Source organism: Geotrypetes seraphini, chromosome 1, assembly GCF_902459505.1.
Source record: "Geotrypetes seraphini chromosome 1, aGeoSer1.1, whole genome shotgun sequence".
NCBI lineage: Eukaryota > Metazoa > Chordata > Amphibia > Gymnophiona > Dermophiidae > Geotrypetes > Geotrypetes seraphini.
The window spans coordinates 50186964-50331142 of NC_047084.1; the positions used below are offsets into that span (position 1 = coordinate 50186964).

Below are 144179 nucleotides of genomic sequence, written 5' to 3' on the forward strand. Positions count from 1 at the left end.
ACACCAGGGCTGTTAACATAGACCTGGGGAGGGCCAACTGAGGCTCTGGGGGTGAGTAGGGCAGCTAGCCTGTTTTCCCCATTAACGCAGGATTACAGTCCCGTTCCCAGAGCACTGAAACAGAATGGAAGTTAAGAGGTGATAGTCTTCCGGGAGACTGTTCCATGCATCTACCACCCTTTCACAAAAAAGTATTTCCTTAGATTACTCCTTAGCCTATGTCTGAATTCAAGAGAACCTGGGAAAGGAAGAGATAATGGTTACTGCAAATGGATAGACTGAATGGGGCCATTTGGCCTTTATCTGCCATCATGTTTCTATGTTTCACATTATTTCCAGGTAATTTATTATCCCCCTCCTCCCCCCCCCCATTCCGTGGTGTTATTGCCATCTCTCTCTACAGGGCTATCTCTAGAGCAGAGATTCTCAACTCATTCTGCGGGACACACCCAGCCAGTCATGTTTTCAGAATATCCATAATGAATATGCATGAAAGAGATTTGCATACAGTAGCAGTGCTTGCAAATCTCTCTTACACGTATTCCCAATGGGTATGTCCTGAGGACTGTGTTGAAAACCACTGCTCCAGAGTACTGGGACAGACAGATTCATACTGGTAGAATCGGTTAGTGAACTATAGGAAGCCCCACCATGTGCACAGTAACATATGACTGTCCCGCAGCATTTCGATGGCAAGGTGTTATGATTACTGATGTCTGTTGAGCGTCTTCCCTAATATGGGCTGAACAATGATCAGGGACTAGAAATTCTCTGGTCTGGTTAGAATTTTTCAGATATGGATTGTCTGCAACTTCTTGTTCAAATCCTTCATCTTCCAAAACGTCCCTGCTCCCATCTCCTTTGCAACATGCATCTTGGAGCAAAGATGAGCAGAACTCATGGCCAACTTCCTTTGATGGGAGCAAACACTTATGTTCAAATGAAAGAGCCTCATTGGAAGTAAATGCTGAACCTACATGACTTTTGTAGTCTTGTTTTGCAGCTACTACGTGTGGTAGAGCAGGAGGTGGAAGAGTTTGTGCAAACTCTTGCTCTTTGCAGTACAAAAAATTCTGAGGACTTGGTGAAGTTGGTTCTTGGTCTTTGTTGGTATTCTCCACATGGATTTCCTCACTTACTCCCAGGAGATGAATATGATCTTCACAAGAAGAAAATGAGGGCAAAACATTCATGTCAGCGGTAAACAGACCATCTGACTGGGTTCCAATCAGCAGGGAATTAAGCTGCCCATAAAAGAAAAGTTACAAAGTATCACATTACTAAGAATCACATACTGTATTTAGGTTCAAACAATTTTTATTGACGCAAACAACAAGGACACAGTAGCAAGGCACCCCGTAGGTGCACAATATGAAACAAATATGCATCATATAATTAGGATAATATACAAGGACAAAACAAGAGGAATATCAACCAAATCTCCCCCCCCCCCTGCGCTCACCACTAAGAGCGTGCAGGGGAAGGAAAGCGGAAAGGCACTCCGAGGCCCTGGACTCTGATGAGCCCCGAAGATGCCACACCTCTCCCCCACACACACACTGAATCCCCTATACCCTTCCTTAGCAAAAGCCCAGAACCTACCCTGACCCCTCAAACCCACCCCAAACCTTCCACCCTCCCAAAGGTACTCCCCATCAAAAACTCACCAGTACCTCCCAGCCCATCTATCAGGGCACCCACATTAGGACACCCATCTCAATACCGCACTACGGCCCTTTGGATGCAAATCTTGCAAATAGGGTTCCCAAATATTCAGGAACAACAACTTACGCTTCCTGGCCCCTCCTGCATTTCGCGCCTCCCAGATGGCCAACTGATGCAACTGGTTCCGCCAATGCCAAAACGCCGAAGGGTCAGGGACCGTCCAGCATTGAAGAATACATTTCCTGGCCAGTCACATACTGTATTTAATACCATAAACAAAGGGCTCCTTTTACAAAGGTGTGCTAGCAGTTTTAGCGTGCGCAAAAATTTCTCCACACTTGCCACTACCACTTCCTTTTAAGCAAGCGGCAATTTTTCAGCTAGCGCGCGCTATAGTAGGTGCTAATCCGGTGCATGCGCTAAAAACGCTTGCACACCTTTGTAAAACGCAAACTTAAATGCTATTTCACACCAATAGAAGTTTTAGAGTTTCCTATTCTCAATCTCTTCCAAAACTCCTTCCTTTAAGGGTCCCTTAAGATTTAGTCCCTGCATTGGTACTTTGTTATTGAATGGGTTTTGAGTAGTTATTTTGATTTTTTGCTTTCAACTTATATGGATAATACTAGTCTTATAGCCCGTTACATTAACGGGTGCTAGAATATATGTGTGTGTTGTCTTTATTTCTTTCTCTCTCTCTCCTTAGCCGTTTTCTGTATTTCTGTCTTTCTTTCTGTCTTTCTTTTTCCTTGGCTGTCCACTACCATCCCGCACCCCTCCTGACGCGACTCCCGCTGTCTTTCTTTCTGTCTGTCTCTGTCCCTGGCCCCCTTTGTCTGTTTGTCTTTCTGTATATCTCCCTGCCCCTGTGTCTTTCTTCTTTTCTTTCTGTCTCCCTTCCTCCCTCTGTCTGTGTGTCCAAAGCAGCATTCCCTCCCCCCACACCAGTTCCCTGTGCACCTGCCCCTGGGTCTTTCTTCTTCTCTTTCTATCTCCCTTCCTCCCTCTGTCTGTCTGTCCAAAGCAGCATTCCCTCTCCCTCCATTTCCCTCCCCCCACACCAGTTCCCTGTGCACCTGCCCCTGTGTCTTTCTGTCTCCCTTCCTCCTCTGTCTGTCTGTCCAAAGCAGCATTCCCTCCCCATTCCATTTCCCTCCCCCACACCAGTTCCCTGTGCAGCAGCATTAGCGTGTCCTCTACCCCCTTTCCCTTCCCACAGTGGTGACTACAAACGCGGGTCCGAGTACTTTGCCGCCCCCCCTTCCCTTCCCTTCCCTTGGGCCCGACTACACATGGCGATTCAAGCAGCGTGTGCCGCAGTCTTCACACGCTGCTTCGGGTCCTTCTACTGCCGGGCCCGCGGGAAGGGAAGGGGGAGGCGGCAAATGACTCGGGTCCCGGACAGCGGATAGTTGCTGGGCTCCGCAGGCCTCCCCACCCCACCATCCTAACGTCAAACTGATACCTGAGGCTGCCCATCACCACCACCACTTCTGCAGCTTGCTCGCGCTTCAGCCGGTAGGGCCGTATTGTGAGGTGGAGAGCAGGGAAGCTTTTGTGATGCGCGAACACGCGGCGCAAGTGCGCATGTCTTTCAACAGGGAGCAGGACAGATCGTAAGCCGCGCATACGCACTTCCTATATGTCGCTACAGCTCACGGAAAACCGGGGCACACATAGGAAGTGCGCATGCGCAGCCTAGCGTTTTATTATATTAGATAAGTTGAAAGCAAAAAATCAAAATAACTACTCAAAACCCATTCAATAACAAAGTACCAATATATATATATATATATATATATATATATATATATATATATACACACACACACCATATACATGGCTGTTAAAACTTTTCTTTAAACACACGCAAAAAGAATGTATAGGTCTTAAAGTACAAATGTTTCCTGATTTGACACGAGAGACGCATAAGTGTCACCATTAATTTTTGTTGATGAAACCTGGGATTACATCTTTGGGTGCCACTTTTTATTTACGGCACCCTTGTAAATGTACTGGCTTATATCGAGCTGTTAAATATGTCTTTTTTGAGCCATGTCACTTCACAACCTTTTTGCTGTTGTCACGTTTGGAAAAAGAAAAAACTTGAGCCCTGTTTAGATGAAACATACACCTTCACTCAACGCTTTAACTAGCCTTAATATTTATTGAATTTCTTTTTGCTCTCGCTTGACTATAACATTTTGGATCCTATTTGAGGACGTGAGCATAATTAGCCAAATTTATTTTTATTCTTATTGTTAATATTGCTTACTATGATAGAATATGTATATGTCTAATATTTTCTCTCTCTACAAGTTATGCTTGGGTAATTAAGTTTGAAAAAACTAATAAATATATATCATAAGTTAAATGCAAAATATATCATAAGTTAAATGCAAGTTAACAAGTTAAATGCAAAAAATCAAAATAACTACTCAAAACCCATTCAATAACAAAGTACCAATGCAGGGACTAAATTCTATAATAAATGTTCATGCTGATATGATGGAGACAAGATCTCAGTGTCACCAGAATATGTTAATATCCCCCAAAAAAATTGAAGCAGAAAAACTCCATTCATAGTTTCATAATTCAAACATGCAAAATATCATGCAAACATTGTCCACATATTAAAGTGGAAGATGCTGCTAATGCCGTTAAATATTTCAAGAGGTATGTGGGGAGTGGAGGAGAGACACTGGCCCCCATGAAGATGACGGACCACAGTCCGCCACCCCACCCCCCCTTACTATACCTTTGGACATAGCTATACAAAAAAAACTCCCAAAAGAATGCAAAGACATATTGAAATGTGTATTAAACTTACTGTGTTAATATTGCAGTCTCATGAGACCTCTACCAATGGTCTTCTGATACAGACAAAACTTGTTCTCCTAAAAAGAAACAGTCTTACCTTAAGTTTCTCTTTAGACCACTCTGCCATACTGCTTTCTGAAGGACTGGGAACATCAGGCCAACAGAATTGTTTAAATCTGCAAAGAAGCACAAGTGCTTACAAGTACTGTATATCATTAGGTAGACAGAGTAAGGAAGTCCTACAGTTGATTAAAAAAACCTTCTAGAAATGCACAATTTGGATCATTGTTATATCTAACGGCCTCTTTTACAAAGCCACACAACAACAGCCCCGACGCCCTTTAAATCTCTATGGGCTTCAGGGCCATTACTGCGGCTTTGTAAAAGAGGCCATAAGTGTCAATAACAGCCCAAGCCTTCAAAAGAATTCCAGGGCTGTCTTTCAAGGGGAGAAAGGAACCTGGTCTAATTTCCAGAAATAAATGATTTTTTCAGGTGCGATGAGAAATGTCTCAGGTTCCCATTAACAAGAACCACAGGAAATCATATAGAAGGGTTAGACACCATTTACACATGAGCATACACATATACAGTAGGTATCAGTTTTAGAAAAGAAGTTACATAGATCTGAAGGGAGTGTGTTTTAAGCAGATGATGAATTCTATGTGTCCTATTTTTGTTATGTAAGCTTCATGTATCCTTCTACTATTGCACTATACAACTCCATTTTAATAATAACTTTGCTCGCGGCCCTGCTAACAAGCATTTAAATTTTTGTTAACAGTGCCGCAAGCAAAGTTATTGTGGGGATTCCCTTCTTTAAAAGTGGTAAGCACCAGACGTCATGACATGTTTTCAATTGTGGCCCCCCAAACTTGGAACTCTCTACCACAATATATAAGAGATGAAAAGGAACTCAGTCTCTTTAAAAATAAATTAAAAACTTTCCTTTTTATAGATGCTTTTAGTCTCTAAAACAAATACTTTTCAAATAGTGTAGCTAAGTCATCCCTCCTTATGTTTTTTCCTTGAATGTTCCCTTTTCTTCTTTTCAAAACAATTACTATGTAACTTTTCCCCTTTTATCATTTTGTGTTCTTGTTTCGTCTGTTTATGAGTCTGTTTTTTACCTTTTATATTATATTATTTGTATGTTTCAATATGTTTATATATCTTATTGTAAATCGCTTAGTAAATTATGGATAGGCGATTCATCAAATTAATAAAATTTAAAAAAAAAATGTAGTGGTTAGAACTACAGCTTTAGCACCCTGAAGTTGTAGGTTCAAATCCCACACTGCTCCTTATGACACTTATGATTTTAAAGTGTTTGAGGCTTGTGTCCCCGTGTCATTCTCTTCCAACCAAATCTCTCAAGTGGTCTCTTCTTTGTTCTACTATCTCCGACAACTCCTGAAAATAAGAAACTACTGTACTTCTCTCTATGCCTTCATCCTCTCCCACATGGACTACTGCAATGCATTATTCAATGGACTGACAGCAAAAAATCTTCAGCATCTCCAAGGTGTGTAAAATGCAGCAATTAAACTTCTAAAAATACTTTCACACCCACGATCCATTATCTCAAGTACTAGCGCCAGCCCACTGGCTACCCAGAGCCAAAGACTGCATCTTCAAAGGCTTAGTACTTGCATTCAAGTCCTAACACAACATGATACCCTACTATATTTCAGCCAAACTCCCACGTTATGTCACGAACAGACCCCTCTGCTCCCAGGAGGAAACAATTCTACAATTACCCCCTGGTCGGAGCCTCCAACTAGATAATGCCTGACAAAGGTCCTATTCTCATTTCTTACCAAAGTACTGGAATCAACTGCCTCCACACATCAAATCCCTTGAAGGGCTTTTGAGTTTTAGGAAAGCAATAAACACCTACCTCCTCACCTAATTCTTCAGCCTAAGCAACCACACAGTCTAACTCCCAAAACAAATGTATTCCTCATATATGTTGAACTAGACTCTCTCTCTCTGCATGTTCCAAGACGATCTAACTATATGTGAAACTAACATATCTCTTGAACAGCTAAAGTAAGATTATCCGTATGTTATAAATCCTTGTTCTGTGTCTGCTAATTTAGGATAAAAAATTGTATTAGACAAATGTCACTGCAGCCTGTATTGCTTTCGTTTTTTGTGTCTTGTTTGTTTAACTATTATGTATGATACCTTGTAACCCGTTCTGAGCTCTCTGGGGAGGACGGGATGTAAATTGAATTAAATAAATAAATAATGACTCTGGGGGGATGAAGTATTAGGAGAACATTGTTCTGAAAATGGCAGTCCACAAGGTTGTGGTGGATAAATAAAGTAAAAGAAAGTAGCAGGGGTGTGCCATAGTTAATTCACTGGGAAGTAACAAACGGCAACAAGTACAAGATTGCTGGTTTCCTCAGTTCTACAGCACAGGAAATGTCAAGTTCTGCAAAAGCAGTCAGATTCTATTGCATTGGGCTGGTGTTACAGGAAACTAGAGACCTTAAGGATACCACAGACACCAACCTAATGCTATTACAGTACACATAGAGAGAACAGTTTTAACTGTTAACCATAACTTTGCAATAAATGTGAAACACACATCCTTCCTTTCACAGACCCTGCATAATTTCTAGTACAAGTGAGATACTTTTTTATTGGCGTTATTGTTGGGGGGAGGAAATAGCCAAGTGTCAGCATGTCACAAATCTAATTTATAACATATGTAGTTTTGTCTTGAAATAGTGATGACCAAGGCACCCGTTTAGAGAGCTAGGCATTCAAGGAATTGTTTTGGGCCAAAACATACATGGTTCATAACACAGAGCAAGACAAGTTTACTGTCAAGTAGAGGGGCCATGATTTTTCTAACCCTAAACCAGTGGCTTGCAGTTACGGCCTTCCAGGGATTCGTCCCACCCCCTAAAGGCCCTGAGGGCACTGCTCTGAATTTTATTGGTTAAGCAGGCAATAGGCAGATGCTGCTCATCCAATCAAATTCAGATCAGTACTATCAGGGCTTTCAGGGGGGTTCATAGAATCCTCAGCCCAAGGGTCCTGCTTTTTTGCTGTTGTTTTGGTTTACTGGTTTACTTTTTGTTTGATGCAGTTTGACTGGTTACACAGGCTGCCTTCTCAACAAATCAATCTGAATCAAGCTAAAAGTAAACAAAAAATTAAAAAGCAGGGCTGTAGAGCTGGGGAGTCAGTGAATCCCCTGATAGCCCTCACCACACGCCACTGCACTAAACCTGCCATTCTTCAGAAAAATAGTACATCTTTTACAATGCGGTGCTGTTGCCAAAATGTGTTAAGTGCAAACCAGCCAATATTCAAAGCAAATTAACCAGTGGAGTATGACTGCTAATAGGTTAACTTGCTTGTTCACAGCTATCCCTTAATTTTCAGCAGCACATAACTGGTTAGCACCACTGTAAATGGCCAGTTAGCACCGAACTTCAATCTGGCTATGTCAGGGGTTATTCCAGGGGCAGAGACCGGTTACATCACACAATATTCAGATATAACCAGCCAGAGTTAGCTGATAAATAAGACCACATAAATAGCTGTCCTAGCTTATCCGCTAACCCAAGAACTTAACTGGTCAAGCGCTAGCTGGTTTTAAGAAAACCAGGTTTTACATGCCAAAGCCTGGACAGGGCCCAGCACTCAATTTCCAATTTTAGCACTTGCAGTGGACATTAAAAAAAACTGTCCGCTGCCAGCTGAATATCAAGGTGAAAGTTAATTTTTTTAAAAAGTACTACACAATCATGTAGAATGTACGTATTATCAAATGTTAAACTATAAGGTTTATCTCTTCAGAATAAGATCAGTGATAAACATAAATCCCAGTCTAAATCAGCGCATTGGTTGATAAAATGTCCAATGTTTATACAATCCCTCCATCCCCTTCCTTTTTCCACCAAAAAAAAGAGTATATTTACTTACTTGCGCCCCTTAAGAATACAGAATATCCCGAGTAGAATCACAAAGACCATACACAGTACGATGGGCAGAATTAGGGATGTGATGTAATCACTATCTGTTAAAAAAAAAAAAGAAATACAAATTTCTTAATTTATATACTTTACGTGTATGTGAGAGTGGTTTGAAAAGTTTGGTATAAAAAAAGCACGTTAAACAACGTAATTTCCATCGAGGGCTATACACGGAGTCCTGTAAGTTTCCAATTTTTTTGTATCGTAGAAAAAGTAGCTTATAAAAAAACTGGAAACTCACTGGACTAATTGTATAGCCCTTGTGTTTTTTTCAGAAGACTTTTCAAACCACCCTTGTATTAACACATAAAAAGATGTGCAATTTGAGTATCATAGAAAAAAATGTATTTTTCAGTTTTTGTTTTTTTTAAACAGGATTCAGAGGACTGGAGAAGAACGGATGTGGTCCCTCTCCACAGTAGTATAAGTAAGGAAAAAGTAAGGAACCAAAAGCCACTAAGTATGACTTCTGTGGTAAGTAAATTAATGGAAACACTTTTAAAACAGAGAATAGTGACATTTCTGGAATCCTGTGGATTGAAGGACCCAAGGCAACATGGATTCACTAGAGGCAGATCTCGTCAGACAAATCTGATTAATTTCTTTCACTGAATGACTAGAGAATTGGATAGAGGGCGAGCGCTAGATGTGGTATACTGTATTTCATTTTTAGCAAAGCTTTTGACAGTTTTCCACACAGGCGTCTAATAAATAAACTGAGTGCCCTCAGGATGGGCCCCAAAGTGATGGACCATACATTTTTCTTCAATACCACAAATTTCAGCTAGGATTCAATGCAATTTACAACAAGATTAAGAACAAGACATGAACTTTGAATGAAGGATAGGAGGTAGGCTCCTGAGATTTCATTATAGGTCCAAGGAGAAAAGGTGGGTCTTAAGGTGGGTCAGGAATGGTTGAGTGGAAGGCAACAGAGGGTAGTTGTCAATGGAGATCTCTCTGAGAAAAGGGATGTTACCAGAGGCATACCTCAAGGTTCGGTTCTTGGACCTGTTCTTTCTAACATCTAAATAAGTGATATTGCTGAAGGGCTGTCAAGTATGATGTGCCTCTTTGTGGATGATACCAAAATCTGCAATAGAGTAGACACTCCTGATGGTGTGAATAACACGAGGAAGGACCTAGTGAAGCTTGGTCAGAAATTTGGCAGCTATGATATAATGCTAAGAAATGCAAGGTCATGCATTTGGGCTGCAAAAAACCGAGGGAACAGTACAGTTCAGGGGATGAAGAACTTTTGTGCAAGAAAGAGGAGCAGAACTTGGGTGTGATAGTATATGATGATGTAAAGGTGGCCAAACAGGTTGAAAAGGTGACAGTGAAAGCTAGAAGGATGTTAGAGTGCATAGGAAGAAGTATGGCCAGTAGGAAAAAGGAGGTATTGATGCCCCTGTATAAGACTCTGGTGAGACCTCATTTAGAATATTGTGTACAATTCTGGAGACCACATTTCAAAAAGGATGGAGTCAGTCTAGAGCAGGGGTCTGCAACCTTTAAGACATAAAGAGCCACTTGGACCCGTTTTCGAAAAGAAAAAAAAACTTGGAGCCGCAAAACCATTATAAAACAAATCTAACACTGCATATATTGTTTCTTATCTTAATGCTATATACAGGATCACTAAATTGAAAATAAAATCATTTTTCCTACCTTTGCTATTTGGTGATTTCATGAGTCTCTGGTTGCACTTTCTTCTTCTGACTGTGCATCCAATCTTTCTTCCTTTCTTTCAGCCTCCTGTATGTTTCCTCTCCTCCAGACCCCATTCTCTCCCCCAACTTTTTCTTTCTGTCTCCCTGTTCCCCCTTCTTTCTGTCTCCGTGCCCTCCCCCAAGCCACTCGGTTTGCTGCCACCGCAATCGGGGAACAGCCCCCAAGCCACCACCGTCCCAAGCTTTCCCTGCAGAAGTGTTGCGCTGACCAGCATTCCGCTCCCTGACGTCAATTCTGACGTAGGAGAGGAAGTTCCGGGCCAACAAGGCATTTCTCCTCATTCCATCCAGCCTGAGCCCCATCTCTCCTTGATCCAGCATTTCCCTTCTGTGTCTGTCAGAATTACCATTCCACCTATTTTCCAGCATCACCCTTCTTTGTGTCCATCTCACCTATATCCCTATCTCACCACTTTTTCAGAATCTTCATTTGTCTCTATCCTTGTCTTTACCCCATGTTCACCATTTGCCCTTTCAATGTCTTTATCTCCCCCCCCCCACACACACTTTTTCAGCATTACTTCTATGTCTCTATTTCATCTCCTCTTCATGTCCCCTCTGTATCTCTATCCTTATTCAGTAGGTCCTGCTTACTCTTTCTCTTCTTTGTGTCACTATCTCCATTTTCAGCTTTCCCCCCTTTTCCTTTGTTAATGCACCCTGTAGCCAGAATCTTTCCACCCTCCCTCCACTCCGGCCCAGCCCAGTATGAAATATTTCCTTTTGTTTCCCTCCCCTCTCTCTTTCTCTCTCTCTTCTCCTCCCTCACCCACGAGTCCTGCATCTGGCCCTCTCCCTTCTACCTGCACCTGGCAACACCCCCCTGCTCCGCAGCTCTCTTCAGCAACTCGTCAGCAGCAGTGATCAAGACAAGCTGCCGACATCAAGGCCTTCCCTCTACGAGTCCCGCCTTTGTGGAAAAAGGAAGTTGAAACAAGCGGGACTCGCAAAGGGTAGGCCCCGACGTCAGAAGCTGCTGCTGAGTTGCCGAAGAGAGCCGCGGAGCAGGGGATGTGGCCGGAAGCAGGTAGAAGGGAGAGGGAGATAGGAAGGCTGTAGATCTCCGGAGCATGACACCGACCCCGGCCAGGATGATTTCTTTTTCAGGCACCTTACAAGTCCAGCGTCGCGGCGGGAAATAGCCATGCTGAGCAGTGAGCTCAGCACTACACAGATGAAAGCCTTGCTTGCTGATTGGTCCGGCGGCACGGCGCCGCCGGACCAATCAGCAAGCAAGGCTTTCATCTGTGTATGTGCTGAGCTCACTGCTCAGCATGGCTATTTCCCGCCGCGACGCTGGACTTGTAAGGTGCATGCCTGCGTGACACACTACCGGAGCCGCAGCAAAGGTGGAAAAGAGCCGCATGCGGCTCTGGAGCCGCAGGTTGCCGACCCCCGGTCTAAAGGAAGGCTACTAAAATGGTATGTGATCTTTTTCATAAGGCTTAAGGGCACAGACTTAAAGATCTCAATATGTATATTTGGGGGGAGAGGGAAGATATGATAAAGATGGTTAAATACCTACTTGCATAAGTGTGCATGAGGCAAATCGCTTTCATTTGAATTGAAGCTCTGGAATGAGTAGGCATAGGATGAAGTTAAGAGGTGATAGGCTTAGGAGTAATCTAAGGAAATATTTTTTTTACAGAAAGGGTGGTAGTTGTGTAGAATAGTTTCCTGGTAGAAGTGGTAGAGACAGACTGTGTCTGAATTCAAGAAAGCGTGAGTCAGGCATGTAGGATCTCATAGGGAGAGGAGGAGATAGTGGATGCTGTGGATGGGTCATTTGTCCTTTTTCTGCCATCATGTTTCTATGTGTTTATGTTTAATTTTGTTCCCATTCTGCACCAGGTCCTGCACCAGAAAGCCTTGTCTTATTATTCCTGACCTCCAAGCCGTGTCCATGGTCCTTCGAGCATGCGCGGACACGTGTTATGTCATTCGCACATGCTCAGAGGCCTTCCACACACAGAAAAGAGTTTCCCAAAACCTGGACATTTTTGGTTTTGGAAAGTCCATCCGGGCACTTGGACAGTCCTCTAAAAAGAGGACATGTCCGGGTTTTACCAGATGTCTGGTAACCCCAGCTAAGGTGCCTGAATTTCCTGGGACAGTGCTAGGGAAAAAATTGAGAATGGTACAGAATACGACTGTTCGAATGATATTTGAATTGAAGAAACATGACCATATCAGTCCTTACTATCGCTTGCTGCATTGACTGCCGGTGGAGGCGCGAGTACTATTCAAATTTTCTTGTATCTGTTTTAAGTTGATTTGGGGATTGGCCCCAACATATCTTTTATCTCATTTCGTGTTGTATAGCCCAACAAGGAAAACTAGGAATTCATATTTATTTGCTTATCCAAAAATTACTGGTTGCAGATACAAGACTTTTTTGGATAAGACTCTCACATTTCAAGCAGGTAAACAGCAGTTTTGGCTGGGTAAATACATTGGTGAAGTTATGTTGTCATATGGTGCATTTTGTAAAGAAATTAAGTCAGCGCTGTGTGACAAATTTATTTCTTAAATGTGGGTACTATTGTTAGCAAAACTCTATCTTGAATATATCCAAGAAACTGTTGTACTTTTAACTATTTGTATTTCACTGATTGTCCAGCCTTCTTCTGTGTAAATCGCCTAGAAATTGTTTGGTTATGGCAGTATAGAAGAATAAAGTTATGTTATGTTATGCCTTGTAAACTTCTAAAAGCTAAGTTACTAAGAATTTAAGTTACTAAGAATTTAATATTTTTGCTCTTAACACAGATTATAGCATTATACCTGCCTAAATTCTCGTCTCCTCCCTAACTGCTTCTTGCTATAACAAAAAAAATCTGTCCTCTGCTAAGTTTTATTTCCTCTTCCTTCTCATAGGACTTATAGTCCCACCCACCCCAGGGATCACTGCTCATATATAGAGAACCAAATAATCAAGACTACTCAATCAATTCATTTTCCAACCAATCAAGATGACTTTTATTCAGTGCAATCAATGTGGCACTTTAATTCCAAGACACATCATTTGCAGGCTTAAGGCTTGCCCCATCTGTTTTCATCTTGCTAGTATTAAAGAGAAGCTCTGCAAAATTACACAGGAATTGAATATAATTAAAGCAGATTCCATTGCTCCACAAAATCATACAAACTTACCACCTCTGCCTCAAAGAATAAATCAACCCAAGAATAAATGGGTCACTATAGGCTTAGATAGATTGTGAGCCCACCGGGACAGATAGGGAAAATGCTTGAGTACCTGATTGTAAAAACCGCTTAGATAACCTTGATAAGCGGTATATTAAATCCTAATAAACTTGAAACTTGAAATGCAACGCAGCAACATCCACCTTCATAAGTACCATATTTTTTGCTCTATAAGACACACCGGACCTATGGGAGAGGTTGTGCCTGTGCTGCCTAGGGAGGGGGGTGCCTGTGCCCACCTGTAGAGGAGGAAAACCCAGGAAAAAAATTCTCACCACCTGCTCTGTACACCCTCTGGTGGTAGGCCGGGACAGGGTCATAGGTAGCATAGGCACAACACCCCACCCCACCCCACCCCCCACCCCCGTATGCAGCACAGGCACTCCCCTGTAGGCAGCAGAGGCACCCCCCCATAGGCAGCAGAGGTACACACACCCCATAAGCAGCAGAGGTACAATCACACCCCCCATAGGCAGCACAGGCACAACCACACCCCCCATAGGCAGCACAGGCACAACCACACCCCCCATAGGCAACACAGGCACAACCACACCCCCATAATCAGCACAGGCACACACACCCCTATAGGCAGCACAAGCAACTCCCCCCCTTCCTCGATACCTTTTTTTAAAGTCCCCTTTCCACTCTCCTCCCTGTCTCCCTCCCTTCGGTTCAGGCAGAGTAGCACAGAAGGTAGGCGTGTGCTGTTTGCAGCCAATCAGGGAGCGGCACCGAACCAGGCAGGAAAGCAAACAGCACATGCCTGCCTTCTGTGCCGCTGTGCCTGAACCGAAGAGCCATCTGGCGAGGGAGACAGGCAGGAGCGCGGAAAGGGGACTTTTTAAAAAGGTACCGGGGGCCTGCCTACAGGGGGGTATTCACTCCATAAGACACACCCTTATTTCCACCCCCTTGTTGGGGGTGAAAAAAGTGCGTCTTATGGAGCAAAAAATACAGTATTACCTCTACAGAATTTCTTTGCTCTACTAGTGCATTGCGATACTCAAGAAAATAGAATTCAGGTGGTACTGGAACCAGTGAAGGTAACTTGAGGGAGAAAGCATACCCTAAGCACAAATAAAGAAAGCCCAAAACAAAAAACTATGGATGCTGGGGGATTCCATCATCAGAGACATTAACCTTGGAACTCAGGGCAAGGACACCAAAATAGTGAAGTGGCTTTCAGGAGTATCAGGCAAATAATAACCTTAATTAAGGAAGAAACTAAGTAAGGATTCTAACACTGATGATGTTATCCATCTGGGAACAAATAATCTGGCCAACAACTCTACACTTGCAATGCAGAAAGCTTTTCAGGAATTTGATGAGGGCTTAAAACCTTTTGTAAAGACTGTAGCTTTTTCAGAAGTATGGAAAGGAAGAGGAAAGAATTAAACACACAGAGGACTTCAATAGGTCGCTCAAAGCTTGATGTCATCAAGAAGGCTTTAGGTAAATAGGAGGATGGGGAAATACATGGAAAGACAAGAGACTATATTATAATGATGAGATACATTTACCTTTGCAGGAAAAAGAATCCTTGCTGAGAAACATAGACAATATGGGGCTCATAGTCGAAAGAGAAATATATCTAAAGACCTGCCCAAATCAAAACAGGTTTTTAGATATATCCAGAGACTTTTTAGGCCTCTGAATCCCGCTGTGCGCCCAGACCTGAAAGGGGCATTTTTGAAGGAGTGGTTAGGGCAGGCCGGGACAGGGTCATAGACTACATAGGCACAACACAACACCCCACCCCACCCCCACCCCCGTATGCAGCACAGGCACTCCCCTGTAGGCAGCAGAGGCACCCCCCCCCCCCATAGGCAGCACAGGCACATACACCCCCATAGGCAGCACAGGCACACACACCCCATAAGCAGCATAGGCACATCACACCCCCCATAGGCAGCCCAGGCACAACCACACCCCCCATAGGCAGCACAGGCACAACCACACCCCCCATAGGCAACACAGGCACACCCCCCCCCCCCAATAAGTCATACTGCAGGGATAATCGAAAGTTTGACAAGACTGCCTAGACGGAACTTATATGTTGTGACTTAGGCGATCTAAAAACAGGTCTAAGTGTCCAGAAGTTATCCAAAGTGACCAGATAACCACTGCAGACACAAAGTACATACCCCCACATATTTCCCCAGTGATCACCGACCCCCTCCCACACACACACACAACCATAAAAATCGGAATGAAAACGTGCATACCTGCCTCCAGAACATCAGGACCTGGAATAGGAAAACCTAGCAGAGCTGCACAGAGGTGGTTTAAGTAGTCTAGGGGGTGGGCTAGTGAACCATAGAGAGGAGGACCCAGGCCCATAAGCCACTCTGACCACTGCACTCATGGTTCAGAAAGAAAGAGGAGGTGATGCTGTTGGATGATTTCAATCTGCCAGATGCAAACTGGAAAGTTCCATCTGTAGAATCAGAAAGAAGTAGAGAGATTGTGGATGCCTTTCAAATGGTGACAGAACCTCTCATGGGGAAAAAGCAATACTGGATCTAATCCTCACAAATAGGGAGAGTCTCTCCAATGTTCCCACCTGGGAAATAGCGATCATCAAAAGGTTTGGTTTGATATAACAATTAAAGTGGAGGGTGGCCACACAAAACTCAAAGTCCTAGATTTCAAGTGTACGGACTTTAGTAAAATGGGAAAGTACCAGAAGAAAGAGCTGTTAGGATGGCAGGACATTAGAGAAGTGCACCACAGCACAAGCTACTAGGCACCTTAAAACTCTGCTTTTAACTTATGTTTTATGTTTAAATCTTAAGGTTTTCATTGTTTTAATTGTTTTAGTTACTGTTTCATTTTTTTTATCTAGCTTTACTGCTTCTTCTGCCGCCGCATAGCGGCGGCGAGCCGGACACCTCCCCCTCTCAGGTCAGCTGATGACATATATATTCGGTCCTTCTGCGGCGCGCGCCTCTGGCGCGCGCCGAAGGAGCACACAAAAGGAGCAGATCCTGCTCCTTAGTGCGCTCCTTCGTGCGCAACCAGAGGGCGCCATAAATTTTACACTACCTGGCACCACTAAAAAAACTACAATACTATACATGCTCTGTATATTAACTTTCGTATTAATAGGCGGTTATTTTAAAGTCAATCAACATTCTGATCTAATTCAATACACTCATTCCATCATGCTAACAGAAACAACAGATAACAATATTCCTTCCTTTTGGGGACATCGCCCTAAAACACACAAAACAACTGTCCCTCTATATTCTTCTCTTTTAAATATTCCCATTACTTCAATTACTTGCAATAATACAGAAATACCTTATACAAACAATATGAGAATTGGCCTTATTAATGTAAGAGCAATTAAAAATAAATATCATTTAATAAAAGATGACATTGTTAAAAATAAATTACAAATACTATTTATCACAGAAACTTGGCTTTCAGAAGGCGAGGAAGCTTATCTTTCCTATTGTTGTCCCCCTAACTACAACTATATATCTAACCATCGTCATTACCGAAAAGGAGGAGGCATTGCTGTCATTTATAAATACAATACTCTAAAATTATGTGATCAATCCCCAAAAGCCGCTTCAATTGAATTCCTTCACCTAAAATATACCATTAACAACCAATTCGATTTTCTATTGCTTTATGTTCCTCCTCCTATAAGTTCAAATAAACTTTCACTCCTTCAAGATCTTTTATTTGATTTTTCCTCATCAACAACCAACCCAATTATCCTAGGTGATTTCAATATACATTTTGATGACCCTTACAATTCCAATACTAGGGATCTCCTAAACATTCTCACACCTCTCAATATAAAACCACAAATAAATTTCCCTACACACAAAGCTAATCATACACTCGATAATATTCTTGTCACGTTTTTCCAGCAACCGAACATTTCAAATCTTTCAGCTTTGCCAATCCCTTGGTCTGATCATTACTTCATAACCTTTTCTTATTTCTTACCTAGTCCTAGTCCTACACAACTCTTACCAAAAAACAAGGTTATTACAGTCAGAGATTTTAACAAGCTTGACAATACAAACTTATCTTTATTTTTGGACTTAAACATCATAACTTCTTTTCCAGATTCCATAGAAGATCAATTAATGGCCTGGAACTCATCATTGACGTCTCTTCTTGATATAGTATCTCCATTAATATCAAAAACCATTTCACTTCGTAAAATCATCAACCCTTGGTTTACAGCAGATCTAAATATGGTTAAACAACAAGTACGTTCGCTAGAAAGGAAATGGCGACAAAATAAAACATCAGATAACCTACAAGCATATAGGGAAAAAGTTTCACTTTATAAGACAAAAATAAACCAGGCAAAAAAATCATATTACTCCAAAAAAATTGAAAAGGCAAAGAATTCTTCCATTCTTTATAATATTCTAAAATCAATTGATCCAAAAAATAAAATAAATAGTTCCACTCAAAGATCAACATTAAAAGCTCAAGAACTATCTAATGCATTCATACAAAAAATAAATAATATTCGCAACTCCTTTTCCCAAAACACATTAAATAATCGCACTACTACTGACCAAACAGAATTCATACCTATAGCTAAATGTTCAAACTTTAAAATCCCATCCCTACAAGATATCAATTCACTATTACAACAAGTAAACTTAAAAAATTCCCAATCTGAAATCATTCCACCTTTCTATTTGAAAAAACACTTCCTTCATTTTGGTCCTTTCATACTGTCACTCATTCAAAAGAGCCTTCTTACTTCTACAGTTCCACTTCAATGGAAGACTGCATATATCACCCCCATTCTTAAAAACTACAAAATTGGTATTGATGATTTATCCAACTATCGTCCGATAGCTAATATACCATTTATAGCTAAATTAACAGAAAAATGGATCTTCAATCAACTCTCTGACTTCATTGAGAACACAAACGCTTTACACCCAAATCAGACTGGTTTCAGAAAATTCCATAACACTGAATATTCGTTACTTGGCTTAACATCTAATATACAATATTTCCTGGATCATCATAAATCTGTAATACTATTTTCTTTAGACATTTCAGCAGCATTCGATACCATAGATCACGAACTGCTCATCAATAGGCTTGCGGAAAAAGGAATCACCGAGAATGTTTTAGCATGGTTCAAATCGTATCTTTCAAACCGTTCCTCCTCTGTTAGATTTAATAATGAAGTTTCCGCCCCCCAAACTTCCACATTTGGTATACCCCAAGGATCAATTTTGTCCCCTTTACTCTTTAATATTTTTCTTTCACCGCTATTAGAAATTTGCCAATCCATAGGCTTTATCCCATTTTCGTATGCTGACGACATACAATTAATTCATCCTCTTGATCCAAATAATACCACTGAAGTTTCTTCTATCAATTACAAACTTGAACAAATACAAGAATGGCTTACCGCAAATAAATTATCATTAAATATTAACAAGACCAAAACTATGTTATTTAATTGGAAAAAAGACATTCTATTATCAAAACCGTTTGTACTTAACAATATTACTCTTAACTTAGTATCCACTGTGAAAATACTTGGAGTTTTTTTAGATGATAATCTGACTTATCATGAACACATCTCCCACATAGTCAAAAATTGTTTCTTTAAACTACGGCAGATCAGATCAATTTCCAAATTTCTAAATTTACCATCTTTAAAGATTCTAATACATTCTTTTGTTATATCGAAAATTGATTATTGTAATGCCTTATTTATTAATATTACACAAAAAGAAAAAAGGAGATTACAGACCATCCAAAATACTGCTATAAAAATAATATATAATGCAAAAAAATACGATCATGTCTCCCCACTACTTAAAGACGCTCACTGGTTACCTATAAGTCACAGAACTCTGTTCAAAACAATGCTTCTCATCTTTAAGACTTTATTATACAATGAACCACAATTTATTTCAAAATCATTAATCCCTTACACAACCCAACGCCCATTACGATCATCGGAACAAAACCTGTTAACAGTACCGTCACTGAAAATCATAGGTACACGAAGAGCCGACATGTTCACAGTAATGGGGCCACAATGGTGGAATGCAATTCCCCAGTATATCAGAATGGAACAGGACATTACAACTTTTAAAAAATTGCTAAAAACTTATTTATTTAAAGACGCTTTTACTTCTGACTGACCTAAAAACGCTTTTTAATATTGGCTTGAAACTTATTGTTTTATCTTTTTTAAATTACTTACTTAAAGAGTCTTTTGAATTTCAAAGCGTTCACTTCCTTTAAAGACAGCTTAGCTTGTGTTCTGATAAAGTTAAACCTATCCTCTTGTTTTTTCCCTTTTTTTTCCGAACCCACAGTGTAACTTTATGCTATTCCTTACCCCTCATGTAGGTTTTATATAAAGTGTAATGTGTAATTTGTCAATATTTGTTATATTTTAGCCTCTTGAATACTTTTATTTTGTTAATGTACATCGCCTAGAAATTTTGTAATAGGCGATTCATCAAATATTCAATAAAACTTGAAAAAAACTTGAAAAACAGTACAAAAATAGACAAATATACTCCCTCCCCTTTTACTAAACCGCGATAGCGTTTTTTAGTACAGGGAGCTGTGCTGAATGCCCCTCGCAGCTCCTGCGCTCATAGGCTCCCTGCGCTAAAAACCACTATCGCGGTTTAGTAAAAGGGGTCCAAAGTGCAAAATATAAACAGCAGATATCAATTCTCAAAATGGACACATTTTGATCACTAAATCACTAAATTGAAAATAAAATCATTTTTCCTACCTTTTTGTCTGCTGATTTCATGAGTCTCAGGTTGCACTTCCTTCTTCTGTAAATCCAATATTTCTTTCTTTTTTTTCTTTCCCCTCCCCTTTTCTTTCTGTCTCTCTCCCCCTGCCCCCCTCTTAATTTCTGTCTTTCTTTCTCTTTTCTCCTGCCTGCCTGTCTTGCTTTCTCTCTCCCCCTGCCCCCCCCAAGCCATCGTACTGATTTCTCCACTTATGCAGTTGGCTGGCCCAGAACTTCCTCTCGATGTCAGAATTGACGTCGGAGGTGAAGGCTTGTGGGTCCGGTGCTTGTACGTGCCTGGCCTGGCTCATGGAAGCAGGAAGAACAAGATTGCAAAGGCAATGCGATCGACTCGCATTGCCTTTGCGATCTACTGGTTGATCATGATTGACCATTTGGGCACCCCTGCTCTAGGGTATACATATTCAGGGATTCCAGTCTTTCCTCATATGTCTTTTAGTGCAAACCTCCTACCATTTTCATCATCTTTCTCTGGACCACTTCAAGTCTTCTTATGTCTTTTGCCAGACATGGTCTCCAAAATTGAACACAATACTCCAAGTTGGGCCTCACCAACAACCTGGGCATCAACACCTTCTTTTTCTACTAGTTATGCCTCTCTCTATACAACCTAGCATCCTTCTGGCAAAAGCCACCACCTTGTCACACTGTTTCTTTGCCTTTAGATTTTGGACACTGTCATCCTAAGATCCCTCTCCCCATCAGTGCATATCAGCCTTTCACCTTCCAGAATGTACAGCTCCTGATTTCTAATCCCCAAATGCATTACTCTGCACTTCTTTGCATTGAATTTTAGTTTCCAGATATTAGACAATTCCTCTAACTTTTATAGATCCTTTTTCATGTTTTCTACTCCCTCCTTGTTGTCTACTCTGTTACAAATCTTGGTAATATCTGCAAAAAGGCAAACCTTTCTTTCTAACCCTTCGGCAATGTCGCTCATAAACATATTGAACAGGATTGGCCCCAGCACCGATCCTTGAGGGACTCTACTATGCACCTTTCCTTCCTCCAAGTGAATTTCATTAACCACCAGTTTTTAATCCATTTTACCACTTTGGGTCCTAACTTCAGCCCACAAAGTTTGTTCAAGAGCCTCCTATGAGGAACTGTGTCAAAGGCTTTGCTGAAATCTAAGTAAATTACATCTAGCATATGCCCTTGATTCAATTCTCTGGTCACCCAATCAAAAAAATCAATCAGATTCATTTGGCACGATTTACCTTTAGTAAAATCATGTTGCTTCGTATCCTGTAACCCATTAGATTTTAGGAATTTAGGAATATCCTTTCTTTCAGCAACATTTCCATTATTTTCCCAATAACCGAAGTGAAGCCTACCAACCTGTAGTTTCCTGCTAGGATAGGAACCACATCTGTGAATAGGAATCACATCTGCTCTTCTACAATTCCTAGGAACCACTCCCGTCTCCAAAGTTTTGTTGAACAAATCTTTAATAGGAACTGCCGGAACCTATCTAAGCTCCCTCAATATCCTGGGATGGATCCTGTCCAGTCCCATTGCTTTGTGCACCTTCAGTTTTTCAAGTTGTTTATAAACACTTTCTTCTGTGAACGGCACAGTATCTACTCCCTTTTTGTGTGCAACTTTGTCAGACAATCTTGGTCCTCCAGGATTTTCTTCCATGAACACTGAACCAGAAGTATTTGTTTAGCATGTTTGTTTTTTCCTCATCACTCTCCACATATTGGTACATATCATCTTTTAGTCTCGCAATTCTATTTTTCATCTTCCTCCTTTCACTAATATACAGTATTTGAAAAACATTTTTGTCTCCCTTTTTTACATTTCTAGCCATTTGCGCTTTCGCCAGACATATCTCTTTCTTGACTTCTTTCAGTTTCACCTGGTAGTCCTTTCTGTACTCCTCCTCTTGAGGTTTTTTAAACATTTCATGAATGCCAACTCTTTTGCCTTTATTTTCTCTAGCACTAGTTTGGAGAATGATATTGGTTTAATTTTTCGCTTTTTCAAGTTTTTTTCAAGTTTTATTGAATATTTGATGAATCCCATCCCATCATCTCTTTCTTCAGCTATTCCCTCACTTTGCTAAAGTCAGCATGTTTGAAATCCAGGACCAGTGGCGTAACAAGGGAGATTGGATCCTGGCATCGCCTTGCATGCACACACATGGCCTAGCACTGAATATCTGGGAATAACAATGACAACTGAAAAAACACTTATCACCACCATCAGCTGAATATCTACCTCATAATATACATTTCTAGCAGTGGTCTGCATCTAACAAAACTGATATTAGTGTCCAATGACAACTACTTACTGAATTTGAGTGTGCTGAATGAGATGCTGGTTCCGTTGGTCGCCCCAGCCTTAGTGCTTGCCATGACATGAGCTGTGTACAGAGTACCTGGCTGCAGAGATTTCAGATGATACTGAAACATGTTGGAGTGCACAGTCTCAGCTGAGGGATAAAGCCAACAAAATTAAAAGCAAAGCATTGTCAAGCCATAGCAAATCAGAGGCATATCCTGACATCCAATTGTTGGCAGGCACAGCTACCCCACCCCAGGCAATCGAGGTAGGTCATAACTCCCCTCTCTTGACTTCCTCTCCTCCAACACAGAATCCTTAAAACCTTTAGACCTTCACCAGCAGCAACAAGTAACTCATTTCCCCATGCTCACGCTGGCTCTGAGCCTTCCCTCTGATGCAACTTCCTCTTGATACACTTCCTACACAATTATGTGATCGTCACGAAGTCTAGTTCTCACACACAACTCCCTTTTTCTATTTATATTTCATAAATATTATAAAAACACTGATTTGATATAGAATTTGATTGACCGATTGTTCTTCGTGAGACCTTTTTCTTCCAGTTCTAGTGCACAAATTTAAAAAGGTGGCATGGTCAGGAGAGGGGTATGGGCAGATTGTGGCGCATTATTATAGAATTTACCCGATATGTGCAAAACGTAGGTGCAGGCATTTAGTCCTGGTATCAACTGGATTAAAGGGGTGCAACTAAAATTATGTGATGCACTGGTGCTTAGCACGATTCTATAAAAGGTATGTGCGCCTTGTAGAATCATGCTAAGCACCATTCTAGTCAGTGCCAAATTTTGGGGTGCTATATATAGAATCAGGACCTTAGTGTATAACTTAAAATATTTTAAGTTTAGCACGTTAAGTGTGGGAGCCATCCATGCCCTGTCCATGAATATTTGCATTTACACACTACAGGTGCATGCTATAAAGTGGGGTGTGTAAGTTCTAATGTGTGAATCTGAAAAGGGGATATAGCCAAGGGAGGAGCATGGGGAGGTACATTTTCTAAAAAAAATGCTCCCCAGACAGGCCGCCTATATTGAAGGCACCTCCGGGAGCATATGGAAGCCCACAAGCCCACCTAAGCTCACCTAAGGCTAGGTGGTAGCCTTAGGCAAACCTAGGTAGCCCTACGTGTCTCCCTAGTAGAGCGGGAGATGCTTACAATGTAGGCCAGCAAAATGCTGGCCTACATGGTAAGTAGATGCGGCTGCTATACTTAATCATGGCAAGAGATCACCCTGCTGCGTTTAGTATAGTGGCCGCGGCTACAGCCGCCAGTCTCCCCTTTCTCCCCCCCCACCCCCCCCGACGATCATGGCAGGAGGGTGCTCAACCCCTCCTGCCCACAGAGCCCCCATGATCGCTGGCAGGAAGGTGCTCAAACCTTCCTGCCAATAGAACCCTCCCCCCCGAAGATCGCTGACAGGAGGGTACCCAACACCTCCTGCCAGAACCCCCCCAATGACCACCCCATCAAAACACCCCAACCCCCAACTAAACCCCCCCATCCTGGAATCCCCCCTCGGTCTTACCCACAAGTTGGCCAGACGAGTCTTCGCACCATCCGACCAGTAAGCCCACCTCCGTCCAAATGAGGTGAGCCTGCCCCTCCCCTGCCCAACCCACAAGATCCTAGGGCCTGATTGGCCATAGGAGGGGCCTTAGGTGCCTGGGCTGGAGTGCACAAAAGGGGACTAGATTCAGTAAATGGTGCCCACATTTGGGTGCCAAAAAAAAAAAAAAATCTGAGTTGAGCACGTTACTATAACTAGCGCTCAAAGTGGCGTGCCGATTATAGAATAGTGCTTAGAGCCAATTTCCATGCCTAACTGAAATCTGGTGTAAATCCTGGCGTGTAAGTTAGACACAGATCCCCGGTATTCACTCCTACTGCACGCATCTGTAGGGAATGCCCATGACCTGTCCATACTTCTCCCATGGCCATGTCCCCTTTTGAGTTGTACACTAAAAGATTTGTATGTGGATCTTTATAGAATAGCACTGTGCAAGATGTGTGCGCAAATCCAAACTGTTGCCTATTAACGTCAATAATTGATGGTTAGCACCCAATTATTGGTGCTAATTGATTCATTCGCCAATTTAGTTGCACACGCATTTCATCATATAAATTTGCACACATGTATAGAATTTGGGGGTTGGTGCTTTTACTCGTATTTAGGCGCTACGATCGTAGAATTAAGGGGTGTATGTTTGGTCTTGCTTATAAGTGTGTTCCTGGACTGCTTCTTCTTTATTAAAGAAACCTACCTAGAGGCAGCATAGATCACAAGGTTCTACGAGTGGCGACTCAATGACCAAAATAACTGTGAACACACGCTAAAGAATGTGAATGATATAAAATTTAATATAATTTAATTTAAGTGGAGTACCCTCAGTGTGATAGGGCAGCGAAGGGAGATTCTTTATTAAGGCACTTGATATGGTCAAAACATTAATTTATACTACACTATAAACTAATTTAAGTTAGAATTAACTTTACCTGCTCAATGGGAGAAAATATTTGCATAATATTACCATTTAAATAAATATAATTTCTTTTAGTATAATTAAGTAAAAAGTCACTATGGGGGAAATTATAAAATCGATGCCTAAGTTAATTGAAGAATGCCATTGGAAATGGTAAAAAAAATGGTGAGCTTGAAGTGCCTACCAGCACCTAAATAAAAGGCACTGGAGTCGCACCTACGTAAGTGCTTTAGGCTACTGAACACCAAAGTAGGCATGGCCAATGCCATAAATATAGGTGCCTGAAAATCTTGACCTACATTTCTGCCATTTATCTTTCTCGTAGGCACGATTCTGAAACTAGCACCGATGAATGATTGACATGCGACTGGTGGCCACTTTTAAGGCAGCCAATGATATCAGCACTGGTTACAGAATCTGGTCCAATGCTAACAATACTTCAGAGCTGGTTTTAATAATTACACATTTACCTAGTTCTTTTCCATTATTTGCTTTGTAAAATATTGTATAGTTAGTAATGAACCCATTCCTTTCATCCTTTGAAATCTCTTCCCATTTTATTGTAACTTCGTTTTTTCCCAAATTTTCCGTTTTTGCTGGCGGACCATACGATGGACCTAAACAGTGATGAACATACAGAGATAAAAGGGTTGATTAACCCCCTAAAAAAAAAACTGCAGCTTGAATATTTTGTTTGAAAAATATAATACCATGCTAGAAATACCAAGATAGTCTCTGTTTCAATTCAGTGGTTCTGCAGTGAATATGTTAATGAATAATAGGTATCTCTTACAGCTTTCAAACATTGCAGCCAATGTAATATCATTATAAGAAACATTGGACTGTTCTGAACATTCATGATATGTTTGCTGATAGACCTAGGATTTCCTAAAAGCATAGACAAAATTTAGGAAATTAAATTCTACACTGTAGGTTTTGTGAGTTTTGCCATTGCTTAACAGTGAAGAACTCACAAAAACCCATATTCACATTTTTGTGTTATCTCAACCACACCTTAAATTTTCTCCACATCTAAAGTAATATTAAATCCTGGAAACAACATTTTTGACATATTTCTAGCATATTGCCCTTCTAAATCCAGCACCAACATCCAGAACCTAAATAGCAACTGTCAGCATTGATATTGTGCTGTTCCAGGTCTAACCTGAAAGTTAGCCTAATTAAGGCTTCAGGCCTACCATAGTGTTAGCTAAAGGCTTCTTCTGGAAGATATTAAAAATATATTAAAAGTCTGCTCCTTGATGATCCCTGGTGCAGGTAGACTGCCTTTTGAGGCATAGTTTATATATCTCTTAGGACCAGTGCTCAAGCAACATAAAAGGACCTAAGCAGCTTGGCTCTGAAGGCCAGACCTTCAAAAGAATTACCACTTCCTTGGTAATTAGAAAGACCAGATTAAACAAATCAAAATAATATCATGCATGCACATTAGTCTCTTAAAGTGATGCATGTGGGAAAGAAGAACCAAAACTATAGCTATGTGATGCAAGATTTCACATTAGGAGTCACCATCCAGAATAAGGATCTAGGTGTCATTGTTGAAACTCTCTGCTCAATGTGCAATGGCAGTTAACGCAAATAGAATGTTAGGAATTACCAGGAAAGGAATGGAAAACAAAATTGAGAATGTTATTATGCCCTTGTATCACAACATGGTGTACCTCGAATACTATGTGCAATTCTGGTTACCACATCTCAAAAAAGAGACAATATAGTAACATAGTAAATGACGGCAGATAAAGACCTGAACGGTCCATCCAGTCTGCCCATTAGTTATACCTATTACTAATACATGATTAAATTAACTTGTCTCTTCTTTGATATTTCAGGGTCATAGACTGTAAAATCCACCTGGTTTTATGTTTATCCCATGCTTTTTTTAATTGCATCACCATTTTCCTCTCCAACACTTCCATCGGGAGAGCATTCCAGGCAACTACCACCCTCTCCATGAAAAAGAATTTCCTAGCATTGCTCCATAGTCTTCCTCCCTGCAACCAGGGCCGGATTAATGGGTAGGCCCGGTAGGCACGTGCCCAGGGCCCGAAGTTGTCAGGGGGAGTCCACTGAAGAAACAAAGAGGACTCAGGTTTGTTTTTCTTTCGGCAATGCGGGCGGGCGGGCAGGTCCCCTCCCCACCCCCCGGGAAAGATCGGCAGCACTGGCACCCCCACCCGGGAAAGATCGGCAGCAGTGGGAGATAGAGAACTCCGGGCCCCCCACATCGATGACAACATGTCCAGAATGTGACATCAGAGGGGGTGAACCGGTAGACCTGGGGAGTTGCTGTAAGGTCCCGCGATGACTGCATCTGATGGTTCTGATCAGGGAAGAAGTAAGTAACGTCAGAGAGGGATGGACTGGCAAACACAGTCATCTCGGGACCATGCAGCAACTCTGTGTCTGCTAGTCCACCCCCTCCGACGTCACTTACTTCCTGAGCAGAGCTGGCAGCTGAAGTCGTCGCAGGACCTTGCTTCATGGAATTGGTTAGTTTGGAGGGAGAGAGAAAGAAGCATAGAAGGGTGGTGGAGGGAGAGAAAGGGACACGATACTGATGCAATTGGTGTGCAGGGAAAGGAGAGAGAGATATAAGGGGAAAGGATACTGGATAGAATGGGGTTGGAGGGAAAGAAAGGGGGCAGATGCTGATGGAAGTGGGAGGAAGGGAAAGGGGAGAGAGAGACATAAGGGGGAAGTTAATGGAATTGGGTTGGAGGGAAAAGGGGCAGATGCTGATGGAAGTGGGGGGAAGAGAGAGGAGAGAGTGAAATGCCTGACTAGGGGGTATGGGAGAGGGAAGGAGAGGCAAGAGATGCCACACCATGGGGGGAGCAGGGAGAAGTAGATGGATGCCATACCAATGGGTAAGGGGGAGAGATGGAAGGGAGAGGCAGACATTTTCTGGAAAAGGTATAGAAGGAGAGCAGATGCCATATGGAAGGGGCAGAGAAAGGGCAGACAGTGGATGGAAGGAAGAGATTGATGAGAAGATGAGGAAAGCAGAAACCAGACAACAAAGGTAGAAAAAAAATTCTATTTGTTTTATTTATTTCTTTTTGCATAAAGTGTTATTGTAGCTGTGTTGATAATCGTTTATTAATAGAAAATGGAAACAAGGTGAACCCGTTTATTGGACTAATTTTAATACATTTTTTTTTACTAATTCAGAGACCATAACGCCTTTCCTCAGGTCAGGACAGGGATACTGTAACAGCAGTATAGTTTACTGACCTGAAGAAAAAGGTTTTAACCTCTGAAAGCTAATTGAGAAATGTATTAGTACAATAAAATGATGGGGACTATATTTTCTTCCCGCCATGCTCCTTGCCTCTTACCCATATGCAAAATATAAATTGGTGGGCTTCCCAAAGCCCTGCCAGCTGAAGATCTCTTCCTCTAGGAAGGAAAGGGAGATTTGTTCAGAGATGTTTGGAGCTTGCATAAAAGAAAAACTGTACTCTGGCACTAGTATGGTAATCTTTGTTGTTTGTTTTGAATTTTAAAATAAAAGAAATAAAGTGTAAATAAGAAAATTGGGGCAGGGCATGGTGGGGTGGGGTGGGGCAGGGGGGCCCAGTGTACTTGACGAATTAATCCTGCCCTGCCTGCAACCTCAAATTATGCCCTCTAGTTTTACCATTTTATCTTCTCTGGAAAAGATTTAGTTCTATATTAATACCTTTCAGGAATTTAAACGTTTGTATCATATCTCCCCTGTCTCTCCTCTCCTCCAAATTATACATATTTACCGGTAGGTCTTCTCATACTTCTTTTGGTTCAAACCCCTTACCATTTTCATCGCATTCCTCCAGATCACGTCAAGTCTTTTTATATCCTTCACCAGATATGTCCTCCAAAATTTGAAAGAGGATATCTGTAGTGAGGGGATGGGACAACTTTTCTGAGGAAAGGCTAAAGAAGCTAGGGCTCTTCAGCCTGGAGAAGAGATGGCTGAAGGGAGATAGATATCTATAAAAAATTGAGTGGCGTGGAACGTGAATTGCTTGTTTATTCATTCCAAAAATACAAAGATTAGGGGGCATGCAATGAGAAACATTAGAACAAACCAGATGAAATATTTTTTCCACTCAACGTATGATTAAATTGTTTATTGCTTATTGAAAGCTTCTACTCTGATATGAATGACTGGGAATTCACGGCCAGAAAATGTGTTGAAGGCAGTTAGGTTAGCAGAGCTTAAAAAGGTTTGGATAATTTCCTAAAAGAAAAGTCCATAAGCCATTATTAAGATGACTTGGGAATACTCACTACTTATTTCTAGGATAAGCAGCATAACATCTGTTTTACTCTTTTGGAATCTTGCCAGGTATTTGTGACCTGGATTGGCTACTGTTGGAAACAGGATACTGGGCTTGATGAACCTTTGGTCTGTCCCAGTAGGGCAACTCTTATGTTGTTCATTTTTCTACATGGACCTCCTTTCAATTTCTGTGCATCATTTTGTACTTATTGGCCATAAAGTTTAATTGGCAAGCATTTGACTATTTTCTCTTAGGCTTCTGCCTCTGGTGTTATGATTGTTGCAGCTGTCCAGGTCTTCCAAATTGAATTACCAAATGAGAAATCCATGTTTCAGCCATCATGCATTCTATCACCTTTAAACTAATTCCAGCCTAGTGGTTGGATACAGAAAGACCTGGACAGCAAAAACAAGCATTTGATTAGTCTTCCAGATTTTATAAAAATCTTATCACTTCTCATGTCTATTCCCTCCAGCATGTGTTTACTTTGTTACAAATTTCTGTGCCATCAGCAAATTTTTCTTTCTAACACTTTAGCAATATTGCTTACAAGAGTTTGAAAGGAATCCATTGGATTCCCGATGTACTCCTTTACCCACCTTTCCTACTTTTGAATAAATTTATTTATTTATTCAGTTTTCTATATCGTTCTCCCAGGGGAGCTCAGAATGGTTTACATGAATTTCTTCAGGTACTCAAGTATTTTCCCTGTCTGTCCAGTGGGCTCACAATCTATCTAATGTACCTGGGGCCATCATCTGTTGTATGACACTCACCCAATTTTTAATCCAGTTCATTATCTTGGGACCCAACTCCTAGGCAGCTCAGTTTACTCATAAACCTCCCTTGAAGAAAAATAACAAAGGTCCTCTCTTCTTACAGCGAGAGAATAGGACCCATCTGTGTGTTTATTCCTGTTCACAGCATTCTCAGGATGTATATAGGAACATCCTATAATGCATATGGACAGACAGACAAATCGTGCAAAATAGGCATTCTTGCTTACTATGAAACACACTTGTACATTTTTTCTGTGTTATGTACTTACGTCCTTCTTTGAAGTAAGCTGGTATAGAATATGGCTCTCCCACTTCAGCCTCAAAGAGAGGGTACACTGATATAGTATAATATTTGAAGGGTTCAAAGGCCCCTGTAGACAAATAGAAAGATTTGTTTTATGAATTATCATATAGTACAAACCTGTGTAGAATTTCATTTTATTAAAGAGTCATGGATTTGATATACTGTCTTTCTGTGGATACAACCATAGCAGTTATATATACTATAAGCAGATACTTTCTCTGTCCCTAGAGGGCTCATCATCTACATTTTCTACTTGAGGCAATGGAGGATTAAGTAATTTGCCCAGGGTCACAAGGAGCAACAGGGGTCGGGAGGAAGGAGAAGGGAGTTCAAAGAGAGTAGAGATGCTGGCTGCAAAGCTTTAATTGGGAACAATTTGGATTTGCATGCACATCTTGCTAAGCACATAGAAACATGATGGCAGATAAAGGCCAAATGGCCCATCCACAGCATTCATTATCTCCTCCTCTTTTTAAGAGATCCCATGTGCCTGTCCCACACCTTCTTGAATTCAGACAGAATCTTTGTCTCCATCACCTCCACAGGGAGACTATTCCAAGCATCTACCTCCATTCAAATACTTCAACGGTATTAACATAGAACAAAATCTATTCCAGAGAAAGGAGAATGGTAAAACTAGAGGGCATAATTTGAGGTGCTAGATTCAAGAATAATGTTAGGAAATTCTTCTATACGGAGAGGGTGGTTGATACATGGAATGCGCTCCCAAGGGAGGTGGTGGAGAAGAAAACGATGACAGAGTTCAATCAAGCGTGGGTTGAACACAGAGGATCTCTAATCAGAAAATAATAGGTATATTTGAAGGAACTAAGACCACTATGGGGCAGGCTTGCATGGCCTGTGTCCCATATACGGACATTCAGTTGAGGATGGGCTGTGGAGGGTTTCAATGACTGATATGGTTAAGATGGGCTGGCATGAGCTTTGATGGAGACTCCAGTAGATGAAACCTAAGCACACTACTGGGCAGAGTTCTGGGTTTCTGGCCCAGAAATATCTAAGAAAAAGGACCATTTAAACTAAATTAATTTATGGAGCATATATGGTTAAGCAGACTGGATGGACCACTCGGGTCTTTATCTGCCTTCATTTACTATGTTACTTTTCTGTAAAAAAAAGTATTTCCTTAGATTACGTCTGAACCTATCACCTCTTAACTTCATCCTATATCCTCTCAATCCAAAGCTTCTTTTCAAACAAAAGATTTGCCTCATCCGCATTTATGCCACATAGGAATTTAAATGTCCCAATCATGTCTCCCATTTCCTGCCTTTCCTCCAAAGTATACAGATTGAGATCTTTAAGTCTGTCCCCATACACCTTATGATGAAAACCACCAACCCTTTTTCGTAGCCTTTCTCTGGACTGACTCCATCTTGTTTTTATCTTTTTGATATACAGGCTCCAGAACAGTACACAATATTCTAAATGAGGTCTCACCAGAGTCTTATACAGGGACATCAATACCTCCTTTTTCCTACTAACCATACCTCTCCCTATGCATCCTAATATCCTTCTAGCTTTTGCTGTCACCTTTTCAACCTGTTGGATCATCACATACTATCACACCCAAGTTCCGTACTTCTTTAGTGCACAAACATCCTTCACCCCTAAACTGTACTGTTCCCCTCAAGTTATTGCAGCCCAAATGCATAACCTTACATTTCTTAGCATTAAATCTTAGCTGCCAAATTTCAGACCATTCATCAACCTTTGCTAGGTTCTTCCTCATGTTATTCACACCATCAGGAGTGTCTACTCTATTGCAGATTTTGGCATCATGTGCAAAGAGGCAAATCTTACCTGACAGCCCTTCAGCAATATCACTTACATAGATGTTGAAAAGAACAGGTCCAAGACCCGAACCTTGAGGTACGCCTCTGGTAACATCCCTTTTCTTAGAGAGATCTCCATTGACCACTACCCTCTGTCGCCTTCCACCCAACCAGTTCCTGACCTAGCCCGTCACTTTGGTACTCATCCCAAGGGCACTCAGTTTATTTATTAGATACCTGTATGGAACACTATCAAAGGCTTTGCTAAAATCTAAATACACTATGTCTAGTGCACTCCCTCTATCCAATTCTCTGGTTAACCAGTCAAATAAATTGATCAGATTTGTCTGACAAGACCTGCCTTAGGTTCTGTAATCCACTGGATTCCAGAAATTTCACTATTCTCTGTTTTAAAAATATTTCCATGAATTTTCTTACCACAGAATTATATAACAGGAACTATGAGCTATGCTTCTAGAGTGTTCTCAGTCTCGTTCAGCCCAGCAGAGAGTATGAGTGGTCTAAGGTTGCATCCTGACCAGATTTTCAGTGTTAAGAAAATAAGAAGGCTACTCTTACCTTCTGGAGAAGTCCAGTTTGTGGAATATGATACATGCTGCCATGAAACATTAGCATCTGAGTCTACGCACCACTCAACTACATATCTGAAGACTCTGGGGTCTAAAGACATCCATGTCACAACCATCTGTTCCTTTACATTAACAGCCTGAACTCCATAAACAAACTGCTGTGCTGTAAAAAAAGATAAACACACATAATTAGAAATTGTATGCATATGTCCGCCAAGCCCCTTCCCTTCTCTTGTGTAAAAGCAGACTGAAAACCCACATTTTTGATATAGCCTTCAATGCATAACCCTACTCCCCACTGCCCACCAACCCAGACAGCAGTGTAACTGTTCCCCTGGTCCCCTGTCTGTCTCCCTGGCCACTGCCTGCCTGTACTTCTCTGTTGCGCCATGCGCCATGCCTACCTATCTCTACGTGGCCTCCTTCTGTTCCCCCCCTCCCAGAGTAAAGCATGATTGCTGTCTGCCCCCAGCACACATCTCCCCCCAATGCAACCCCCTTTCCCTCTCCCCTTCTACTTCTTACCAGCATGGGATACATGATTGCTGTCTGCCCCCCTGCACACCCCTCACCCCAAAGCAGCCCCCTTTCCCTCTCCCCTTCCACTTCTTACCAGCATGGGATACATGATTGCTGTCTGCCCCCCAGCACACCCCTCCCCCCAAAGCAGCCCCCTTTCCCTTTCCCCCTGCCCCCTGTTGTGCCATGCCTGCCTGCTCTGTGGCCCCCTTCCCAGAGCAAAGCATGATTGCTGCCTGCCCCAGCACACCCCTCCCCCCTGTCCCCTGTTGTGCCATGCCTGTCCCTACCCTCCCTCTATCCCAGCTTCCTGGTGTCTTCTGGCCCACCGGCACAAACCGCTACCGCTCCTCTTCAAAGCAGCCTGCTGAGGTTCACAGGCCGGCTGTAGCGAACCTCGCAGGCCGCTCTCCACCTCGGTAGCACGTTCCCTCTGATGCGTAGGTGTAGAGATGATTTATTATTTTCATGAGAAACTTAAAGGAGATACTATAATATGATATACAATAAAGGAGGTGGGTTTTTTGCCAATGACTTTAATGGGAAATATAAAAAAGAAGGGCAAGTTACAACCAATGTAACAAGAGTGATAAAGTGCATGTGTTGAAATGAAAAAAATCACTCTGTAGACCTATTCAAAGAGTTATATGGATGATATAACACAGTTCACAACAACTTGCTCAGAATCAAGGAGGGGAAAACTGGGGCAAGCACCAGAAAAAACCACCTCACAGCCCAATCATCGCATGGAAAGTAAACAGAACGTTATATCTTTTCATATATGCTTTTTGTATTATGGAAAAACCACTGACGTTCAGCACACTGTTTACTAAACTTTTAGTCAAAGAACTGAGCAAACTTAACTTGCAGCTTGCGGGTTCCGACGTGCACGTTTCGATCCTGCCTCAGGGAACACACAGGAATAGTTGGAAAAAACTCATGCGATGGGTACAAAGATTCAAAACGGACTGCTGTCTCACATAGCGAAGCGCGTATAGCGCGGCTTGACTGCTTTGAGAGGCAATGACTTTAATGGGAGCATTGTGATTTATCACACTTGACACCTGATTGGGTGCTAAGCTCCGTATGTGAAGCTTTTTCTACCCCAAAGGAGTATATTAAAATAGTAAAGTATCATGGATCATTTATACATGGGTTTAGACATAAGTATTGTACTATATATCCAGAAAAAATAAGACAGATTGAGATATCCAAGTTTTATTTACATTAAAAGCAATGGAAGTAAAACTCGGATGTCTCAATCTGTTTTCCCTTTTTCTGGAGCTATATGGTAATTGTACAAAGTGGTCCAGTACGATTTAAGCCCACACCAATAAAGAAATCATCTGCTGCATTTTGTAATGACTTGCAAGTGTTGAATTTTTGGGGTCTGATAACCACCATACAAAGCACTGCAGTAATATAAACAGGATGTAATGGCTGTGTGAATTAAGGCCACCTAGTGCTGAATATCAAAATGTCAAAATTGCTACGAACATCATCTTATCTTAACATGATTTTCGGTGAGCACTACTATTTTTGTCAGCTGATGAAGGGGACAGTTTCTCCGAAACCGAGCTCAGTAGAACCTAAGATTCAGTAAAGTTTGTGGTGTCAAAAAGTTAAAAGTATTATTGGATGCCTTACTGTACAGCAATCAAGCTTGCTAACGTTTAGAGCAGGGGTGCCCAAAACGTCGGTCGCGATCTACTGGTCGATCACAAAGGCAATGCCAGTAGATTGCAGAGCTAGTGTTCTCCCTAGCATTCTCCCAGTCACTTTCTCACCTTTAAAGTACTGTAATTACGGCAGCCTGCAAAGTGAACGTAACAGGCTGCTGTTAGCATCTGTAGCATGTTCCCTCTGCCGCGGCCCCGCCCCCGACGTCAGAGGAGGTGCGGGACTGCGGCAGAGGGAATGTGCTACAGAAGCTGACGGTAACCTGCTACGTTTGCTCTGCAGGCTGCTGTAGTTAACTTTCAACTGTGGTAGGCCCAGAGGGAAGAATGGAGGTGAGAACTGACCTGACAGTCACTGTGTGCAGGGAAGCAGCGGAGGTAAGGCCCCGCAAGTCGGGATAAAATTGTGCCCGTCGTGAGGACCCCGACAGGAGGGAGATTGCCTTAGAGATGCTAGATTGGAGAGAAGAGACAAAAGGACCTTGAGGAGGGGTGGGAAAGCAGCCTTGAACCAAAAGGGAGGGGGAAGACAAGGCAAATAAGGCAGATCTTGGACTACTAGAGGGGTTAGAGAGGGGAAACACTCTGAACCAAAGAGAGAAAGATGCCAGGCCCTGGGGAGGGGGAAGACAGAGAGAGTGAGAGAAACAAAGACCTGGATCGAAGGTGGGAGGACTCAAAATGTTAGCAGAAGGAAGAGAGAGAGAGAGAGAAACCTGAAACAAAGGGGTGGCAGCAGAGAAGGTGGCAGATGTTGGACGATGGGAGATGCAGACAGAAGAGACAGAGAGCGGGAGACCCTGAGGAAGAACAGAGATGCAAGATCAGAACAGAAGAGGGAGACATGTTGCCAATAGGGGTGGAGGAGAGGAAGAAAAGCTGGACTCCTGGAAGGACAGAGAGAGATGTTGGTTGGGGAATGGAACGAGGTCTGGAGGACAGAAGAAGTGTACTTGGTATATATAAAAATAAATATGGGGGTATTTTACTAAGGCGCACTAGCTGATTTAGCGCGCATATGTCCATAAAATATAATGGATGCATTAGCACTTAGCGCACATCGGCTAGCGCACCGTAGTAAAAAAGGGGGTATATGTTTAGTATTTTTATTGTTAGTAGATCATTTTGACTTGGCTCGCAAGCCAAAAAAGTGTAGGCACCCCTGGTTTAGAGTAATGAGCAGTTGATGAAATCCTGCAAAATAAGTGATTACTTTGACTGTTTCCCATTTTTTTCAGCTCAGTGCCATTTCACAGGACTTAGTTAGAGGATCTAGAATCAGAAAATAATATTAAATATTGAACTAAGGCCAGTACTGGGCAGACTTGCACGGTCTGTGTCTGTGTATGGCCGTATGGTGGGGGATGGGCTGGGGATGGCTTCAGTGGCTGGGAGGGTATAGATGGGCTGGAGTAGGTTTTAACGGAGATTTCGGCAGTGGGAACCCAAGCACAGTACCGGGTAGAGCTTTGGATTCTTGCCCAGAAATAGCTAAGGAAAACATTTAAAAATTTAAATTGAATCAGGTTGGGCAGACTGGATGGACCATTCGGGTCTTTATTTGCTGTCATCTACTATGTTACTATGGTGATTTGATAAGTTTGATTTGAGTTGATTTCACTTTATATTGTTTCATGCACTTGTGTATGCCTATGATTGTGCGTGTCATAGGGCTAAAATAAGCCATTTGGGTAGTCAAAACTATTACAAAGCAATTGAGCTGCAGCCTTCTTGGTTGATTTGCCCTCGTAGCTTATGACCTCACACTGAGGATGCGCAATAAAATTAAATTTATTGGCACTACTTGCTTATTTTCTGTAGTGTTCCTGTGGAACAGTTGCCATTGAAGACTGACATTTGGAGGAACTTTAGCATAAGTTTATAGCTTTGTGTTCCTTTTGTTGGGTTTATGTAAACTGAATACCAAAAGGAGGCAGATTGTCCAAAACTGGTATATCAATGTGTGATGGCTCATATTGATTATTCTTAATAGTTTACATAGTGGTCTCCCAGGGAAAACCTCAAGGTTATTGTAAGTGATACGATAATGAAGCCAAAATAGTGTCTGGAGCTGGATGTAGGAACACGTTACTCCCGGTTAAAAATCCCTACATTGGCAGCTTGTTGTTTAAAGAGTGTATTTTAGGATACTGGTTTTAGTTTTTAAGGCTTTAAGAGGAAAAGGAGCCTAGTTCTCTACAGGAATGTTTAAAGGGTCTAATACTATTGTTTATCACCTGTATAGCACTGAAAGGCATACATAGCGCTGTACATTTTGACATTTAATTGACAGTCCATGCTCAGAAGAGCTTACAATTTAACTTGGTCAGACACACATGACATATAGGGTTAAGGATGCAGAGCCCAAGGTGAGGAGTTAGGAGTTGAAAGTAGTCTCGAAGAGGTGAGTTTTTAACCGCGCCTTGAACGTTGCCAGAGACGGAGCCCACTGTAGGGATTTGGGCTGCTTGTTCCAACCATATGGCACAGCAAGATAGAAGGGTTGGCAAAGGAAGATAAGAGACTTACCAGCTGAACAGAGCTCGCAGAGTGGGGGGGACTTAGGGGGTGGTCAATATTCAGCCTGCAGTGGCAAGAGGTTTTAAAGCACTAACTGCCATAGGATGAATTAGACTTGGACAGTCAGCGCCAAGCCTAATCCGACTACCCACACTGAATGTCTGGGATTTTGTGCGTCTCCTAAAGTTATCTAAATCCAGCCAACATTGAGTGCTGGTACATGGATAACGAGCCAAACTTAATTAGGACTGCAAAGAGTCCTCATCTGGAGAAAACCAGGAGAAAGAAGCAAACAGACAGCATAGTATGGCAGAAATGCATAGCCACATTTTGACATGCTCTTGCATCAGGGGTATGACAAATACATTAAAAATACCATATTTATGCCTTTCAACCCACTATACTGTTTTCTCTCATTCGTCCACAGTGACCTACTCCAAAAGAATTTCAAGGTTTTTGGGAGCGTGCAGTTCTCATGGGGGAAAAAAGTGTCTTGCACTGTTGGATTAAGGCTGACCCTCATACATTGGCATACATTGATGATTCAACTGGCATCTATGGAGTGTTTATCCTGCAGAAATTTGGATACCAGAGGAAAACATTTTGCCTGATTTGGGAGCCCTTATGGCTAACTCTGATTCCCTCAGCCAGAAGTCGCTTGCTAAACACAAACTATTATTATAACTCGCTCGAGTAAATGTATAGTTTGTTGGTAACGTTTTTCAGGGAGGGAGGATGGTGGGAGGTGAGGTTATGTTTTCCTATGTAATAATTTCAATAAAAATATTTAAACATAAATCAGTTCGATAAAGGATAACAATTACAAAACTGAAAAAAATTACCATAATTTTAAAAAAATGCTGCTAATGCTTTAACAGCAATCCAAAGAATGGAAGCAATATGTACAACAAAAAAATACGGCTGTATTCTCCTTTTTATTTATTGGTTTTTTGTTAGCAATATGTACAAACCATTTTGTGCTGTCAGCAATTTCAAGCTCCATAAAGGAATAACACAATTTATGATGAACCTTAAAGCTGCATTATTCTGCTTCTTGGGAGCTTTTAAAAGGAGCTGATACTGTCAAACTCTTCCCCTTCCGTTTTTCCTCCAGCAAAAACTCTTTCCAAAGGACAACCTCAACCACTGTTCCCTCTGAACAGAGTGGGAACTGAGTGGGGGGGGGGGGGGAGTCAATATTGTGTTTTCAATTGCTAAGGATAGGCAGGTTCCTTGGAGTCCTGCAGAACTTGCCTGTCTCTATTGAAAATGAGATAGAAAATATCCCCCAGACTGTAGGTAGAAGACTCCTGCTCAACTTAGAGGGAGCAGTGCCCCAACCCCCTCCCCCAAAAGCACATAAGTACCACGTGATTAAGCCTCACTTCTACACTCTTGTCCCCCAAACCTTCCAAGACCTCCCTCTCCAAACCCAGCTTACCTTTTTCAAACACTGATGGTCTAGAGCAGTGGTTCCCAACCCTGTCCTGGAGGACCCCCAGGCCAGTCGGGTTTTCAGACTAGCCCTAATGAATATGTATGAGAGAGATCTGCATATAATGCAGGTGCCAGGCATGCAAATCCGCACAGGACAATTGCGCTTCGACAAATGCGGGCTGACAATTGCATGCATAGACAAGTGTGCACAGGCAGCCCCATGCCTGAATGTGTCATATTTGGCTATGTGGGAGGCCCTGATTTGGTCAGAGTTCTCAGGCCCCGTCCCTTGGGAGGGGTTTGAGGTGCCTCAGGCACCCAAGGGACGGGGCCTGAGGGGTCTCAGCAAATCAGGGCCTTCATGTTAGGTTAAGGTTTATATCATGATTATGGTACCTTACCCTAACACTAGATAGCAAGTGAATCTTTAAAGTGTGGTGGTGGGGGGGGGTTATCCCCCTCAAAAAAGAGGGTTACTTTGTAATCCTCAAAAAGACAAAATAGTATCCATTGCTGCATTTGTCCATGTGCACACTTGTCTGTGCATACAATTGTCAGGGCGCAATTGTCCTGCGCTCATTTGTCGGGTCAGCTCAAAACAGCGCCCGGGGCGGTCCGCACCCCTCACACATAAAAGTTTGGCAATTCATGTAACCTGTTTTTAACTGTAAACACTTACATTTTTCATTTACTGCTGGAATCCTCAACGTAGCTTCAGGAGAATGGCCAACAGAGTTATAAGCAACGACTGATAAGACATATGCTTCCCCAGTGAGGTTCAACTCAACCTCCCTGTTAGTAGTGTTATATGTCCTTGTCAGGGAAGCATTAACCTCCAGAAAATATCGAATTCTGTAGCCCAGGATTATCCCAGAAGGCGGAAATTCAACTAATTCCTGTTTATAAACACAACGCACGAAAAGTGAGTTATGAAGAAAAAAATATTGGCTGCACACTATCCTTAAAAAAATTAAAAAATTCTAAAATTCTAAAATTGTTACTAAAATTCAAGGCAGTACAGTGCTCCTGAATTGTTCCCTCAGATTTACTCATTTGAAATACTTTAAAAATATATATATTTCAAGCTTCAAGGATGTAAAAGTACTGGATGGTTGTACTATTATGCTAGCCTACATGCTGTGTAGAGAATGACACGGGGACAAATTTGTTCCCGTCCCTGCCCCATGAGTTTTGTCACTGTCCCATTCCTGTAAGCTCTGTCTTAACCGCACAAGCCTTGAACACTTATGATATTCAAGTGTTTGAGGCTTGTGCAGATGAGGACGGAGCTTGCAGGAATGGGGCAAGAAAAGGAACATGACAATGGGAGCCAAAGCTACAGTGGAAAACCTAAGAGATTTTTTTAAACCCTGCAATTTCCTAGAGTGGTCCGTTCAAGTTCAATTTATTTAATATACTGCAAATATAAAACCAGGGTTCAAATCTAAGCGGTTTACAAACTCATATAAAAGGAGGGTTAAGAAACAAACTAATACCAATACGAGGACAAAAACAACCAACATCAAATAAGAACATGAGGAAAGAACGAGAGGTTAATTAATCAGAGCTCCCGCCTCAATCCAATAGAAAATCTGTGGCTTGAGTTGAAAATTGATGTCCATTAGAAATCCTCAATGAACATGTCAGAGCTCGAAAAGTTTTTAAAGGTCTAATATTGATAAATTTAGCTAGTGTAGCTTTGTCCCAACCGGCCAAAGTACTTCCCCCAGGTATTGACTCAGGAATGGTGGACACTTTCATTTGTTGCATTTCAGTTTTGTTTTGGGGTACATGATTTGTGCCCCATTAAAACATTTATCCCTAAAAAGGTATGAATTATAATTTATTGACAAATGGAAAACAATTCATTTAGATGCATGCCAGTCTGAGGCATTGACACAACAAAATATGAAAAATGTTCAAGGGGGTGTAGACATTTGAAAGCCATTGTATCCTGTCAGATGATTTATGCCCATATTTTCAGTTTACAGGAAGTAAAATTTATTCTTCATTGAGCTCATAAAACTTTTGCTGGAAATAAGAGCCCTTTCACTATACCACATTTTGAATGTGAAATTTCTAGTTTAGTCAAATCATGTTTTCATACATTGAGAAAACTACGGGCAAATAGAGTATTATTTCAGGAGCATAATTTGCATACTCTTATTCATGCACTCTTAGGGCTCCTTTTACGAAGCCGCATTAGCAGTTTAATGCACGCTAAACTGCCATACGTGCTAGCCGCTACTGCCTCCTCTTGAGCAGGCGATAGTTTTTCGGCTAGTGCAGAGGTTAGCGTGTGATTAAAAGTCGCTAATGTGCTTCATAAAAGGAGCCCTTAATCTCTAAATTGGATTATTGTAACATCGTTTATATGGGTATTACAAAATGTAATCTGAGGAGATTACAAGCAATCCAAAATACCGCGATCAAATTATTGGGTTTTAAAAAGAAATTTGACAGGGTTACCCCTTTGTATTTGAAATATCATTGGTTACCTGTTTGTTATAGGATACAATTTAAAACTTTGACTTTGGTTCATCAGGCTTTTTACCATAATCAATCTGAATATTTCCATTCTTTAATAATCCCTTATACTCCAATGAGAACATTGAGATCAATGCAGGACAATAGAAGGGTTGAAAACGGTGCTGTTTGATTATGTGCTGTTTGTTGGTGCAAGTTCAGTGAAAACTTGAGGGGAAAATCCGATATTGTACAGAGAAATGGGAAAATTGGGAAATAATTTGTTTTCTTTTTTGTTGTTGTTGTTTTGGGGGGTTGGTTAGCGCTGTGGGTTTGTAATATGTTTTAATTATATTTTTTAGATTTATCGTATGTTTTCTGTATGTATTATCTGTTGATATCATGTACAGTGGTGCCTCGCACAGCGAACGCCTCGCACAGCGAACGCTGCGCACAACGAACTTTATGTCGTGATCCGTATAACGTACTTCGTTTCACACAACGAAGTCGCCCGAGCTGCATACTTCCGGGGTTCCTGCGGGGTTGGATCGCAGCGGGGTTGGTCGAGCCGCGAGGGTAGTCTCCTTCTCCTTACCTGCCCTGTCGCAGCCGCACACAGCCGAACGGAAATCTTCCCGATGTCAGCGCTGACGTCGGAGGGAGGGCTTAAGCAAAGCCCTCCCTTCCTCCGACGTCAGCGCTGACATCAGGAAGACTTCCGGTCGGCTGTGTGCGGCTGCGGCAGGGCAGGTAGGAAGAAGGCAATGGCGAACGAAAGAGGGGGGAGGGGGCGGTCCGCCCCGAAGAATGTGCACAGATGGTCAGGTCCCCCGATCGACCGACAACAGGCCCGGCCGACAAACCTCCCTGCCCTGTAGCCGCGAATCTAAATTACCTCTTACAGCAGCTTCAATAATCCAGCTGCTGTAAGAAGGTAATTTAGATTCGCGGCTACAGGACAGGGAGATTTGTCCGACCGGGCCTGTTCTGTTGTCGGTCGGGTGCAAAAGCGCCACAAAGGTGGAGGCAGGGAGGGAGGAAAGGTGGAGTGGAGAAAGCACATGTTGGAGCAGGGGATGAGAGGGAGGGAGAGAAGGGGAAATATTGGACAAGGGCAGAAGGGATGCTAAATCATAGGGTGACAGGCAGAGAGAACAACAGGAAAAAGAGTGGAAGCAATCTTGAACCCTGAGGGTGAGGGCAGAGAGAGGTGGTGAGATGATTGATCATGGGGAGAGGGACAAAAGGGAATAGAGATGGGATAGGAAGATAGTGGAAGTAAAAGGACAGGGAGATGTATGTTTTTAGATGTATCTAAATAAAAATAATAACAAAAAATTTATCTTTTTTATGTCATCTTAGCATATTTTATGCTGCAGAACGAATTATTTTTTTTTACATGTATTCCTATGGGAAAACGCGTTTCACATAACGAACGTTTCACATAACAAACTTGCTCCTGGAACCAATTAAGTTCGTTGTGTGAGGCACCACTGTATGTTGCTTCTGTACCTCACCCAGATATGTGGAAGGGCGGGTTTTAAATATTTTAAAATAAATAAATTGGTCCTTCCCTCAGCCAGTAGGGCAAAGTGGGAATCAACAAGAAATAAAGCTTTTTATTTTATTGGTCCCCAATTGTGGAATCATTTACCACAGGGTATTAGATTGGAGGTAACCATGAAGGAATTTAAGACAAGACTGAAAATTGTATATTTCTGTGAAGCATTTGATAATGACTTAGCCATATCAGTGGTTACTCATATTTATTGAGGGGAATCGATCTGGCAATGTGACTCCTGAGATTGTAGTGGTTAGAGGACATTCAGATTTAATTTAGAATATGGTGTGCTTTTTAAGATGAATGAGAGAGAATTCTTTTTTGTATACTGCAGGTCTTTCCTATTATCATTGGAGTTCTTTTTATATTGAATTTTTACTGTAAACCACTTGGATCTGTTGTATGATCAAGCAGTATAACTAATTTTCATAAAACATAAGAACATAAGAGTTGCCTCCGCCGAGGCAAACCAGAGGTCCATCACGCCCAGCGGTCCGCTCCCGCGGCGGCCCATCAGGCCTATTGCCTGAGCAGTGGTCCCTGACTATCCCTATGACTCTTATCTGTACCCCTCAATCCCTTTATCCTCTAGGAACCTATCCAATCCTTGTTTGAAGCCCTGTAACGTGCTCTGGCCTATCACAGCCTCAGGAAGCGCGATCCATGTATCCACCACCCTTTGGGTGAAAAAGAACTTTCTAGCGTTTGTTCTAAACCTGTCCCCTTTCAATTTCTCAGAGTGCCCCCTTGTACTTGTGGTTCCCCATAATCTGAAAAATCTGTCCCTGTCTACCTTTTCTATGCCCTTCAGGATCTTGAAGGTCTCTATCATGTCCCCTCTAAGTCTCCGCTTTTTCAGGGAGAACAGCCCAAGCTGTTTTAGTCTGTCAGTATATGAGAGGTTTTCCATACCCTTTATCAGTTTAGTTGCTCTTCTCTGGACTCCCTCAAGTACTGCCATGTCCTTCTTGAGATACGGCGACCAGTACTGGACACAGTACTCCAGATGTGGGCGCACCATTGCACGATACATAAACATAAAACACATTGAGCACTATCATCCACGTAATCTGGGGAAGAAGGACTTACCCTGAAACATGTCACAGCATTTTGTTGTAATTTGCCAGTCAGCATGTGTTAATCATGTGCTTTTTTTTCTTTTTTGGGGAGGGGGCACGTTTTGGGCAGGGAATAGGCATGAAAGTGTTATGCTAGTGTGTTTGCATTAATGTATGCTAACTAAATAATGCAGAGTTGACATGGTTGAACTCTTCACCTCCTATATAGGAGGCAGAAAGGACTCCCATAGTAACATAGCAAATGACGGCAGATAAAGACCTGAATGGCCCATTCTGTTTGCCCAAGCATACACTCTCTATAATTTAATGATTTAATTTAAATTGTCCTTTTTCTTAGATATTTCATGTTAAACTTTTTTTGCCAGTACCGTCTGCAAATGCAAACATTAGGTCGCAACTGGAAAAAAGAATTTTTTTAAAGCCTGAAATTATGCTGCATTGAATTTAGCCTTAGCATGTAGAAAAGTCCAGTTTTAAAATGCACTAATGTTGAATTCTAGTGCAATTTAATAAGACGGCTTCTACATATGATAATCATTAACCACTGTAAACAACTTTGGACCCTAAAAGCATTAACACATTTCTGGAAATTTTTGTACATATTTGATGCCCAAGTATGGTTGATTTGCAATTTTAATTATCCTGAAAGCCAGAACCAGTTCTACCTTTCATACACTGTCAATAGCCACTTAAAAGTAGTAACCAGTTCTGAGGATGAAAATAAAAGTTTTGCATTCTTCCACTCTTCCTTCCATACATCAGCTACTGCATCTCTCTACTCAATGCCCTGTTCGCTTTTCAGAGAGGGGAGACATCTACCATACCCTACACCCTATATGCATCAGGTTCAGCAGCTTTCACCATTCATGCCAAATGCAATGGTAAATTAGAAGCAAGTTCAGAAAGACTCCAGGTCAATGACAGAGTTCAAAATTGATGACCTGACAGAAAATCACCACTGTCCCCAGCAGAAATAAGAACATAAGAACATAAGAAATGCCTGCACCAGATCAGACCTGGGGTCCATCCAGTCCATCCACGCACGCGGAGGCTCAGCCAGGCTTACCTGGGCGAATACCTTAATCATTTGTATCCCTCAATGTGTCCCGCAAGAAGATGTGCATCCAATTTTACCTTAAATCCTAAAATGGTGGTTTCCTCCACCACATCCTCTGGGAAAGAGTTCCAGGCGTTCACCACCCACTGTGTGAAGCAGAACTTTCTGATATTTGTCATGGCCTTGACCCCTCTTAGCTTCAGTCCATGACCTCTTGTCCGAGTCACATTTGACAAAGTGAATCGGACAAGAAATGGTTGAAGGAGGATGTCCTACTTCCAGCTCAGCAAGCTGCATCCTACATCCTCTGGTTTTCTGATCAATCTCATGTGAATCTTCTACAGGAAAGCCTTATTGAATATTGTTCTGTTCTCCTTAATAGACTTTGGATAGCATACAACCTCACCTCCAGTGAATAGTGAACAAATACTCTACTATATTATAGGAAGCATTCCTTTATGAAGCAGCTTGAAGAGTGAGTACCTTCCAAATAAGACGCACAAATCTCTGTCCACTAGGCTGATAACCAATCACTCTCCACAGGTCCACTTTTCTTGAAGGTGCTGTTAAATAAAAATATATATAATAGTGAAGGATAAAGAACATGAAGCATGACATGCTGGCTCTGATTTTCAGTGTGTCCAGACAACTAACACTTTCCAGTCAATATTCAAAGCGATTTAAGTGTGTAGGAAAGGCTCCTGCCCACTTATAGCCCCCTGTCTTTTCCTCCACAACCCCCCCCCCCCACACACACACACACAATATTCCCGGCCAGCTGAATATCGGGGCCCACTGTACACAACTTTTTGGCACACTCATGATCTGTCAATTACTTCTATTAAAGCTTCTAAATATATTTTGCCTTTACTTTTTGATTTACCCTCGTAGAACAGCGCTTAGAAAGGATTCCCACACCCAACTTTAGGCACGAAGACTTATGCCAACTGAAACCTGGTGTAAATCCAGAGGTGCAAGCTGGGCACATAACTCTGGTGTTCTATAACACTGTGCCTAAACATTTGGTATGCCCCTGGTCCACCCATTCCCCTTTTGGGTTGTGCATGAAGCATTATGAAGCAGTCAGACTCAACGCACCTATGCCACCTAATCTCACCAGATGCTACTTACTGTAGATGTTTTATTGTCATGTCTATATTGTAAATTATGTCATCTCTGTCTTGTCTCGATTATATTGTGGATGTACTTTGTAACCTGTTCTGGGCTCTTTTGTGAGGACAGGCTAAATAATTGAATAAATAAATAAATTATAGAACTGCACATACTCTTTATACTGTACCCCCCCCAAAAAACACACCAAAAAACAACCTGCTGCCCTAGGTGACTGCCTAGTCTGCCTAGTGGTTGGGCTGGCTCTATATCATAATAGATATTTAAGATGTGTTTTTATTAGGCTATGTATTTTAATAGCACCTTTTAACTACCGTATTTTCACGCAAATAACGCGCACCCGTATAAAACGCGCACACGGGTATAGCGCGCAGAAATCACGATGATATGCACAAAAACTTTGGTATACCGCGCTCACGGGTATACCGCGCATGCTGCCCGACGCTCCTTTCGCCCGCCCTGACTTTCCGTGCGCTGTCCCGACTCTCCGTTCACCCCCCCTGACTTCCGTGCACTGTCCCCCCTTGAAGGTCTGTCCCCATCCTGAAAGCCTGATGCCCCCCCCCCGACGTCCGATACATCCCTCCCCCCGAAGGACCGCCGACTCCCCAACAATATCGGGCCAGGAGGGAGCCCAAATCCTCCTGGCCACGGCGACCTCCTAACCCCACCCCGCACTACATTACGGGCAGGAGGGATCCCAGGCCCTCCTGCCCTCGAAGCAAACCCCCCTCCCCCCAACGACCGCCCCCCCCAAGAACCTCCGACCGCCCCACCAGCCGACCCGCGACCCCCCTGGCGACCCCCACGACCCCCCCACCCCCCTTCCCCGTACCTTTGGTAGTTGGGCCAGAAGGGAGCCCAAACCCTCCTGGCCACGGCGACCCCCTAACCCCACCCCGCACTACATTACGGGCAGGAGGGATCCCAGGCCCTCCTGCCCTCGACGCAAACCCCCCTCCCCCCCAACGACCGCCCCCCCCAAGAACCTCCGACCGCCCCCCCAGCCGACCCGCGACCCCCCTGGCGACCCCCACGACCCCCCCACCCCCCTTCCCCGTACCTTTGGTAGTTGGCCGGACAGACGGGAGCCAAACCCGCCTGTCCGGCAGGCAGCCAACGAAGGAATGAGGCCGGATTGGCCCATCCATCCTAAAGCTCCGCCTACTGGTGGGGCCTAAGGCGCGTGGGCCAATCAGAATAGGCCCTGGAGCCTTAGGTCCCACCTGGGGGCGCGGCCTGAGGCACATGGTCGGGTTGGGCCCATGTGCCTCAGGCCGCGCCCCCAGAAGGGCCTAAGGCTCCAGGGCCTATTCTGATTGGCCCACGCGCCTTAGGCCCCACCAGTAGGCGGAGCTTTAGGATGGATGGGCCAATCCGGCCTCATTCCTTCGTTGGCTGCCTGCCGGACAGGCGGGTTTGGCTCCCGTCTGTCTGGCCAACTACCAAAGGTACGGGGAAGGGGGGTGGGAGGGTCGAGGGGGTCGCCAGGGGGATCGCGGGTAGGCTGGATGGCGGTCGGAGGTTCTTGGGGGGGGGCGGTCGTTGGGGGGGAGGGGGGTTTGCGTCGAGGGCAGGAGGGCCTGGGATCCCTCCTGCCCGTAATGTAGTGCGGGGTGGGGTTAGGGGGTCGCCGTGGCCAGGAGGGTTTGGGCTCCCTTCTGGCCCAACTACCAAAGGTACGGGGAAGGGGGTGGGGGGGTCGTGGGGGTCGCCAGGGGGGTCGCGGGTCGGCTGGGGGGGCGGTCGGAGGTTCTTGGGGGGGGGCGGTCGTTGGAGGGAGGGGGGTTTGCGTCGAGGGCAGGAGGGCCTGGGATCCCTCCTGCCCGTAATGTAGTGCGGGGTGGGGTTAGGGGGTCGCCGTGGCCAGGAGGGTTTGGGCTCCCTTCTGGCCCGATATTGTCGGGAAGTCGGCGGTCCTTCGGGGTGGGGGTGCGAGTGGTCCTGCCGGGGGGGGGGATGTATCGGACGTCGGGGAGTCGGCCGGGCAAGAGGGCTTGGGCTCCCTCTTGCTCCGATCGTGGATGCGGGTGCGGGTGGGAGCGCGTGCGAGCCGTCGTTCGGGGTGGGGGTGCGAGCGGTCCTGCTGGGGGGATGAATCGGGCATCGGGCGGGGTGGGAACTATGTTTTAAAACTTTTGTATACCGCGCTCACGCATATAACGCGCGAGGGGTATGCGCGGTAGGTAAAAACGCGTATAACGCGCGCGTTATATGCGTGAAAATACGGTAATACTGTATTTAGTTGATGTTGTATTCATAGTAGCAGTGTGTTTTTTTAAAATTGTATTTTTTAACTGAAATGTCTCAGTTCCTCTGTTGTGAACCACCTAGAACTGTTGGTGGGGCGGTATACAAGAAAATAAATTATCATTATTATTGAGAACTCCAATGTAGCTGACCTCTTCTCCTTCCTTACCTCACTAGGTTTCTCCAAGCCTCCCCCGACTTCCACCCATAGGAAAGGGCACCACCTCGACCTGATCACCTTTCTCTCCAATGTCCCTACCACCCCCAGCTTATGCCTCATAGGAGAAACATGGGCTAATACGCCTTGGTCAGACCACCTCCTTTGTAACTTCAAATTAACTTGGATCAAAAAACTACCTGAAATGAAAACTAGGACCAACCCTAAAAAGATGTTCTGTTCAAGAGGCCAATTAAACCCAACAGACTTCTGGTCTCACTATAGCCCACCTTCCAGCCCCAACCCAGAACCTAATTTCATACGTGATTGGAATAATTTGGCATAATCTGTCTCGGTTTTGCGCCATGTTCTTTCTAATTTACGTACTTCTCGTTTTAAAGTTATAAGGTTAGCATCGAACCAGCTGTCTGAGGGACGGAGAGTTTTTTTGCGAAGTTTCAGTGGCGCGATTTCGTTTAGAGTAGAATCATCAAAGAAAAGTGCTCTAAACACTACTCCCAAATAATCAATACTCCCTCACTGATCAGCAAAGAACTTTTCAAAATAGTCAACTCACTATTCGATATTGACCAATTCAAACGCTCCAACTCAGACTTCCCACCCTCCGCCACTACCCTAGCCGACTATTTTACCAATAAAATTCACACTCTGAAATCGTCCCTCATAATCCCCAGCACAGACCTTACAATCAATCAACCGACCCTAGGACCTGATAGTTCAATAGCAGACATGACCTGGAACCACTTCGAAAGCCCAGACTGGAACCTATTCCTCAAGCTCTACTCCAAATATGCAAATTCAAACTGCCTACTAGATAGCTGTCCCCCCTCCATTATGAAATCTGCCCCTCCTTCATTCAAAATTGAACTCCTCAACTGGATATCCTTTTGCTTGTTCACCGGCCATTTCCCAAAAGAACTCGGTCACATCCTTGTATCCCCGATTATAAAAAACCCCAAGGATTCTACCTCCTTGGCTTCCAATTACAGACCCATTGCCAACATACTGCTACTCCAAAAAATTACGGAAGGCCTAGTCAACCACGAACTCATGAACCACCTTGAGAAGTTCAACATTCTCCATGATTCCCAGTCTGGCTTCCGCCCAAATCATAGCACAGAAACTGTCTTAGCCTCTCTGACTAATTACTTCCTCCACTTATTCTCTCTGGGAAAAAGTGCCTTGATACTCCAGTTCGACCTGAGCAGTGCCTTTGATCTGGCTGACCATGACATTCTACTCAGATGCCTTGACTCCATCGGCATCTCCGGTCAGGTCCTAAACTGGTTCACAGGATTTCTAAAAAACCGCTCTTACCAAGTACACTTCAATGGGACCCTCTCCCAACCCTGGCACAATCCCTGCGGAGTTCCTCAGGGCTCCCCTCTTTCACCCTCTCTATTCAATGTCTACATGGCTTCACTAGGTCATATGCTATCCAACCTAAAACTAAAATCATATATCTACGCAGACGATATCACTATTATCATTCCCATTACCTCGCTTTCACAAGTGATTGAACAATTCACCTCATCCATCCTCACCAAGATAGAACAATGGGCCACTCAATTCAAATTAAAGCTGAACCCAGAAAAAACCAAAATTTTCCTGGCCAGTCCCAACAACAAGCTTACAAACACCTCCCTGAAACTTAATGGGTTAGACTTCCCAATTAACCCCACAATCAAAATCCTTGGAGTCATCCTGGACCGCTGCCTTACTTTCGAAGCCCACACCAATGCTCAGATTAAAAAATGTTTTGGTACCCTCTGGAAACTCCGCACCATCAAACACTACTTTGACTTCTTCTCCTTCCGATTACTGGTCCAATCACTAATCCTGAGCATCCTAGACTACTGTAATATCATCTACCTAGGTTCGTTTAAAAAAAACATCAAACGCTTAAGACTCGTTCAGAATACAGCCGTTCGACTCATCTATAATCTCAAAAAATCTGACCATATAAGTCCCTTCTACAAAAAACTGCATTGGCTGCCTATGGAGGCGAGGATTATCTTCAAATTTGCTTGCTTCTGCTTCAAAACCCTAACAGGCTCGTCCCCAATCTACCTATCAGATCACTTTGTCCGTCCGGGCCCCACTCGCACACGTAACGCCCACTTGTTTGCCTTCCCGTTCCTAAAGTACTGCATCTACAAGAGATTCCTAGACAGATCCCTGGCGTTCCAGGCATGCAAATGGAACAAATGTCTATCCACTCTCATCTCTAATTCTCCCTCCTACCAAACTTTCAGGAAGTCAATCAAAACTTATCTCTTTGACAAATATCTCTGACTCCCGCCCTCCTTGTAACTCTACTTTTAACTATGCCTTGTACCTCCCACCTTCCTGCACCTCCCAACTACCTGCCTTCTCCCTACCTGCACCTCCCACCTACCTGCACCCGACTTCCTAAGCCACACCGATTGACTTGTTTATAACTTCTCTATCTCCTTCTTGCCTGCTCCCGACTCGCTAAGTTATATTGATTGATTGACTTATTTGTAAATTTCACTGTAGATGTACAGTCTCTTGTCATGTAAACCGCTCTGAACTATTCTGGTATTGCGGTATACAAAAATAAAGTTATTATTATTATTATTATTAGTCCTGGTTTTTCAGTTTCCCTGCTTTCAGCATGTTGTGCGTTTCCTTTCCTGCACTTTTTTTGTGCTCTCCTACTATGGTGCTAGATGAAACAAATACATATCATAAAATACTGGCATGCCTTGCTCTTCTGTTCTTCCTGTTTTCTCTGCACTCCACTCACTCCACAGGGTTGGACCATCCGTGCAAATGCACCGCATGGCTACAGCATACTCGGTGAAATTCAGCAGCCCCGTGAGATTATGTGCCATTTGTTTTTCTTTTCCCATATGGATGTTGTTACGTAAAACCTAAAAGCCCAAAAGTTAAAGCAGGAAATTATTTATGTTAAAAGAAAGACAACCTCTCTGCGTTAAGTATATTTGACAACTCAAAGGACCTCACACAAAAGGCAGTTTCATAGTGGTTGGAAATATGGCCGTGGAAATCTATTGTAGAACAATGTTTGTGCATCTAGGCCAGCTAAGTGGAATAATGTATAGATTTTTGTTTCAGTAATTACTGATATTTATCATACGGTGAAGCTCATTTTCAAAAAAGACAGACGTCCAAACGACAGCACTTGGACGTCATACTAGTTAAAATGTCCATGTGGGCATTCTCAAAACAGACTTTCTAGACGTCTTTCTGGTTGTTTTGTCTCCAGTGCATCCAAATCTTAAGGGGGCATATTAGAGGTGTGTTTTGGGCAGGCTTAGGCCATGCTTAGGACTTGGACACTCATCAGGTATAATTAAACCTTTAAGAAAAGGTCCTAAATACTAAAAAGGAGCCCAAACTGACCGGTTGACAACTGGAGGGATTACAGTATGACTCTCTTACTCCCCTAGTGGTTATGCTGGAACATACATACATCCGATTTTATATAGAGAGAGAGATTTATAAGTATTTCAAGCATGCATAATAAAGAAATGACATTCGGTAATCACTGAATAAGAATCAAATATTTCAAATATTTAAGCAAAATTAACGAAACATGATGGCAGATAAAGACCAAATGGCTCATCCAGTCTGCCCATCCGCAGAAAATTATAAACTATCAGCCCCCCATATGGAGGGTGGATCCGTAAATAACCTGGAAACGGGAATATGTCAAAATAAAGTAAAAATGGAAAACAAGCTAGAAAAAGAGGCATAATCTTGATAGACTAACCTTCATAAACTTAGGTCCTATAACCCTAAGAATACCACTTACATCTCCAGGCTCTTAATATTCTTAATATCAAGTTACAGCTAATATAGATAGGTAATGATTCTGTATAGAATGCCAGTCTCGGTGACCGCCTAAGAAGCGGCTGAAAATTGCATCTGTCTTTAAAAAACAGACGCCTTACCCCCGATTCTCTAACCTGCGCCCAAATTGCCAGCACCGGTTACAGAATCACGCCTGCCTGATCGCAAAGATGGGAGGCTTAGCTGCTTATCTTTGTGGAGGGATCCCTTGCCATCAGCTGATTGCCGCAAGGGAATCCCCGATCAGCTGAGCTGGCAGGACTTCCCGAAACCGTGGCTTTGGAGAGTCCTGCCAGCTCAGCTGATCAGGGGGGAAATACCCCTACCGTGATCAGCTAAGATAACTGCGGCAGGGGACACCCACCCCTGAAATTGGCAGGAGGGATTCCCATTCCCTCCTGTCTGCAATCCCCCAAAAACTCCCCAAACCACCATCGGCAAGAGGGATGCCCAATCCCTCCTGCCACCAGCCCCACTGACGCACCATCAGTAGGAGGCATACCCACTCTCTCCTGCTGCTGGCCCGCCCCTCTGAACCACAGACACCCATCAACTGCCTACACCCCTCCCAATGGCTACACCCCAAAAACTCCAAACACCCACCCCAACATCTACCCCCCATACCTTTTAAGTAAAGATGGTCGGAGGGGTGCCTACTCCTCTAGCAGGCAGGCCCGCCTCCTCCAAAATAGCAGGCCTTTTCCTTCCTGATGCATCCTGGGATACAGCAGGAGGGGCTGTGACAGGGTGGGTGTTTGGGTTTTGTGGGGTGTCAATGGTTGGAGGGGTATCTGTAGTTCATGGGGGGGGCAGTATCAGGAGAAAGTGGGCATCCCTCCTGCTGGCCTACATTTCAGGCGTCTGTTGCGGGTCTAGGGAGACGCATACGGATGCTTAAACTCATCAAAGGCCACTTCTGGGCAAAACCATGCCCTTACCCAGCCTACGGTGAGTGTAGGTGTCCCTACGCATTTCCCAGACCCGTAACAAACAACTACAAATGCGACAAATGCCTCGGGGAGATTTTTTTCAAAAATCATGTGTCCCAATTGGCTGCCAGATGGCAGTAGGATGCCTACCACAGCCTACAAGCGGGATGCCCATTTATAGAATCAGCCCCATAATGCCTAATGTTTGGTAATGCAACATAAAATTAAATAAAATGAAGCTTGATAGCCATTTAGCAACCTACCTAAAACATTGCTGTTAAATTATTTATGATTGCCAGTAAACTCAGAATTTCTGTTACCGTGCTGCTGAACATAAGAATTGTCATACTGGGACAGACTAAAGGTCCATCAAGCCTCATTATCCTGTTTTCAACAGTGGCCAATCCAGGTCACAAGTACCTGGCAAGATCCCAAAGAGTAAAACAGGTTTTATGCTACTTATCCTATGAATAAACAGTGGATTCCCCCAAGCCATATTGACTTCTCTTTCAGGAAATTATCCAAACATTTTTTAAACCCTGCTAAGCTAACTGATCACCACATTCTCAGGCAACAAATTCCAGAGTTTAATTATATGTAACTTTATTGCAAGCCCCCTAATCCTAGTATTTTTGGGAAGAGTAAACAAATGAGTCACATCTAACCTTTCTATCCCACTTTGTATTTTATAGACCTTTATCATATCTGCCCTGAACCGTGTCTTTTCCAAGCTGAAGAGCCCTAGCTGCTTTAGCCTTTCCTCATAGGGAAGTTTTCCCATCCTTTTTATCATTTTTGGCACCTTTCTCTGTACCTTTTCTAATTCCGCTATATCTTTTTTTGAGATACAGTGATCACAATTGCACACAGTATTCAAGGTGCAGCCATATCATAGAGCAATACAAAGATAATATTTTCATCTTTGTTTTCCATTCCTTTCCTGATAATTTCTAACATTCTATTTGCTTTTTTAGCTGTTGCCTGATACTGAGCTGAGGGTTTCAACATATCCTTAACAATAATACCTAGATCCTTTTCCTGGGAAGTGACTCCTAATATGGAACCCTGTATCACGTAGCTATAATTCGAGTTCCTCTTTCCCACATGCATCACTGTGCACTTGGCTCACATTAAACGTCATCTGACCATTTTGATGCCCAGTCTCCTGGTCTCAAAAGGTCCTCTTGCAATTTTTCACAATCCTCTTGCTGGACTGGGGAGCTAGGACTGACTAAGAGACAAATAATAAAGTACTGTATCTGAATACATTTCCAGAATACTATAAATACTATTCTTCTTGATATGTTGTATCATTTTGCCATGCATTATTTTGATTTCTGGGGGGTACGTATGTGAGGGGGGATTCCTCTGTTAACTGAATCTTTCATAGGTTTCAATGTTTCAAACAGGAAGCTGCTATTTCCTCTGATGTCATGCCAACGGGGAGGCTGTCATGCAACCTGTGTGAATTCTTCCCAGTGCCAAAAGCAGAGAGCTACTATGGGCTCTTTTGAAAGATTCAGAGGATTCTTTTTTAGCCTGAGAACAGTATAGTGAGAGACTGAACTGCAGTTGGAGTGAGAAGGGGAAGAAGCAGTTTGGAGTAGGGAGAAGCAGCTTGTCTCTCTCTCTGGTTAATAGTTTTTGTGGGAGCTGGCAGAGAATTTCTCTAAGCAGCTGGCTACCTCTATCCATATAGTTCTCGGAATACACGTTGGAACAGGGGGAGGGCCATGGCCTCCACAAAACTTGGCAATTGAAAGAATGGCTCTCCTGACTTCCCCATCTACCATCTCCCCACCATTGTATTTTAAAATCTTTGGACAGCCAGTGGCGCAATGAAGCATGCCTCCCACCATCAGCTTGCCCTGGAAGTGTTCTTTCTGCAGTGTCCTGCCTACACTGGTAGAGGAAGTGCAGCAGAAAGAACACTTCCGGAGCAAGCCAACAGCGGGAGGCTTACCGCCGGCTGCCTGAAGATTTTAAATTATAGCAATGGGGAGGTGGTAGATGAGGGGGTCGGGAATGAGGGAGAGGTCATATCACAGGATCCAACTGAGAGGGAGGGGGTTGGGAATGAGGGAAAGACAGATGCTGCACAGGCTGCGGGGGAGGGTGGTTGAGAAAGCAAGGACAGATATTACATGGACTGGGAGGGGTTTGGGAAGGTAGGGAAGGAGAGATGCTGTACGGGCTGGGGATTGGGAAAGCAGGGAAGGACAGATGTTGCATGGACTGGGGTTAGGAAGGGAGGAAAAGAGATGCATGGATGATATGGGGGGAAGAGGGAAAGAGATGCTGCCAGTGGGTAAGGGAAGAGAAAAAGAGAAGCATTGGACATAGTGGGTGGAGTGGGAGAGAAAGAGAGATGGTATACAGGGGGAAAGGAAGAAAGAGATAGAATTGTTGGAGAGGAGGGAGGGAGAAATGTTACACTGGGAGGGAGTAGAGATGACTCAAAGAAGTGTGAGATATAAGATTTTGGAGAAGGATGATGGAAGGACAGAAGAGAGAGATGCCACACCACAGAATGGAAGGAAAGGAGGGGAGAGAGAGATGCCAGACTGCAGGAAAGAGAGTAGAGATATGCCAGACTGCAAGAAAGAGAGGAGAGATATGCCAGACTGCAGGAAAGAGAGGAGATACATGCCAGACTGCAGGAAAGAGAGGAGAGATATGCCAGACTACAGAAAGGAGAGGAGAGAGATGCCAGACTACAGAAAGGAGAGGAGAGAAGGAGAGCTATTTTAATACCACAGGAAGAAGGAGGAAAGGAGAGAGAGATGCCAGGCCATGGGAGAGGAGAGAGATTCCAGGCTATGGGAAGGAGAGGAGAAAGATGCCAGACCACAGGAGGGCGGAAGGAGGAAGACAGAGATGTCTGACCACGGGAGAGGGAGAGAGGGATGAGATGGTGCATATAGATAGAGGGGAAGGGAAGACAGAGGGAGGAGATGGTGCATAGCAATGGGTGTGGAATGGAAGAGATAAGAAGAAACGCTTCTAATGGATAGATGGGAATAGGGGGGGAGAAGAAGAGTTCAAGTTCAAGTTTATTTGTTCTTAATGAATCGCCTATTTAAATTGCTAGGCGATGTACAACATAATAAAATATACAAATAAAATATAGGTGTTAACAAAAATAACTTTTGTTATGGGTTAAAACTCACAAGAATTGTGTGGGTAAGTGGGGAAAAAGTTACAATGTTTGGATAGGAGAGAAGAAAAAACATAAAAGGAAAGAACAAAAAAGGGGGGTAATTTAGACTGCTTAAGTAAAAATCAATAATTGATATGCTAGGAATCATAAGCATCTTTAAATAGAAATGTTTTTAGAGTTTTTTTAAATAGAGTTAAATCTTTTAATTCTCTAATATATTGGGGTAAAAGATTCCACGATTGGGGGGCCATAACTGAAAACATATCGTGCCGTCTAATTCCTATAACTTTCATAGAGGGAATAGAGAGAAGATTATGAGAAGTCGAGCGGAGAGACCGTGTCGTGCTGTAAGGGATTAACCACCTGTTAATAAATTGTGGTTCATTAAAAATCAAGGCTTTGAAAACTAAAAGTAGTAATTTAAAAGTAATACGATGGCTTACCGGAAGCCAATGGGATTTAATCAACAGAGGGGTAACATGGTCGTATTTTTTTGCGTTGTAGATCAGTTTCACGGCAGTATTTTGTATTACCTGCAGTCTTCTTTTTTCTTTTTGAGTAGTGTTAAGAAGGAGAGAGTTGCAATAGTCTATTCTGGATATTATTAAGGAATGAATTAGTATATTAATAGATTTAGGCTGTAGGAATTTGGCGAGTGAGCAAATTAAACGTAATTTATAAAAGCATATTTTGACAGTATTGCTAATATGGTCATGATAAGTAAGTTTATCCTCGATCAAGACACCTAAAATTTTTATAGTAGTAACCAGTTCTAACTCAGTGTTATTTGTGTTAAGCCAGTTTTGTATTATTACAAGTTTATTGTTAATAGTTGCAATGTCTTCTTTATTTTCAGGATTTTTTTTTTTTTAAATTGAATTTTTATCAATTGTTACAACATATAACAATGTAGGTAAATTAAACAATATAAAGAAATCTCTTCACAAATAAAACAATAGTAATCATCCAGTCCACATTACAGGGGGCTGGCTATTTCTGCTGGAACTTACTGAAGCAATAATAAGCATCAACATCTTTAACTTTAAAACATTCTAGAGTCAAGCAGGATGACAATCATCATTTTCATCATTCCATCACAACCTCTGCACTAATAACAGGCAAAATATCTAACTTAGGTTTATCTATAAGAAAATTCTCTAAATGAGTTGGATCCAAAAAAATATATTTGGTATCTTGAAATACCACCAAACATTTGCAGGGAAACTTAAAGAAAAATGAAGCACCTACACTTAAGGTTTTATCCTTAAGTTGTAGGAATTGCTTCCTCCTGTGTTGTGTTTGCTTAGAGACATCTGGAAAAACATTAATCTGTTGTCCACAGAACACAGCACTTTTATTCAGGAAATACAATCTTAGAATGTCTTGTTTTTCCATCTCAGTCCTAAATGTGACTAATAATGTTGCTCTTTTGGCTATATAATCCTTAGATGACTCAAGAAATTGGGAAATATTCAAGCTGTCAGGAGACACTAATTGATCTTTCCCCCCTTCTTCTGAAATCTTTGTAATACTACTAGGCAAATAGTAAAGATTATCTGGGGAAAAATTTTCTAAGCCATTATAAGATAATACATCTTTTAAATACATTTTGAGTAATTCTAAAGGTGAAAGAAAATGAGATAAAGGAAAATTCAGAAATCTGAGGTTCCTAGATCTTAAAGCATTCTCCATTTTCTCCATCTGTAAGTGTAATAAAGTATTATCTTTGACTTGAGATACAACACATGACTGAATTACAGAAACAGATGTTTCTAATTTATCTAATTTCTTTCCCATATCTACCAGTTGAGTATCATGCTCAGCCACTTTATTTGTTATTTCTGAAGAAAATTGACACAATTTCACTACTGTGCCCTGCAATGAACTTTCAATTCTATTCACTACAGTCCAGACATCTTGCAATGTAATTGACTTATTTCCCTCCTCAGGCCTAAAATTAGAGCCTGTAGGCATAGAAACAGGAGACACCATAAAAGATCGTTCCCCCTTTAAAGTATTTTTGGAATCCAACTCTAAAAGTAATGGGGAGGCTAAGTCCGATCCCGATTGGGAAATGGAGTCAGCCTTCTCTGGTAAAGGAGTTAGAGGTTGAGGTGGAGGCGTGGGTTCACCGGATGATAGAGAGGCGGATTGGGATCGAAAATCAGTCCTACCTTCAGATGTCGCTGTTAACACTGAAAGATGACGATCCATTGGTCCAAGTACATTAGATGGTAATGAGGAAATAATTTTAGCTTTGCGCTTCCCCATTATTCTTCCCAAATACTCCTCACTCCTCCTGGCTCCGAAGGGGCTCCAAAGGGGCGTGTCCTGCCCCTTTGGCAATGCCCCTTCGGTCACATGGCCTTAGGCACGCGTCCGCGGGCCACGTTCCGCGGCACACTCAGGATTTTATAGGGTTAGAGGACCTCTTTCCAAGTCGGCAAATGCCGGGTGGTGGCTGCAGGGGTGCCTGACTGAGAGAATCGCCAGCAAGCTCAGTCAGCCCTCTTTCTCCGCGGCACACTCAGGATTTTATAGGGTTAGAGGACCTCTTTCCAAGTCGGCAAATGCCGGGTGGTGGCTGCAGGGGTGCCTGACTGAGAGAATCGCCAGCAAGCTCAGTCAGCCCTCTATTTTCAGGATCTAATGGATGTAATGGATGTACGAGTTGAATGTCGTCAGCGTACGCGAATGTTGTAAATCCTAGAGATTGTGTTATATTTAAAAGTGGAGAGAGGAGTATATTGAAAAGAAGGGGGAACAATATTGAACCTTGCGGGATACCATATTTTGAGGAGTAAATTTTGGATATACTATCATTGAAGCTGACGATAGATGAACGATTCGACAAAAATGAAATAAACCATGTTAGAACTTGGTCTTTAATTCCAATTGAATCTAAACGATCGATTAGTAGGTCAATTCTGAGGAAGGGAAGCCGTAAGAAGACTGTTTTGTACTAAAGAGAGAATGAAGGGGCCCAAAGAGGAGAAAAATTTTTTAAGGTAGAATGGCGGTATTACTTCCTCGCGAGAGCCTTTTAGATTGATTCTACGCAAACTAAGTTCTATATCATTTATTGTTGGAATTTTAAATTTAGAGCATTTGGACGTCGGAATGGATAAAGGATTATTGTTATCTGTAGGTTGAATAGAAGAGCCTAGTTGAAATGTATTTCGAACAGTATTTAGTTTGGTTGAAAAATAATCTGCAATTTCTTGAGCTGTAAGAATGCATTTTTGATTAGTATCCTTTTTTAATATAGGAGAGACTGACTTCAATAATGAGTATAAAGCTGTTGGATTTTTTGCTTCTATGATTTTTTGTTATAATAATTATATTTAGCTTGATTGATTTTTTGTTTGTAAAATGATGCATGTTCTTTATATTGTTGTAAATTTCTGAGCGATTTATCATTTCTCCATTTTCTTTCTAGTGATCTCTGCTGTTTTTTCAAAAGTGAAAGTTCTTCTGTATACCATGGATTTAGTGATTTGCGGTATGAAATTGTTTTAGATACTGAAGGAGCCTTAGTATCTACAAGAGCCCTTAGTGTGGTTTCCTAAATTAGTAGTGATCCACATCAACACGGATTCACCAGGGGAAGGTCCTGCCAATCTAATCTGATTGACTTCTTTGATTGGGTGACCAGTCATCTGGATGCCGGTGAGTCCCTTGACGTGATATACTTGGACTTCAGCAAAGCTTTTGATAGCGTTCCACACCGCAGGCTGTTGAACAAACTAAAATCGATGGGATTAGGGGATACATTCACAACATGGGTAAGGGATTGGCTAGATGGTAGGCTTCAAAGGGTGATGGTAAACGGTACCCCCTCCAAAACGTCAGCAGTGATGAGTGGAGTACCTCAGGGCTCCGTCTTAGGGCCGATTCTATTCAATTTATTCATAGGAGATTTGACCCAAGGACTTAGAGGAAAAGTATCACTGTTTGCCGACGATGCCAAACTATGCAACATAGTTGGCAAAAGCAGCGTGCCTGACTTTATGACGCAGGACCTAAGACAGCTTGAACAGTGGTCATCAACTTGGCAGCTGGGCTTCAATGCTAAAAAATGTAAAGTAATGCACCTAGGCAAAAAAAATCCACACAGAACTTACACACTAAATGGTGAAACCTTGTCCAGGACCACGGTGGAACGTGATTTAGGAGTGATCATTAGCGACGATATGAAGGCTGCCAATCAAGTAGAGAAGGCATCGTCCAAGGCAAGACAAATGATGGGCTGTATCCGTAGGGGTTTTGTCAGCAGAAAACCTGAAGTCATAATGCCGCTGTACAGATCCATGGTGAGACCTCATCTCGAGTATTGTGTTCAATACTGGAGACCACACTACCGAAAAGATGTGTTGAGAATTGAGTCGGTTCAGCGAATGGCTACCAGGATGGTTTTGGGGCTCAGGGAACTCACGTATGAAGAAAGGTTAAAAAAACTGAGGATGTACTCACTGGAGGAGCGAAGAGAGAGAGGGGACATGATTGAGACCTTTAAGTATATTACTGGGCGTATAGAGGTGAAAGATGATATCTTCAGTCTTACAGGGCCCTCAGTAACCAGAGGACACTTGCTGAAAATCAGGGGAGGGAAATTTCAGGGTGATGCGAGGAAGTACTTCTTCACTGAAAGGGTGGTAGATCATTGGAACGAGCTGCCTCAGAGGGTAATTGAGGCCAGCAGCGTGTTAGATTTCAAGAGAAAATGGGATATTCATGTGGGATCTCTAGGAGAGTAAGAATCAGGGAGTGGGTCATTGGTATGGGCAGACTCGATGGGCTATAGCCCTTTTCTGCCGTCAATTTCTATGTTTCTATGTTTCATCGAAAGAAGAGGAATTAAAGGTTGTACTGATGAAATTTAAAATAGTTATTACATCAGTTAATTCAATTTTTGAGAAATCTTTATATGAAATTGTTTTATGATTAGCTGATAATAGGTTTGGTATGAACTGTTGAAATATAAAATTACAGGATATAAGATAGTGGTCCGACCAAGGTACTGGTTGAACTGAAGGTTCTGAATATTTGAAAGAGGGGGATTTAGGTATAAGCATCATGTCAAGAGTATGTTTGGCTACATGAGTTGGTTGGTGAATGATTGTAGATAAGTTTAAAGTATTTATAAAAGTTAGCATGTCCTTTGTGACTGAGATTGATTGATCTTCAAAGTATATGTTAAAGTCACCCATGATCAGGGGGTGTGGAGAAGCTGTGCAGTGATCAAATATTAAATTTTGTATTGTTGTTATGCTATTTTGTCCAATGGGAGGAGGGGCATAAAGTAGTAAGAGGTCAATGATAGGATAAGATTTTATTTTAACGTGTAAGTATTCGATAGGAACGATACCTAATGATTGGTCGCAAAAATCGATCAAAGCGTTTTGAAAAATGATGGCTAAACCACCGCCCTTACGATTTTGGCGGTGATTCCAGAGATAATCGTAGTTTGGGGGGCAGCAATAAGATAAATAAGCTTCCTCTCCTTCAGAGAGCCAAGTTTCTATGATACAGAGAATATGAAATCCATGGGCTAGGATTGTATCTTTTAGGAGATGATGTTTATTTTTGATTGATCTGGAGTTAATTAAGCCTATTTTTAAATTTGTATTGTATTGTAAGAGGGAGGAGAGGGTACACATGGATAAATAGGAAGGGAAGACATGGAAAAGAAGATAGATTTTGAGAAGAAAGCAGGAAAAATGGAAGAAAGTTGAATGTTAAGAGTTAATGCTAAAGATGGTTGTAGGGCAGAATGTGAAGAAGGAGAGAAAAACAGCAAATGGATTAGAAGGACCTGGATACACAGTTAAGAGCACAGACAGAAGGAAGTGCAACCAGAGTATGGGAAAAAATGGTTAGAAAAATAAAATACAATATATAATTGGCTAACACGCTTAATCCCTCGGGGAGGATGTCTGAACCAGAAAAAATAATAGAAATAATTGTTTAAATAAAGGACATCAGTATGAGCCCATAGTGTACAAACAGGAGATTATGCTCGGGCTGTATCTCATAGGTGACCAGCAACAGACCAAAGTCTAAATGAGACTAGACTTTTTCAAAATTGTCAAACCGGTGAGAATCTTCACACTCCCAATTTTAAATCCTGGTCAGACATACACATCGGGGGAGAAAGGGTGGAAAATGCACAATAAATAAGTTAATTCCCAAGAAACCATCACCCTAGCTAAATGAAAATAAAATGCAAAGTGCAAAGTGCTCACAAACAATTAATGCTAAAATTCTCACACTTCTTTACATAATGTACTTAACAATTGCAAGATTCAATAAAGTTTTTTGTATGTAATTAGCTTAATAAAAACACCACTAAATGACGCTATTGTTATAAGATCGAAAGTCAAGAGATAATCAACAAAAGTTAATAAACAGGAAGATGCTAAAAACCCTTAAGATAAATAAAGTACCTACAAAATTCATAAGAAGAGAATAAATAAGTGAATAAGCACAACCACAATTCATAAAGGAGACTAAAGAAAATATATATTGTGTATGGGAACTATACTTTCTCAAAATAGTTAAAGGAACAGGATGGCTCATAATATGGCCCACCAACATGTCTTTTCTCAACTTCAATGGTGTATTTTGGAACAGATTCCTACAAGTTTCAGTAGGGACAGACACACTTACCTCCTCAAGCAGGAAAACTTTTAGATTTTCTATTTAAAATCATACGCCCCTATTGGACTCAATGAAAATGTGGACAGATGTTTCACCAGTTAGTTTTGTTCTGCTTGTCATTTTTATCTGCTGCCAAACCTCCCCAACCCCAAGAAAACCAACTGACAAGGGGGAGAGACAAGAAGAAACCTCAATCTAAATTAATCAGCAAATTGCACATAGTGTGAAACAGGAGAACCCTCAGTAACACAGCCACCCACTAAGGGAAAGGCTGTCACCGGCTGACACTCAGAAAGAGTGTAAACTGTGAAACATCCCCGGGTTCTTCCTGTGAGTGAGAATAAATCAAGTGCACCCCCAAAAAGTGCTACGTGTGAAAAAAGATTCTAGAAATCAAAAAAACACACTATGAGGTTAAGAAATTCTTGTCTCTACTCCTTGCCAGGGGGGCCAAACAAGGAAGGAAAGTGTCCAAATCTGTCCAAATCAGAACCAAGCCAGTCAATAAATGGAAGTACTTAGCTTCTTTAGACTGTAGAACAGCCAGCCGATGTGTAACATCATCCGTCCAACGGGACTCCGTTTCGGGGGTGCACACCCCCTTCCTCAGGAACAACTGGACTGTAATAAGACTGGTGATTCCTCCGGCGTGGCTTGGAAAGTAAGGCAGAAAATGGCACCTAACAGAGGGAAACGCCTCCAGATTTAAACTGCAGCCACTAGTATTATTGGATGAAAAAGTCAGATGACCAATTTCTTGAGGGAAGAGGTGGAAATTCCCTGAATACCAAAAAAGAGTAAAAAATGACAGCGTATCAACTGAAGTAAGTCCCACAAAAAATACAAATGGGATTATACTGTGTGTACGAAAAAAAGGAAATTAGGCAAAAGTCAGTTCGCAAAAAAGGCTAGTATGTAAGTTGCCATTCTATATACTCATTATGTCCGTTAGGAATAAGGGTCTGTAATTCAAATATCCAGTATTGTTCTCTTCTCTGTAACCACTTGATTTTATTACCCAGATAGTCAGCAAACAGATGTTCAATAATGAACCAGCGTAAGTCTCGGAAAGTATGGCCATATTGGATACAATGGGGGACCATAGGAGAATTCAATGATTGAGTGTTGATCCGTGACCGATGTTCTATCAATCGGGTTCTGACAGTTCTCTGTGTGCGACCCACATAGATCATAGTGCAGGGGCAGATGATAACATAAATAGCCCACATGGATTTACAAGTGGTGTCTGACTTTAAAGTGTATGATCTGCCAGTATTAGGATGTTGCCACTGATTGCCCTGAGTGGTAGTATGACAAATGTCACAAGTGTCACTGCATCTGGAATGACGGCCTTCCCGCATAGTAAAGCCCCTGTTCTTGCTATACCTAGAATGAACCAGGTAGTCTCCTAAGTTCTTTGCCCGGGAATACGCTATGCGGGGAAAATCCTGGAAGACCGGGTGAAGCTGAAGAATAGACCAATGTTTCCGGATGCTCTGGGCAACACGGGCAGCATGATTAGAAAAAGTCAATATGCATGTGGTGCCCTCCGCTTCTTGAGTAGAAGTCGTTGAAAGGAGGAGTTCCCTATTAGCGAAAAGGGCCCTAGTGTAAGCGTTCTGTAGAACGTTATGAGGGTACCCTCTCTCCTTGAATCTGGCGTAAAGTTTCCTCGCTTGAAAGCGGAACTCTTTGGTGTCAGAACAAATCCTACGGACACGGAGGAACTGGCTGACCGGTAAGGACTGTTTTAGTTTTGTAGGATGACAACTGGTGTAACTGAGATAGTTATTAACTTCAACCGATTTTCTGTACACTGTAGTAGTTAGAATGTGTTCTGACTTAGTGACCCATACATCCAAAAAAGATATATGGGATAAATTGGACTCCATGGTGAATCTCAGATTAGAGTCCAATGAGTTTAACCAATCAACGAAATGAGGTAATAGTTCTATGGGTCCCGTCCAGATGCAAAAAACATCATCTATGAACCTGTACCATACTTTGATGTATGTATACCAGGCTGAGGAATATAAATAACGTTCCTCAAACCGTGCAACATATAGATTGGCAATACTGGGGGCAGCGGCTGTACCCATTGCAACCCCGTGTGTCTGGAGGAAAAATTGCTGGTCAAACTGGAAATAATTGTGGTTTAATACTAATTGTGTTAACTGAATAAGAAAATCTGCCCTAATCCTATCATGATGAACATCCTGCATAAACATTTATCAAACACCCGATTTTATTCCATACTTTCAGGTGATCCCACAGATTCCCTCATTTCCACTATCGCGCAGATAGTGGATAAAGCATACGATGAGGGTCAACTTACCAAGGCGGAGACTAAATTTCTTAAACTAACATCTCCCCGCCGCCCCACTTTTTACATTGTCCCCAAGGTCCACAAGAAGGTTTGTCCTCCTCCAGGTAGACCTATTGTGTCCCTCCGGGGCACGGTTCTGGAGCCCTTATCCAAATTTATAGATTGGTTTCTCAAACCGTTAGTAACCCGTGCACCTTCTTATCTTAAAGATACTACTCATTTTCTTACATGCATCTCTCAGTTGACAGACATTCAAGATTCGCACATACTTGTTACCATGGACCTTGAGTCCCTTTACTCTAACATACCCCAGTCAGCTGCTCTTGAACTTATTTCTAGAACATTCATGCAGGATGTTCATCATGATAGGATTAGGGCAGATTTTCTTATTCAGTTAACACAATTAGTATTAAACCACAATTATTTCCAGTTTGACCAGCAATTTTTCCTCCAGACACACGGGGTTGCAATGGATACAGCCACTGCCCCCAGTATTGCCAATCTATATGTTGCACGGTTTGAGGAACGTTATTTATATTCCTCAGCCTGGTATACATACATCAAAGTATGGTACAGGTTCATAGATGATGTTTTTTGCATCTGGACGGGACCCATAGAACTATTACCTCATTTCGTTGATTGGTTAAACTCATTGGACTCTAATCTGAGATTCACCATGGAGTCCAATTTATCCCATATATCTTTTTTGGATGTATGGGTCACTAAGTCAGAACACATTCTAACTACTACAGTGTACAGAAAATCAGTTGAAGTTAATAACTATCTCAGTTACACCAGTTGTCATCCTACAAAACTAAAACAGTCCTTACCAGTCAGCCAGTTCCTCCGTGTCCGTAGGATTTGTTCTGACACCAAAGAGTTCCGCTTTCAAGCGAGGAAACTTTACGCCAGATTCAAGGAGAGAGGGTACCCTCATAACGTTCTACAGAACGCTTACACTAGGGCCCTTTTCGCTAATAGGGAACTCCTCCTTTCAACGACTTCTACTCAAGAAGCGGAGGGCACCACATGCATATTGACTTTTTCTAATCATGCTGCCCGTGTTGCCCAGAGCATCCGGAAACATTGGTCTATTCTTCAGCTTCACCCGGTCTTCCAGGATTTTCCCCGCATAGCGTATTCCCGGGCAAAGAACTTAGGAGACTACCTGGTTCATTCTAGGTATAGCAAGAACAGGGGCTTTACTATGCGGGAAGGCCGTCATTCCAGATGCAGTGACACTTGTGACATTTGTCATACTACCACTCAGGGCAATCAGTGGCAACATCCTAATACTGGCAGATCATACACTTTAAAGTCAGACACCACTTGTAAATCCATGTGGGCTATTTATGTTATCATCTGCCCCTGCACTATGATCTATGTGGGTCGCACACAGAGAACTGTCAGAACCCGATTGATAGAACATCGGTCACGGATCAACACTCAATCATTGAATTCTCCTATGGTCCCCCATTGTATCCAATATGGCCATACTTTCCGAGACTTACGCTGGTTCATTATTGAACATCTGTTTGCTGACTATCTGGGTAATAAAATCAAGTGGTTACAGAGAAGAGAACAATACTGGATATTTGAATTACAGACCCTTATTCCTAACGGACATAATGAGTATATAGAATGGCAACTTACATACTAGCCTTTTTTGCGAACTGACTTTTGCCTAATTTCCTTTTTTTCTTACACACAGTATAATCCCATTTGTATTTTTTGTGGGACTTACTTCAGTTGATACGCTGTCATTTTTTACTCTTTTTTGGTATTCAGGGAATTTCCACCTCTTCCCTCAAGAAATTGGTCATCTGACTTTTTCATCCAATAATACTAGTGGCTGCAGTTTAAATCTGGAGGCGTTTCCCTCTGTTAGGTGCCATTTTCTGCCTTACTTTCCAAGCCACGCCGGAGGAATCACCAGTCTTATTACAGTCCAGTTGTTCCTGAGGAAGGGGGTGTGCACCCCCGAAACGGAGTCCCGTTGGACGGATGATGTTACACATCGGCTGGCTGTTCTACAGTCTAAAGAAGCTAAGTACTTCCATTTATTGACTGGCTTGGTTCTGATTTGGACAGATTTGGACACTTTCCTTCCTTGTTTGGCCCCCCTGGCAAGGAGTAGAGACAAGAATTTCTTAACCTCATAGTGTGTTTTTTTGATTTCTAGAATCTTTTTTCACACGTAGCACTTTTTGGGGGTGCACTTGATTTATTCTCACTCACAGGAAGAACCCGGGGATGTTTCACAGTTTACACTCTTTCTGAGTGTCAGCCGGTGACAGCCTTTCCCTTAGTGGGTGGCTGTGTTACTGAGGGTTCTCCTGTTTCACACTATGTGCAATTTGCTGATTAATTTAGATTGAGGTTTCTTCTTGTCTCTCCCCCTTGTCAGTTGGTTTTCTTGGGGTTGGGGAGGTTTGGCAGCAGTTATATATTTTTCCTCCCTATACATTTTTGGGTTCTATTTTGTGTCATTTTTATCTGACATGTATGGTACATGTTTCATTTTTTCTCTGGGGGGGGGTTCTCTGATTTTTATTATTTCGTTCAAGATTTTTCTTTAATATCTACAGCACTTTCAGTGCTTTTCATTCATTTTATTAACTTCATTCACAAATTTTCTTAGCTTTTACGTTTTTTACGTGATGGCATTATTTTTTACATCACCACGTTTAACACGGTGCATTGTTCCTGTGGGTTCTCCAAGGCATTCTTAAATTCTGAAGACGCCATTACCTCTTTTCCAGCGTTTTGATTGTTATATGCTTGGGAAGTTTGTACTTAATAGTGTATATCGGCTTCTTACATTATTGTTGGCAATCTCCGCTCCTGACGAAGGTGGCGAAATGGAGTTCTGTCGAGTGGCAATATTTATTCTTTGTGTGATCTTTTGCATTTGAGCTAAGTATTCTTTTTATGAATTGTGGCTACGAAGGAACTTTTTTATAAAGTAAGCAGTGCTACACACTAAGGGGTACCATTTATTAAACGGCGCCTTGGACATAAATCATATGGTGCTATGGATATGAATTTTTTTCTATTTTTTCTATTGGATTTATGAATTTATGAATTATTGTGTTCATGCTTTCATGAACTTTTGATGAACTTGGACAACTGAAGGGTTCCACTTTGATTTATTTCACACTTTTTTTTGGTTTTATGGTGTTAGAAAGCATGAACTTTATATAGAATTTTTTAAGTGTTCCTTTAACTATTTTGAGAAAGTATAGTTCCCATACACAATATATATTTTCTTTAGTCTGCTTTATGAATTGTGGTTGTGCTTATTCACTTATTTATTCTCTTCTTATGAATTTTGTAGGTACTTTATTTATTTATCTTAAGGGTTTTTAGCATCTTCCTGTTTTAGCAACTTTTGTTGATTATCTCTTGACTTTCGATCTTATAACAATAGCGTCATTTAGTGGTGTTTTTATTAAGCTAATTACATACAAAAAACTTTATTGAATCTTGCAATTGTTAAGTACATTATGTAAAGAAGTGTGAGAATTTTAGCATTAATTGTTTGTGAGCACTTTGCACTTTGCATTCTATTTTCATTTAGCTAGGGTGATGGTTTCTTGGGAATTAATTTATTTATTGTGCATTTTCCACCCTTTCTCCCCCGATGTGTATGTCTGACCAGGATTTAAAATTGGGAGTGTGAGGATTCTCACCGGTTTAACAATTTTGAAAAGGACTATTCTCATTTAGACTTTGGTCTGTTGCTGGTCACCTATGAGATACAGCCCATGCCATAATCTCCCATTTGTATACTAAGGGCTCATACTGATGTCCTTTATTTAAACAATTATTTGTATTATTTTTCCTGGTTCAGACATCCTCCCCGAGGGATTAAGCGTGTTAGCCAATTATATATTGTACTTTATCGGCTATATTATTGTCCTTAGAGTTATATTTTTGTGCTAGAAAAATTAAAATCATTAGACATCAAAGGAAGGGGATATTATTTTATTTTCGATTTAGTGATTGAATGTGTCAGTTTTGAGAATTTACATCTGCAGCCAGTCTATATTTTGCATTGTTGAGGAAGAAATGCATTTGTTTCTATTTCTCTGGGGTTGTACTGCATGCAGAGTCTTGCACCTTAGGATTTCGTTTGTATATTCTAGTACTTTTCGTCTGTAGTCCTGTATTTCCATAGGGGCTGTGTTCTGCATGTGTGACCAAGACCAGGTGTTGTGGTAGGAATGAATGTTGAGAAGCATACAGTGTGCTTTGTGTAGTTTAATTTTGTGGTTAACCATTATGTGTTGTTAATAAGATTATATTGTATGTGTATATATGAAAAATGAATGGAAAAAAATGGTATTACAATTAGTACAGTTATGGGGTGGGATCTGGGGCGGAGCTTAGGCAGGCTCTGGGGTGAAGCTTGGGTGTGGTTTGGGGTGGAACATTTTGGACCCCCCCCCCCAAACAAAAAAGCTTTCTGCTGCCTATGGCTCTCATGATCAATGTCCCAGAACCCAGAATGTACTGGTAAAAGGAGAATTTCTATTTGCCCTATTTACCTGAAAGTGTTCTTCTGGCCTTCTTCCTGTGCACATAACCAGCCATAAGGTACCATAAGAGGCAGATTACATATAATTCTCTGAAGTGCGTACAGTGTGTATAGTACTGGGGAAGGCAGCTTTAGGCCGCCTAACGCCTCGTCCAGAGTTAGCCACGCCCACAGTGGTATTAGGTGGTTTAAAGCACATATGGAGGTGCAATTCCTGCGCCAATTTTTTTAGGCAATGGTAGACACCTTGAAACTCAGTCAAAAATGTTGCTTCAACTGTGGTTCTTTTACCGAGTCTGGGCCTAAGTGTAAAATAGTCTAAACTTGCTTACCCATGTACTGTTTGCTGCTTTGTACCGAAGACTGCAATTCACCGAAAGTGAATTAGGTGCCAGCAGAGGTCTCTCCCAGATTACTGTAAGCATTTGCTTCTTGCCTTCAATGCGTTCTACTGCAATCAGTTCAGGAGGTGCTGTTTTCACTGGAATTAACCAAAACAGCTACAGAAAAATTGTAGAACACTACATTGAAGATTTCACACATAAGAAACATACACATTTGGAGAAACAGATTATAGAGGTCGATGTTCAAAACAGTTTAACCAGGCAGGTTAAATCATGTTGACCATCCCAACTACTAATATTCAGCAGCAAATAAGCAGGTAATGCCACTGAATACTAGCACGACTGCGGCACTATCCGTTAGAGTCAGAGCAGTTCAGAAGTTATCCAAGCCCCATAGACAATGTGACAAGGCAATGGCCTAAGCCAGAAGGATGCTAGGCTCCACAGAAAGGGGCATAACCAGCAGAAAGGAGGTGATTATTCCCTTGTTCATGTCATCGGTGAAGCTTCTCTTAGAGTACTGTGCTCAGTTCTAGAGGCCAGGGCAGGATTAATTTGTCGAGGGCCCCTAAGCACACAAGTACACTAGGCCCCCCTGCCCCACCCCGCCCCACTATGGGCCCAGGCGGAAACATGAAGCTGCATCAGAGGGAAGCTTTGGGCAAGCAGCACCGCTTGCACAATTACAGTTCCCATTGCCTTTCTTACCCATGTTGCTTACTTGTCTTACTTTCTGTCGATGGGGGGGCCCCTCGTTGCTGATCGGGGTGGGGCCCGCTTTGCTGATTGGGGGGGGGCCCGCGTTGCCGATCGATGCTGGAGAGGTCCATCGCCGTTTGAAAAAAAACAATGTTGATGCCCTCCTTCATCGGGTCCCCCTGACCATTTCGGGCCCTAGGCACATGCCTACTTGGCCTATTGGTTAATCCTGCCCTGCTAGAGGCTGTATCTCACTAAGATATAAAAGAGCTTCAAGCCATTCAAGAAGAAAATGACAAAAATGGTATAGGGTAGAGTTACTATATTTGGAGCCTCACAAACCCAGATGCACGGTCTCGCCCCATTCTGCCCCATCCCAGCCTTGTTCTGCCTTTAGCCCTGCCCAGTTCTGCCCCCCAGCCCCGCCCCCTCAAAGCCTCATTTTCTTCCCCGATGAGCTCCAGCCGCGTCTGGATGGCCTCAAGCACGCGCGGGTGTGTGTGACATAATCCTTATATGCTCAGAGGCCCTCCAGATGCGGCTGGAGCTCGTCGGGACTTTCCAAAACCTGGACAAACTGCCAGGTTTTGGAAAGTCCGTCCAGGAATAGCGAGGACATGTCTGGGTTTTTTCAGATGTCTGGTAACCCTAGTATAAGATGGAACTCCTCTCGTAAGAGGAAAAACTAAAAAGGTTAGGGCTCGTCAGCTTGGAAAAGAGATGGCTGAGGGGAGATATGATTGAAGTCTATAAAATCCCGAGTGGAGTAGAACAGGTACTCCGTCAAAAATTACAGAGACTAGGGGGATACTGGATGAAGTTACAGGGAAATACTTTTAAAACCAATAGGAGGAAATATTTTTTCACTCAGAGAATAGTTAAGCTCTGGAACGCATTGCCAGAGGTTGTGGTAAGAGTGGATAGTGTAGCTGGTTGTAAGAAAGGTTTGGACAATTTTCTGGAGAAAGACATAGAGGAAGCCATTGCTTGCCCTGTATCAGTAGCATGGAATATTGCTACTCCTTGTGTTTTGGCCAGGTACTAGGGACCTGGATTGGTCACTGTGAGAACGGGCTACTGGGCTTGATGGACCATTGGGCTGACCCAGTAAGGCTATTCTTATGTTCTTAGTATAGGATCCCTGACCATTTTAAGCCCCCTTTTACAAAGCTGACTACTGTGGCAGCCCATGGTAATCACACTGAAGTCTCCTTAATGGGAATTAATGGGCTTCAATGTCATTGCCGCATAGTGTGGCTTTTTAAAAGGGGGGTTTAGTTAGTTAGTTTTACTCCCAATTTGATTATCCACCATTAACTAACAAAGCCAGGGAACATCCCCTGCAAAGAGGATTGACCTTTTTTGGAGCGTGGAAGATGGGAATAGGTTGGTTTTACTGTACACTGCTTGGATAGTTGTAATTAGCTCCTCAGTGGTATGGTTCAAGAATAATAATCATAATGAATATAATATACATACAGGTAATAAAAACACTAAAGCTGAATAAAATCTTAATTAGAAACAGACAGCACATTACCTAATTCCAGTGTATGCACCTTAACCAAATCAGATCGAACTTCTCCCACAGCATTTTTAGCAATCACGTCAATCTCATATCCTGAATTAAAAGTGATATTTGGATAACAGAAAAAACAGGAGCTGCTGCTTGAATGGCAGATTATTTCATCAGATGATCTGCAGACACAGAAAGAAACTGAAAAGAATGAGTGCAGAGCAGGTGTCTACACTGTGAGTGTGAATTATATACAAACAGAAAAAATGACAGCAGGTAAAGATTCTATAGCATATCTAATCTACCCAACTACTAAAGTCTACAGACATTAGTGTGTGCTAAGGGCCATATGGCCCATAGGGAAAAAAACAGGACACGTGGAGGGCCATTTTTGATAGGATATCTAAGAGATCCTTTTATTAAACGATTTAGTGTGCGTTAAATGCTAAAGCGCTCATATAATATAATGGATAACTTAGCATTTAGCGCACACTAAATTGGTTAGCACACTTTAATAAAAGGACCCCTAAGTCTGACTTTGGACATTTCCTGCAAGACTTCCAAATATTACGTAGAAGAAATGGCCAAACTAACCTGCAAGATGTCTAACTTTTTTTTTTTTTTTTTTAAACAGCCCAGCTAGACATTTTGGCCCAGATTCTATAAATGACGTCCCGATTGTAGGCAGTGGTAGGCGTCTTACCGCTGTCTAACCAGCCAATCGGGATGCATGTTTTTTTAATAAAAAAGCTTCCGAGGCAGGCCGCCTACATCGGTGGCACCTCCAAGAGCCTAAGGAGGCCCGCATGCCCGCCTAAGCTCGCCTATGGCTAGGTATGGGTGTGTTTGCCCTGGAAGTAGCCTTAGGCTAACTTAGACGAGCGGGAGACACGTGCAACGTAGGCCAGCAAAATGCTAGCTTACATTGTAAGTAGACATGATCGCTAAGATTATCACGGCAAGGGATCTCCCTGGGAAGGGCCTTAGGTACCTGGGCCAATCAGGCCTTAGGCCCCTCCCAGGTACATTCCACAATACACCAGGAAGGGGCAGGCCCGCCTCAGTCCAACAGAGGCGGGCCTGCCAGACAGACAGTGGGAAGAAATTCTACTCAGATAAAATATTTAAAGCTAAAAACTCTTCTGCACTTTATTCAATATTAAATACAATAACAACTTCAAATTACACACAACAGTCCATAATGAATGGTTCTTCTCCTTCCGCTCAGGAACTTGCCGATTACTTCATGGATAAAATTAAGAACATTAGAAAAACTTTTTTAGCAAACCATTATGTTACAAATGATGATCAACAATCCAATACCGAATCATTAATCTCAAAATGTTCTAAATTCAAGCTACCTAGTTTACAAGAAATTGAGTGCATTTTAAAATCTATCAATTTGAAGGGTTCCACTGCTGATTTAATTCCGCCATTCATCTTAAAGTGTTATTTTCATATCTTTGGACCTTTTATCCATACTTTAATTACTGAGAGCTTGAATCAAAATACGGTACCAGCAACGTGGAAAAAATCAATTATTCGACCTATCATCAAAGATAAGAATGTCAGTAATGAAGACCTATCTAATTTCAGACCTATAGCTATTCTACCATTTTTGGCAAAAATGACAGAGAAGGTAGTCTTCAATCAAATCTCAGATTTTGTAGAAAAAAACCAATGCTCTGCATCCTAACCAAACTGGCTTTAGACATCATCACAGTACTGAACTCTCATTAATTGGTATGACCACCTCTATTCAATATTTCTTAGATCACCACCAATCAACACTACGTACTAATCTCTATTGAGCTTTCCGCCGCCTTTGATACAATTGACCATCAACTCCTTCTTGACAGACTCCAATCTATTGGTATCTCAGACCAAGTTCTTTCTTGGTTTGTATCCTATTTAACTGATCGCACTTCTTCCGTTTTCTTTAAAGACTCACTATCAAAATCTTCATCAACTACTTATGGGGTTCCCCAAGAGTCTATTCTTTCTCCATTACTGTTTAATATCTTTCTTGCCCCTCTAGTCACCTTATGTCAATCCGTGGGTTTTCAAGTTTTTGCATATGCAGATGATATCCATCTCCTGCATCCTATAGATACTAATAAAATATCGGATATTCAAGAGATTGATGAAAAGTTAGATTTAGTACATCATTGGCTGAAAACAAATAAACTTGCACTTAACTTCAATAAAACTAATGTAATGTTTTTCCCTTGGAAAGAAAATCTTGAACTCGTTGCTCCTATTACTTTAAAAAATGTCCCCCTTCAAATAGTTAAAAATACAAAAATTTTAGGAGTTACTTTCGATAACAAACTAAATTTTCACGATCACATCAGTAATATTGTTAAATCTACTTTTTATAGATTACGCAGAATTCGATCTATTTCTAAATTCTTATGCTCAAAATCACTAAATATTCTTTTTTTTTATTATTATTATTTCTTTATTAATTTTCAATTTAAATCAAGCTAAACACTTGTACAGAAAGCAATAGTCATAATATCAAAATAATCATAAAGAAATTAAACATCTAATAAGAAAAACATGTATTATTTAACTATTTAAGCTCAAGTCCTCCTAAAGGAACCAAGATTTTAAATTAGCGAAGCATTAAAATTATAGAAATTATTTTTGCAAGATATTCAAAGCAGAAGCACTGAGAAATAAAGTTTCTTAATTATATTAGGGTTTAGATGATTCTCCATCCAAACGAGACATAGCTACAAAAGTTGTCAATTGAGATGGTTCAAAGAATACATATTTAACAGAACGGTAACACACTATACATTTACATGGATGTCTCAAATAAAAGGTTGCCCCCAAAGAAGTAACCCCAGGTTTCAAAAGAAGAAATTCACGGCGACGTTTCTGTGTCTCCCTTGTAAGATCAGGAAACATCTGTACTTTACAACCAAGAAAAATTTTTTGTCTATTTTTAAAGTAAAGTCTTAATAACCATGTTTTATCTAACGGAAGCGCCACAGTTAGAATCAAAGTTGCTGGTGATGCCAAGTCTTTATCAGATGTCTCCAATAATTCTGAAACATTTAAAGTTTGTTGGGCCAATTCTTTTTGTTGATTTACAGAAACTTTCATTGGCAAATAATAGACACGTGAGAATGGTGGTAACATTTCTTCTGATACTTCTAAAATTTCCATCAAGTATCTCTTAAGCATTTCTCTTGGATTTACCATTTCTAATTTAGGAAAGTTAATTAACCTTAAATTATTACTACGAGAATTATTCTCAAGCATTTCAACTTTCCTTCTCAAGTTAGTATTGTCTTTAATCAAAGTCTCTTGAAGCTGTTTTGATGTAATTATTTCTTTTTCAATTTTCTGAATGGTTTTATTTGAGTCAGATAGTTCTTTTCTTAGATCTTTAAATTCTTTTGTATGTTCTGTAATTTTCCCTTCCAAGTATTGAAATTTAGGCTTAGTAAACTTAACAAAATCAGCCATTAAATCCCATAGTGAGTCTAAGGTTACAACTTCAGATTTTACCAAAGAAATTGAACGTTGTAAATTAGTATAGTGCTCACCATTCTGTAAAGAATCTTCAGGGCCTATCTCTTGGATTTCACCCCCTTGTAATGCTGGATTCTCTTCAGGTAGATTGGTTAGGGCTCCTTGAACTTGAGCCCCAACCTCCAAACCTTCTCCCGGATTAACACTTGCCTCTGAGGGAGAGAAAACCTCCAGCTCCGGGGTTTCCCCACCCCTGGGAGAACTAGCAACCTGAAAGTGTGGGGGTGGCTCCCTTGCATCGGGGCTTCCGTGCCCTAGAGGATCAACTACGGGTTCGCCTCCCTGTGTCCTCAGCGGGCCGCCTTCCGACGCTCGCGAAACTTCCTGAACTCGCCTCAGAAGCCGCTCAATGTTGCCCAGAGAAGGAACCTCGGGACGCCGCGAGACAGCAGCAGCACTCCGTCCTCTTCTCCTGGGCATATTGTAAGTAACAGAGAACCCTCTCCGGAGTTCAATTTGAAGAAATATCACTAAATATTCTTATCCACTCTCTGGTGATTTCAAAAATAGATTATTGTAATGCTCTCTTTAAAGGAATATCATTAAACGAAATTAAACGTCTCCAAATTATCCAAAATATCTCCATTAAACTCATAACCAAATCGAGAAAATTTGACCACGTTACACCTCTTTTGAAAAACGCGCATTGACTCCCAGTTATTCACCGGATAACATATAAACTTTGTTTACTTACCTTTAAAACTCTTTTGAACAAAACTCTAGCATTTATATATAAATCATTAATTCCGTATCATCCAACCAGAACATTAAGATCTAATGAACAACATCTATTAACGATTCCCTCGCTTAAGATCATTAATACTAGACGGCAGTTTATTTTTTTCAGTGACTGCCCCACAGACTTGGAATTTCCTCCCAATTTATTTGCGAAATGAGCAGGATCTAGGAAAATTTAAAAGTAACTTAAAAGCATTTCTTTTCAATGATGCTTTTAATAACCCCTAGGCCATAGTTTATACTTTATTTAATTAGGTTTTAATTTGTCTTCCCATTGTATGTTTCCTTCATATTGCTTTACTATTTCTAATTGTCCTTCACATTCCCTCCCTTCCCTATGTTCCCTAAATGATGTCTTAGTTTTTAACCCAATGTTATTATTTAAAGTATGTATTGTATTGTTCATTCTGTATTTTTTAATGAATGTATTTTAAATTGTTCATCGCTTTGAAATTTGACTAAGCGATCAATCAAGAGAACTATTAAACTTGAAACTTGAAGACCCGTCCAGCCGGCCATCATTACAGGTTAGAGGGTGTATCTGGGGACAGTGGGGGGATTAGGAGGGGTGGGGAAGGGGGTCTGGGTGGGTGGGGGTCATTGACGGTGAATCTACAGTGAGGGGTTTCTGGCAGGAGAGACTGGGTACCCTCCTGCCGGTTTCATTCGGGGGTGGTGGTGGGGTTTCCCACAGGAGGAATTGGGCACCCTCTTGTCGGTTTCATTCGGTGGGGATTTCCGAGGGTTTCCAGCAGGAGGGATTGGGCACCCTCCTGCCTGTTTCATTCAGGGGGTGGGGGGAGGGGTTCCGGGTAGGAGGAATTAGGTATTTCTCCTGCTGCATTCGTTCAAGGGGGGGGGTTGAGTGAACTGGCGGCCACAGTTACAGTCGCTAAACTTATCTCAGCAGGGAGATCCCTTGCCGCGATAAGCTTAGTGGCCACATCTACAATAACCCGATTATCTAGCCGGCATCTGTAACATGGAGACTGGGCATCCTATACAGAATCTGGGCCTTTGTTCAGTTAGATTTCTTTTCGACATTATTTAAAAAAAAAAAAAAAAAAAAAAAAAAGAACAAATTAGAAACGTCCAAAACAAGTCATTTGCATATAGGAGGGGCCAGCATTTTTAATGGTCTGGCCATAGACATGCCAGCAGAGCAGTGGGACACCCTAGGGGTACTGCTGTATGTCACATTAAGGGTACCAGGTACACATTTCACCAGATCCCCCATACATTATATGGTAAGCCCTTCAAAACTCCAACAAAAACCTACTGTACCCACCTGTCTACCATCCCAATATACCTTATGCCTGAAGGTATCACCTATATGGCAGTACAGTGGGGTTTTGCTGGGTTTTGATAGTCTCTCACACTTTCCACCAGAAGTGTACTAGTTAGGGTGGCATATGGGCCTGGGTCCCCCTTCTCTGCAGTCCACTGCACTGCCCACCAGGCTACTCCAGAGACCTGTTGCAGCTCTATTAGGACTAGCCATAGCATCTGCAGCTGTCATAGAAATATATATACTGTTTCATGGAGTGACTACTGAGGGAGTGTGTGGGGGCCATATTTTCATTCCTCCAGTGGTCATCTGGTCAGTTTGGATAACCTTTTGGCCCTTATACGTTCAAATTGTGCCCTGGATGTTTTATAAAATGTTTATCACTATAAAACGTCCACGTGCTAAGCCCACCCATAACATGCCCCCCTTTAATATTTAGATGCACAAGAGACAAAACAACCAGAAAGATGTTTAAAAAGTCCTTTTCTAAAATGCCCACTTGGAAGTTCTGACAAGATGTCCAAGTGCTGTTTTAATCCATCTTTTGGACGTTTATCAATTACTGAATAAAAGAGTAAACAAACTTTTCTACCTGCCATATTTACTGCTTTCTTTATTTTGAATATGAAAAAACAAACAAACAGAAATTATGCATAAAAATGAGCATAGAGACATCCTGTTTAACTTTGTGCCATGTAGAAGCCATGTCAACTTTTGTTCACATAAGAATTGGGTAAAATATACCATTTGACCAAGGGTGCCTAAACATTTGCATACAACTGTAGCATGAGTTCTTTAAAACATGCAGGACAGCCAGCAGTATACAAGAGAGTACAGCTAAGCCAGCAACATCTTAAAAACTGCAGCCCACGCCAGGAACAGTTTGGAGATTGCTTCTGCCCCTTAAGATCTCTGCTTCCAAAGGGTTGGGGGAGAGGGGGTGAATGGGTGGGAACCAGAGAGAGGTTGGGGAAACATGACCACCAGAAAGTCAGTTAAGAGGTTTGGAGTAGTGCTGCCCGATTCAGGAAAAAAAATTTCGATTCAGCTATTGAATCGATTTTTCAATTCGATTTTCCTTCCCAATTGGGTGTTGTTGTTTTTTTGTTTTTTTTTCAAACATCCTAGTGGGTTTATTTTATAGCCTCTTCACCCCCTTTGCCTCTCCTAGCCACTCTGGCACTGTAGTGTAAACAAACAAACAAAGACTTCCTCTCTCTGTTAAATCCTAGCTCACGTTCACAGTTTAACACCAGTTCTGGCAGGATATAAATTTCAAATTTGACTTAATGTAATCGCAAAACAGAAAATAAAATTATTTTTTACACCTTTTGTTGTCTGGTCATTATTCAAATCATGTTTGTTCCAGGTTTTGGTTGTCTTCTGATAACTCGCTTGCCAGGGTCTCCTTCTTTCTTCATGATAACCATCCATCTTCCATCTTTGTCCTCGCCTTTCATTTTCCTTCCCTCCCCCGGAGGTCTAGCATCTTTCTTTTTTTCATCTTCATCCCCACAGCTGCAGTGATGGCCCCACCATCCTCAGATCCACCATCTCTCCTTTCCTCAACTATCCTTTCATCCAGCATCTCTCCCTCCTTCCCCACCTCCCCATGGTCTAAGAGTTCTCACTTTCTCTTCCTAACTACCCTCCTATCTAGTATTTCTATCCCCCACCCCCCTTCCACACTATCCCTTGTGTCCAATTTCTCTCCCTTTCTGTTCCTTCCCTCCCTAAATCCCATTGTCTACCATCTCACTCCCTCTCCTCTGTTTTTAAAGCCATTATTTCTTCCCCCCCAGTCTGGCATATGCACGTTTCTTTGACCCCCCCTCCCTCTGTGTACTTCTACACCAGGGCACGCTCCCCTGAAGACCTGCACCCCCCTGAAGGCCTGCGTCCCCCCTGAAGTCCTGCATGTTCCCCCCTGGCCTCCAGTCTTACTTTTACTTAATTACAGCAGCAGAGCAGCCTGCAGAGAGGATAGCCGGTACTGTAGCAATCCTTGCAGGCTGTCATTGGCCTCTGTAGCTGTCGTTCCCTCTGCCGCGGTCCTACCCCTCCTCTGACAGCTCTGGAGGCTGATGGCAGCCTGCAAGGATCGCTACAGCACTGGCGATCCTCTCAGCAAGCTGCTCTGCCGCTATAATTAGGTAAATGTAAGAGTGGGAGGCCGGGGGGAAGCTGGAAGACACTGCAGCACTTCCCAACTGACCCTCCCCCCTTGCCCTCTAAAGCAGGAGTGGCAGCGGCTGGCCATCAAGAGGCAGTGCTGCCTCTCCTGCTTTAGAGGGATGGGGGGAGGGTCAGTCACCGAATCGAGAGGTCAATTTTTTTAAAAAAACAAAAAAACAACAAATTGATTCGAATCGATTCACCCGAAGCAAATCGGTGTATCGATTTAAATCGGGCAGCACCAGTTTGGAGTTCCTGATCTAGGAGGCAGGTGGCAAAAGGAAAAGTAGACACACAACAATGGAGTCATGAGGATGTCACGTAATCAGCCACGGGTATACTGTTCTGGAGTCACTCCATTGCCGTGTGAAAAGAAAAAGTAGAAAAGATTAAATGTTATCCTCTCAGTTTTGGTATATTTTCCTCATACATTTATAAGTGCCATACCTTCTTGCAACCAAGCTGTAATTTGTCTGAAGATGAGTATCTCTTCCTGACAACCAAGTGCAAGTAAAATTCTTCTGGTCATAGTAAATGCAGGAAATATTTTTTGGCTTTTCTGGTGGAGCTGTATTTCAAAGCAAACAAAAAATGCTATATAATAGTCACAAACCTTTGTTGAAGTCTGATGTTTAGATCAGTTTCATGATTTTAAATGATATACCCACGGAGACATTTCTTCTTTCATAAGAACATAAGAGTTCCCATACTGGGACAAACCGAAAGTCCATCGAACCCAATATCCTGTTTCCAACAGAGGCCAACCCAGGTCACAAGTACCTGGCAAGATTCCAAAGAGTAAAACAGATTTTATGCTGCTTATTCTAGGAATAAGCAGTGAATTTCCCCAAGTCCATCTCCAGTTCCTACTCTTACATAAACTTCAGGAAATTATTTTAAAACCCATCATTTTAAGAAGAATTTTTAGTAACTCTATTGTTATATTTCCTCTTTTAATTCCTTTTTATAGTATTGTCATTTCACTGTATATGTGCAGTTCTCTTTCTTGTAAACCGTGCTGAGCTGTGAGGTTGTAGTGGTATATAAGATTATTGTTATGTTATGTTGATGACTTATGGACTTTTCTTTTAGGCAGGTATCCAAACCTTTTTAAACCCTGCTAAGCTAACTGCTTTTACTTCATTCTCTGGCACCAAATTCCTGAGTTTAATTACATATAAAGTGAAGAAATATTTTCTCTGGTTTATTTTAAATTTACCATTTAGTAGCTTCATTGTGCGCTCACTAGTCCTAGTATTTTGGGAAAGAGTAAACAGGTGACTCACATCTACCCGTTCAACTCCACTCAGTATTTTATAGACCTCTATCATATCTTACCTGGGCTGACTTCTCCAGACTGATGAGCCCTAGCTGCTTTAGCCTTTCTGCAAAAGGAAGTTGTCCCATCCCTTTTATCATTTTCATTGTCCTTCTCTGTACCTTTTCTAATTCTACTATATCTCAAACCAATCCCAGGACTGGTAGGATTTAAGCTGTATTCATTCTATCCAATCCATGGAGATCTACTAACACTCTCAAACAAAGAAACTGCTAAAAATGTCTTTATTATTAGTATAGGAAAGCTATGTAGCATAGTGTAGCTATGATTGAATGAGCCTCAAGCAAAATAAATTTAAAAATGGGACCCTATAATACCAACTTTCCCAAGTGATGACAGGGGTTGGGGTGGGATGACTACAAATTAATAATGGAAACATGAAAACAAAAATGAACTGGACGCCTCAAGAAGTCAGACTCTGCATTTAGAGCAAAGCTAGAAAAATATAAACTGAAATACAAGATATCAGAAACTGAACAAAAAAAAAATAGCAGAATAAAATACATTTTTTTAGCCTTTGTTGTCTGAGCATTTTATTCTTCCTGTTGCTTGGTCCCAGTGCTTCTTTTCTGCTTTTCTCTGTTTTTTTCTCTCTTTTCAGGGTATCCTGTTCATTTAGCATTTCTTTTCTCACCATGTTCACCATCTATCTTTCCTCTGTGTTCCAAGATTGCATTATATTGAACTGCCTATATGTAGTTGGTATGATGGCAAAATGCCCACCAGTGAATGACTATGATCTGAACAGAGTGGCAGAGGCGGCTCTGGCCACCTTGTTGAGCAGACTGGATACACTAGGCTGTGTTCATATCAGGCTCCTGCAACTTAGATTAAATAATATACTTTTTGTTTATTTACCACTCAATATTTTTTTTACAAATTTTCATTCCAGTCTGTGTTGAGGCATCAATCCTCAGTATACTTCAATTTTCTTTATTTTGTTTGGAGAAAGGAAGCTTTCACTTCATTTCATATTATAAGCAACTCTCCCTGGGGGTTTACCACTGGCTGAACTATGCTCAACATTTTTCAACACCCAACTTCAACCAAAATTAGGGAGAAAGGTTGGAGGGATAGCAGTCCAGATTTAAAACTGTGCCAAATTGTCATCTCCCAGCTAAAGGAATCAGAATCCCTTTTAATCCAGCAAGAAGGGAAACCAATCTGGCTATTCACAAATTAGAAAGGCGGTGGCATAAATCTCACCTGGATTAAAACAGGCTGAACTGTAAGAACCCCATAAGAAAGTACCACCAAACCTTAAAAGCATGCAAAAAAAAACCCAACAACAATATTTCTCTCAATGCAAACAATTAAATGAGAACTGAAAACCTTCCCAGTTTCAGTTTACATGAGTAAGATGATGCCATCCAGGAAGTATTTTTAATGTGGAGGTCTGAGGCCAACATCCATGTTTGCTGAGCCCTAAAGCTACTGAAAGTATGTATATTTTGAGTGAAAGAAGCAATCTCACATTTCTGAGAATTTAGCCCTATTAAAGACAAATGTTAACCCTAAATACATTGAGACTAGCACAATGACTTTTTGCTGCGCAGGGATTAAATTGTGAAACTCACTTGTAAGTCAAATTCGGAAATGTGGTGAAAAAGGCAAATTTAAGAAATTACTTAAAACTCAATTTTTCGTAATGCCTTTTTCTAGATCAGGGGTAGGGAACTCTGGTCCTCGAGAGCCGTATTCCAGTCAGGTTTTCAGGATTTCCCCAATGAATATGCATGAGATCTATGTGCATGCACTGCTTTCAATGCATATTCATTGGGGAAATCCTGAAAACCCGACTGGAATACGGCTCTCGAGGACTGGAGTTCCCTACCCCTGTTCTAGATATTGATTCCTCATGATTGCTGGCTTTGAGAACTTTTTTACAGTTGTCTGTACAGGCCTTTTCTGGGTTTGATTTTTTTACTGCTGATTTCCCTAGAATTCGCTTATTTATGTTTACCCATTTTTATTTTGTTTTACAATATTATGTATGTAACACTATATAAACCATTTAGGCCTTAAACGGTATAGAAATTATTAAAATAAATAAGTAAATGTATTAAACTGGCAATAATTTCTGTATTGTTTTGCAGGTATGATCCTTTAAAACTCTGATGAAGCCAGGAGGAGAAACATCATTGGTTGGACCGAGTACAAGTGAGAACAGTACTTTCAGCTTATAGCTTTGAGAATGAACATGTGGATAAAGGTGAACTGGTTGATATTGTGTATTTGGATTTTCAGAAACATTTGACAAAGTACCTCAGTAAAGACTTCTGAGGAAATTAGAAAGTCATGGGATAGGAGGTAATCTCCTTTTATGGATTAAGAATTGGTTGAAAGACAGAAAACAGAAAGTGGATTTAAATGGTCAATATTCTCAATGGAGAAGGGTAAATAGTAGGGTTCCTTCAGGGGGGGTCTGTGCTGGGACCACTTTTTTTAACATATTTATTACAATGATCTAGAGATGGGAATAACTAGTGAGATAATTAAATTTTCTAATGACATAAAGTTATTAAAAGTTGTTAAATCACAAAAGAACCTTGTGAGACTGGAAGACTGGACGTCAAAATGGCAGATGATGTATGTGGGAAAGAGGAACCCTAACTATAGCTATTTGATGCTGGGTTCTGTATTTGGAGTCACTGCCCAGGAAAAAGAGCTAGGTGTCATTGTCAATGAGTGGAATGGAGTGGAAAGGGTAGAAGTGAATCGTTTGTTCAATCTTTCCAATAATACAAGGCTAGGGGACATGTAATAAAGCTACTAAGTAGTAGATTTAAAACAAATTGGAGAAAATATTTCTTCACTCAACAGGTATTAAACCATGGAATTTGTTTCCGGAGAATGTACTGAAAGCAGTTAGTTAGCAGAGTTTACAAAAGGTTTGGATAATTTCCTAAAAGAGAAGTCTATAAACCATTATTAAGATGGCTTGAGGAAATCCATTGCTTATTCCTAGGATAAGTAGCATAAAATCTGTTTTACTACTTGGGATCTAGCTAGGTACTTAGGACCTGGGTTGGCCATTCTTGGAAACAGGATACTGGGCTTGATGGACCTTCAGTCTGTCCCAGTATGGTAACTCTTAGGTTCTTATCCTGTCCTACATCCTCTTCCCGTGTCCTTGTCCATATCCTTCCTCCCTTGCTTCATTGGTCTACATGGTACTGACCAAGCTAAGAATATCTTAAATTAAAAAGCAAATTGAAATCGTTAACTTCCTATTTATAGAGCAAATAAAACTACTCTTGATATTTCTTATACTGATTACTCAGCAGCCAAAATGTGAATAAACCATGGAATTTGTCACTGTTGCTCATTGTATGGGTCGTTTTCTTTTGTACTGCATGTCAAAGCAACAAGACATCAAATATTGGGCTCCTTTTACTAAGATGCGCTAACTGATTTAGTGTACACTAACCGATTTAGCGAGTGCAAAATCGATTAGTACACGCTAAATCGGTTAGCATGCCTTAGTAAAAGGACCCCATTGTTCAGTAGTTATGTTTTAATCTATTGAACAATTTCTATTTATGTTTGATGTACTTACTGCCAGATGTGAGCTCAGTTTGCTGTAGGAGTTGGGGGTGCTTTATAGCATGAATATAGCATCTCACATGGCGTCTTTGTGCAGTGAAGTTGAGGATGGTTACAAAGGAAACAGACTCGTTGGCAGTAATGTAATATTCCTCCGGAATCAATTCCTCATCCAGTTTCCAGAAGATGCGATTTGCATTTGTGTAAGACAATTCACTTTTATCCAAAACACAAGCCATAGTTATGTTTGATCCTTGCACAATCACTGGATTCTGAGGAATAATCTGAGAAAATCCAGGGTGGTTTCTTTCTGGAAATAAACCACCGCCAACAACAACAAAATCAGCATTGAAAACCAATGCACAATTCACACTTTGTAAACAATGAAAATTGGAATTAATATGAGAAGGATGTTTTGGTTATGTACTTACTATTTATTTATTTACGTTTATGTCCATGTTCTTTGCTTATATAAAAGGGAGGTGAAAAGATTGTACTGCAGAGACAAAATCAGGAAGCAGCTTTCCTGACAATACTCTCAGCTCAACTAGAAATTGCATGCAGTCCATAGAACAGTAATAACCACCTGCAGTTTTGTTTCCCCCCCTAACATTTTATACCCACTGTCCCTGGTTTCCTGCAACAGTTCAAGGGAAAATTCAGTGTTGACAAGAAAATTCTTAACATATCTACAAGGTTTCTTCAAAAGGTTTCAGCACTTTCATATTTTCACACTCAACTAAAAACATTCTTTTCTGATAGCATTAAGTAGTTAGTAGGACGCTGGAAAAATGTATTGTAAAACAGGATAGTTATGTGGAAAAGTGATATAATTTGCTTTTGAGATAGTTAATAGTGTTTAAAAAAAATAAAAGTGCGGAAACATTTTGAAGATCCCTCATACATATATTTGCACAAAATCTATATTCATTCTATACAATAATTATACATTTAATAAATAAAAATATTTTCCAAACTGTCTTTATATGTACCTTTATTCTCGTTTTATATATATATATATATATATTTTTTATTTTTTTTTTTTAATTTCAAGCTGCAGGGAGGCTCCACCATGCTCAGACCATGAGTCACAAAAACATCCAATTTCTGCTAAGCCAAAAGGATCAACAAAGTCTCAGAGGAAAATATATGCACCTACCCCTTTCACTCAGAAGGGATAATATGTTATTATTAAACTTAGGAGGAAAACCCAGAGCCAAAGCACAAACATCTGTGCAGACCACCATCTTGCTATGCCTCCTGAAATTTTTTTTTTTGTCAATATGTATATTGCACAAGTTTAGAAAGGGAAGAGGGATAATGGAGAAGCACCAATTTATATTACCTTATTACCATGTTTTTCAGTGGCTGGGATGTATCATTTAAGAACAAAATCCCCATTCTAGTTTCCCGATTAAAGAAATATGCCAGACTGTTTACTGCAACTTTTGCCTATCAAGCTGCTAAATCTTGGAAAAATTTGCCAGTTCATGTTACTTCTTTGACTAATTGTAAAAGTTTTAGAAGGGCACCTTTTAAGTAAATATGTGTTAAAAGTGAACTAAATTGAAATTAGGCATTTTATTTGTTTTAATTTTTATTGTGGTTAATATCTCCACTCTTAATATTTGAACATAAGAATAGCCTTACTGGGTCAGACCAAACGTCCATCAAGCCCAGTAGCCCGTTCTCATGGTAGCCAATCTAGGTCCCTAGTACCTGACCAAAACCCATGGAGTAGCAACATTCCACATTACCAATCCAAGGCAAGCAGTGACTTCCCCATGTCTCTCTCAACAACAGACTATGGACTTTTCCTCCATGAAATTGTCCAAACCCTTCTTAACTATTCTCTAAGTGAAAAAATATTTCCTCCTATTGGTTTTGCAAAGGTATTTGCAGTATATAAACAATGATTCTAATTGTAATTACTCTAATCACCATTTCTCTATTGTAGTTATCAAGGTTCCAGGGATTGGAAGTTAGATTTCCTGGAAACAAAGTATTACTATTAGTTGTTTATCCCAGGACAAGCAGGCAGCATATTCTCATGAATGGGTGACGTCACTGACGGAGCCCCGGTACAGACCACTTTAAAAGTGCATCGCCACTTTAAGTGTTTAGAAAGTTCGCGATAGCCCGAACCACGCATGCACAAGTGCCTTCCCACCCAACGTAGGGCATGCAGTCCCTCAGTTTCTTAGTTTCCGCGGTGCTAACAAGTCACTCATCAACGTCTTTTGGTATTTTTTGCTGCCTTCCTGCTTTCGCGGTTTTCTTTTTTGACTTTTTAGTCATTATTTGTTTCCTTTTTAGTCATTTGGCAGGGTTATTCTCTAAATTTCCAGACTCTCCCATCAGACAACCTTCCATAAGAGTCTGTTTTGGCCCCTGCCCAGTCCTCCCTTCTCCTACAGGAGGTACAATCTCTTCTTCTGCTAAATGCCATTGAGGAAGTTCCCCTCTTTCAGCAGGGGCAGGGATTCTATTCCTGTTACTTCTTGGTGCCCAAGAAGACCGGAGGACTGAGACCCATCCTGGATCTCAGGGCTCTCAACAAATTTCTAGTAAAGGAGAAATTCGGGATGCTATCTCTCGCCCTGCTATATCCTCTCCTCAATCAGAATGACTAGCTATGCTCCCTGGATCTCAATGAAGCCTACACACAATTCATCCAGCTTCCAGGAAATATCTCCGTTTTCAAATCAATCGCTGTCATTACCAATACAAGGTTCTTCCCTTCGGCCTGGCATCTTCTCCCAGAGTCTTGACGAAGTGCCTAAGTGTGGCGGCCACCATTCTCCGATCGCACAGTTTTCAAGCCTGGTTGATCAAGGCTGTGTCATCTCAAGAAGTGGTCCAAGCAACTTGTCAGACCATCTCTTTTCTCCAGGTTCTCAGATTCAAAGTCAACTTCCCCAAATCACATCTCATTCCGACTCAACGTCTACAATTCATTGGGGGCAATCCTCGATACCATTCTTATGAGAGCGCTTCTTCCACCAGATCGCCTTCAGGCTCTCATCCGTCTGTGTAAGCAATTGCTTCCTCTTCAAACCATCTCTGCCAGACACATGATGGTTCTTCTAGGCCTCATGGTTTCTACTGTTATGTCACACCACTGGCAAGACTACATCTTCGCACCCCTCAGTAGACTCTCGCTACTCAGTGGTCTCAAGTGACGTATCGTCTTTCTCAACATATATATATGTGACATCATCTCTTCTGTATTCACTTCACTGGTGGATGACCTCTTCCAATCTATCCAAAGGTCTCTTTTCCATTTATCCCCCTCATCACAAGGTTATCATGACAGACGCATCCCCTTATGCCTGGGGGGCTCATATGGACGACCTGCAGACTCAGGGTCTTTGGACCACCAGGGAGCAGAAATTCCACATCAATTTCCTAGAACTCAGAGCGATGTTTTTTGACCTCAAGGCTTTTCATCTTCTCCTCTGCCTCAAGTCCTCCTCCTTTGCATGGACAATCAATCAACAAGCAAGGAGGCACAGGCTCTCTACTATTGTGTCAGGAGGCCCAGAAGATCTAGACTTGGGCGACAGCTCGCAATCTGTTCTTGAAGGCTGTCTACATTCAAGGGGAGAAGAATTCCTAGCAGATAACCTCAGCAGAATTCTTCAACCTCACGAATCGACTCTGCAACTCTCCAGTCTATCTTTGCTCACTGGGACACTCCTCAAGTGGACTTGTTTGCAGCTCCTCACAATCATCAGGTGCCCCAGTTTTGCTCCAGACTATACTCCCCTCTCCGTCTAGCACCAGAAGCCTTTCTCCTGGATTGGATAAGCCTGTTTCTATATGCATTCCCTCCACTTCCTCTCATGTTTATTCAAACTCAAGAGAGAAGCAGCCACCATGATTCTCATTGCTCCATAGTGGCCCAGACAACATTGGTTCTTCCTTCTACTTCAGCTCAGCTCCAGGGAGCCCATACCTCTTCCAATATTTCCTACTCTACTCACTCAGAATCAGGAATCACTTCTACATCCCAACCTGCAATCACTATACCTGACAGCTTGGTTTCTCTCAGGCTGAATCCATCTGACTTATGGCTTTCTCAGCCTGTCCGTCACATTCTGGAAGCATCCAGGAAACCAGCCACTCAGCAATGTTACCAACAAAAATGGACTAGGTTTTCTTCCTGGTGTCTTCTTCATCATCCTGATCCAACCACCTTGGCAGTGGAATTGGTGTTGGATTATCTTCTTCATCTGTCTGACTCTGGTCTCAAGTCTACATCTATCAGAGTCCATCTCAGTGCTATTACAGCTTTTCACATACCAGTTGAGGGAAAAACCTTTTACTGTTCATCCTTTGGTTTCCCGGTTTATGAAAGGCCTTTTCAATGTGAAACCACCTCTCAAGCCTCCACCTGTCGTCTGGGACCTTAATGTAGTTCTTTCCAGTTTGATGAAACCTCCATTTGAGCCAATGGCCACATCTCATCTCAAGTTTTTCACCTGGAAAGTGGTCTTCCTTATTACTCTTACCTCTGTGAGGAGGATCAATGAGTTACACGCATTAGTAGCAGATCCATTCTTTATAATTTTTCATCATGACAAGGTGGTTCTACGTGCACATCCAAAGTTTCTTCCAAAAGTTGTCACTGAATTTCATCTTAATCAGTCAATTGTTCTACCAGTATTTTTTCCTAAACCTCATTCTCATGCTGGAGAAACTGCTTTGCATACTTTGGACTGTAAGTGGGCTTTGGCCTACTACATTAACCAGACAAAGCTACAAAGAACCTCTCTCCAACTTTTCACCTCTTTAGATCCAAACAAGTTGAGGCATCCTATATCCAAGAGAACGATTTCCAACTGGCTAGCTGGCTGCCTGCCTGCATCTCGTTCTGCTATGCTCAGACTGGACTGGCACTGGAGAGTTGTCACAGCCCACAAAGTTAGAGCTTTGGCAGCTTCTGTTGCTTTCCTTAGATCTACGCCCATTGAGGAAATCTGTAAAGCTGCCACCTGGTCCTCAGTTCATACCTTCACTTCTCACTACTGTCTGGACTCTTTTTCCAGATAGGATGGGCACTTCGGCCAATCTGTATTACAACATTAATTTTCTTAGGCCAACACTCCCACCATCCCATCTCTGTTAGCCTGGAGGTCACCCATTCGTGAGAATATGCTGCCTGCTTGTCCTGGGATAAAGCACAGTTACTTACCGTAACAGGTGTTATCCAGGGACAGCAGGCAGATATTCTCACATCCCATCCACCTCCCCGGGTTGGCTTCTTAGTTGGCTTTCTTAACTGAGGGACCGCGTGCCCTGAGTCAGGCAGGAAGGCACTCGCGCATGCGCGGTTCAGGCTATTGCGAACTTTCTAAACACTTAAAGTGGCGATATACTTTTAAAGTGGTCTGTACCAGGGCTCCGTCGGTGACGTCACCCATTCATGAGAATATCTGCCTGCTGTCCCTGGATAACACCTGTTACGGTAAGTAACTGTGCTTTATGGTTTATTATTATGTATTAGTCAGTTTGATATACCATCTTTCCTGCCTAGCATAAAAAGGCAGTTTACAAGCAATTTAAAAACAAATAAAATGGAATGAAACGCCATTAAATAATAGAAAACATATCAGCATGGAAGCTATTGGGAGATGAAGGAGAGACTGGCTCAATGTATTCTTTGATCAACAGTCCATCAAAGGCTGTAATAAAATGATGTGTCTTTAAAGCCATACAGAATTTTGGGAAGGATCATTCTAATCATATTGGAGCAGGTAGAACAATTCAGAGGGAGGGTGATATAAAGAAAAATGCAGAATGCCTGATGAATTCAAGTGTTACAGAGTGAACTGAAGGAATGCTTAGGGTTAGCAAATTTCCTCTTTTTTTTTTTTTTTTAAACTAAACAAAAACATAAGAGGACACTTGGCTCTGTCAAACTCCAGCCTCACCCTGCTCCCACACGAACCTCGTATCTCCTTCCCAGAGCTGGGGGACGCAGATGTCAACGCGATGATGTCACGTTATAGCAAATCATTTAACTACCAAATTTCAAAAGTGTAGAACTCATTGGCTCCCAATACAAGCCAGAGTACCCTTCAAATTCCACTGCCTTTTTTTCAAAGCTATAAACGGAGACAGACCTGGCAACTAAACTTCAATGCCAAAAAATGCAAGGTCATGCACCTTGGCAACAAAAATCCATGTAAGACTTACACTCTTAATGGTGAGATCCTAGAGAGAACTGTAGCGGAACGAGACTTAGAGGTAATCATCAGTGAGGACATGAAGACTGCAACTCAGGTGGAGAAAGCTTCATCTAAAGCCAGACAAATCATGGGTTGCATACGAAGGAGTTTCGTTAGCCGTAAGCCCGAAGTCATAATGCCATTATATAGGTCCATGGTGAGACCCCATCTGGAATACTGTGTACAATTCTGGAGACCACATTACCGCAAAGATGTGCTGAGACTTGAGTCGGTCCAGCGAATGGCCACACGGATGGTCACGGGGCTCAGGGATCTCCCGTATGAGGAACGGCTGAATAAACTGCAGCTCTACTCCCTTGAGGAACGCAGGGAGAGGGGGGACATGATCGAGACATTCAAGTACCTCACGCGCCGTATTGAGGTGGGGGAGGATATCTTCTTCTTCAAGGAACCCACGTCAACACGAGGGCATCCATGGAAAATCAGGGGAGGGACATTACATGGCGACACCAGGAAATTCTTCTTCACCGAGAGGGTGGTGGATCGATGGAATGGTCTTCCGAGGCAGGTGATTGAGGCCAGCAGTGTGCCTGACTTTAAAGCTAAATGGGATCGAAAGGTGGGATCTCTTCGCAAAGGGAGGTAGGGGAGGGTCATTGATGTGGGCAGACTTGATGGGCCTTGGCCCTTATCTGCCGTCACCTTCTATGTTTCTATGTTTCTATGTTTCTATTGGAAAAATCGACTAACCCAAAACTCAACCAGACACAGGAGAACCCACACAATATTCACACACCCACCAACCAAAAATGTCAAAAGAAGAAAAATGTATGATAACCTACTGGCCACCAGAGCAGCGAAACTGGACCGACAGCTCACCAGTCTGCTGACTTCGACCACAGACTACAAAACCTTCAAAAAAGAAACAAAACCCTACTCTTCAAAAAATATATAAAACCAATATAACACAATCAAACAGGCTCTGAACTCCTCCTGCAATTACCAACTAGTCCTTAACAAATTAGAAAATGCTCAAACTATTCCTTAATTACTTCTTAATATCTTAACAATATGTTCTTCTTATTATCATAACAACTCTTATGTAATCCACCTTGAACCGCAAGGTAAAGGCAGAATAGAAATCACTAATGTAATGTAACTCACTTCCTATCAAAATTCATGCAACCACTGTATATACACTGTTACGCAAAAGTTTAAAAACATAGCTTTTAAGAAATCCCAATTAGGGGTTAAGGAGACTCAGACGTAATCTATATATATATAAAATCGGAGGTATGTATGTGTATGTATGTGTGTGTGTGTGTATGTGCCGCGATCACGCAAAAACGGCTTGACCGATTTGAACGAAACTTGGTATGCAGATCCCTCACTACCTGGGGTGATATGTTCTGGGGGTCTCGCGGCCCACCTGCACACGTGGGCGGAGCTACAAACAGAAAATCAGATTTCACCCATTCATGTCAATGGAAAAAAAGTAAAAAGCTGCCATTCTCACAGTAATTCAAAAACGGCTTGACCGATTTGAACGAAACTTGGTATGCAGATCCCTCACTATCTGGGGTGATATGTTCTGGGGGTCTCGCGGCCCACCTGCACACGTGGGCAGAGGTACAAACAGAAAATCTGATTTCACCCATTCATGTCAATGGAAAAAATATAAAAAGCTGCCATTCTCACAGTAATTCAAAAACGGCTTGACCGATTTGAACGAAACTTGGTATGCAGATCCCTCACTACCTGGAGTGATATGTTCTGGGGGTCTCGCGGTCCACCTGCACACGTGGGCGGAGCTACAAACAGAAAATCAGATTTCACCCATTCATGTCAATGGAAAAAATGTAAAAAGCTGCCATTCTCACAGTAATTCCAACTATAAAACACTTTCTATGACACTGTAACCACTAGGGACATCGTTTCTATTCTACCACGGACACCATACATATAGTGTTTGTATGTTCTAACTGTGTTTGTAACTGTTTCCTTCATGCACCCCAGTTCATAATGTTATTACATTACATGAGTACTCACATATGCTGAACTAGGAACACAGGTTCCATTCTGAACCGGGAAAAAACTGCATGGAGTTTCTTTTCAACCTGAGTTTCCACATATTGAGTTGTTTAAATCAATACTGAAACTTTTGGATGCCACTTATTCCAACAGATCTTCCTTTTCAGTTTAAGAGATTGCAAATTCCAGTGTGACTTGCATTCTCTATCACAATCAACAAATCACAGGGACAGACTATTACATACTGTGGAGTGGATTTAAGATCCCCCTGTTTTTCCCATGGACAACTCTATGTTGCTTGCTCAAGGGTGGGTTCACCCAAGAATTTATATATTCTTGCTCCTGGAGGTGAAACTAAAAATGTTGTTTATAATCAAGTTTTGCGTTAGTTGTATTGTATTCATTTTGTCAAATATTTCACATTATAATTTGAATATTGTACTTTTTATAAAGCTGTAAAAAAATAATTTCATTCACCACTATAAAGTATCTTTATTTGAATCCATTTACAGTGTTATTGCTATAATTAAATACCCATGCAACGCCGGGGCATCAGCTAGTAATAAATACTTACTTTATAGAACGACAATGTTAGTGGTTACTTTTATTTATTTATTTAATTCATTTTCTTCCCATTGTCCCCAAAGAGCTCAGAAGGGGTTACAGGTTTTAGATGTCTTATCTTACAGTGCATGTATTATTTTATGTAGCATATGCTGCTTGTATCCTGCCTAGAATTCTGATTTGCAAGGATTCAGTGGGATATAAGATTGCACATAACATAGCATAATGGGAAGTTTTAATATCCCTTTGGTTCCCCTTTCTGAGAAAGCTGAGGAGGAACTCAGAGAGGAATTTTTGTCATGATCAGATTTACCAGGGGCCTTTTTAGAAAGGGATAAGGGGATTGGGAAGTTATGGGGGGGAAAAAGATAAATCATCAAACTTGGGCCCTGATTTCTAGTGATGAAGTATTTGTTTTAAATTTAAAGAATTTTCAGATAGAATGTCAGTGGAGAGTTTGATAGAACTGTGGGGAATACAACTTTTTCAGGGAAGCCATGGGTGGCCTATACCAAAGCTGGAGATTTATCACCAATATGCTGGAGATTGAAGGCCAATGAGTAAGGTTTTTCTTGCAGGTCCCAGCGATATCGGTGCAGTGGGTAACTATCCTGAGGAGGAGAGCCACAGCTCCACTTCAGAGTCCGAGGTAAGTGTTCACTTTGCTATCAATTCCAAGTCCGTGGTAAGTACTCACATTGCAAATAATTCTGAGTCCGTGATAAATACACACATTGCAAACAATGCATTTGGGGCCACACTCACTCAGATGGGGAACTACCCGCAGGGTCCTAGCAATCACAAGGCATGGAAGGCTATGTATGTCAATGCACACAGTTTAGGCAATAAAATTCTGGAACTGAAGACCGAAATAATAAATGCTGATCTAGATGTAGTGGCGATTTCCGAAAGTTGGTTCACGTACTCTCATGGGTGGGATATGGCTATACCGGGTTACAAATTACTTCGTCAAGACAGGGAGGGCAATCTAAGAGGAAGGGTAGCGCTATACACTAGGGAGGACATTAAAACTACAAGAATCACGGAGGTCAAGTACACCGGGGAATCCCTCTGGGTAAACCTAGCCAGAGGCAAAGAAAAGTGTCTGTATCTTGGTGTAATATACAGAACACCAAGACAGCTGGAAAACAAAGACATAGAATTAATCAAAGATATAGAGAATATCACTTTAAGGGGGGACACTGTTCTGCTTGGGGACTTCAACATGCCCGATGCAGATTGGAACACGCTCACAGCGACAACCAGCGCCAGCAGAAGGCTATTATCCGCCATTAAAAGAGCACAACTCAAACAACTGGTATCAGAGCCAACCAGGGCACAGGCGATTCGGGACCTGGTACTCACCAATGGAGAAAGCGTATCGGAGGTCTCGGTAGGCGATAAGTTAGCCTCCAGTGACCACAACATGGTATGGTTCAACCTCAAGAAAGATTTCACTAGATCGAGCACGACAGCAAAAGTACTCAACTTTCGAGGCGCTGACTTCAAACGCATGGGAGATTTCGTCCATCACGCACTACAAATCCAAGAAGTGGCCGATAATGTAGAGGACATGTGGTCAACCTTGAAATCTACCTTACATGCAGCAACAACTCGATACATAAAATCAACACGCAAACGGCGAAGAAACATTAGACCCCAATGGTTCACCGCAGAGATCTCAGATCTCGTTAAAGAAAAGAAGCTTGCATTCATTTCCTACAAACATTCAGAGACAAGGGAGGCTAAATTGGAATACAAGGCCAAGTCTACAGCGGTGAAAGCGGCAGTCAGAGAGGCCAAGCATCAAGCGGAAGTAAACCTGGCAAGGAACATTAAGAAGGGTGACAAATCTTTCTTCAGGTATATTAGCGACAGAAAAAGAAACAATGATGGGATAGTGCGCCTTAGGAAATCAGATGGGGGGTTTGGAGAATCAGATTCAGATAAAGCCGAACTACTAAATGAATACTTCTGCTCGGTCTTCACCTGTGAGGCACCGGGGTCTGGTCCACAGTTGCAGGTAAAGCAAAGTTCAGAAGACCCATTTCGGGATTTTGAGTTTAATTCCGGAGACGTCTACAACGAATTATCAAGACTCAAGGTGAACAAAGCCATGGGCCCGGACAATCTACATCCCAGGGTGCTCAGTGAGCTCAGGGAAGTCCTGGCAGAACCTTTATCCGTACTCTTCAATCTGTCCCTGAGAGCGGGAATAGTCCCCTTGGACTGGAAAACAGCTAACGTCGTTCCTCTGCACAAAAAAGTTGCAGGACAGAGGCTGCGAATTACAGACCGGTAAGTCTCACATCGGTAGTGAGTAAACTCATGGAGACACTCATCAAACGCAAGTTGGACATGATACTAGACGAGGAAGAACTACGCGATCCCCACCAACATGGATTCACCAAGGGTAGGTCCTGTCAATCCAATCTCATCAGTTTCTTTGACTGGGTAACAAGGAAATTGGACTTGGGAGAGTCCCTAGACGTCGTGTACTTGGACTTCAGCAAAGCTTTTGATAGCGTCCCCCACCGCAGGCTATTGAGCAAAGTGAAATCGATGGGATTAGGTGAAACACTTACAGCATGGGTTCACGATTGGCTGAGTGGTAGACTTCAGAGGGTGGTTGTTAATGGTACCATCTCTAAAACATCGGAGGTAGCCAGTGGGGTGCCGCAGGGCTCGGTCTTGAGCCCGATCCTGTTCAACATATTTGTAAGAGACATGACTCAAGGACTTCAAGGTAAAATAACATTATTCGCTGATGATGCCAAACTATGTAATATTGTGAGTAACGGCAATCTGTCCGACAGCATGACGCAAGACCTGCTTTTGTTGGAACAGTGGTCCTCGACCTGGCAGCTTAGCTTCAACGCTAACAAATGCAAGGTCATGCACCTTGGCAACAATAATCCGTGCAGAACGTACACATTGAATGGAGAAACCTTAGCAAGGTCTGCCGCAGAACGGGATTTGGGGTGATCATCAGCAATGACATGAAAACGGCCAAACAAGTGGAGAAGGCTTCATCTAAGGCTAGGCAAATGCTGGGTTGTATCCGGAGAAGTTTTGTTAGTCGGAAGCCCGACGTCCTAATGCCTTTGTACAGAACCATGGTGAGGCCTCATCTGGAGTACTGCGTACAATTCTGGAGGCCACATTACCGCAAAGATGTGCTGAGAATCGAGTCGGTACAGCGAATGGCCACCAAGATGGTCTCGGGGCTCAAAGATCTATCATACAAAGAAAGGCTGAACGAATTGCGGCTATACTCTCTCGAGGAACTTAGAGAGAGAGGGGACATGATTGAGACGTTTAAGTATGTCACTGGTCGCATCAAGGTAGAAGATAATGTTTTCCTTCTTAGGGGACCCTCAGCCACAAGAGGACACCCGCTGAAAATAAAGGGCGGGAAGTTTCATGGCGACACCAGGAAGTACTTCTTCACTGAAAGAGTGGTGGACAGCTGGAATAGGCTCCCAGTACAGGTGGTTGAGGCCAGCAGCGTGCAAGTTTTTAAGATCATTTGGGATGCTCATGTCGGATCTCTTCGAGGGAAAAGGTCATCAGAGAGCAATTAACTAGGGGGGTGGGTCAGTGGAGTGGGCAGACTCGATGGGCCTTGGCCCTTTTCTGCCGTCACTTTCTATGTTTCTATGATATCCACAACCAGTTCTGGCAGAAGCACATTGCAAAAATATTCTAATCAATAAACAGAAAATAAAATTCTTTTCTTCTACCTTAATTGCCTAGTCATTTTATTTTTCTTATTGTGTTGTTCCCAGTCTCTAGTTTGTTTCCTCTCTTCTTTTAACTGCCTTGCCAGAGGTTTCTAGTCCATTTGGTACTTCTTTTCTCTTCACATCCACTAAGCAACTTCTCTATGCATCCCTATCTATCTGGCCCAGCAGCATCCCTGTCTTCCTGCCATATTGAGCATCTCCCATCATCTGTGTCCCTTTGCTTTCCCTCCTCCCCCCCTCCCCCACACATGCCAGCATCTCTCCCTCTCTTGTTCCTTCCTAGGGGTCTAACAAATGTTCCATCTCTCCTGTTCTGTCTTTGCAAGACCAGCACCTCTCCTGCTTCCATCTTTTCCTGAAGATTCTAGCACCTCTCTCGTTCCTTCTCCTCCCCTTCAGCCCCTTTTACATTCACCATGCTCCCTCTCTTCCTCAGCCCCTCATTGGATCTCTCTCTTCCCTACCTGAATTTCCTGTCCAGCACCTTTCTCCCTCCTTGCCCCTCCCCTGATATAGCACCTCTCTCCCTCATTGACTCTGATGCAGCACCTTTCTCCCTCCTTGCCCCGCTCCCAATGCAGTACCTCTCTCTCTCCTTGCCCCCCCCCCCCAAATAAGCACATATTTTTCCCTTCTCTCATTTCTTTGGTTAATCTTTCTCTGCATTGTTGAGCCTATCAGCAATAGCAGGCTGCTTCACCCAATTCTGGGGAATTCCTTCAGCCACTTCCTGCACTCAAGGAAATAGGAAGTTTCTACAGAAAGGGCAGGAAGCAGCTGAAAGAAGGTCCCTGGGATTGGTTTAAGCAGCCTGTTATTGCTAACATTGCCAGCAATACAGAACAAGATTAACTGCAAAAAGGAGACAAGAGAAGGGAAAAAGAGGTACTGGATTGCAGTACAGGTAGAAGGATAAGGAGGGGAAAAGGCACTGCATTTGAAGATTGGGGGGGGGGGGGTGAGAGATGTCCAACCGACAGGAGGGAAGGGAAGGACAGGATAGGATGGGAGATTAGCCAGGGCCAAGCACCACAGATAAGTATGACTTGCACAGGCACTGGAGGGAGGCATTGCATGAAATTGGACCCCTTAAGCATATAAGCTAGAGAAGGGGCCCAAATGCATGTGTCACATGCTGAATGTGTGTGACTTGGTATGTCTGACGTTATTATAAGTTGGTGATGTCGGATCCTTTAAAGCCAATCTTGGTAACTTATGATGGCATACTCATAGCCACACCACTCCTGTATATTGCACATTGTACAGCTTTTACTTCTCCCTGGGATAAGGCTGTGAGGGATGGCCCTTCCCCCACCTGGCTTGGAATAACTGATCTTCGGCTAAGGAGAATTTTAAGCAAAGAAGTTTTATTTCAAATAAATTGTTTGTGAACTCCAAGCAACAAGGCCCTTCTGGCTACAATAAACAAAACACCCAGTTCAAGTGCTCAGCTTAAGGCATGGAATCATCTCTCTTTCAATCTATGTCAGTTTCTTCTTGGAGAATTTTTACTACTGTATGCCTTTGTTTAAATTAGAAAGCCTCTTATTTGTCCCAGGATGCACTGTGTAGGGCAAGACACCAACATTTTGAAAAACAAAAGTGAGTGGGCTTCCTCCTGCCTCGTTCAAAGCATAGGGTTAAGGAACCTCAGCTTATGGCCAAGGGGGAGTGGGGGTCCCTCTAGACTGCCAAGGGAATGTGGGACGGTAGAGGAGACAGACGGCCACTAGGTCACCATGGCATCTGAGTATTGTTCAGTCAGTAAAGCTTGGCTAGGAAGGCCCAGAGGGAAGGAGTGACAGCCCACTGCATATGTTCACACCACTTTCTGGAACAGAAACTGCTATTGCCACAGCCAGGAAGGCCAAGTCTGACTTGGACCTGGCAGACTGCAGACCTGCCTCAATGAACTGTTAAACCTCTGAGCTGGTAACTCTGGGGCACCACACAAGAGCCAGCAGCGTATGTTGCTGCAGGAGCAGGCTACAGAAGGATATTCCTGTACAGAAGGACAAGGTTGTGAATTAAGCAGGACCCTCTGCCCGACACCTTCAATAAACCATCATTTTGTTTACCTTAACCCTGCATTTGACTCCAGTTTCTTCTGGTTCCAGAGCCTGCCCTCACTCACTGTACCACAGTGAAGAAAACTGATGTACTAACGTTTTGTTTTAGTTATATTTTACCTTTTATATGCTTGTTTTTTTAAATTATTATTAAATTGTTAGCCTTAATATTGTACCTAAACTCTCTCTGCTTTTATAACCTCCCTGCTCTTCTATTACCCCGCTCTCTGAGTCTATGTTTGTTCTACCATTATCCACCCTGAGTTTTCTGGGAAGGGGGAATATAAATCGAAAATCAATCCATCTACTATGTTACTATGTAATACAAAATACTGAATTCTGAACATTTGAGGAGAAGCAAGTTCATAAAAGCAGAATTTATTTCATCTTACCTTCTGAATAGCTTCTGCAAAGTATGATCACAATCCATAGGACAAAGAACATCATTGTAGCTCACAATTACTGAAAGAAATTAACATTTGAATGTCTCTCTTACATTATTTCTGTGGTGTAGTCAGAGAGCAGCAAACTATCATAGAAACAAACAGAAAAATGAAGGTAGATACATTTGGTCTATCTAGTCTGCCTATCTATGAAGTTTGGTTCACAGAGAGGGGAGTAATAAGAGCAGTGCCCACATTTATTGAAACTGCTTAGGATTCTTTAGCAAAGACCCCGTGAGCTTATCACATTTCATCTTTCCCCCAATACAACAACCCAGTCAGTAAGCTTTGGCAGACTGAGATTTTCAGTTTCTCACCATCATCTTCTTTGCTGCAAGAAGGAGAAGCAAAACCTGCTGTAGCTTGAATTCCAGTGTAATTTTATCTTTGGTCAATTTCCAAAAAATCTGCACTTTCTTACATTCCTATCATACATATGACAGACAGTCTCAGGGTGCAACAAATCAAATCCTGATCTTGGTATTGCATTTCAGTGAATATTACTAGCACTGGGGGATTACGACAGCCATTTTGACAGAGGAGATAGCATGGCCAAGAACAATCTGAGATGGATCCTGCCCCACTATGGTTATTAAAATATTTGCTATATTGCAAATACTAAAAGGTCTAAGTGGCATGCAATAAAACAAGGCCAATCAAATAAAAGAAAGGAGCACCAGTTGAAATAGGAAAGAACCAATCAAACAAGTTTGGATAGACATTCACAACAAGAAGCAGTGAGTGACTACACCACTAGACCACCAGGACTTGTAAGACAGGCCCAGGGGGGGCCTAAGGTTGAGTCTGAGGGGAGAGGAAAGGCTGCTCCTTTTTTGGGAGGGGGGTTGCACAGCAGAGCCTGCGCCTGTTTTAGGAGGCATGCTATGACGACACAGAACACAAGTTTCTGTTTCAACTGAAACCAGGCTGAATTCTAAATTTGGGCTAGATTTGACACTGACACCGGAACTGAAATTCAGTCGGACTCTACGTGGATTGTTTCTCTATGCTTAGGAAATGTGTGTATCATTACATTACATTGGTGTCTTCTATACCTTTCAGTCTTAGGCGGTTTACAAGAGTTGGCCTGGGCATTTCCAGGGAGAATACATGGTTAATAGATTTAGTATGTGTCAGGATCTATATAGTATATTTTCAACATTCTCTTTTTAATTTAATATCAGTCAATTATAATAGTGTTGCATGAATTGCATTACAAATTTTTCATGAGAGCTTCCATGTCACCATATTGAGAATTCCATTTAAAAATGAGATGAAATCATTGTAGAAAATGTGGAAAGGAACACACTCATTAACATAGGCATCACTATGGGGTGCCAGCTTCACTGGTCATGTAGTTAAGCATTTTCTATCTGCTTTCCCCTAAAGACTGACATCTCCCTCTTACCCTGGCATGGATGCCTTTTTGGAGTTGGGAATGGCATGAGCAGAGTGACTTTCTGCTCATGCCATTTTCAATTTCAAAATGGCAGCTGCAACTTCCTGCAGCAGTCTCGTGAGGATGCCACTGCCACAATGTTCACATAGCAACCAGTGGAGGCAGGAGAAACTTGGGATGCTTTTGCCCTGAAGACACCACTAGACCACCAGTGATTTTGAAAGGTAGGCCTGGGAAGGGAAGGGCAGATTTGGAGGGAGGCCCAGGGAGGAAGCAGGTTTGCTGTCGGGGGGAGGCAGGCTCGGGGGTAGGAAGTAACATTTGCAGTCTCAAAAGTAAAAATTGCCTTTTCTTATTCTGAGTCACTCTTGATATATTAGGATGTATTCATATTTTATAAAAACGAAAACAAACTGTGGAGGAATACAATGTTCTTTTCAAAATGTTTTTATTTGTAACAACTTTCTTATTACAATCAAGCAGAATAATTACAACTTGAATAGATCAATGAAACATAAAAGAAATATCTGAAATTAGGAAAAACAATTGTTTAGATATTTAGTCCACAATATTTTGAGAAGATTTAACATGAAATAAAATCAAATGAAATGTCATATACAACAAGAAAGCAGCATTGTTCTGAATTACCTACAGCTGGTATAGCAAGTTATACATTATTGGCTACAGATAATTTTCCCTTCTTTTAATTCAATAAATTCTAACAGCTGTTTGGGTTCAAAAAATAAGAAATTCTTAGGGTAATAAAACATTTTACAAGAAATTTTAACAGAAAAGTTCCACCCTTAATGCTAAGAACTCCTTTCTCCACTTCTGGGACTTTTGAGCCATATCAGGAAATATATGAATTTTGGCCCCACAGAACTGGTCATTTAAATGATAAAAATACAAACGCAGAATATATTCAAGGTCACTTTCCAAAGCTAATGTAACTAAGAGGGTTCTCCTTTCAGTTACTACCTCAAGTGAACTCACTAAGAAGGTTGTCAAATTCAGACCCCCCCCTCCCCCTTTATCTCCTAAGACCTCATTAGGAGTAGAAGCCTCCCCAGAGATTTTTAACTGTAAATAATTAACTAACTATAGGAGGTAAATTGTCAGGTGGGATACATAATATTTCCTTAAGGTATTTCCTAACCATCTCAATAGGAGAGATCACCGGAGATTTAGGAAAATTCAGAAGTCTCAAATTGTTCTTCCACAGCTGATTTTCAAAGCTCTCCATTTTTATAGCCATATAAGTTCTTTCTTTTAACAGTCCAAACTCTACTTGTTTCATTTCGGAGAGCTTTGTCTCCTGTTTCCCAAGTTTTTCTATCATTAGAGCAATATCTACCCCTTGGTGCTTAACTTTGGAGAAGACTGTTCCATAATTAGTAGATAAAGTGGAAAAAAATAGTTTGAGATTAGCATCCATAACTAATATAGCTTGCCATATCAATTTTTGCGGGTTTCTCCAGCACTCCAAATTGTAAGTTAGTCCCTTCCAAAGCACCTCTCACCTCAGACCCAGTGTGGGGCTGTTGATCCTCTCCGAGCTCTCCCTCTTCCAACAGGGCTTGAACTGGGCTTCCTCTAAAGCTGGGCAGTGAAGATTTCAGTCTAAGAAACGACGCTGCCAGCTCTCCCTCCACCAGTGTACTTCTGGGTTGGAGCGGTATCATCCTCTGCTCAGGGCTCAGTGACGCCCTTTCTGCCTTCACGGGGTTGCCCGAAAGAGCCAGGCTTTCCCCAGAAGAAGGGAGTGCAGACTCGCCCGAGCGGGAGAATGCCTCCATTATCATAGCCTGCACCATCCGCTGCTGGGTTGCTGGCACCAAAAGAGGGACAATGCGGGTCGCTCCCTTTCTCTTCCTCTTATCCTCAGGTAGGGGAAGACTGCTCAGCAGGGTTGTCGTGGCTCAATAGCGGAGCCTCATCTCAGGCGTCCACTTCTGACGCCATCTTTGATCGTCTCACAGTGTCCTCTCCTCCTAATGTTCTTGACTTTCCTTTATTTCTTCAAGATATCTTTGAAAAATGGTAAAAGAAGTCCACATCAATGTATAAAAGACTACTGTGGCCTGACACGGGCCGTGTTTCAGCTGACAAGCCTTTTTCAAGGGTCCAATCAATAGCTAACAGGTAGTTAGTATTGCGGAAATAATTTGCAGTCTTGAAGAGTCTGAAACGAAGATCAAGCCAAGTGCTATGCGCTGATTCACAGTACAGCTATTGTGTTCCTCCACAGTTTGTTTTCTTTTGGATTGTCCCTTCTTCTGTGGAACATTGGGTCTTTTTGTTTTTGTGCTTCATATTTTATAATTCATTACAAAAATCTTTAAATTTAAAGAATAGCTTCAAAAGCCATTTCCTGTCAAAGTCTCTTGCCAACTTAACCAGTAGTGTAGCTGGAACCAGAACATCTATGTACAGTCATGTGAAAAAATTAGGACACCCCATGAAATATTCAGTTTTTTTCCTCAATAAATGTTCGCATATCTATGTCAAATCTTTTTTTTATTTATCTCTGGAAAAGAAAGTGATGTAATTACAGGTAAACAACAAACATTTTCCTTGATTTACTCATGAAACAAAATATATCCACAAAAATGTGTATTCTGAGGAATAAATTAGGACACCCTACACCCTAATAGCTAGTGTTACCCCCCCTTTGGCTGAAATAACTGCCGTGAGATGCTTCTTGTAGCCGTCTACTAGTCTCTGACATCAGTCTGAGGAAAGTTTGGCCCACTCCTCAATGCAGAATTCTTTTAGCTGTGAAATATTTGAGAGGTTTCTTGCATGTACAGCCTGTTTCAAATCACCCCACAGCATCTCAATGGGATTAAGATCAGGACTTTGACTCTGCCACCCAGGACTCTCCATTACTTAGTTTTCAGCCAGTTTTTGGTAAATTTACTGGTATGTTTTGGGTCATTGTTACACTTCAGGGTCCAGTTCCACTTCAGCATTAATTTTCTTATAGATGGTCTCACATGTTCCTCAAGCACCCTCTGATACATGGTAGAATTCATGGAGGATTCTATGGTGGTGAGCTGGCCAGGTCCTGCTGTAGCAAAGCATCCCCAAACCATGGCACTAGTGCTGCCTGATTCAGGCATAAAAAATTTGATTCGATTCAGCCTATTGAATCAATTTTTCGATTCAATTTTCCTACCCAATTGGGTGTTTTTTTCAAACATCCTGGTAGGTTTATTTTATAGCCTCTTCACCCCCTTTGCCCTCTCCTACCCACACTGGTGCTAAGTTGTAAACAAAATAAACAAACAAAACATACTTTTCCTCTCTCTGTTAAATCCTAGCTCACGTTCGAGGTCTAACACCAGCTCTGGTAGGATACAAATTTCAAATCTGACACAATGTAATCACAAACAGAAAATAAAATTATTACCTTTTGTTATCTGGTCATTGTTCAAATCATGTTGGGCCCAGGCTCTGGTTGTTTTCTGATCAGAGTCTCCTTTCTTCTTTCTCTGTGCTAACCATCCATCTTCCATCTCTGTCCTCCCCTTCCATTTCCCTTCTCTTCCCCGGAGGTCTGGCATCTTTCCTTTTTTTTGTCTCCATCCCCGCAGCTGCAGCGATGGACCCCCACCATCCCCAGATCCACCATCTCTCCTTTTCTTAACTACCGTTTCATCCTGCATCTTTCCCTCCTTCCCCACCACCCCAGGGTTTACCATCCCTCCCATTCTCTTCCCAACTACCCTCCCATACAGTATCTCTATCCTCCCCCCCTCTACACCATCCCTTGTGTCCATATTCTCTCCCTTTCTGTTCCTTCTCTCCCTAAATCCCATTGTTCACCATTTCTCTCCCTCTCCTCTATTTTTAGACCCATTATTTCTCCCCTCTGAAAAAAATCCAGCATATGCATGACTCTTTGAACCCCCCTTCCCTCCCTCCCTCTGTGTAATTATACATCAGGGCCCCCCTCCCCTGAAGGCCTGCTCCCCCCTTAAGGCCTATCCCCCCCTCAAGGCCTGCATCCCCCCTTAAGGGCCGCACCCCCATTTAAGGCCTGCCCTCCCCTTAAGACCTGCAAACCCCCCCCTCCCGAATGGCTGTTCCCAACTGACCCTCCCCCTTGCCCATAAAGCAGGAGCGGTTTTTAAACCACTACCAAACTCTGGAAAGGCATCAGCAGCTGCTCCTTCATCTGCCCGCACTCTGGCCTTGGCACTGCCTCAAGTGTCAAGTGTGGAACCCCGGAGGACCCAGAGATCGTGCACGACACCGTGGTACTTTTCCTCATGCTGCTCCTGGATGTGCTGGTGATCATGGGCAACGTGGCTGTTACCGCAGTGATCGTGAAAACTCCTCAGCTTAGGAAGTTCGTGTTCATGGTGCATATGTGCCTAGCCGACCCTGTCCACTCTCATTGTCATGCCCCTGGGAACTTGGATGGTGGCCAGCAATGCAAGGTAGAAGTCGGGAATGAATTCTATTGGCTCTACATCTCCCTGGGAGTTTGTTTCAGCTGCACCTCGAGTCTCATTATTTCTGTGATCACCATCTAACAATATTATTATATTGTGCATCCTTTGAGCTTTAGAGGGCGAGGAGGAAGGCCAGTAAATTGATTTGAATCGATTCGCCCAAAGTGAATTGGTGAATCGATTCGAATCATGAATTGGGCAGCACAACATGGCACTTCCACCTCCATGCTTCACAGTTGGTATGAGGTTCTTTTCCTGGAATGCTGTATTTGGTGTACTCCAAGGCCAGTAAATTGATTTGAATCGATTCACCCAAAGTGAATTGGTGAATCGATTCGAATCATGAATTGGGCAGCACTACATGGCACTTCCACCTCCATGCTTCACAGTTGGTATGAGGTTCTTTTCCTGGAATGCTGTATTTGGTGTATTCCAAACATGTTCTCTTTTATGTTTTCTGGTGTCCAAATAATTCAATTTTAGACTCATCTGTCCATAGAACATTATCCCAGAAGTCCTGGTGTTTGTCTACGTTCTCTCTGGCAAACTTCAGTCTGGCCTTGATGTTTCTCTTAGAGAGCAAAAGTTTCCTCCTTGCACACCTCCCGTGCAAGTTAAATTTGTGCAGTCTCTTTCTGATTGTAGAGGCATACACTTTCACATCAACAGCAGTAAGAGTCCGCTGTAGGTCCCATGATGACATTTTAGGGTTTTTGGAGACTTCTTTTAGCATCTTGTGGTTTGCTCTGGGGGTCAACTTACTTGGACGGCCAGACCTGGGTATATTGTTTGGAAAGTCCTCTATTTGTACACTATTTTCCGGACCGTGGAATGAATAATGTAAAATTCTTTCGAGATCTTTTTAAATCCCTTAACAGACTTATAAGCTGGTACAACTTCTTTCTGAAGGCCTCAGACAGCTCTTTTTATCTCACCATTTCCTTTTGAAAGCTGACGATTCAGCTTCCATCATTTAAAAGTGTGTATTCGAGTTCCCAGAGAAGTTTGAAGGTTAGAAATTGCTTCCCATGTAGTCTCTAAGTTAAAAAGACTCAGGACCAGATTCTACATGTGTCACCTAAAAAAATCGGTGCTGACTAGTGCTGCACTATGCATGATTCTATAAAATATAAAATCACACTTTCCATCACTAGGCATCAAGTTTCAAGTTTATTAGGTGTTTATATACCGCCTATCAAGGTTATCTAAGCAGTTTTACAATCAGGTACTCAAGCATTTTCCCTATCTGTCCAGGTAGGCATCCTAATGCTTAGGTGCACCATATTTATGCCTGGGTTTTCTCAGTCTAAATGCCTGCATCTAAGTGTAAGCACAATGGCACCTGTCAAAAACATGTGCATATCTCAAAAACACCCCTATAATCTGTCCCTACCCACACCAAATTTAGCTAAACACACTGCACAAGACGCATTCCACTTTGTGCTATGCGCCTACTAATTTGGGTGCCTAACTTTCAATTAACACCAATTAATATTAACAGGTATTAATTGCCAATTATAGGCACTGATTAATCCTATTGTTATGTGCATTTATCAGCTAAGCACGCTGATATATGCTTAAAGCGAGGCGTCCCGAGAGAATGCACTAAAAACACATATTCTATAATGATAATTACATTGCTAATTGCCACTGAAGAACACTAGCACAGGTCCATTTCCACACGTAACTGTAAGTGTGAGCAGTTAAGCTAGCTCAATTCATGTGTACAATTGACCTTATTTTATAGCTTGTACAAGCTAATTTGCATGCTAAGGATAAATTTGGGCACCAATCTTTGCAGAATATCAGGGAAAATCTGGCCCCATGATAGAAACATGACGGCAGATAAAGGCCAAATGGCCCATCCAGTCTGCCCATCCACTATTTCCTTCTCTCCGTAAGAGATTCCACATGCCTATCCCACGCTGTATTGAGTTTAGACACAGTCTTTGTCTTCACCACCTCTCTACCAGGAAACTGTTCTACATATCCACCATCTCTTCTGTAAAAAAAATTATTTCCTTAGATTACTTCATCCTATGCCTTCTCATGCCAGAGATTCCTTTCAAAGGAAAGATTTGACTCATGCGCATATATGCCACGTAGGTATTTAAACGTCTCTTTTCATATCTCTCCTCTCCCGTCTTTCCTCCAAAGGATACATATTGAGATCTTTAAGTCTGTCCCCATAAGCCTTATAACGAAGACCATGCACCATTTTAGTAGCCTTCCTCTGGAACACCACCATCCTGTTTATATCTTTTTGAAAGTGTGGTCTCCAGAATTGTATACAATATTCTAAATAAGGTTTCAATACTTCAATACCTCCTTTTTCTTACTGGCCATACTTCTACCTATGCATCCAACCATCCTTCTAGCTTTCACTGTCACCTTTTCAACCTGTTTGGCCACCTTAGGATCATCACATACTATCACACCCAAGTCCTGATCCTTTCACGTACAAAAGTTCCTCAACCCCCTAACTGTACCGTTCCCTCAGGATTTTGCAGCCCAAATGCATAAGCTTGCATTTTTTAGCATTAAATCTTAACTGCCAAATTTCAGACCATTCTTCAAACTTTACTAAGACCATCCTCAAACTATTCACACCATCAGGGGTGTCTACTCTATGGCAAATCTTACCAGACCTTCAACAATATTGCTTACAAAAATGTTTAAAAGAACAGGCCCAAGAACCGAACCTTGAGGCACAACACGGGTAACAGCCCTTTCCTCAGAGTGATCTCTATTAACCACAACCCTCTGTTGCCTTCCACTCAACCAGTTCCTGACCCAGTTCATCATTTTGGGGCCCATACTAAGGGCATTCACTGTCAAATTATTTGCTAAAATCTAAATACACCACATCTAGAGCATTTCCTCTATCCAATTCTCTGATCATCCAGTCAAAGAAATTGATCTGATTTGTCTGACAAGACCTGCATCTAGTGAATCTACTGGACTACAGAAATTTCACTATTCTCTGTTTTAAAAATGTTTCCATTAATTGGCTTACCACCGAAGACAGACTTACCAGCTTGTAGTTCCCTACTTCTTCTTACTTCCACTTTTGTGGAGATGGACCACATCCACCCTTCTCCAGTCCTCCTGTACCACTCCTGACTCTAGGAAAGTATTGAAAAGGTCAGCCAGCGGAGACACCAGAACTTCCCTAAGTTCCTTCAGTACCCTCGGATGTACACCATCCAGCTCCATTGCTTTGTCCACCCTTAATTTAGTTAGATCCTCACGAACACAATCATATGAAAACCGATCAGGATCTACCACACCTCCATTCCTATTTGTGTTTGTCTTATGCAGTCCCGCTCCTGCCGATTCAGCTGTGAACACAGAGCAGAAATATTTATTAAGCAATTCAGCCTTATCTTTATCAGCTTCTACATATTTCTCCCCTTCAACTTTGAGTCTCACAATACCACTTTTGCATGTCTTCCTATCACTCACTATATAATAATAATTTTTTTAAAAGTCTTTTCCTCATGTTTTACCATGTTGGCTATTTTTTCTTCCATTTGCATCTTTGCTTTCCTGACTACTTGACCAGTCTCTCTTAACTTGTCCAGATATTTTTGCCTGTCTTCCTTTTTCTGCAATCTTTTCTAATTTATGAAAGCTAACCTCTTTTTCCTTATCTTCTCAGCTACTTTTGAAAACCAAAGTGGCCTTCTTTTCCTCTTATTTTTACTTACTTTCCTTACAAAATGGTTTGTTGATATTACAATAGTTCCTTTCAGTTTTGCACACTGCCTTCCTACTTCTAGATATTCCCTTCCAGACAATTCCTTGACATAATTCTCTATCTGAACAAAGTTTAATTTTTTAAAGTCTAGAACCTTTACTTTTGAATGAGCCCCCTCTACACCTTAAACCTACTGTCTTAATATTCTAGTTTAAAAACCCTCTTCTGTAGATTAGCCAGTCTGCTGCTGAAGACATTTCTTCCCTCAGAAGCCCTTGAAAAATCATACCATGGTCCAGGAAACTGATAAGAAAATTAGGACAACATGCCAAACCTAACCTTGTTCCACAGCTGCAGAGATGCTGTTTTAAAGAGAAAAAAAAATTACTTAAATATAACAGGTCTGATATTCAAAGCCATTTATATCTGGACAGATGCCACTGGCCAAGGCCAGCCACTGATTTTCACAGCCTTTATCCAGATACTGCTGCTGAAAATCATTACAGACTGCCCCAGAGCTATCCAAATAGGGCCCAAGAGTAGAACCAGAATTATCTGGGTACTGGCACTATTTAGCACTGGTACCCAAATAAATATCCAGGTAAAGATAAGAGAGCAAAATAGCTGTCCTAATTTATCTGGGTTATCTGAATACTGGTGCTGAACATAAGCCATACTCAAATAAGTTCCAGTGACTAGTTGATACCCAGATATTCACTGCCAGTATTTATTTATTTATTCATTCAATTTTCTATACTGTTCAACCAGGGGATCTCAGAATGGTTTACATTAATTTATTCAGGTACTCAAGCATGTTTCCCTGTTTGGCCCGGTGGGCTCACAATCTATCTAATATACCTGGGGCAATGGGGGTTTAAAGTGACTTGCCCAGGGTCACAAGGAGCAGTGTGGGTTTGAACCCACAACCTCAGGGTGCTGAGGCTGTAGCTTTAACCACTGCGTCACACTCTCCCATATCTGGATATGGCTCCATGCTAAAAATATGGGTATAACTTTAAATGCTGCAGTTAAGATTTTAGTATGATGCCAACTGTAGCATTTAAATATTGGGGGGAGGGCCTTTTTAACTGAAACAGTATAAGGTGAATACTACTACCTGGGTTTTAAGACTTTAAACAGCATGTGGTAGGCTTGGTTTTCTTTTAGTGTAGCTTTTTGTATTGTGCAAAAGAATAAAAAAGAAAGTGAACAAGGCTATATTTCAGACTCTAGTATGAAAAACCTCTTCAGAATCATATAGTAGATTGCATAATCAGATACCTCCATGTGGTAGGTTTAAGTGTGTTATAGTTCCTCAGAAGAGCAGGAATCTCTTCAGTGATTCACAAACTGCATGACTGAGCAGTCCCACACCACCATCTTCCTCTTTGCTAATCACACACTTCTGCCCCATGCAGGCCCTACATGCAGCATCCTACATGAAGCTAGATGTGTTATTAGAAGGAAATGATTAATAATAGTTACAGTAACCGAAGGCTTGACCCTGTAAGTTTCATTTTCCACAGAGACACAATAACAGGAAAGCCTTAGTATAGTACTTGTCTTTCCAGTCTGTCTTTTATTTCCTGCCCATGGGCAGAACAAGATTTGCATTTTATTTTTTGATCCACATGCAGAGAGGATGATGATTCTACAGTGCCACTGGGGTACTCACCCCTATCTGGCAAAAGAAGAGCTACTATATGGGGCAGAGAAAGGAGGGTGAGGAAACAAGAGGGAAGCAAAAGGGAAACAATAAATAGAAGGAGTGAAAAGGCAGGGTGAATCAAGATAGGAAGGATGGCATCAAGGCACAGGAGAAAAGGGTGTGTGAAGAAAAGAGTGGAAAGAGAAAGAGGTTAGAGGAGAAAAGTAGTGAGGTACTTCTCCAGAAGTACAGAGAGCTACCTAACTTCCTAAAATTACTACTACTGACTTTATGGGCCTAATTCTATAAAGGGTGCCTAAATTGGTAGGTGCCTTGAAAAATTGTGCCTACTGCATATCAATCAAATTTAGGCAGTTTGTAGAATTGCACTTAGTGGCACCTAATGGAAGATTAGATTCTTACCTGGATAATGTTCTTTCTGATAATACACATTGGGAGTATGTACTCTAGGTGAATACCCTCTGTTGCAGAAGGATACCATCACATCTTTCACCAGATTCCTCCTCCTCCACCAGAGGAATATAGTTCCCTCTTTAGTTTGTACCAAAGCAATCGATATCCACTCAGAAATCAGAAGGAGGGGCATGGAGAACTTCCCCGAAACAATAGCACATTTCTGTTCTGCTCTGTAACTCATAAAATGAACAATAGTCAGCATGAACTAATAACATAAGCATACCTACAAACCAACCTGCTGTGTGCAACAAACACATATAGAGCTCAGGCACTCAACAAACTTATTGCTTTATTAGTCCTCAGCTGTTATGATCGTGCTGGTGCATGAGATCCTCTAGGCAGAGCCCTATCTAGCATTTCTCATTGGAGACTTTCTGACGTTAACATTACATTGTCGGCTTCTTTCAGTTCTAGGCAGTTTACAACAAGAAATTAGCCTGGGCATTCCCAGGGAGATTACAAGGTTGACAGCTATTGTATGCGTCGGGATTGGACGTTATGCATCACTCTAACATAAGAATCAGCTGTAATAAATTAACCTGAAGTACAAACCGCAGCCATGTTTAGACTACGGATGAAAGCTCCCACAATCGGTAAGTTTATGGCTTTACTTTTTGAGAAGAGGATTAAGTAAGTTGGTGGCAAAAGGATTGTCTAAGTAAATCTCTGAGGCACTATATATATTATTAGAAGCTCTAATAGCAGGATTTTTCATGATTTTATATTTTTAGCTCCCCTCGACCCTGAAGAAAGTTTTGTTTGAAACATGCATGTTGGGAGAGGTGGTTATATTTAATAAAAGAAAACAGAACCTGAAGGTACCTCGGTTTACGAGTGCACTGGTTTGCGAGTGTTTTGCAAGACGAGCAAAACATTCGCAAAATCGGTGCCTCGGAAACCGAGCATGCCTCGATTTGCGAGCGGCGCCCCCTGCAATCCGGCACCCTCCCCCCCGTGATCTGGCACCCCCCCACCGCTTCTTACTGTCATCTGGGCACCGGCATGTCCTGTGCATTGGTGCCGGTGCCCGAAGATCGGCCTCCTCTTCTTGCTGGGCCTTGAGCATCTCGGAGAGAACGTGAACTCGCGGCCTTTAGCATGCGCAGATGCTCAAGGCCCAGCAAGAAGAGGAGGCCGATCTTCGGGCACCGGCACCAACGCACAGGACATGCTGATGCCCAGATGACAGTAAGAAACGGGGGGGGGAGGGGTGACCAATCGCGGCGGGTGGGGGGGTGCCGGATCGTGGGGGGGGCCTTTGGGGGGAGCAATGCCAGTTCTCGTGGGGAGAGAGGATAGAGCAGCGCCGCTGGCCTCGGGGGGTGGGAACGTATCAAAGCGATTTTCTATTATTTCCTATGGGGAAACTCGCTTTGATAAATGAGCATTTTGGATTACGAGCATGCATTTTGGATGACGAGCATATAAAACTTTAAACAAATGAAATAATGAATTGATAAATGATTTAAATAAAATTTGGACCGACAAAGATTTGAGCAGTTGGAAGTATTCAATTCCTACTTGCATCCTGAAAGTCCATACAAAAAATCATCTGAAAAATCTCCTATTTTTGTACTGCTATATGTTCAGCGGGTACATAAGCTGCATGATATTTTAATAAGAATGCAGTAGATTTATTAGTACTTGGTTTGGGCAAATGCATTATATTGCAGACACAGAGACACTATCCGAGGGTGTTATAGAGGGAGATTTGCCTGGAAAAACCACTCTCCAGTGATTCAGAGGTCTCCAGGTGGTCAGAGAGGGCTGCACACTCGGCACCTGGATGCTCCTCAGGGGCCCATCAGGCACAAACTTGGCATGATACAGGAGTCAAACAGAGGAGTCCATCTTTCTCATTTTTAACCAAAAATGAGAATTTTCTGAGGCACACAGAGGCTTAAAAATCAGCTTAATGAATCCAAGATGGCCACCTTAGCCTCAAAGGTGGTCAAAAAACAGCACGGGGAAGCAAGGCAGAAGTAACAAATATGAGGAAAAAGTTTTTGGAGGTGGGGAACCTAAAATCTAATTTCAGAAATCCCCCCAAATTGAGACCCCCCCCCCCTCGACAAGCCCTATATGAATCAATAGGGAGTACTCACAGCGCAGCTGGTGCCTCTCAGCTCAGATGCAGGTTGGAAAATGGTACAGACTTGCTGCCTCAGACAAGCTTAAACCAAAAAAAGTAGTGACAAAAAGGGACACAACTTGCTTCTTCTGGCTGCCACTCAGACTGGGTTACAGCCCAAATCCCTGGACCCCACAGTCCTTGTCCTCTCCAAGGGATATGAAGCCAGCACCAGCTAAAGTCCTCCAGACTGACACTAGCACCAAACAGCCTGCGCTCAAGCCCCAAGATGTCCAAAGTTAGAGCAGGCTGGTCAGGCAGGTGCCCTGCAATAGACCACACACACTGAGTGTGTCTGTGTCTTCACCCAGGAGTTCTGGGTATCTCTAAAGCACAAAAAAGTCTCAAAAGGTGGTTAAAAAAAACAACAACCCCAAAACACCACCACCCAAAGAACAGAGTAGAGATAGAGACACATTTCAACTTGTGTGTAGAAGGAAGAACCGAGAAGCTCAGAGCAGAGTCATAGGAGGAAGAGTTAAAATGTTATATAGGATGCCTTCTACACCAAACTCGCGAGTAAAGATAAATAACCCATTAGTCAAGACTTGTATACCTTTTGCACTAGAAACTTGGTTATTTTTTTCAGCATGTCATATTACAGATCACTAAATTAAGTTCTAGCCATGTTTTATTATGAAATTAGCTTTTTCTTGTTAGTAGTTTTATAGGGCTGTTTTGATGTCATGATTTTTGAAAAGCTTAATTGTAAGCTAATAGTTTGATGGTAAACCGCTCTTAAACCTTCTGTACTGGGTGATATATTAAGTAAATGAATCAAATCAGACTAGAATAGAGAGGATCTGCCCCATCAGAGGAATATTCACATCTCCTCCAAAGAACAAGCACTCCTTTTTCTGTTTAACATCACGATATAAATAATCACTCCAGGTTCCACATACAATTGGCTTGTACTTATTCAAGAGGGAAAGACCTCAGTAACCTGCTCCATGCACCGAATAAGTCATTCAAGCAATGGTTTCTTCAGCAGGACAAAATCACCATCATTGGTCATAAAACCCTCACAACCAACCGAAACAATTTTTTATGACAGTGTCTATAGCACCGTATTCTTTAAATCGGTAAGTGGTTGAAAAAATATATATATGTAATGCACTTATCTGTTCACAAATAAGAGCCCTTATTTGTGAACAGATAAGTGCATTACATATATATATTTTTTCAACCACTTACCGATTTAAAGAATACGGTGCTATAGACACTGTCATAAAAAATTGTTTCGGTTGGTTGTGAGGGTTTTATGACCAATGATGGTGATTTTGTCCTGCTGAAGAAACCATTGCTTGAATGACTTATTCGGTGCATGGAGCAGGTTACTGAGGTCTTTCCCTCTTGAATAAGTACAAGCCAATTGTATGTGGAACCTGGAGTGATTATTTGTATTTTTAAGAGGTTCTGTTCCATTTGTTTTGGAGTAGTAGTTAACATCACAATATAGCCAGGGCTATATTCACTTAAATTTGCCTGTTTAATGCATTGTATCAATGGTAAGCCAACCTAAGGCAGCACATAGGAACCTCAAGATTTTAATTCAGAAGAATCCCTATTTCATACCATTTTTAGTCATTATATTAACCTTTAACACAATAATGTGAACTAATTTGTTAAAACCAAGCTTCAACAGCAGAGAGTAGATTTCATAGCAATCATCAAATTCTCTATTGGCAAAACAGCAGGAAACGAGTGTTGGTTAGTATACAATAAAGTTTCTTCAGATCCCCAGGAAAGATTTCTTCATATCCTTTGTTATGTCAAGATCCAAAATAAAAAAGGAACCAGAAGTCTCCTTCATAAACAACTTCCTTTCAAAAAAGAAAGTTTTACAAGTAAAAAGCAGCACAACAGCCTTTTAACCCAACATATTTCAAGGGTAACAACCTAATTTTAATGATTATTGATTTAAAGATTAGTGATATGCAGATCTTTATTGAAATCAGTAGGTTGGAAGGTATGATTTAACTCGTATGTGTAGTCCAAAATCTCCAAGATGCCAAGTTGCCCTGGACAGAGCACACTCCTCAGCAATGGCCAACGATTTCAAGACAAAATATAAAAACATAGGCTTGCAATGTTAGTCCAAGTGCAAACATAAAAATAAAGGTCAGTAAGTCTGTCTTTCCAAGAGCAGTGCATTCCTCATTAAGTCAGAAAAGAGTGAGCTAGAACAGAAGTGGACCACTTATTTCAGAAATGCAGGTGACTAATGCACAATCTAGGAAACTTTTACTACTACTGGTATTTCTTTGTTTTTTAATCTTTATTTTCATTTTATCTTTTTGACAAAATATTAGTCAAAACAAGTAATAATACAATACCAGTTTTAAGATCTTTGAATAACGAAAAATATGTAACGAGAAATTTACATCATGTATAAGAAAAAAAATTGCATAAGGAATCACTTTTCCATTAATTCAAAGATACGGAAGTAAACTCAGAAATCAAATTTACTGGTTTGTACAATTAGTCCTCAATTAAGGGGGGAGATGGCTTCGAATTCACCGAATAAAGGAAAATAAAGAAATGGAAGCTGATTGGGCTCAAGAACCATACTTAACTGAGCTGACTTGAACTAGAGAATCTCTCAAGATTACTAAACTTGCTCTTCAGTGGAAATAAATTTTGTCAACTGCTGAGGTTAAAAAAACATATCTATTCCCTTGATAGACCATCACACATTTACAGGGGTATCTGAGAATGAATGTCGCACCCAATTGCAATACCCGGGGTCTCAAGATAAGGAGTTGTTTTCTTCTCTTTTGGGTTAATCGTGACACATCTGGATATATTCTCACTAATTTTGACATAAATGGTATGTCCTTAAACCTAAAGAACTTGAGCATTCATTCTCTGTCCAAATCAATTGCAAATTGTACAAGCAGCATAGCAGTTACCAGTGTCTCATTATCAGATCTCTCTAGGAAATTTGTCAAATCCAAACTATCAGCAGATAAATTCTGCTGGTTTGGATTCTGAATTATTGATCTAGTTGGTTAAGTAATATATTTTTGTGAGAGGCAGATAATAATTTTAATAATAATTTTATTTTTATATACCGCCAAAGCCATGAAAAGTTTGAGGTGGTTTACAACAAGAAGCGCTGGACAATCAGCGAAGAAGTCAACAATTCAAAGACATCTATACAATCTTATCTAAAGGAAGAAGTAGAAAGCTATATAGTTCTTAAGGTTAATGGTTCAATTTGCAGTGCTATAAAATTATTAGTTTACAAATCGATTGAACAAACTCATTTTTATCAATTTTCTAAAATTGAAGTAGGTTGAGGAGTGCGTGATAACGTTACTCAGCCAATCGTTCCATTTGCCTGCCTGGAAGGCGAGGGTTCTGGCCAGGAATCTTTTGTAGTGGCAGGCCTTTATTGTTGGGTAGGTGAACAGATGTATTCTTCATGTGGGCCTAATAGAACTTGCCAGATTAAATTGGGAAATTAGGTAAGTGGGGGCCAGACCAAATATTGATTTATAACACAGACAAGAGAACTTAAACAGAATTCGCACCTCTCAGGGGCAGCCAATGGAGTTTTTGATAATAGGGGCTTATGTGATCCCATTTCTTCAGCCCAAAAATCAGTTGAACTGCTGAATTTTGAATGACTCTGAGTCTTAGAATGGTTTTTTTTTGAAGGATCCCAAGTAAATGATGTTGCAATAATCGAGCATGCTTAAGATGGAAGATTGAATCAGTAAGCGGAAAGATGCTGCATCAAAGTATTTTTTGATGGTTCTGAGTTTCCAAAGTAACGAGAAGCATTTTTTAACCAGTAAATCTGTGTGAACATTTAGAGTAAGGTGGCAGTCCGTTTCAGGAACTTTCAAAACTTCTCTCAAATATTTCTTAAATGTATCTTGCACTGGAATAAGTTGTAGTTTTGAAAAATTTGTAATCCTAAGATTACATCTTCTGGTCATGTTCTTCAGCATTTCCACCTTATAATTAAGATTTCCACTATCACTAACTAACACCAAGGCCTGGGATTCCACAGTTTTTATTCTGGTCTCATGTCCAACCACTTTGTTTTCCAGGCTAGAAAGCCTAGTTTTCAAATCCAAAGTTTCTGAAACAGTAGTGTAACGTGCTGTTAGTTGCTGCATTTGGGTCCCTAAGGAGAGTTGTATATTACATATTGCTTCCCAAAGTGTTTCCATATTAAAGACCTTGGGTCTCTGCATAGGTGTAAGTTCTAAACCCAGACCTTCTGGTGCAGTGGTGTCAAACTCGCGGCCCGGGGGCCACATGCGGCCCGCCAGGTACTATTTTGAGGCCCTCAGTATGTTCAATAACAGACATGACCTAGAGTTCCTTCAAAAGCCCAGACTGGAACCTTTTTCTCAAACTCTACTCAAAATACGCTAACTCCAACTGCCTATTAGACAATTGCCCACCACCATCATGAAATCCGCCCCCTCATTCAAAGCCGAACTCTTCAATTGGGTCTCACTATGCCTGTCCATTGGTCACTTCCCGACTGAACTTGGCCACATTCTTGTATCCCCCCCGCCTTAAAAACAACAAGGAACCCATCTCCTCCACGGCCAATTACAGACCCATCACCAACATACCACTCTTCCAAAAACTCATGGAAGGCCTTATTAACCATGACCTCTTGAATTACCTAGAAAAGTTCAACATTCTTCATGATTCCCAATCCGACTTCCGCACAAACCACAGCACAGAAACTGTCTTAGCTGCTCTGACCAATTACCTCCTCCACCTGTTCTCACTGGGCAAAAGCGCCCAATTCGACCTAAGCAGCGCCTTCGACCTGGTCGACCATGATATCCTGCTCAGCTGCCTTGACTCCATCGGGATCACTGGCCAAGTACTAAACTGGTTCTCAAGCTTCCTAACTAACCATACTTATCAGGTCCACAGCAATGGAACCTTCTCCCATCACTGGCGCAATCTCTGTGGAGTCCCACAAAGCTCCCCCCTATCCCCCTCCCTTTTCAACATTTACTTGGCCCCTCTGGCACGGACACTAGCCGACTTAAACCTAAAATCATTCATATACGCAGATGACATCACCATTATCATTCCCCTAACTTCATTCACACAACAGACGGAACAACTCACCTCTTCTGTCCTCACCAAGTTAGAACTATGGACCTCACAATTCAAATTAAAATTGAACTCCGAAAAAACCCAAAATTTTCCTGGCAAGTCCTACCCATAAACTAACAAACACTTCCCTGAAATTGAAAGGCCTAGACTACCCAATCAACCCCACCATAAAAATCCTTGGAGTCCTCCTAGACATATGCTTGACCTTCGAAGATCATACCAATGCCCAGGTCAAAAAATGTTTCTGTTCCCTCTGGAAACTTTGCACCATTAAACGCCACTTCGACCACCTCTCCTTTCGTCTTCTGGTCCAATCACTAATCTTAAGCATACTGGACTATTGTAACATCATATACCTGGGATCCTATAAAAACACCATCAAACATTTAAGAATAGTCCACCTCATCTTCGGCCTCAAAAAATATGACCACGTAAGCCCCTATTACACTAAACTCCACTGGCTGCCGGTGGAGGCAAGGATCATCTTTAAATTCACCTGCCTCTGCTTCAAAACCTTAGCAGGCTCTTCACCAATCTACCTATCTGAACACCTTGAAATTGCAGGCCCTTCTGCCCCTGAAGGGCTGCCTCTACAAGAAATTCCTCGACAGATCCCTAGCATTCTAAGCGGGCAAATGGAACAAATGCCTCACAGCCCTCATCTCCAATTCCCCCCATATCAAATGTTCAGGCAGTCAATAAAAACCTACCTACCTATCTATCTTCCACCGCCTATCAACTCTGAAAATATTTCTCAATTAGAATCACTTCTATTTGATTTCGGTACTTCCTCCTCTAATCCCCTGATTTTAGGAGATTTCAACATTCATTTTGATGAACCCAACAATAATTATACCAAAGACATTCTTTCTCATCTTGATCAGCTGGACTTATGCCCACTTCTTACAGTCCCAACTCATCAAGCAGGTCACACAATTGATATGGTTATAACTTCTTCCGCTGTAATTGATAACTATCATTTAGGTCCTTGTCTTCCAGTGTCCTGGTCAGATCATTCTCTAATATCTATAACCTATTTAGTATCCTTCACCAAAAAAAATACAACAAACCAGACTATCAAATATAGAGATTTTAATAATTTATCTTTAGATCTAATTACAGCAAATTTTAAACTTAATTTTTTGGATATAAAAACTAATTCGTTAGAGGATCGCTTATCCCAATGGACTGCTTCCACCAAACTACTACTAGATAATCTAGCACCGATTCAAACTAAATTTATTTCGGCACAAAAACCATCCAATCTTTGGTTTACAGTAGAACTTAACTTAATTAAAAAACAACTTTGAGCACGAGAGTGTAGTTGGAGAAAAGATAAAAGTCAGTCCAACCTCATGAAATTTAAAGATCATTCAAATTTGTACAAAGAAAAAAGAAACCAAGCTAAAATTAAATACTATTCAAATCAAATTTTGAAAGCCAAAAATGTTTCCATGCTTTATGCTATTCTAAAGTCAGTTACTTCCACATTTAAAAAGCAAATTCAATTTTCAGAATCATTGCCTACAGCACAAGAATTAGCAATCTACTTCATAGAGAAGGTCGATAATATTAGGAAAAACTTACTACGAATCAGCTTTTCATTCCTGTTCAAGAGCAGATGGAGCCAAAATTATCATTATCTGCCAAATGTGCACAATTCAATCTCCCTACCCTTAGTGAGCTGGAATCTCTTATTAAGACTATCAATACCAAAGGCACGCAATCTGAATCTATTCCTCCATTTATCCTAAAGCGGTACTTTGCAATTTTTGGTCCCTCAATACTTGCCTTAATTAATGAAAGTTTACAACAAAGCATCATGCCCGTAGCATGGAAGAAAGCTTTCATACGTCCCATCATGAAAGATCAAAAAATTAGTTCTGAGGAAAAATCGAACTACAGGCCAATTGCAAATATTCCTTACCTGGCTAAACTGACGGAGAAAATAGTATTTAATCAAGTAGCAGAATTTGTAGAAAAAACAAATGTCCTACACCCTAACCAAACAGGTTTTAGACAATATCATTCTACTGAACACTCACTAATAGGCATGTCAACTTCTTTACTTTATCACTTAGATCATCATTCTTCTGTTCTTCTAATTTCAATTGATCTTTCATCAGCCTTCGATACTATTGACCATAATCTTCTTAGACAGACTTCAATCTATTGGTATCACAGACCAGGTCCTGCTTTGGTTTAAATCCTATTTTGAAAACCACTCTTCCTTTAACAACACAACCTCAGAAAGTTTCTCATCATAATACGGCATTCCGTAGGGCTCTATTCTTTCACCTCTTCTGTTTAATATTTTTCTTGCACCTCTCATGACTCTTTGCCAATCTATTGGTTTTTCCGTATTTGCCTATGCAAGACGATATACAGCTTATACATCATTTGGACCCTACTAGTGCCTGTGAAATATCAATGAAAAACTGAAACAGATCCATCAATGGCTTTAATCAAATAGACTGGCCCTTAATATCAAAAAAACAAACATTATGCTTTTCCCCTGGAAAGATGGTTATAAACTTTCCCTTCCAATCTCTATTAAAGGCATCCCTCTTAAGTTGATAAACAGAATTAGGATTCTAGGGGTTATCTTTGACGATAAATTAACTTTTCATGATCACATTAGCTATATTGTTAAATCAACTTTTTACAGACTCCGTCAGATTCACTTGGTGTCTAAATTTTTATGTCCAAAGTCTTTGAACATACTAATTCATTCCCTGGTCATCTCAAAAATCGATTACTGCAATGCCCTATTTAAGGGATTAGCTCTAAAGGAAATTAGGTGTTTACAGATCGTCCAGAATGCTTCTATTAAACTTATCATGAAAGCTAAAAAATTTGATCAAGTGACCCCGCTGCTTAAAAAAGCCCTCTGGCTTCCAGTAGCTCATCGTATAATGTACAGATTAAGTCTGCTTACCTTTAAATCTCTGTCATTTAAAACCCCAGCTTTTATCTATAAATTTTTGATTCCTCATACCACATCCAGATTACTGCGGTCGAATGACTAACATTTATTGGTCATTCCCTCTCTCAAAATTATCAATACACGGCGGCAATCCATTTTTTCCGTTACAGCTCCACAAACATGGAATTCTCTTCCAATTTACTTAAGAGAGGAAAAAAACTTGGAAAGATTTAAGAGTAAACTTAAGGCTTTTCTTTATAAAGATGCATTCGATGAATAAATGAATTGCTTATACTCTTTTGCACTCTTTTATCTTCAAAAATATTTTGTTTTTTCTTTCCCTTTCCTATCGTATTCAACCTTAATTGTTTTCTTTATAATCAGATTGTATTTCTTTCCTATCCTTTCCTCATGTTTCAATATGTTTGTATAAGCTGGTTTTTTATCATGTTTAGTAGACTTAGTTTTTTGTTAGCTGTGTCTGTCACCCCCAACTCTGTAATTTTAATTATTTGTACATCGCCTAGAATTTGGAATAGGCGATTAATCAAATTTGATAATAAACTTGAAACTTGAAACCTTTTTGACAAATTCCTCTAACTTCTCCCCCCCTCTTCCTTGCCTCCTCCTCTGACCTCGACTTACCTCCAGACTCTCCGACTCCTCCAATTTTGTTAGCCACTAAATGGCTTAACAAAATGGATCACTCAATCCAACTAACTATCCCGTCTTCGTTACTCCCCTTACTAAATGCATCTGCTCTGCCATATTGAACACCACAGTATGTATCACCGCCGTATGTAACACTGCTGTATGTAACACCGCTATATGTAACTTACAGCAAATGTAACTTCACTGCAAATGTAATCTAGCTGTAAAAATAACTTCACTGTAAATGTAGCATCGCCGAAAATGTAACTTTGCTGAAAATGTACAGTCTCTTCATCTGTTAACCGCATAGAACTTCCATGGTAATGTGGTATACAAGAATAAAGTTATTATTATTATTAATCATAATCACAAAAGTAAAATAAAACAGTTTCTTGATCATAAATTACAATATTATTATTAAGAATTAGCCAAAAGGAAAAATTTATAAACTATAAAGAGTTTTACTCCAAGTACCTACAAATCCAAAATGTGGCCCTGCAAAGGGTTTGAGTTTGAGACCACTGCTCTGGTGCAATTAAAGTACCTGCAACCTCAGGTGAAAGTAAATTCAACTTGAGGAAATCCTGAGGGATCCGCTGTTTCAAGTCCTCCGAGTACTCTGATGGCTGAATTAGCTTCACTACTCATCCTGCTGAGTCGACTTCCGCGCACAGCTGGTGAGGAGAGAGAACACCCCGGGACGCTCTTTCCTCGTATGTTGCCTTGAGGGAGAGTGCTGACGCCCCAGCTTGAGTGAACATAAGAGTTGCCACTGCTAGGTCAGACCTGTAGTCCATCGTGCCCAGCAATCCGCTCACACGGCGGCCCTCTGGTCAAAGACCAGTGCCCTAACTGAGACTAGCCCTACCTGCGTATGCTCTGGTTCAGCAGGAACTTGTCTAACTTTGACTTGAATCCTTGGAGGGTGTTTTCCCCTATGACAGACTCCGGAAGAGCATTCCAGTTTTCTACCACTCTCTGGGTGAAGAAGAACTTCCTTACGTTCGTACGAAATCTATCCCCTTTCAGTTTTAGAGAGTGCCCTCTTGTACTCCCTACCTTGGAGAGGGTGAATAACCTGTCCTTATCTACTAAGTCTATTCCCTTCAGTACCTTGAATGTTTCGATCATGTCCCCTCTCTATCTCCTCTGTTCGAGGGAGAAGAGGCCCAGTTTCTCTAATCTTTCACTGTACAGCAACTCCTCCAGCCCCTTAACCATCTTAGTCGCTCTTCTCTGGACCCTCATGTACAGTGACCAGTGTTGGACACAGTATTCCAAGTGAGGGCGCACCATGGCCCGGTACAGCGGCATGATAACTCTCTCCGATCTGTTCATGATCCCCTTCTTTATCATTCCTAGCATTCTGTTCGCCCTTTTCGCCGACACCATACATTGCGTGGACAGCTTCATTGACTTGTCAATCAGAACTCAGGAAAACTCCGGCTCACTCATTCGGGTCCTAAGCTGGAGAAAGGCGTCCATTGGGCCTGCTGCCGCCGAAGATTCATCTGGGAACAACCGGTGCTTGGATTTATGTTTGACCATCGATAAGGTAAAAAGCATCATCCACCTCTGTGGCGTCTTAGCTCAGGCTACCAGCAGCCATCTTAGTTAAGCCACTCCCCCTCAAAAAACTACTGCTGCTATTATTTCTAGAGTGCTACCAGACATAAGCAATGCTGTACAGTCATGAAGGAGACAGCCTCTGCTCAAATGAGCTTACAATCTAAACATCAAGACAAACAGGATGCTTCAGAGCAGGGTAGGGGTTACAGTTAGAGGGAATAGTTAAACTGTTGGCTAAATTGGTGAGCAGATGGCATTGGGGAGTAGTGTTAGTAGTTGAAAGCTAACTCAAAAAGGTGGGTTTTGGCCTTCTTTTAAACAAGGGACAGGAAGGGGCATGACGGACGGACTCAGGTAATTTATTCCATATAGGGCAGCGAGATGCAAGGAACAAAGTCTGGAATTGGCAATGGAGAAGGACAAAGACAACTTATCTGAGGAACAGAGTTCTCAGAAAGGCTTATAAGGAGAGACAAGAGAGGAGAGATACTGAGGGGCTGCAGAATGAACACACTTGTAAGTTAGCAATAGGAGTTTGAACTGTATGCGAAAGCAGATATTGGGCCAGCAAAATGATTTGGGAGGGGATGAGTGTAGTGAGGTTGGCAGAAGATAAGTAGTGCAGCAGAGTTTTTGCACAGCTGGTTTATCTACAATAGATGTATTAGTATTTTAGGGTACAATGCAGTATTTGTATTGCTGTCTATTCATATTGCTGTTTGAATCACAGGATTAGTACTAATGTTGCATGACATGTTTGCTACATACTGTATATAACTATTCCCTCTTGTTCCCATGGCAACCTGTTAGCACTGTGAAGGACAAGGGAAGGGCCTGAACAAGTAGAAAAGAGACAGAGAACAGAGGGGAAAAAAGTCCTGCTCTATACTCCAGACCCTTTCCTTCTGTCCTCACAGTGCTGTTATGGAGAGGGAGGGAAGCAGTCTCAACCCCTCTCTTCCTCGTCTTCATGAAGGGAGAAAGGCTGGGGTTGACAGTTGGCTCCCAGCTATCCAGTCCTCCCCATCATATATACCTTCTTCCTGCTGCTTGGAGTAAAGAGTTCTTCTCTGTTCTGCTGTTCAGAGAAGAGGACTGGAATGACATCCCAAAACATTCCAGCATTTGGGAAGCAAGCTAAGAAGCCACCCGCTTCCAAACAAACATCGCCAGTCTCTGCAGCATTGAGTCCCTTGATGCAGACCAGACGCCATTGCTCCCCAGCTTCGCAGGTTGTCTCTCCTATATGGTGTGCATCCTTGAGGTCACCCACTCTGAGACAACATGCTGCACCGATGGTACTGGCTGTTGAGCTATCAATACCAGTGCCTTCTTTCAGGGAGAAACTCAATGAGTTCTTCCAGAGGGAGCTCGGTAATATATTCAATTTGCACTGCATGCTGGTGCTAGCATCAACTCCCTTGGTACTGGCCCAGCTTGTTACAAGGCCTCAGGGTACCGCTGTTAGCTATCCATTGGAGCATCGAATGCCTCAGGGATCTCCTATGAGACAGTGTTGTTCTTCTTCTAGACAACACTCAAGACATCAATCTTCACATTGATGTTCTCGCTCGTCTCACCAATGCTCCTCTTTGAATCACTGACACTCTTCTTCAGGACAATAAACTTCAAAATACCATCGCTCCTCATCACGTCGATCTAATGCTTCAAAGTGTAAGAGGGACACTTAACGGTCCTCTTCCTCGTCTTCATCAGATCGGTACCAATGATGTCAAAAATCTTCTTGCAGACATCGTTCTCCTTGTCATCTAGCAAGGATTGCAAAGTCCCTCCATGAGGGACGCAATCCAGTCGGGTTTTCAGGATTTCCCCAATGAATATGCATGAGATCTATGTGCATGCACTGCTTTCAATGCATATTCATTGGTGAAATCCTGAAAACCCGACTGGATTGCGGCCCTCAAGGAGGGACTTTGAGATCCCTGTCATACAGTATCTCCAAGTCTTCTACAGCAGTAGTTCCCAACCTTGTCCTGGAGGACCACCAGGCCAGTCAGGTTTTTAAGATAGCCCTAATGAATATGCATGGAGCAGATTTGCATTCCTGGCACCTCCATTATATGCAGATCTCTCACATGCATATTCATTAGGGCTATCCTGAAAACCCGACTGGCCTGGTGGTCCTCCAGGACAGGGTTGGGAACCACTGTTCTACAGGACTCAGATTTACGTTCTGACTCAGACTGTCCACTTACTTTATCTGCACCTGAAACATATGGCATTCCTTCGGAACAGTCGCCACAAAAAACGCCTCCTAGAGGAAAATCTCCTTCAGAGATTTCCTTTTACTTGATACATTAGACAACTAGGCAAAGCCCCACCTTTCAAATTGGAAGCTGACAATGGTCACAGTGCGGAGTACTTGGAGGGCTTAGATTATGATGAACCTCCTAAAGAATTTCCCAATATAACAATAAAATACAGAAAGAAAAACCACAATTTTCAGACCTTCTTTAATTCTAGTCCCACTTTGACACACTATCCAATTTTAACACTGATAAGGAGTTCAACTCTAATTGGACCAACTTTAGAAATCAAATCTTAGACAAAATTGCACCCCCTAAAGAAAGGAAAAAAGAGACGACACATAATTGATGGCTGGTACAACATGGAACTAACAACACTAAAACAAAAGGCATGACAACTAGAAAGAATATAGAACAAAACAAAGAACAAAAAGGATAAAGCAATATGGAGATCTAAGATAAATGAGTACAAAAGAATCACTAAGGAAAAACGGCATATCTTCTACGCTAACAAAATAGAATCCTCCACAACTAATAGCAAAGAACTCTTTAGGTTAATTTACACCCTATTTAACATAGACCACCTCAAAAGATCCTCTTCCACCCAACTACCGTCTTCAGAGAATTTTACTTCTTACTTCAAAACAAAAGTTCTCAAACTTAGAACATCCTTCCAAAAACCCCCACTAAACTTCCTCCTATCAACCACACCCACAGAAGCAACCCCAGCAGACAGGTACTGGAATCACTTCGAAAACCCAACTGGTTCCAATTTCTCAAGCTTTACAAAAAAATATGCCAGTTCTTACTGCGCCCTAGATGACTGCCCACCCATAATCATGAAATCAACTCCCATCTCCTTCAAGGCCATGCTCTTTGACTGGATTTCACTTCTAATGTCTAATGGTGAATTTCCGACCAACCTCGGTCACATCCTCATCACACCCATCATAAAAAACCATAAAGATCCCATATCAACAATCACCAACTACAGACCTGTAGCCAAATCCCCTTCTTTACCAAACTGATGGAAGGGCTGATCAACACCAATCTGACGACCTACCTGGAAAAATTTTCAATATCAATCAAGATTCCATACAAACTTCAGGACCGAAACAGCCATAGCCTCCATTGTGAATTACATTTCCCACGTACTCAGCTCAGGGAACTTTGCACTAGTTCTCCAATTCAACCTGAGCAGTGTGTTTGACCTGGTAGACCACGATATACTACAAAACTATCTAGATGCCATAGGCATCTCTGGCCATGTGTTAAATTGGTTCAAAGGCTTCCTGAAAAACCGATTCTACCAAGTCATCAGTGAACAAGCCTACTCCCAATCTTGGACCAACTCCTGTGGTGTCCCACAAGGCTCCCTACTATCACCAACCCTGTTCAATCTATACATGTCTTCACTAGGCCATGAACTATCCAAACTAAATCTCCAAACATACATATATGCTGATGGCATCACAACCATCATCCCCTTCTCTACACTATAGACTGAAACCTGACACTTCATTTCATCCATCATTGATCACATAGAACAATGGACAAAAAAAAAACCTTCAAACTAAAACTTAACCCTGAAAAACCCAAAATATTCATGGCCACCCCAACGAATACAAAGTACCATCAATCAGCTTACAAGGGAGAAACTTTCCTAGTAACCCCACCATAAAAATCCTACAACTGACATTTGACGCCCGCACCGACATCTTAGTAAAAAAATGTTTCTGCCTTTTATGGAAACTATGTACAATAAAACCATATTTCAATTTTGCATCAGACTGTTAGTACAATCACTAATCCTAAGCTCACTGGACTACTGCAACATCATTTACCTAGGATCCTACAAAAAAAAAAACAACCCCAAAAAAAACCTACCAAAAGATTGAGAACAATCCAAAACACAGCCATATGACTGATTTGTTATCTGAAAAAATCTGACCACATCACTCCATATTTCAAAAAAACTGCACTGGCCATCAGTAGAGGCCAGAATAATTTTCAAATTTGGTTGTCTGTGCTTCAAAACACTATTCGGTACTGCACCCACCTACTTTCTGAAACACTTTGTTCTCCAAAACAAACTCCACCTCTCACGCAGAACACTATTATTCACCTTTCCAAAGCCCAAAGGATGCCAATTCAAAAGATTCCTCGACAAGACACTTTCCTTCCAAGCAGGAAGGTGGAACAATACTCTAACTGATTTACTCAACTCATCATTATACCAATCATTCAGAAGATCACTGAAAACTCATTTATTTGATAAATTTGTTTAAACTTCCTCAAACGATTTCCTATATGTCTACTTGCATGCTCCTGCCTTCTGATATATATATATAATTGTTACACGCCTATTTGTTTACTCCTACTTCATGCGGTTAATGTAACTTTGCTGCATTCCTGCAGCATCTCTTGTTGTAAACCATCTTGAACTGAAAGGTATGATGGGATATAAATAAAGCTATTATTCAGGTGATGGGCCTGGAGGGCCGCCGCGGGAGCGGACCACTGGGCGGGATTGGACCTCTGGTCTGACCCAGCGGAGGCAAATTCTTATGTTCTTATTATTATTCTTAAAGAGACACTTCTCAAAAATTGGGAAATGTCTTTAACAATTATAATGGCTCTAAGAAAACTTAATTCCTTAAACAGAATAATTTCTTGTCCAAGGTTTGATAAGCCACAGATACAACAGCAATCATTACTGGTGGATTCAACCCTTAAAAAAATCTTCCAATGCAAAAGTTTATGCCTCAGCCCCTCCAGGATGTGAGGGCTTTACGATGGACAAATTTGGATGATACCTTTATAAGAATTCCATGCTGATAAACAGGATCCTTTAATTACAATTTCTACATTTCCTGTTATTTAAAACAACTGGTAAGACAACTGCCTAACTTTGGCCAGTATTTTCCTTCAGGGCAACTTGTTGTGATTGTGCAAACTCTCCCATAGTCTAGACCAGGAGTGGGCAACTCCAGTCCTCAATACAATCGGGTTTTCAGGATTTCCCCAATGAATATGCATGAGATTATTTGCATGCACTGTTTTCAATGCATATTCATTGGGGAAATCCTGAAAACCGGAGGACCGGAATTGCCCACCCCTGGTCTAGACAGCATATAGCAAGGTCAACCTATGATGCTTTTGAGATGTCATTTAGAGCATCGGCTATGTCAGTGGCTATGAGACGTCTAGCTTGGTTAAGAGTTTCTGATATGGACATGAATCTTCAGGACCAATTAGCTAACATTCCATGCTTAGATGAGCTTTTTGGTGACTCCATCGAGGCAGCTACACAAAAGTTAACTCTTTATGAAATGAGTTGGAATTCTTTGGTCAGAACAAAGACTAAGCCTTTGATTTCAAGACAACTAACCAAACCTTCTTATTCCTATCAAAAACAATATACTAGTAAACCTTTTGTTTCTAGACCGCCATCACAAAAGAAACAGAAGCAACAGCAGTCTCAGAAATCTCAGATGTCAGTTCCTCAAAAGCCTACTCACTATTTTTGATGTGCTTCTCGAGAGTATAACTGCTGTTCCCCTAGCTCAGCCTCTTCCTCATCCAATCGGATGTCGGCTGCAAATCTACCATCAACGTTGGACTCTTGATAACAACTGATTTGTGGGTTCTCAAAGTCATCAAAAAGGGTAACTTTATTAATTTTCTCAACAGTCCTCCAGATCATCCTCCAAGAGAGTCCTCTTTCAACCCACAGCAAACGTCCCTTCTTCTTCAGGACATTAGAGGCTCTGCTTCAACTAAATGCCAGAGGTAGTCCTGTTCATCTCCTTTGATCCCAACAGATTGGGCTGCCCAGTAACCATTTCTACATTGCTTGTGGCCTGTGTTTCCTTCTGCTTTGCTCAGGCTGGTGGCATGTAACAGCAATAAAGTCTGAGTTATGGCAACTTCAGTTGCATTCTTGCGTTCCACTCCCATTGAAATCTGTAAGGCAGCTATTTGGTCGTCATAGAATCATATTCTAGACGAGATGGGAGCTTAGGCCAGTTTTATAAAATTTATTTTCTTAAAGGTCAACTCTCTCTCTATCCCTCTGTAGTAAGCTAAGGTATCCCATATATGACAATATGCTGCCTGCTTGTTCTAGGATAAAGCAAGTTACTTACCATAACAAGTGTTATCTGGAGACAGCAGGCAGATATTCTCACAACCCTTCCACCTCCCCTGGTTGGTTTCTTAGCTTGCTAATGGAACTGAGGTGCCACGAGCCTCGGCGGGCAGGAAGGCAGTCACGCAAGTGTGGTGGGGGCAGTCATGAAGTTTTCTTAAAACTTAAAGTGACCTTTCACTTTTCATACTGTCTGTACCGGCCTCCGTGAATGACATCACCCAAATGTGAGACTATCTGCCTGCTGTGCTGTATTGGTGAATAATATTTATTTTTGTTTTAGAATGAGAGAGGGAGCAAGTGTCTAGCGTCATTAGGGTTCCCGGGTCATAAATCCAACCTATGCTAGAATGTTAAATGTTATCTGAAGGCATTTTTCCTGCTGGCTGAAGGAACTGAGAGATGTTGATTTACCCCCTCCTTTACAAAGCTGTGCTAGCATTTTTAGCGCATGTTGCAGCAGTAAGAACCCCAACGCTCATAGGAATTTTAAACATACCAGGAATTTTCAGCGCCATGGCTTTGTAAAGGAGGGGAGTTAATGAATAACAGAAGTGGAGTTTTTCTGACCAATGAATGAATGGATGACTGCTACTTATTAAAAGACTATGTCTGCTTGAAAGCAGTGTTTATAACTGCAGGGCTCCTGGTTAAATTGAGTTCTTTTTCTCCACTATGATTAATTATACCAGTTTTCTTTCAGTAGAAGGTGGATTTTTCTATTATTGATTACTACTCTGGTTCTTATTAGTATTTACTGTTTGAAGGTAAAAGAAATCACCCAATATTATTATTTGATTTGTTAGCCTCCCTAATTTCTGATAACATTGTAGCAGCCATCTGTTCATCCTGGCCAGATGGACAGTAGTACACTCTTATCACTGTCCTTTTCCCCTTTATACATGAAGGTCATGAGTCTATAAAATTTGCCTAAAGTTAGGCATCAATATCAGCACCTACTTTAATTAAGCAATAGGCTTAATCAGTGCTGATATTAGCATTTAACACCTCACAATTGGCCTTAATTGAAAGTTAGGCACCCAACTCAAAAATCTTGATTCAATAAAAAGTAGGTGCCTCGGCCAAAGTACCTACACTAAAAGTGGGCTGGATTAAGGGCAGATCATAGGCATGTTGTTGAGTTAGGCACCTCTTTGTGAATCAGGTGCTGTTAGGCTCCGATATCAGCGCCTAATTTTAGGCATAGAAAATCCTGGCATAAATTGGGAACACCTAGAATTGGTGATAATATCAGCGCCAACTTTAGATGGACTTTAAAGAATCAGGGTCAAAATTTCTACCAATAGGATTCCAAGGTGTGCTTTGATTTCTGTATAATTTTTAGTCTATTTGATTCAAGGCTACACCCTCCACCAATTTGATCCTTTCACCAGATCTCAGAGATGCCTATTATATCTATCTTTTCATTTAATGCAAAATATTCTAACGCTCCCACTTTGTTTCTTAGCTTCTGGCATTTGCATACAGCCATTTCAAGCAATTTTTATCATTCCAGTTTACAACCCTGGCCAACACTCATTTTGGTGCCTCAAATGATAGACCTGTTTCTGGATATATCTGACCTGCTAATTCTAAAAATGGCACCAGTTTTCTCCTATCAGCACTAGTTTTTGAGATTCAGAACATGTCATATACCACTTTTCTTTCTGCTTGCCCATTAAAAAAATCAGGATATTTTAATGTGGCGTTTAAATCAATATCTTTTAAGCATGAAGGAAACATTAAAAATTAAAAGAAAAGTGTAAAGCATGAAAATCTACTTATTTCATACCAAAAGCACAAGTTTATGGTACAAACTTTCCAGTCATTTGACACACAAGAAGCTCCTTTTGTAAGTCTTCTGAAAGTGGGATCTGCCAGGACAATCCCAAATAAGATTCCAACAATAGTCTTATCATGTGTGCATCTCATCTTCCTTGGTATCTGGCTTCCATTGTTTTTATGTCTTGATGAAACTTTCACCTTGCTCTTTGCTTAAGTCACCAAGGTTCTCTGGATAGCATGCTAAGTGACTATACAGAAAATGGACTTTAACACTCATGTTACAGCAAAGCCTGTTGAAATGAAAGAGCATATCATCTACTAATTAATTGTGTGTAGTTATCTGCTTTCTTGTTGCCAAGAAAGTTTTTCACAAGAACAAAGACCAGGCATATGATTTGATTTAATTCAATGATGCTATGAAATGTGGGTTATTTATATGTTGTCTGATCTGTGGATCACTGAAAATTCCTGCCTTCAGTTTATTCTTGGTAAATCCAGGTAAATAAGAACTATGGGGGTAATAATCAAAAAAATAAGATGTCTAAAAAAGTGTCCTAAATGGCTACTTGGACGATCAAAAAGCCTGATCGTCCAAGTACCCATAACCAAAGCTGGTTTTTAGACATATCTAAAAACAGCTTAGGCCTTTCCCCTGCCACTAAACGCACAGAGAGAAAAGAGGTGTGTTTAGAGGAGGGGAAAGGGCGGGCCGACAACAGGTATAACCAAACACAGTTACAGGTTGCCTAGTCGGCACTAAGACATAATCAAACCAGGTCTAAGTGCCGAAAAAGGGGTCGCTGGTGCAATCAGTTCAGCGGCCCGGCAACCGACCTACCGCAACCATCGCGGCAGGAGAGATGCCTCATCTCCCCTACCACGATGCCATCACTCCTCTACCCGAACTGCTGCGACCCACGGAAGGAGAGATGCCCTATCTCTCCTGCTGCGGGTCGCAGCAGTTCCGGTAGAGGAGTGATGGCATCGCGGTAGGGGAGATGAGGCATCACTTCTGCTGCGATGCATCACCCCCCCCCCCCACACACATACAACATCGGGGCAAGAGGGAGCCCAAGCTCTCTTGCCTCGCTGACTCCCCGCCGATATCGGGGCAAGAGGGAGCCCAAACCCTCCTGCCCCAAGGCGATCGTGCTCCCCTCCCCCACCAAGAATGAGCAGGCCAGGAAGGAGCCGAAGCCCTCCTGGTACCGGCAACCACCCCCCCACTCAATCGGGCCAGGAGGGAGCCCAAGCCCTCCTGGCCCAGGCGACCCTCTACCTCCACCCCCCACTACATTATGGGCAGGAGGGATCCCAGGCCCTCCTGCCCTCGATGAACCCCCCTCTCCCCAACGTCCGCCCCCCCAGAACCCCCAATCGCCTTCCCCCAGCTGACCCGTGACCCCCCCCGGCCGACCCCCCCACCCCCCTTCCCCGTACCTCTTTAACGTTGGCCGGACAGACGGGTGCCAAACCCGTCCATCCGTTCACAACAGAATGGGGCCGGATTGGCCCAGCCGTCCCAAAGCCCCGCCTACAGGTGGGGCCTAAGGCGCCTGGGCCAATCAGAATAGGCCCGGGAGCCTTAGGCCCCTCCTGTGGGCGGGGCCTTAGGCACATGGCCCGGGTTGGTCTTGAGAATGATTAGTCAATTATTTCTTTATATACTAGATTTCTTTGAGAAACTATGGGGCTCATAATAAAAAAAAAAAGTCTAAAAAGTGGCCTAAATGGGTACTTGGATAATCAAAAAGCCTGATTGTCCAAGTACCTATAACCAAAGCTGGTTTTAGACGTATCTAAAACCAGCTTAGGCCTTTCCCATGCCTCTAAACGCAGAGAGCGGAAAGAAGCGTTTTTAGAGGAGGGGAAAGGGGAGGAAGTGGGCCGACCTAGACATAGGCGTACAGCAGGTAAAACCAAAAGTTTATGCAGATTGCCTAGTTGGCACTTATATGTTTTTACTTAGATCAAGTCAAAACAGGTATAAGTGCCGAAAAAGGGGCCGCTGAGGTGATGGCAGCTGGCACGATCAGCTCAGCGGCTCGGCAACCTACCCATCCCCCACCGCAACCATCGGGGCAGGAGAGATGCCTCATCTCCCCTGCCGCAATAGTGATACCACCAAGTGCCACCAAACGCGGCACTTGGGATCGCTAAAGCGGCAGGGGACCCATCTCTCCTGCAGCAATTCACCCCTCCTGGCCCCGCCGATTACGATCAGGCCAGGAGGAAGCCCAAGCCCTCTTGGCCACGCGACCCCCCCCCCCTACAAGATCGGGCAGGAGGGAGCCCAACCCCTCCTGCCCAGGCGACCACCCTATCCCCCACCTCCACTAAGATCCGGGCAGGAGAGAACCCAGGTCCTCCTGCCCCGACGCAACCCCCTACGACCGCCCCCCCCTGAGGAAGGCTATTTTCAGCTGAAACACGGACCATCATTAATATTTTCCTGCTTAGCAGCTATGTAGACTGCATTATATATGGAATAACCATAATTTGTTTGGGACAATTTCTTTGTTCAGTGACTATATAATTTGCCTTTTCATCCAGAACATCAGTTCTACATCTTTTTGTGTTGGATTTTTCCCTTGTTTACATATCATATGCAGGTATTTAGTTTGTACTTGGGGCAATGGAAGGTTAAGTAACTTGCCCAGCATCATGAGCCGATAACTGAACCTGGTTCTCTAGGTTTCAAATCACTGCACCAACCATTAGGCTACTTCATTCCAAAATAAAATGTCACATAACCCACCAGTGATAAAAGGGGACATTTTTACTAAGACAAAATGTAACAGACCCAATTTACAAAGGTTTTTTCTATTAGTATAGTGATCAGAGCAGTGAGCTGAGAATCAGGGAAGCCAAATCCTTCCAGCGCTCCTTGTGACTTTGAGAAAGTCATTTAACTCTCCACTGCCCCAGGTACAAATTGTAAACCCTCCAGGGTAAAGTAAATACTCAATGTACCTATATTCCTTGAAATACTAGAGGAAAATATGATTCAAAATCCCCAAAAGATGATCTTAGTGATTCAGGTTTTAAATGTTAAAATAATGACTAAACTGGATAAAACCACAATACGATAATAAAACAAAAAATTATGACTTGACACTTTGAGAACAAAACCTTTAAACATTACATATGAAACCTCTGTAAACAACTGTGCAAAAACAAATCAAATCAAAGTGTTATAATAAAAAATAAGCTCTAATTTTCACATGTACAGATGGAATTTAAGTTACACAAGCAAAAACTTCAGTAAGTTATAGATAGAAAGCACATGGTAGAAACGAGGCAGTATAGAAAGAAAATTAGTTAAGACTCAAAAATATATCCAGCTAGACGCAGCAACCCACAACAGTAGCGTATAAATCTTTCAGATCTCTGGTCCCTACCTGGCTCAGTTCTTTGCACCAGCTACCAGTAGGAATCTGGAAAGCAGTTCATTATCTTGGCCCTGCATGCATCCTGCTCTCACTACACCAGCTCCAACTCATCTGCTGCTGTTCCTGTCTTCTTGCAATCATTATCTACTTAACAATTGCTTGCACCACCTACTGGAACCATTTCTATTTTTCTTTTAGTCACAAATCCTGTACTAGTCTTAAATATTTTTCCCACCCTCTCTATCCTGATCATGCTCGCTTTTCCATTTTTTAAAATTGAAAATATGTAAATATTTTTAAATTAAAAATGTAGTGATCTATTGTATGATCTTTCCATTACAATATTCATTTAAAAAGGCAATAAAAATGAGAATTGAGATGACCAAGTCAACATGTGTCCCATGATCCACTAGTATGTTATAACAGGATCTGATATACAGCCTATAATACATGGAGAGATGGAGATTTAATGCAGTGGCTACATGCAACAGGAACAGCCATATTAGAAAAAAAAAAAAAAAAAAAAGTCTAAAATATCAACAGGGCAACACAGGAACCTAAATGTCTTTGTGGCAGCACATGAACCTCTATGATGTGAAATGGCAAAATATTTGCTTAAGTGTTGAAAGGTAAATGTTTATATCAACCATATTAAAAAAAAAAAAAAAAAAATCACATAAAGAGCCAAGGTGAAAATGATATTATCATTAAGTATTGTATGAATGGAAATAAAGAAAAAAGTCCTCAGATGTCAATTAACATTATTTTAGGCAACCGATTTCTTTCCTAGATCAAAACACCTCCTTTCCAATTTTCTATGAACATAACACTTTTCCATACCTTTTTTTTTAAACCAGCAATGTTAACCGCTCTCACATCTGCTAGTAATGCATTCCAAAGCTTAACTATTCTCTGAGTGAAAAAATATTTCCTCTATTTGATTTTAAAAGTATTTCCCTGTAACCATAGGCGTCAGAACAGGGTGGGGCCACAAAAGCTGTGGCTCCAGGGCCAGCGTTAGGGGAGAACAAACTATCTCCCACTGTAGCCTGCAAGCGAATTCACCCATGCTTGCTGCCTTCCCGACCTTTCTTCACTGAAACTGGAAGTTACATCCAGTGGCGTACCTAGCATATGTGACACCCGGGGCCCTTCATTTTTTGACACCCCCCCATCTGTATGAAAAAAATGATTTTAGTAACAATCCACACGTCACACATGAATATCTAGGAAAAGACAAAATCTTACATACTGCAGTGAGCAGTACATCAATAAACCCATTGTAAAACTAAACAAGCCAGACTAGTGCAGATCAATCCTACACAGTCAATCCTAACAGAAAACCATGTCTTTTCGAACACACAGAAAACACCTTCGCCTAGTATGTAATCACAAACTAACTCCTCCCCCTTTTACAAAACTGTAGTGTGGTTTTTAGCCACGGTGGTAACAGCTCAGATGCCAACGCTAAAAAACGCTCTACAGTTTTTATTCTATCTCCCCATTTACAAAATACGTCGACAAAGGTTAAACTGAAGCACCAAGAAGCTGGACTTTGCATATAATGCAACATCACAGAAACAGTGATGTATCTCACCTAAAGCAAAAAATAAATAAATAAATAAAAAATTTTTTCTACCTTGTCTTCTCTGGTTTCTGCTTTCCTCATCTTTTTGTCACTCTTCCTTTCATCCATTGTCTACCCTCTCTCTGCCCCTTCTATATGGCATCTTCTCTCTTTCTATTCCCATTCTAGAAACTTTATGCATCCCCCTTCCATCTCTCCCTTCACCCCCACTTAGTCTGGCATCCATATTCCTCCCTTCCCTCCTCCAATGGTCTGGTATCTCTCCTCTCCTTCCCTTCCCTCTCTCATACCCACATGGTCTGGCATTTCACTCTCTCCTTTCCCTTTCCCCCACTTCCATCAGCATCTGCCCCCTTTCTCTCCATCCAACCCAATTCCATGCAGTATCCTTCCCCCTTAGGTCTCTTTCCCTGCAATTCCATCAGCATCTGCCCCTTTCTCTCCCTCCACGCTTCCCCTATATGGCATCTTCTCTCCTTCAATGCGCTTTCCAGATACTGTATGCCTCCCCCTTCCATCTCTCCTTTCACCCCCCATTGGTCTGGCATCTCTCTCCTCTCCTTACCTCTCCCACACCTCTCTTCTGCAATCCCTTTCTTCCCTCATTTTCCTTTTCAATTTATTTTCTGCATCCATCTAGATTACATTCTTACTACCCTCTCATCAATTTCCTTTTTTACTGTCTACCTACAGCTCGCCACTTCTTTCCCTGACCTCCTCCAGTATTTCCCTAACTCAATCCTTTTCCCCCATCATGTGCCCTTTTATTTATTCTCTCCTTCCATCATCTGCCCTCTTCTCTCTCCCCAGTTCCATTATCTGCCCCTTCTCCCCACTTCCATCATCTGCCCCTTCTCTCTCTTTCCCCCCACTTCCATCAGAATCTGCCCCCTTTCGCTACCTACAACCCAATTCCATGCAGTATCATTCCCCCTTATGTCTCTTTCCCTGCAATTCCTTCAGCATCTGCCCCTTTCTCTCCCTCCACCACGCATCCATAGCACCCTGACCCCCTTTGTCACCCTTTACCATGATTCTATAGCACCCTGACCCCCTTGTCACCCTTTACCATGTTTCCATAGCACCCTGACCTCCCTTTGTCACCCTTTACCATGTTTCCATAGCACCCTGACCCTCCTTTGTCACCCTTCACCATGTTTCCATAGCATCCTGACCCCCTTTTGTCACCCTCCACACCCTTTCATGCCATCCTAACCTCCTTTCTTTCTCCGTCCCAAAGATCCCGCGATGACTGCTTCTGCTCCGAAGGAAGAGGTAAGTGATGTCGGAGGGGGCTGGGTCGGCAGATGCAGTTAGTTGTGGCAAGATCCCACGATGACTGCAGCTGCCGGTCCTCCCCCCCCCCCCCAACGTCACTTACCTCTTCCCAGTCATCGCGGGACCTTCTTCACTTCAGCGTGGCTGCCGACTCTGCTCTAAGTAGGGCAGCCGCACTGAAGTGCGGTTTGAAGCAGCGCAGGAGTTTCCAGATCCGGCCGGCTGTGCACCCCCTTGGAGCGTGCACCCTGGGCGGACTGCCCCCCCCCCCCCTTGGTACGCCACTGCCCCATCAGGCCTATGCCTGACCAGAAATGTGGGTGAATAGAATGCCCAATGGAGGCAGTCTACCCAACCTGAATGTCCTTGGCACCCCTATGAACAAGGCCTATGTCGACCCCCAGGCCCTAGGGGGCAACTTCAACAGAAAGGGAGCAGCACCCTAGTGCAGAAAAGGGAGGATGATGCTCAACCAAAGATGAGGACAGCCTGAATTTTCAGACATAGAATTGCTCAAAGCCTGAGCGAGAGACCTGATCCACAGAGCCCAAGAGGGAGCTAGGCTCTAAATGCCAGAGAAGGCCCACAGCTGTCCGAGAGATGCAGCTATTGCTAGCAGGGAGTTCTGCCTTAAGTCAGAAGCACGCTCCTGAGCCAGCATGAGGCCCTGTCCCTCAGGATGTGGCCCCCCACATTAAATGAAGTGGAGTTCCAACAACCAGGACTAAAAGTATTGTATCTAACAAAAGAGAGGCACTGCACTCTAAAACCAGAGAAAAGCCAGCTGATATAGGCAGGGATGGAGTAGCACACCACTTCCAAAGAGAACTTAGACAAACATCAAGAGATGGAGCCATACTCTGTGAGAAGAGATCCAAGAAGCAACTGTGGTCAATAGCCAGAGATGAAGCCACCCTTTCCATCTGGAAGTCAGAGAAAGAACGTGCTGTACAACCTGATGAGACTGGCCCCATCCAGTGTTCAAAGAAGTGACTATCCTCCATAGACCAATATGGAGCTGTACCCAACATATAGGCTTCTGAGATGCAAAAGTACCCTGCATCCAGAGATGGAGATGTACCTGAAAGAGAGCTCCTCCAATGCCACAGTGCTTCACAGCCAAAGATGGAGCAGTGTACACTATCCAGAAGTTAAAGAAGCAACGTGCTTCCCCTTCAGAGTTCACAGAAGCCACTGTGCTCTACATCCAAAGATAGGATCGGGTTGCTGAGTTCTGCTCTGAGGAGAACTGAGACCTACTCCCCAAAACAGAGCAGCAGAGATGCAACCGAGCTAGCTCAGAGCTGCCACTGCGCCAATATCCAGACACAGCGCCATGCACAGTGCTCAGAGATCAGGGATGTAACTGTGTTCAACATCCAGATAACAAGCCAAATCCAACACCCAGAGCTGTATTCAATGTACAGAAGCTAGAGATGCAACCATGCTCAAAATCCCGAAACGGAGCTGTGCTCAATATCCAGTGGTTGAGCTACCACTGTGCTGTATAGACAGAGATGTAACTGTACTCTACAGTTCAAGTCCTGAGATGATACAGTACCCAATAAATTTCCTTTATGTACCAGCGAAATTCAGATACCAAGGTACCACAGAGCAAACAGGATGCAAGGAACTACTAGCAAAAGGAAGGAGGAACAAAGTCCTGCCTGAGAAGGAAAGACTAAAGAGGTCAAAGCCTTGCAGCCAGAAAAGCAATGACCTAAGGCAGAAAAGACTGGAAATAAGGGGAAAGTGCCTACCAAGGACACTATGAACAGGAAAATGTCACCAAATAAGCTTTTGTAGGGAAGTCCATAGTCCGTTAGTGAGACAGACAGAAGGAAAATCATAGCTTGAACTGAGACCAGTAGCATGACAACTTACTACCACAAGGGTCTGCCAGGCCATTGCAATCTGGCCTAGCCACTAAAGCAGTGTCTCTCAAACATTCTCGAGCCGGGGCACACTAAAGGTAGTGGCCATGGCTCAAGGCACCCGGAAGTGCACAGATGTCACCGTGATGACATCATGCACATGCATGATATCATCACGTCGACATACACGCATGCGCAGAGGCCCTCCAGACATGCCCTGAAATGCCAGTAGGGCATGTCAGCAGGGAAGTCTAACAAATATCAACTGAGTACCCCAACCACAGACCTCACAAGCTCCACCCTACACCCACCCAAGCTCTTCCCCAGATCCCGTCCCCTTTACTAATTGTAATGCAATTTTTTCCATTCATTTTTCATATACACAGCAGATATAAATTCTCAAAACTGACATTTCTATCACTATCTTGAAAATAAAATCATTTTCCCTACCTTTGTTGTCTGGTAACTTTATTTTTCTGTGCTTTTAACTATGTTTCCAGTGCCTTCTTATCCAGACTGTTTTTCTCTCTTTTTTCATAAGAAAAGGAAATGAAGACAAAAAAATACAAGGACTTAAATTGCATGTATACTAATGCAAAGAGCCTAAGAAATAAAATGGGAAAATTAGAAGTCACGGCCAAAAAAGAAAACCTAGACATCATTGGAGTCTCTGAAACATGGTGAAATGAAGAAAACAAATGGGACCAGGCACTACCAGGGTACAAACTCTTATCGTGAAGACAGGTCAGGTCAGAAAGGAGGAGGAATAGCCCTATACATAAAAGAAAACATACACTCGACGACCAACAAACTGGAATCACTATGGGTTAAAATACCGGGAAGGAAAGGGCCCGAAATAAAGATGGGCCTGTACTATTGTCCACCTGGGCAAACCGAAGCAAACGATGAAGAAATGAAAGCCGAGATGAAGCGAGAATGAAAAAGCGGTAACACGATTATTATGGGAGATTTCAACTATCCCGAGATAGACTGGAGTCTTGGAAACTCACAATGCGCTAGGGAGACCAGATTCCTGGAGGCTATACAGGACTGCTTTATGGAGCAGCTTGTCAGAGAACCGACGAGAGGGAATGCTACCCTGGATCTAATCCTTAATGGGCTAAGAAGACCTGCAAAGGAAGTGGAAGCAATGAGACCGCTGGGAAACAGCGATCACAATATGATCATGTTCAAAGTTGAAGTAGGAATATCGAAGGGAAAGAACCACAGCAACAACTTTTAACTTCAAGAAAGGAGACTACGAAGCGATGAATAATGGTAAGGAAGAAACTTAGGAACAGAAAGAAATCACAGAATGTAGAGCAAGCCTGGTCTTTATTCAAGGACAAGGTGAGCAAGGCACAAAATCTGTGTATCCCCAGATTTAGAAAAGGATGCAAAAAGAGCTGAGTAAAAGACTTGGCGTGGATAACTAAAGAAGTGAAGAAAGTGATAGGAGGCAAGAAAATTTCATTCCGGAAATGGAAAAAAGACAAAACCAAGGAGAACTGGAAAGAGCACAGGAAGCATTATGTGGATACCCAGCTTTGTCTCACCTGTAACACTGAAGTGAATTCTTACTTTCATGGCTTTTGGAGTTGTGAGAGTATACAGGGTTTTTGGAGGGCTTTGGCCTCCTTCCTGCAGGGCCTTCTTCGGGTTCCTGTCCCTCTTTCTGTCTATCACATGTTATCTGCTCACTTCCCTGCCTTTTCTGTTTTTTCTTCTGCTGAAAAACTGTTTTTGAGCAAATGTTATATTTTAGGGAAGAAGTGTATCTTGAATCATTGGCTGGCCGATGTTCCTCCCTCCTTTTGGTATTGGAGAAAGAAACTACATGAGTTGCTGTGTTGGGAGGCCTGGCTGGCTTGTTCCTCTCGTCGTAAGAGCAGTGATTTTATTCACACTTGGTCTCTTTACTTGGACAGTTTGCCGCTGCGAAGTCGTAGTCAAATTGTGAATAGATTGCAACTGTATTCTGCACCACCTGTCTGACCTGGGATTCTTTTCTGTTGGGGTAGGGGGAGGAGGGGGTTGGGGGGTGTTTGGGTTAGAGAGCTGCACGGGAACGGGGATGACGGGAATCCCGCGGGTTCCCCCTTCGGGTCACGGGGATCCCGTGGGGACGCCCCCTAGGGTCGCGGGGATCCCATGGGGACGCCCCCTAGGGTCACGGGGCTCCTGCGGGGCTGGATGTACTCAGTAGCGCGGCTCTTCTTCTCCCTACCTTCACTGCTTGCAGCACAGAGCCGAACGGAAGTCTTCCCGACGTCAGCGCTGATGTCGGAGGGGAGGGAGGGCTTAAACAAAGCCCTCCGACGTCAGCGCTGACGTCGGGAAGACTTCCGTTCGGCTCTGTGCTGCAGGCAGGGCAGGTAAGGAGAAGGAGAGTAGCCTCGCGGTTCGAGTGGCTACCAAGGGAGGGGGGCGGTCCGCCCCGCCCTGCCCCGGTTGCAGCACAGCCGGCCAGGTCCCCTTACTTTTGTGGCACTTCCCCGACCGACCGATAACAGCCCGGGTCCGACAATCCTCCCTGCCCTGTAGCCGTGAATCTAAATTACCTTCTTACAGCAGCTGTAAGCACAAAGCACAAAGGGGTGGAGAAGGACGCTGAAAGGCCATGGGAAGGGTGGGGGGGGGGGAAAAGGACTCTGAAAGCACTTGTGGAAGACAGAGGGGGGAGAAGGATGCTGAAAGCACATGGGGAAGACAAAGGGGTGGAGAAGGACGCTGAAAGGCCATGGGGAAGACAGAGAGGGAGAAGGACGCTGAAAGGACATGGGGAAGATGGGGGGGGAGAAGGACACTGAAAGGAAATGAGGAAGAGAGAGTAGGGAGAAGACGCTGGCAGGGAAGAAGACAGATGCCAGACTATGGGGGGAGCGGAGAGAAGAAGATGGGTGCCAGACCAATTTGGAAGGGGGAAGAAAGGGAGAGGCACAGTAACAGAGCAAATGGAAGATGCAGAAGGAAGAGAGACAGTGGATGGAAGGAATTGAATGAGAACATGAGGAAAGCAGAAACCAGGCAACAAAGGTAGAAAAAGAATTCTATTTCTTTTTTTTTTTTTTTTTGCTTCAGGATAAAGTAGTATATTAGTTGTGTTGATAAAAATTTATAAACATTAGAGGCTCTGGTAGAAACCCGTTTACAAAGTATGTATTCTTCCCAATTAATATTTTCAAATTAATAAAGTCTTTTTGCTTATTTGTAAATGGGTTTCTACCAGAGCCTTTAATTCAGTAGCATAATTAAATGAAATAACTATTTCTGAAGTTTATAGGGACGGGCGGGGACGGAGGGGATTCCTCGCGGGGACGGAGGGGATTCCTCGCGGGGACGGGTGGGGACGGAGGGATTCCTCACGGGGACGGGTGGGACTCCTCACGGGGACGGGTGGGATTTCTGTCCCCGCGCAACTCTCTAGTTTCGGTCTCTTCGTTCCCTGAGAGGACATC

The 144179-nt window shown here is 42.1% G+C and overlaps 1 protein-coding gene across 1 annotated transcript; it reads right to left on the bottom strand.

The window, feature by feature from the left end:
- Positions 1-379: 379 nt before the first annotated feature.
- On the bottom strand, positions 380-85518 carry IL31RA (interleukin 31 receptor A). The gene is made up of 14 exons (XM_033957675.1): positions 85293-85518; positions 80842-80962; positions 72672-72829; positions 70424-70572; positions 51407-51533; positions 45561-45640; positions 39594-39810; positions 32749-32922; positions 30339-30440; positions 25475-25621; positions 22510-22650; positions 8434-8527; positions 4583-4661; positions 380-1244 (listed from the first exon to the last, which is right to left on the bottom strand). Exons 1-14 carry the CDS (start codon positions 85516-85518, stop codon positions 627-629), a joined length of 2433 nt encoding a protein of 810 aa, XP_033813566.1. The 3' UTR covers positions 380-626.
- Between the last annotated feature and the right edge of the window lie 58661 nt (positions 85519-144179).

Coding starts and splice junctions, on each gene's coding strand:
- IL31RA (XM_033957675.1), bottom strand. CDS start 85,518: ATGGCTTGTGTTTTGGATAAAAGTGAATTGTCTTACACAAATGCAAAT. Junction 80,963..85,292: donor AACTGAGCTCACATCTGGCA/GTAAGTACATCA, acceptor TTTGAAATACAG/CTCCACCAGAAAAGCCAAAA. Junction 25,622..30,338: donor AGCTTACTTCAAAGAAGGAC/GTAAGTACATAA, acceptor ATCACTGTTTAG/GTCCATCGTATGGTCCGCCA.